The sequence below is a fragment of the Mustela lutreola genome, chromosome 4 (assembly GCF_030435805.1).
Source record: "Mustela lutreola isolate mMusLut2 chromosome 4, mMusLut2.pri, whole genome shotgun sequence".
NCBI classification, from domain to species: domain Eukaryota; kingdom Metazoa; phylum Chordata; class Mammalia; order Carnivora; family Mustelidae; genus Mustela; species Mustela lutreola.
This window is the reverse complement of record NC_081293.1, coordinates 7,590,503-7,733,343: the sequence shown is the minus strand read 5'-3', so window position 1 is coordinate 7,733,343 and position 142,841 is coordinate 7,590,503. Positions and strand designations below refer to the sequence as shown.

General features: G+C 53.1%; 1 protein-coding gene across 5 annotated transcripts; it reads right to left on the bottom strand.

The window, feature by feature from the left end:
• Nucleotides 1-26,299: 26,299 nt before the first annotated feature.
• On the bottom strand, nt 26,300-101,441 carry CHST15 (carbohydrate sulfotransferase 15). 5 transcript variants are annotated; one of them, XM_059172906.1, is made up of 8 exons: nt 101,253-101,441; nt 58,289-59,364; nt 57,262-57,601; nt 55,217-55,363; nt 51,733-51,889; nt 37,642-37,798; nt 30,498-30,645; nt 26,300-28,887 (listed from the first exon to the last, which is right to left on the bottom strand). In XM_059172906.1, exons 2-8 carry the CDS (start codon nt 58,832-58,834, stop codon nt 28,697-28,699), a joined length of 1,686 nt encoding a protein of 561 aa, XP_059028889.1. In that variant the 5' UTR covers nt 58,835-59,364; nt 101,253-101,441; the 3' UTR covers nt 26,300-28,696. The 5 variants fall into 5 exon arrangements, with proteins under 5 accessions (XP_059028889.1, XP_059028891.1, XP_059028893.1 ...); XM_059172908.1 differs by lacking the exon at nt 101,253-101,441 and adding an exon at nt 100,617-100,823; XM_059172910.1 differs by lacking the exon at nt 101,253-101,441 and adding an exon at nt 100,511-100,532.
• Between the last annotated feature and the right edge of the window lie 41,400 nt (nt 101,442-142,841).

Here is a 142,841-nt window from a genome sequence, read left to right as displayed (position 1 = left end):
ACGCCATTGCAAGAAACAGAACACCACCACCGCCGCCATCACTACCAGGCTGGCAAGAAGGAGAATTAATCAGTCATAAAAACACAGGTTGGATTATGAACTCCAAGAATGAGAGGAGAGTCAGCCTTTTGGAAGGACCAGAACCAGGGCCAGTTGTGCCCTTGGAGACCTGGGATACCTTCCATCGTCTGGGTGTGTCAATGCCATCACCTCCTAGGCACCAGGCACAGAGCCACACGCTTCTCACTGGACGATCCCACAACCTGGTATGGTGGGTGGGCTTGGCCCCCCTCCCTGTTGAGAGGCAGAGGCACAGAGCAGGTGCCGGCTCAGCCAACCCAGCAGTCAAGGAGCTGGGATCTGAAGCAAGCGATCTGGGGCTATTTCGTTCTGATTGGGCCAAACAGGTCAGGGGCACCCAGGCTGGATCAATCAGCAAGGCCTGGAGGCCAGAAGACACGGGCATCAAAGGAGAGGGGAGCTTCTGCCAGAGAAGAGCCAGGAGGACCCCTCAATGGAGCCACTCCACTGTCACCCCCTGAGGCCCAGCAGAGAAGGCCTTCCTCCAAGAAGAACCCTCTTCCCAACCTGGAACCAACATGGTGCCCACTTTTTGGGTGGTGCCTGGCACACAGTTGGGCCCCCACCAACGCCCTTAGGGCCCTGAGCCTTCTGGGCTCATTCCGCCCGTGGTCTGCTCACACTGGACTGAGACACCAAGAGGCCTGAGAGTGTCAGACCACCTCTGTGTCCCCAGACATCATATGAGCCTGCAGGGAGAGGCCCTCAGGGCACAAACTCAGGGATGCGTGAATGGTGCCCTCCCCACCACGTAATACCCAGTTTCTCTCTGCTTGAGCTGCAGCTTGGGAGGGGGCAGAGTTCACAACTGGAGAAAGACAAAGCAGCAGGCAAGATTGCTCTTCTGGGAAAGTCTGACTCCAAATCCCAGAGACAGAGATGGTGGCGGGGAGACGGGGGAGCCCCCAGTAATCTCCTTCCAGATGGCTTTGGGCAATCGTATTCTTTGCCTGCGTCCCAGGGTTCTGCCCTACAAAGCAAGTCCCATACCCAACACAGGGCACCCCCTCAGCCCCCCACTGGCTACTGACACTTTCTCCAAGAGCCAGGGGCTCCCAGAGCCTCTCAGCCTGGTGCCACTCAGCAGGAAGCAGGGAGACCGCAGCCACCCTCCCCAAGCTCTGGCCTGCAGCTCTCAGCTCCTTCCTTGCCCTGGGGATGTCGAATCAGGACAGCTGCCTTTCAAAGGCACGGAAATTCTTTCTTCTTTTTCTTCCTTTTTTTTTTTTAATGAAGCAAACCAGATGGAAAAGAGAAAACTCAAAAAGAAATGTTTTCAGGATAATGACCTTTTTTAAAAAATCATGCTCATTAAAAAAAAAAAAAAAAAAATGCAAGCAACATAAAAAGGACCAAAAGATCTCTTCAAAGTTAAGGGAGGGAAAGAGTATAAAAATAATAAGAACGTGGGGTTATTATATTTTGAGATGACTGTGTGTTCAAGTTGGACCTCTGGCTGTGGAAGATGAGGGAAATACTGCCTCTCGCCCTCCTGGCCCACCAGTTTGGTTCCTGGAATCATTACTCACACTGCGACACCGACATCCTGTCCTATACCTTCATTCCAAGAGTTATAGAGTCTCTTAATTCCAGAACAGAACAGACTCTATGCTCACCATCAACCCTTCTAGGAGGAGGGTGCCTGGTTTCTGAGATCTGCTGTCTGATTTCTCAGGGTTCCTTCATAAAACAGCTTTTCAGAACTGTCCGCCGATGCTGCCTTTTGAGTCCCAGGGATGCGGGGTCACACTCCCCTGCTGTCCACACTCTGTAGACTTTGGCCACCATCCGCAGACACTGGGATGTCATGGGGGGATTTTTGTCTTGTTACAGTTTGTTTGGCTTTGTTCTTTTTTTTTTTTTTTTTAAGATTTTATTTATTTATTTGTCAGAGAGAGATAGCACAAGCAGCAGGAGAGGCAGGCAGAGGGAGAAGCAGAGCAGACTCCTTGCTGAGCAGGGAGCCTGATGAGGGACTTGATTCCAGGCCCCTGGGATCATGACCTGAACCAAGGGCAGATGCTTAACCAACTGAGACCCCAGGCGTCCCTGTTTGGCTTTGTTCTGTGCAGGATTCTGCCTCCATCATGGTACTCGGTAGCTAAACGTCGTTATGTCTCCACACTCATCACTCTGCCCATTTTTTCTTTCCTGAGATGCAATGTACTTCGTTGACTTAAAGATTCAAATCCTTCTGGAAAGTTTGCTTCTGGTCAGTCCCTTGAGCGTCTCTTCTGTTCCGTTCCTTTTGTTCTCCTCTTCAGAAGCGCCCGCTGGTCCTTTGCCTTCCACACAGATCATCTCCACAGTCACGTTTGCTTCTTTGTTCATGCAGGTTTGTTTTGCACGATTGGGTCAAACTCAAGTTTTCAGGGGTTTGCTGCTTTGCACAGAGGGTCCCAGGTGACCAAGTGGCAAACCAGGTGTTGCCTCCTCCCCCAGGCTCCATCTCCCAAGCCCATGACCATGATCTTCACTGATGTAGGACAACATGGGAGGCCTGTCTGGGGGGCAGGGAGTGTGCTACAAGCAGGGAATAGGGTGCGGGAGGTCTCAGAGCTCTGTTCTGGCTCTAACACGCTTACCTTTCACCCAGTTAAAGATGACACATTAGCAGATGAATTTAAGAATTATTTCTTTAATAATTTTCTTTGGGTGCTCTTTCTGGTTCTCTTCTGTAGCTATTAGAGTTTCTAATTTGATTTTCTAACTTTCTACGTGTCTCCCTTATTTCCCGTTTTGCTTTTTATCTCCAATTTCTTCCAGCTCCTCTATGGATTGTATACATTGATGCTATCATCTTCCTAATCTGCCAGAGTTCTCCTTGGAGCTCTGCCCAGGGAGTGCATTGTGACAGTAGCTGTCCCACAGCCTGCCCTTCCCATACCTGCTTCAACCCCTCATGAACTTCGCAAAGATTGCGTAGGCTCTAATCTTATGGGAGCACTCAAACCCCCTCCCAATTTTCCCCCACCCTCCATGACCACAGTAGCACACATCTTCCAAGGGACAAAGCCAAAGAGGCAGGAGGGAAGCTGTGGGGTTCGCCTGCTATGGGTCCCTTCTCTGTGGACACAGCATGCTCTAGAGCACAGTTAGGTGTTGGTCCCCGATGGTCTAGACACTTCTGTCTTCTTGATGCCTAATATCCCTACATCAAACTTTCAAGTTACACAGATATATATTCTAACCAGGGAGAGAGTCGGGGGTCTAATCAGGGGTCCCCAGCCTTGAGGACTTCAGGAATCTGAAATCACTTTTAAGTTGAATCAGGGACTATTTCTGGGTTTCCAGCTTAAAACAAACAAACAAATAAACAATACAAAGCAGAGCAAGAACCCGCAGAGCACCGTCCCGTTGCCACAAGCCCACTAACAAATGTCCATCGAACAGCAGCAGAGGTAGGAACAGCGCACTCACCATGCAGAGGGCGCCCCTGTAAGTTGAAAAAACTCAGCTTTATGAAAAACTCATTACATTTGCTCTGTTTTTCACAGGCTGCCTTCAAGCGGGAAACGCTTGATTCTTTCTTCATTGTCCCCGCAGAGACCACTGATGGGAAGTTACTTCTTTAAAGCATGAAAGAGATCAAAATTCCCAGATCCCTGGCACAGTGATAGGAGGAGAGAGGGAAGAGGGGAGAACAGGGTCTGGAAGGTGCGCCCGTGGCCATGGCTCGTCCCAGTTCTGTTGGGAGCATCCCGCCACCCCTGGCTGGGACTGGCCCGTGGTCCCAGCATGCACTGCTCCCACACCTGCTTCTGAGCTCATCTCCCCCAGGTGGAGTCTAGACGGCAAGCTCTTTGGAATGACAGGCTTTGCTTTGGTTTTCTTTTTCTTGTCCCCAAGGCCAGGACGAGGGTAGAGTTCACGTCCCATCCTAACTTTGAGTGCCAGCCCCTTCCTGCCCTCCCAGCACCTCGTCCCTCGCCCCCGCGGCCACTTGCCCAGTGTCTGCTCCCGGCAGTACCCTCCCCCCTGCCTTCCCAGATGCTGTGGATCCCCGCCCGGGGCCCCTCCCCAGGAAGACACAGGAGCCTCCCTGTCCCCCCGGCCACCCCCATTCCTTTTCAGCTACCTCCAGCCGTTCTCCATCACGGCTCAAGTGTGTCCCCCATGCTAATGAATTCACGCTCTGCTACAGATACGGCGGCTTCCCTTCACCTAGGAGGGTAAGATGCTCCAGGCTTTCCGGGGACCTGGGCTCCACTTCCTCCCTGAGGACTGGGCCAGGGCTGGGCATATGATCAAGCTGTTAGACGAGAGTAAGAGACCCGGAAACTCAGCCTCCTCGTGTGGGGGTCTGCTGTCCCTCCGTACCCTCCCCAGAGGGGGCTCTGCTGCTTTGGGCTGCATCCCACCCCCAAGTGCATGGCTGTAGGTTCTCTGGACCGCTCCAAGCACTGGTTGCTGTGCTGGCGAATGTGACCGAGCCTATAAATATGACAGTCCCGGGGCTATATTAAGGTTTTATGAGTCTCTTTGTAAAACAGATTAAGAGATTCAGTGTGAAATTCTTCTTTTTTCCAAGTCCCTTCTTCCCCTCCGCGCCCATCAGTCACACCAACCCTGGCTCCGATTGCCTTCGCTCTGTTTTGCAAGTTAAAATAAAAGCTTCTTTTTCAGAAACAGATGGGATGAGCTTCCCTCCCCTTCTATCCAGTGTTACTACTGGATTGGGTTACTGATCCCAGTTTTCTTGGCACCTGGACATCAAGGAGGCCTTCTAAACAGTATGTCTCTCCCTCCCCAAAAGATGAGCTGCTTCAGTAAGGACATGATAGGGTGGCCAATTGGACTAGCTTATCTAGAACATTCCTGGTTTCAGTATCGAAACCTCAGTTCTGGGCAAACCAACATGGCTGGTAACCTAGAAGGAGGGCTTGCTGCAGAATCATCGAAATGTTCGAGCTCTGGATGCAAAGACATCCAAGTGATATGGAACTGCTGAATCCTTCTGTCAAATGAAAATTTTCTGGAGCACCGTGGGTGGGTGGACGACAGGCAGGCAGGAGCCTGCAGCCTGAGGCGCCTTCACTCTGTGCTCCTGGAAGAACAAGCCTGGGTCTCCGAGTCTCCCCTGCCGTCTTCCAACCCCCAAGAAGATGGGGGACCCTCCTCACCCCAAAACACACACCTGGGAGAGCCTTCACCGTGGTCATGATGAACAATAGCAGATGGAAAGTGGCAGCCCCAGGAGGGAAGTGCCTCTCCGGGACCACACAGCTGGCGGCATTAGATTTGGACTAGAACTCTTCTTCCTTAATTTCCAGAAGAGGCACGGAGAGGCTCCAGCCCACACCTTCTGGCGGCGCCCCCTTCATCCTTCACACATTTGCTTTCTAAACTTGGAACAGTCCCACGAGCTCCAAACCCAGTCTGGGAAACATCGCCACCTAAAATGCACGCGCACGCGCACGCACACACACAAACACACACACGTGCGTGTGCGCGTGCGCACACATGCGCCACCTGCGCCATGGCTATTAAGGGAGGCTGGCCACCCACGATCAGGCGCTCGGACGTTCCATGGCTGGGATTGAACAGACAGAAGGAAATGCAGTGTTGAGATGTAGGGGTCACGTGTTGCCGCTGGGCCCTCCACACGCTGCATCTCCAAGATTAATGCCAGCCTCCTTCTAAAGGCTGTGGGTGTTTACCAGCCACTGCTCCCACCTGGTGCCCAAATCCCCACGTTCTCACGACACAGAGCCTCCACGTGGTGCTGAGCCTGTTGTCCCCGTGCCTCAGCAGTGGCCTGGCTTGGTTTACCCTGAACCTAGAAGCCTCCGCCCTCTTTAACTTGCATTCCCCTCCCCAGCCACACCTGCAGACCCTCGGTGACAAGCAATGGCCTCACTCATTTTGGGAGGAAGGGGAAGGCCTGTCCACTTCCCACCCATCATGCTGCCGAAGGGTCGCTGGTGTGGGAGGGGCCCCTCCCGCTGCCAGCCATAGCTGCCCCTGAGCAAGAGTAGGTTCTGGAAGCGTGGTGCCCCTGGGGCTGAAAACCTCAGTCCCTGAGCCACCTGCCTGGGCACCCCTCTCCCTGTCTCTGCCCGGAGACCTGCTGTCGCCACCAGGACTGGAGGAGGCTGACCATGGCACACTGGGCAACGAGCTTAGTGGGGAAAAAGATAAATTGAGGCATGTTCGCGGGAGATGTTTTATAGAGAAGGTGCCGGAGCAAAACAAGGAAATGTGTTTGACTGGCTAGAGCTTAAGTGGCTGCCTTCCTGGGGGAAAGCTAGTCGTCCGCCATCCACTCTTCTCAAGCTTCACTTTCTCCGATCAAGTGCCCTGACTCAGGCTTTAGGTCGGGTTCGCTTACCGACAGCCGCCCAGGCCAACAGCCTCCCTGTCTGATACTTCAACACGGGTGACATGGCTCTTTCATTCCCACTGTCACCAACCAAACCCCTAGGATCTGTGGGCTCAGGTCGTGATGAATTCATTGCTGGCTCCTCTTGGACCGTTCTTGTTGGTAAAGGCTCCCAGAGACTCCCTGGCATCCTCACAACACTGTGAAACAAACTGTAGAATTGCCCCCGCTTCTGGGTGCAGATGGAGAAACCAAGGCTCTGATCTGCCCAAGGACCCTGGACACATCCATGACAGCTGCTTTCCTGGTCCCCCGTCCTGCATGGGCCAATGTGGTCACTCTATCCGAGCGCACCGGCCACCAGCAACGGTCCGAGGGAAGCCTCTGTGACAGCCGAGCCCCGATGTCACCCATCCCCCCGGGGGGTCAGGGGCCCTGGGTTCCCCACTCAATGAATGACTGAAGCAGGAAAGGAAGAGCTCCACGCCCCTCCCCTTGTCCCACACCCTCAGCAAACAGTGGCTACGCTGCCTCTCCAGAACTCCTTTCCAAGAAGGCCTGAGCTCCTGCTGGGGGCCCCTGAGTTCACGGATCATTCTAGTGCTTCGCTACTTGCTGGGAAATGAGTGCTAGACATACAAGCGGAGCCAACAACGGCACAGAAGACAGCCCTGAGGACCAAGGAAGGGGCTCAGGAGACCCCATTCAAGGCCCCTCCCATTCTGCCAGGGTTGGAGACCCAGGGCAAGTCACTCCTTGGGCACTTTTCCTCCTTGTTTATGAAGGAGCCAGACCAACTCGACTCCAGCTCTGTCGATACGGCTCTGGCCATATTTTCAGAATTAACATTTCAACTGACTACATGAGTCAGAGGAAATCTGACAAAATGAACATGATGAACCCAAAAAGCTTCTGTACGGGAATTCACACAACGCACACACTCTAAACTACAGGGAGAGGCCGCAAAACCAGCCCATGCAGAGAAGCAGAGAAGAGACACCATCACCCCCATGGACTTTGTCAGAAGGTCTGGCCTGCGGGATGGGCTGAGGTGGGGCAGGGGCCTGGGATACTGGGGAGCAAACTCAGAACTGGGGTTCAGCCAGATACGGGGGCCTCATGCAGGGCCCAGTCTCCTGTGCTGGGACCCAAACTGGGGACATGAGTGTGCCCTGGGCCGTGCTGTGTCCTCTGCCCCATGCCCCCCTCCCATCCCCGCCCTGGCCTCCTCCAGTCCCATGCGAGCCCGGGCTCAGTGTCTGCCACCTGTGCCCAAGCCACCAGGGAGGGCCGTGAGAAGGCTTTGCAGCTCGAGGTAGGTCTCTACAGTCCTGCGTGTCTCTGGGGGCTTCTGGAATGATCCAGACCCATACAGAATTTCAGGGTTTCCTTACTTCTCCAGGCTGGCCCTGAAACTCAGCCTCTAAAGATTTCAGAGAAAGAGCAGGAAAACTCAATCCCCTTTTCTTCCACAGCGCTTTGCAGCCTCACGTCTCTTTCAAAGAAAATAGAGCACGAGGAGGCGTGGGATGCAGAAGCCGAGAGATCCAGGAGGGCAAGCGGCTCCACGGGCTGACAGAGCCCAGCGGCAAATAGGTTTGTGACGGGTGAGTGGACGCGCCTGCTTGGCCGTGGACACCGGCCTCAGGACACTAAGGTCACTGAAAGTTTCATGTGGAAAAACAAAGTGTCCCATGACATTAAAAAATCGTGTTTATCATCTCATCTGTCCCCTCCTAGCTATCAGGTATCTCTCTAGCTCAGATGATATCACACACACTCTGCTCAGGTATCTCTCTAGCTCAGATGGTATCACACACACTCTGCTCAACAGTTCTCCAGTATAACCCATTGAGTCCCATTTTAGAGATGAGAAAACAAGGTCCCTTCGCACGGCCTGGGAGAGCCCAGGCCCGTCTGGTGTGCAGGCTCCTCACCTCTCTGCCAGGCTGTCCAGGCAAGAAGGGGGGTGGCTGAGGCAGGCCGCAGAGCGGCCCAGGGTTGCTGTGTGAGCTCAATAGGCCCAGAGCTGGCAGCAAGTGGCTGGCCCTAAAAAAGCAGCAGGAAGGAGAGAGGGAGCCGGCACTCTCTCAGGACCCCGACTCCAAGCCTCAGGAGACATGTGAACCAGGACATTCCTATTGATGGATCAGGGCAGGGCCCTGTAGGAAGGGAGAGGGGCCTGGCTGGGACTCCCAGAGGTCTCCTCTCTGATGGGGTGCAACCTGGGTCCCGTCAGGGCCCAGCAGGGAGAGAGCCTTTGGAGGGAGGCACGAATCTAGGCTTCCCTGCTCTTGCTTGGGAAGCGGGAGCCTCCCGGTTGTCCTGGCCTCCAGCGCATTCCCAGGGCCAGCCTGCCCTCTGCTGGGCCTGTCGAGGGACCGGAAAGTGAAGTCCACATTCTGGGAACTTGGGGACTTGGGTGTCCCTTTCAGGTTCCTGCTCCTAACCTGGGAGCGACAATTCACCAAGTCAGTCATGGGTACTGCGAGTCCCTGTACAGCCTTACAGGGACTGAGAACGGTGAGTTTATTTCCTGCTTGTCAATGAAATCGCAGCTTGAAGTGCACATGTGTGAGTAGCACGTATGTTCCCAGCCAGGGGCAGGGAGACAGTGCGGAGGGCTGGGGGTTAAAGGGCTGGGCTCCATCCCCACACACCAGGGGCCATTCGCACATATGCAGTAGGTCGAGTGCTGCTCTGTGTTCAGAGTTAGAGCCTCTGGGCCAGCTGGCTGCCAGAAGGTCCTTAACAAGGGACCTTGTGATACACGCCATGGGTCAGAGCCCAGAGGCCACTTGGAACTCACCATTCAAGATCAAAATGCCTACAACATTTGACTCAGCTTATCGGAAACCCTCGACATTTAAGAACAGGCACTGAAGAGGGGTGAGAGACCCGCACGAAGAAGACGGTGTTTTAATGAGGCATTTCCCCCTCTGCTCATCTCACTGTGTTGGTCAGCTTAGACCCCTTCCGAGCTTTCATCGGCTGCCACAGACATGCTCTCAGATCCCACAGGACAGTGACGGAGGCATAGAAATCCAGCCGATGTGCGTCTCTCCGTGACCCCAACGTAATCATGAATGAAATCCCAGCCTCCGGTCCGACTGGCTTCTCCTCAGCTGTTCTCCTGGAGTATTTTGTAGGAGGGAGTCGGGCTCGGCTCTCCCTCAGCCAGGCCTCAGGGCTCTGCTCCGTGGGCCACCAACGGCAACAAGGATGCATTGGGACAAGCCACCACCCAGGCGGCAGGATAAGCATAAGCTCTGTAATGCCACGCATACCTTGGGAACCAGCCCCCCGGCCCCTAAGAGCAACGAGTGGGATCCAGACCCCAGGGGCAGGCGTCAGGGAGGACCAGCCTCTCGGCTCCAGACCTGCCCACTCCCTCCAGTCTGGGCTTTGCCTCTGGATTAAAGCCTCCCTGCAGACGACTCCCATTTCTCCGTGCAGATCAGCCCTCTCCCTGCGCCCCAGACCCGTGCAAGAGAACAGAGGGCCGTTCCCATCCACACCCCCTTGCTAAGCACTCCCTGTCTGATGCTCAGGCCAAAGCCTCTCTCCCTCCAGCAGAATCCCAGTCTCTCGGGTCCCTCTCCCGAATGCAGCCCAAGTGTGGCCTCCTCCAACAACTGCCCTGTTCCTGCCCTTACCCACGATTCTAGAACTGCAGTGTTCACACAGAGCGTCTAGCCACATGTCCTAATTTGAATTTCAATGAATTAAAATAAAGTGAAATGTAAAATCCAGTTCCTCAATCACACGAGAGCCAGGCTGCAGTGCTCAGTGGCCACAGGTGGCCAGCCTGTGGCCACCGTCCCGGACAGCACGGGTACAGAACCTCTCCACCCTGACGGAAAGCCCTGTGGGGACGGCGCTGCTCTAGGACCTACCCAGGAGTGAAAGAGACCAGAATTCCTGCCTGCTCCTGGGTGTCCCACCTCCACTCCAGTCCATCTTCCACATGGCAGGCCGGGGGCGGGGGCTTCTTCCTAAAGCATAAATCAGCTCGCATCACCTCTGCTTACACCCTCCCGCTGCCGATTGCAGTGGCCAGAAAAAAAATTCAAGTTCCTTCCGTGGCCTTCTAGGGCTCAAGTTCACCCAATATCCAGCAGCATCTGTGGAGCGTGAACTACGGGCCAGGCACTGATCTGGGAACTTGCAGTAGGAGATTATCACGGAGCAAAACGTCAGAGCTCCCTACGTCCCTGGAGCTATTTAGGGGAGATGAGAAAATAATAAGCCAACTTCAAGTGTAAATGATAATTGTACAGAAGATGAAACGCACAATGAGAAAAAGAAGAAGAGCGCGAGGGTCAGGCTGGTTTCCTTGCCAGGTGATGGGAGCATCCCAGGCAGGAGCTTCCCAGTGCGAGATCCCAAGGTGGGGGCAGGCAGGTTTGAGGAACGGAGAGGATCACATGGGGCTGGGACGAGGGAGCGAGGGGACATGGCAGGAACCAGGTCACAGAGGATGAGAGCAGGCCATGTAGGGCCTTGGGAGCTGCGGGAGGGACTTGGCGTCCATCTGAGCAGGGGGGCGTCTGGGCAGGGTTTGAGCAGAGTGGCGCCCTCCAACTCACACTCAGAATGCCTCTTCTGGCTGCTGCCTGCAAGGAGCCTAGGGTGAGGGCTGAGGGTGCAGACACCACCGTCCAGCCACCCGCCAGGAGGAGGGGGAGGTGAGCATTTGCAGAGCAGCCATGGAGAGGCGCTGAGGGCGGTCAGAGGGTGGATTTAGTGGATGGACGAATGTGCAGAGTCCCAGTCAACAGAGTGCAGTGAGAGAGCCGAGCCCAGGACGGCCCCTGGCCGGGGGCAGGTGGGCAGCAGGTGTCCAGAGCTGGGGAAGCTCCACAAGGTCAGGCGTGGGAGGGCTCCCCGCACCTCCTAGCAGTAAAGGAAGATAGGCTGCCGGATGTGACAGTCTCAGCTCGGCCCAGCAGTCCGACCAGAGGAGTGAGCTGAGGTGGGGGCAGGCCTCCGGTTCCTCGGCCTCCTCTCGTGCCCTCGGCGTGGCCACCCCTGCCATGCCATTCCTGCCCTGGCTTCCTGTCCAGGTGGCACCCTGCCAGCCACACCCCCACACCCCCACACTACGCTGTCTCCTGCTTTCCGTCGCCCAGACCGGCCCAGAAAGGACCTGGACTGGTTCTGTGGTGTCCAGCCTCTCCAGGAGGTGCCCTGAGCTCCTTCAGGACAGACACTCGTCTTGCTCGGGCAACGCTCCCAACCCTAGAACCGTCAGGCCCTGATGGGCATTCAGGATCTGAATGCTGCTGACCAGCCCCCCCGCCAAGGGGACTCTTCTGCCCTGGGCTCCCTGCCGCCCTTCTGCTGCCCTTCTGCCCACACACTCCAAAGGGGATGTGGGGCCCCATGACCCCGGGGGCCAGGGACCCAGATGCTCTCTGCTGTTCCAGGGGACTGTACAGGAAAGGAACATCCTTCCTGCACGTTGCAGAGTGCAAGACATGCACACACGCGCGTGCACGCGCACCGAGGGTTTGACTCTCCTCTTCCTCCCACCTCCCCCATCCGTTCCCGGCTGAGAGTTCTAGGCAGCGAGCCCAGGAAAGCCTGGAAAACCAACTCTGCCTGGCTCTGTGTACTTTTTAAAATGTCCTGCAGTATATTAAGTATTGATTATGAATGTGATTTGTGAGAGGAGTGACTCTGAGACTTCCTTGTAAGCAGCAGGGCCATTCCAAAGGGATATAAGGGGAAAGTGAGCGCTTTGCTTGAGACCTGATTCCTGAGCCAATCCCAGGGAGCTTGAGCTCGCAGGTTGTCAGGAAAAGGCTGAAAAATGCCGCCAAGTACCACAAGGCGCAGTGGCAAGGCAAATCAACCTCTGGGGGTGGGGGGAGTGGAAATGACTTTGCTCTTGGTGCCAAGTTTCAGTGTTTTGGCCTCACGGCAAACCCCTGGCCAGGCAGGGAAGGAGGCACGGGCCCAGGAGTCCCACTTGGGGAAGAGCACTCCCCAGGGAAGAGGCTCCAGGCTCCTCAGCTCCTCCCTGGAGGTCCCGGCCACCCTGTACCCGCTGGCTGCTTCCTAGAGCCCTGAGGTCCGTTTCCCGCTGAGGGCGTCCAGCTCGGGGGACAGCATCCTTCTTCATCTTCTCTGCGCAATAGAGATGGTCAGATCATTTGTGTGCTATTTTAATATTTTTAGCAAATGTCTTCCAATTCCCAGTGTAGGGAGCAGGGTGGGCGAGGGGCAGTCAAGAGGAAGGGGTTTTCCCCACCCCCCCCCCCAGTCCATCCACCATGCAGGCACACTGGAGCCAAAGTGGTGGGGGTGGGGCGGCTGGCCTTGTGCAATGGCTGTGCCGGGGTCCCCCCCATCAGCTGCACCCAGGAAGGGGTCTGCACACCCCCAGCCCCTCTCCCCCTGCTCTGTGTTTACGGATGCTTCCCATGACGTTCCTGTCCCTCTGGATGTATTACTTGGGGCCACACAGATTTTCCTCCAGGTGTCAGACTGGAAACAGTGGGCAACAAGAAGGGGACCTCTCTCTCCTGTACTTCTCAGGGACCAGGCTGGCCCTGCAGACATTGTAAGGGACCCCAACTGTGGGGTCTGCACGGAGGCCTCACCCCCCGCAACCGCACAGCTCAAGTGAGTAGAACTCAGCAGAGGGACAGAATTTGGGCCTTCCCTTCCGGCGTACCCTGCAATTCCAGCCCACCTGGCCAACGGGGAAGACCAGGACCAAGGGGTTGCTGGGTTCCAGAAAGCAAGACTTTCAGCACTGAAACAAGAGAAGTCCCAGTGGGTCACCCTGGTGCGGAGAGCCCCACCTCTAGTCACCCCGACGGCCACTCCCCAGAGGTTTGGTTTAGTTCCTTCTCTCCTTTTGCGGCTGTTTCCGGATCTTGACATACTCTGTGGGGGAGGGGGCAGGAATAGGCTTTTGATTCTTGTAAACCCAGAGTTGCTTATAAATTCCTAATTCGGGGGCCAGCCGGGCTCCAGGGCAGCTTCTGACACCATGCCAGTTCAGCACCTTGAAGGGCAAGGTCACCACAGATGCTGGAGCACAGCCGTGGCCCCAAGCCGCCTTGCTGGGTTTTGGCAAGTTCTCAACTGTGCTTCTCCCGAGTGCCACACGCCTGCTCGGATGCTGCCGCCACCTTTCGTTTTCAGCCCTTTGGCTGATGCATTTGGAGAAGCTGGAGCGCTCAGTCCGTGAGCCCCTGTTCCTCACTCAGGCTCTGCTCCAGGCCACGTGGCTTTGTCTCAGCCGGAAGGGACAGTGCTGTTCATGACGGAAAAGATTTCTGCACAGCTTTGGGAATTTTTTGTTTAGCATTAGACCACTGTGCTTGAAGTCACAAGCCAGGGACTTGCCACCTTCCAGCTTTAATTTGTGACATTACCCTGTCCCCCGGAATGTGGTGGCCTTCTGAACCAGCAGCCCAGTCACAGTGTTTTATGGAATTAGAAGGGTCCCATCAGTTCCTTGTCTCCAGGTCATTGTGCTGTGTAGAGGCAAATGTATTCTGCTTTGTCCACCCTCCTGGCTAACTGGGTAGTTTATGCGTCTTCTCATCCCTGAAACAGACCAAGCGCTCCCTTTCCTCATTTTTCCTGTACCCCCACCCTTTGCCCTGAGACTTTCAGGGCCCCCCACTGTGTGCACAGCATTCTAATTTAAAACATAGGTAGGGTTAAAATGCTTCACAATAACAGAAAATGGTGGGGAAAATACAGTGTACTAAGATCTTCACATTGTGTGGAAGAGATAAAATCTTAAATTGTATTAGACAGTAATAAGTAGGAAATATGTATTGTAATATCCAGAACAATTATGAAAATACAAATAAAAGTATAGTTTAGCACCCAGTTTATACAGGGAAAACATGCTGATAAAACTATTAACCCTTAAAGAAAACATGAAAACAAAGGTGTGGAAAAGCAATGTGAAATAGGTACAACAAATGGAAAATAAATAGTAAAAGTGTAGCTTTAAAAAAATCCCCATATATTGATGATCACATGAAATGTGAATGGACTCCAAGTAAGACTAAGATTGTCCTATCAGATTTTTAAGAACCTGACTATAAATTAGTTACAAGAGACTCAAATAAGAGCAAAAGATAATAACACCGAATTATGCCAGAAAAGCACCAAACAAAAAGGATGAAGAGACAAGCCCACAATCATATTAGCAGACATTAGCACAGTCCTCTCAACAGACATAGAAAAGCAGTAAGGAGAGAAGTCTGAACAGCATAATTCGCTTGACCTAATTAACATCATATCCAACAATGACAGAAAACACCTTTTTAAGTGCACATTTAATAAAGTGAACTGTATGTTGAGTCATAAAGCAAACATCAACGCCTTTTAAGAGATTCATATCATTCACCGGAAGTCAGTCCTCTGATCACCATGGAATTAATCTAGGAGTTAGTAACAGACAAAATTTCCATCTCTGCCCTGCTGATCATCCCTGCCCCCAAATCTAGGTCAAGTTCTTTGTAAATCAGAGGTAAACTTGAGAGAAGGAAAGGGAGTACTTCTCCAGCCAGACATAAAGTAGAACTACAAGCCAAAGGGATCATTCATGAGCCAAGACCACCCAAACCCAGGGAGGCATGAGATGCAAGTATGTGTCCTTAGGGCCGGGGGCTATTTATTTATTTATTTATGAAGATCTAATTGGCTTTATTAAGCAATTCGTGAATCGCATTGCATCTCATTTGGCAAGTAGAGAGGCAAGTAGAGGGGCTCCTCTAAATTAACCCCTCCCGGGGCTGGGTATATTTAATGCTCGTAGAAGAGGACACAGAGCTCTGATGTACAAGAGACAGAGGGGAACTGAGAACTCTGAACAAAGCCAAGACCCTGCTCAGAAAAGGTGAGGGTAGAAAAAGTCTCCCATTTGAAATTGAACCTCAAAACCTACCCCATCCCAGTCCGATGGAAAGTTTCAATATATCCCAAACCAAAAAAAAAAAAAAAAAAAAAGTCATTGCAAAATTTGGTTTCAGAAATGGGACCCCTTGGATCCAGGCCAAAGCAAAGACAAATGCTTTCCTAAAGACATTTTCCACCGCAGAGCACGTGAGGCTCCGGTAGCAAAAACCGGTAACACCAGCTGAAGAAAGATTCACAGTCATTTCTGGAAATCACAAACTGCACAAGGAAATAATTCTCATTGAGGCAAAGTCAGCAGATAAACAGGATTAGGTTCCCCAAGCACTTGCAATAACAGAACAGTTGAGATGAAATTATCAGTCATACTTAAACTTATGACTTACATTTGATAATGTGTGAAACTACAGATCATGTTTAAATCATATATAAATTTAAATCATTTATAAATCACACTAAAATAACAGAATAGTTCAGTTGAGATTACAAATCAGACTTAAAGCATGTTTAAAATGATTATGTAAAGAAGAAATAAAAACCATATGGAAGGAACAAGATTCTGTGACAAAAACGAGATTTGGAAATGAACCACACTGAAGTCCCACAACTGAAAATGATCCAAAAAAAAAAAAAAGTCCTTTAAAGCCTAAACCCAATAGCTGAGCTCGCAGAATTGGTGGTTTAGAAAAGCAGAAGGACTTGGTGAGCAGGGAGATAGATGTAAAGATACTTCACCAATTTCAGTGCAGATAAATTCCAGGGTGCAGCTAGAATCCGGAAGGGAGGAAAGAATGGGGAAGGGGGTGAGGAGAGCCAGGCCCAAGTGTAGGATTGCAGCAAAATGACTGACAGGTGCGCCCCGGCTCTGGGTCTCCTTGCACGCGCTTGCTAGGCCACCTGCCCCAGGTAGACTCTGGCCACATCAACCGACTGTTCTCTGCACTTCTCAAAGGAGGCAGGGGTGAGTTCTCTCCTCTGATACCCAGTCCAGAAGCTCGAGTGCTCCAGAAAGAGCCGTCCCCAGCTGGCAAGGGAGAAGCTTGGAGCTGCTGGGATTGTGTGAAAGCCCAGGAGCCCGAGGGGCCAGAGGAAAAGCGTCTCTCAGCAGATGCTAGTAAACTGGCATCATTTCCTGTGGTGGTTGGACTGTGGCTTTGAAGGTCCTGGTGATGTGGGGCATGGGGATTTATCTGGGCCATGATCTGCCCTTTAGAACCCTAGCACAACCCAGCCCAGCTGGGCCCAGTCTAACCCAGCTGTGCTCAATCCAGCCCAGCCATGCCCAGTCCAGCAAACTCCTCGCCCCTGGAGGGACAGCAAGTGGGGAGGAAGGGGGAGAGGGAGCGAGTGGGAGGAAGCAGCAGAAAGAACTCAAAGGCACAGGGGACAGAGGGCAGGGCAGGTCTGCCCCCTGTTGGACTGGGCCAAGCAGGATGAGATCCTGATGCCACATGGAGGCTCCAGACCCCAGCGTATCTAAATTGAAGCAGCCAGTGCTCAGCTAGCCCAGGGAGGCCCAGGGAAAGGAAGCCAGGGTGGGAGCCCCCTGGACCCACTGAGTTCCTCCCTCCCATCTAGGAAGGATTGGGTCTAGGCCAGGGGTGGCAGCGTCTGCCTGCTGGGGTCCAGGGGTCACAGACACAAGGAGGTGGGGCCTGCAGCCAGGCAGGCCTTTGGGGGGGGGGGGGAGGAGAGCGCACCCAGGAGCAGAGGCAGGGGAGGACTGAAAAGGTGGAAGCGGGACAAGGAAGGGCAGGGATGGAGTTGTGTGTCTGCGGGCGGAAGCTGCAAGCCCAGTCCCCCCCGCCCCCCCGGAACCTACACCCCCACCACACACTCTGAGCCTGCTGGGGTAGGTGATGGCTCCCTCAGGGCCCTCCTGGGCAGGCACAGGCTGGCTCAGGACGGGGTGCCTGAAAGGGTGGGGTGGGAAGGGGGGGCATCCCAGGTGGAAGCGCCAAGGCGGGGAGGGGCTGGATGGGAGGTGTCTGGACCACTGCCAGGCTCAAAGGGGCTGGAAGGGTTTAGCTCAGCCCGTCAGGAGCTGTGTCCTAGAGGTGCCAGATGGAGTGGCGGGAGCACTGGATGGGGAATCAGGCCGGCCTCCTAAGAACCCTGGCTCTGAGACTGGCCCTCTCCCAGCCTCCCTTTCCCTGTGGATACTTTGGGTATAAAAGCCTGGAAGCCCAGAAGCAGGTGGGGACACCCAGGACCACCCCTTTCTCTGACATCAGGTGCCTTCAGGACAATTTCCTAATTGGCTGGACTGAGACCTAGAGTCCTTCCACCCCTAGACGCCCTGTTACTGGGGTTACTCTGGGTTCCCGGGAGCTCCTTGGCCTAGCTAAGGGGTGAGTGGGACGACAGTGGGGGGCAGGAGTGTCCAGATGGGGGAGGGACACGCCAGGGCAGTCCAGTCCAAGGTTTGCAGAAACAGGCCTCCTGGCTGCAGTGCCCGTGCAGGCCACACAGGGGCAGCGCGGGGCTGCATTTCAGTGCCTCTAGCTCCGCAGGTGAGCTGTCCCCAGAAGCCTGGAAGGTTGGGGAGCCGGCTGCCAGCCCCCACCCTCAACCCTTTCTCCACCTCCTTCTACACACCGCCTCTGCAAAACGCCTAAGGAAGTTGTGTTGTGGGGAGAGCGGCAAGTTTTTAAAAAGCAAAAAAAAGAGGAGCAGCTCTGAAAGGCTCCCTGAAATCCTCCAGGCCCCGATCCTGGTCAGCAGCTGGAGAAACTGGGGCTCAGAGAAGTTAGCAGCTTGCCCAGTATCACCCAGCTCCCAGTTCGGGTTTCTCTCCCAGGCACCTGCTGCCTCCCTCACTCCACTGCTGGTTATGGGGGTTGGGGGTGCCCAGACTTCACTGTCCAGAAGGGAATGGGAACACACAAAGGACCAGTCAGGTAGAAAGCCACAAATGCCACACTAGGTAGGAGAGGGACTAGTATGGGGGAGACTTCTTCATGCAGGTGGGAGGGAGGGTGGAATCCAAGAGGCCATCATGGAGGAGGAGGCAACACTTGAACTTGTCCTCGGGGTGAAATAAGATGCTGACTCAGTTGAACAGTGTGTGTGTGTGGGGGGGGGCTGCTGGTGAAGTAAAACCCTGGGCGAAGGCAGAGAAGGAGAAAATGTGCATCGGTGAGATATACGCTCTTCGGGGAAGGAGGAGATTAGAGGTCAGACAGAGAAGTTTGCCCACATCCTGAAGTCTCTGCGGGCTGCCTAGGTCCCTAGGTCTTTAGAATTGGGGGCTGGCTTGGCTTTGGAATTTTCCTGAATTCCATTATGTTGAAAGTACAGAAAATGGCAGTTCTCCAGATTATCTCATTTGGAGGTAGGAGTAAACAAATGTTCTCCATGGCGACGGTGGGGCCTAACTGGAGATGTCTGGCTGCCCCTCGGAGCTCTGGAGGCCAGCCCTGAGGGGGAAGGCAGCCGCTCCCCATTCCTCAGTCATGACTCGAACTCACAGCGGAAGGAGCTACTGCCGGCCACAGGGGGCCTCTGCCTAACCTTGGAGCTGGCTGCGGGACAGCCCAGGATTCTGGGGCCTAGAGAAAGCCTCAGACCAAGGTGGGCGGGGTGCATGGAGCAGGCAGGCCCACCTGCTCACCCTCCTAAGAAGTCAGGGGCTCCTCTGGAGGCCCGCAGCCTGCTCAGCTCACTTGCCCCTGTCCAGGTAGATGCAGGACCCAGAAGGGAATGCAGGAAGACGGGGCAGGAGGCCAGGGTTGAGTCTCTGCCTCAGTGTCCCCAGAGGTGGGCACCAGGGGGCAGGAGGCACGTAGAGAGGAGGGGGGCTGTCGTGTGGATCCATTCAACTGTTTCCATAAGGAAATGACCTTGAGGATGCCCCCAGGGCCTGACCCCAACCCCAGTGCCTGCATCAGCCTCCCAGCCTACTCAGGAGAGCCATGGGACCACCCCGCTCCACTCACATCTTTGGAAACTCAAAGTTCAGGGACTTGGAACCGAGGTGGGCAGGTGAGGACCCAGGTCCTGGAGACCAGCAGACCAAGACGCAGAATCACCTCTGCTGCTTCATGGCTGGGGGCCCTGGGGCTCGTTACTAGGACCCTCTCCTACCTCGGTTCCCCCATCCGAATGATGGTAGGCCAGGATGACCACACCCCCTCCCTTCTGGGGCGGAGGGGAGGATCCTAGGGGCCGCTGGAAGATGCCCTTGGCACAGGGCCTGGTGCTCAGCACATGCTCAGTGAACAGCTGGTACCCAGATTCCTCTGGCCACCGCCACCTACCCCGCCTCCCCAGTGGACAGACGTCTGTCTCTGAGTCCCCCCGCCACCCCACCCCCCGGCCCCCATCCTGGCCGATGCTCAGGGCTCCTGGGCCTTCCGCAAAGTGCTCTCGGGGAGGTTTTGTTTACCATCAACCGGTAATGTTTATTTCCGAATCCGGGTCTGACCTCAGAAACGCACTATTTCATTAAACAGAAAAAGCAGCCCTTCTCAAACTGTGTCGGATTAAGACTCGTTTATATTCTTAAAAATTATTGAAGATTCCCAAGACAGTCTGGGGACGCGGTCTCCGTCCGTCACTGTTCACCGCCCCGGACACGCACGCGGACGGATTTGTAAATTCTGCGCGTGCCCGAGCAGCGGCGGCGGCCGGGCCGGAGCCGCCAGTCAGCGTCACTTGGACCTTCGAGAAGGACTCGGAGCACGTGAGGGCAAGGGACATCTTGGTGGGACCATGCCACCGGTTTGGACAGGGGCACCTCCCGAAAGGATTTCGAGGATCCCCAGCACCCGGCCCCCCGGGGAGCCCCTGCTGCGCACTAAACACGTGCAAGAAGGAAACACAAGCTGCTCTCTGCACCGCGGCCCAGAAGCTTGCAGGAAGTCCTGGCACAGACGAGGGAGCTAATCTGAGAACAAGCACACAAGTGAGGAAGGACTGCCCGCAGACGGCCCGGCAGCCGCGACCCAGGTCCCGCGCCCCTTGGGGAACCCAAACCGGAAACCAGCACTGATTCATCGGCATCTCCTGGAAGCCCCCGCCCGAGCTCCTATCTGCAGCACAGCGCGGGCAGGAGAGGCTCTGGCCCCTTTACTAAAGACACACAACCCGACATACCTTACATACTGTAAGCACAACCAAAATATTTAAAAATGTTTATATGGTTCGGTAGGATTTCCCACTGATCCAACTTGCCTGTTTAATCTGCAGTTACAGAAGCTGCCAGAATCCGGACCCGCCCAGCCAGCCCATCCCCTCCCAACACCCATGTCCAGGAGGTGAAGTCGGCAGGCTTGCCAAGGCCCGGAAGGGCGAGCCCTGGTCCGGCACAGAAAGGGCATTTGGTGGTGGAGGGGGCGGGGGGCAGGGCAGGGTTCCACGTGCCTGAGGGGCAGCAGTGAGGTCAGCGCTGGACCAGAAGGGGGCCAGGTGAGTGGGGGTGGCTGGGGGCTCAGGGGCCAGTCCGCTGGTTGGGTCAAAGAGGGCCCAGGGGTATTGGCAGGGCTCCCGCATTTTATACGAAGCAAGCTGGGCACCTGAGGAGGGTTTCCGGGCAGAGAGGGACATGGTTGGAGGGATGTTGTAAAAGGTCGCTTTGGCTGCAGATTTCAGGGAAAGAGCTGCAATGGGGGTGGGGGGCAGGGAGCTTGAGGGGGTCCCACCATTGGAGGTGGGATTTTTTACACATACGTGGTTTTCAAAAGAAGATTTATTTACTTGAGAGAGCAAGCATAGGGAGGGGCAGAGGGGGAGGGAGAAACTAGCAGGTTCTGGCTCAATCCCAGGACCCTGAGATGGTGACCTGAGCCAAAACCAAGAGTCGATGTGCAACCAGCTATGCTACCTGCTGCCCTTTCATGGAGGTTTCATTATTATTCAGACAGTGTGAGGCACAAGGCCAGGAGACAAGTGCCCTGAAGACACAGTCTCTCACTCACAGCTCCCCAGAGGAGGGGGTATGCCATGCCACACAGGGCCGTGTGGGAGACAAGCAGGGAGGGCCAGGAGCCAAGAGTCTCTATTGTGGTTTCCAGGGAAGAGATGGGTGCAGAGGGCGATTAGGCTACACAGGGCTGGGACCGGCCAGTTTGATGACTTGACTTGGCTGGTCTCTGGGCTAAGGGCTGTCCTTGTTGTCTGGCACCCAGCCCCGGGGTGACCCGTAAAGGAGGTGGTCTGGAGTAGGGAGCTTGGATTGGCTGCTTTGCACATCAGAGGCTCACGCCGAAGGGAGTTGTTTGCCATCTCTAGGACACAGCTGCGCCCTGGGGGTTCAACGAGTTCTTAAGAAGTCAAAGCATCATGAAATACAGAAACTGAAACCATGATTCATACAGGGATAGTGGCAAGTAGTGGTCAGGATTGGGGGGCAGAGGCAGCAGAACGGTGGCTTCTGGGAAGTGGGCAAGAGGAGAGGAGCGAGAGACAGTGGCTCAGCGAGGGGTAGGGAGTGGCTGTTTAGACGAGTTGGTCCAGGAGGGTGGGCACGAGGGAGGACCTGAAGGAAGTGGCCAAGGGGCGGAGCCTTCTGTGCAGGACAGATTGTAAGAGCTGGAGTGCAGGCCAGGTGGACTCCAGCATCAGTGGGAGACTCAGCAGCGACTGGACAGGAGCATGAAGATTTGATCTACACGGGCTGGCCACTGAGACTGAGGTGGGACCCAGTGGGGAGACAGCCCAGTGGGGCAGGGTCACACCCCAAGGGTTCTGGGTCGCCAGGTCACTCTGTTAGTTTGGAGATGCTGTGACCCAGCAAGACTCGCCCCAGTCCAGAGCACAGGGCTGAGGTCTGGGGGTCATCCATGCGGAGATAGCTGTTGGTTCCATGGACAGGGGTGAAGCTAGCTGAGAGGGCTGAGGACTGAGCGTAGGACACCCCCCAATATTTCAAGGTCAGAAAGCAGAGGCGGAGCCAGGAAGACACTGCTCTGGGGGCTAGGAGTGTAGCGCTTCCCAAGGGTGAGCACTTCAGGAGGGCCGCGGGGCCCAGAGATGAGTGAGGAACCGTCTTTACGTTCTACAGGAGACGGGATACGGGGCATTCGCTTTGAAGCTTGCTAAGTGGAAGTTTACCCATCCCCAGAGGAATTCTACCTTCTCACGAGTGGACCTGTATTACCAAAACAGGGATATTCTAATACTGAATTACTGTACGCAGAATCCGGTCAGGAGATCTTTGTGGAAATGTGTTTCTTCTACTGTTAAAGATGAACCTGTGTGATCTTTTCTGTTTTGCCAAATCCCGTGAGCTCAGAGCTGCTGGCATCGGGGCCCATGCCATCTGGGGGAGGCTGGGTCTCTGCCACAGAGGGGGAGGCCCCACAGGGAATGGAGTGGCCTTGGGAGGGAAGGGGGTCATGGCAGGAGCAGGCGGCACCCAGGGCTGCCGATGTTCGAGATCGCGGAGGTGATGCTCTGGTCCATATGGATCTGCGGCATGAGATCCCGGGTCCACGCGGACCGGGACTGGGTCTGCTCTCCTGGGAGCCTCCAGGGCCCGGCACGCGGCAGCGCTCCCAAAAACACTTGGTGAATGAACAGGTGAAGGAATCGGCAAATGAGCAAACAAGCCGCCCCCAGTGCGGCCCACCCCAACGTCCGGCCCAGGGCCTTGCACCAACTGGGTGTTCAGGAAACACTGGCTAAAAAATTAAATTTTGACTCTGTGCACACTTTCTAGCTGATGTGTGTCCCTGGGTGCCTTTGAGACACCGGTGCGGGGCTGAGCCCGGGGGTGGGCAGCCCACTTCGATGACTCTGCAGGCCCCTCGAGCCAGCCCCCTGGCGTCCCTCAGCCTGTAGGTGGGAGGTCAGGTGACTGTGCGGCCAGAGCTGTTGGCAGAACAAAGTTACGTTCATTTCATGGTCCCCATCCCACACTGTCCCTCCTTGGAGGCAGAGTCCGGTGGGTGCCAGTCGGCCCATCACTTTGGTGGCAGAATGGTGAGGAATGGCGACCTGGGAGAAGCCAGATGCTTTCCCATCATGATACCCCAGACCCGGCCTTTCCTGGCTTCACTGGGTCCCCACTGTCTGCCACCATGTGGTCTTGGGAAAGCCATGCCTCTCAGGGAGGCCCAGGAGACAGCCTCCCATAGACCTCCCTGCTTCTAGAGCCTACTTTAAGGGGCCTTTCAGAGTAGGCAGAGCGAGGGTGCCTGCCAGAAAGCCACAGGAGCACCAGTGCCTCCCTGCTCTCCGCATGCTGTGCCCCCAGTAAGGAATCCCCCACTGTTGGGGGGGGCCCTCATATTCCCCTCTGTGCCCCGCCCCCGGGGCGGCCAGCAAACACTGTCCGGCAGTGAATGGACCAGTGACTCCTTGGCCAGCGCTAAGTACAACGGTGAAGGGCGTGAGGGCGGGCCTGAGTCCTGTCAGGGGCCCATGGCGTGAGGATGCAGCCGCTCTCAGGAGGGCCAGGTGTCACCCCAGCCACACAAAGAGACACAGGTTCCACCTCAGCATTCAGCCCTGGCCTGCGGCTCTGGGCGGGGGTGGGGGGGTGCTGGCCACGTGCACGGCCCGCAGAGCCCAGGGCAGACACAGCCCGCAGAGCCCAGGGCAGACACAGCCCTCAGAGCCCTGGCACTGGAGCAGGTCAGCAGAGGAGGGGATGGAGGGTGGCAGCGGGGGCGGCAGGACAGGAAGGCTGGGGACGGGGTCCCGACTGCCCCGGCGGGGCTTTGGGAGCAGAGACAAAATAGAGGTCATGGACTTAAGTCCAGCGTGGGGCCAGGAGGCATGGCCGAGGAGAGAGAGTCTGGAGGTCATCCTCCCCGGGCTGCCTCCGGAGCATGAGACCACAGAGGTCACGGCCCCCAGGCTCTCTCAGGGACCAGAAACCAAGCAAACTATTTTTGTAGCCTTTAGAAGCTGCTCCCCTTGAAGTATGACTAACTCAGAAACAGCTGAACTTCAGAAACTCACAACTGCCCACGTGGCTGCTGTGGTCTCCTAGGGAACCGAGAAAGCAACTGTAAAGAAAAAAGAACTTGCAAGCACTCAGAAATCACTTCTGCTCAGAGAGGGAGAAATAGTTCTATCTGGTGCCAGGGCCCCCTGGGCTCACTTGGAGAAACACACAGAAGAATGACTTACGATGTGACCTTGGAAGAAAAGTGTGTCTTTGGCCCTACGTTGCCTCTGCCTGCCCCACTCACCCCAGCCGCAGGACCCTGCTGGACAGAAAGATGCACCACCATCTTGGGACGGACCTGTCATGAAGCCTGGTGCTCTGCTGGGCAGCCGCCAGCCCATTCACATCTCTTTAGCACCCCCCCCCCCCCCCCAGGGAACAGCTGCAAGGGACAGGCCAGGGGCACGACTCCCTTGATGGCCTGACTGGCTGGCTGGACCCACTCCTGGGGTCAGCTGAATAGTGACCCCCAAAGGTGTCCGCACCCTAATCCCTGTAAATAAGTCACCTCACGTGGCCAGAAGGCCTTCACAGACATGCCCCGGAGACGGAGAAGATCCTGCCTCATCTGGGTAGGCCCAGAGTAGTCACCAGAGTCTTTCTGAGGGGGGATAGGGGGACAGTCAAGAGAAGGGTGACATGACCAGAGAACTAGAGTCAGAGAGAGATTTGAAGATGCTACACTGAGGACAGGGTCAGTGGCCACCAACGACAGGAAGGGGGGCCTCCAGAGGCTGGAAAAGCCAGAGAAGCAGACCCCACCCCCAACCATCTTCAGAAAGAACAAAGCCCACACCTTGGCCCCAGCCCCATGAGCCTGACTGTGGATTTCTGATCTCCAGCACTCCCCGATAACCAGCTTGTGTTGTTTTAAGCCTAAGTGTGGCATAATGTGCTCCAGCAACAGAGAGTGGCTAACCCAGGTCCCCAGGGCCACTGCGGCTCCGGCTGCTGGGTCCCCACCTGTGGGCCTGCCCTCTCCTGGCAGCTTGGCAGAAGCCTGGCCCTAGAAGGTTCTGAGAAGGTGATTCTTCCTGTGAGTCTTAACAGGCTCTGCCTCACCCACAGGCAGGGGAGCTACCCACGGGGTGAGATTTCTGGAGCAGCAGGAAAACAGCCGCCAGCCCACACCCGAGACCTCTCCCTCCCTGCTCGCTGAGGCCAGAAACTCCTCCAGAGCACTGCCTTTGCTTCAGTTCCCAAACAGGGGCCTCTGGGAAGAGGTCATTCCAAAGGGAGATTTACACGAAGGCGTTCACAGTCTCCATAAGTATGTTCCCTGCAAGCTGGTTCCTGAGTAGGGGTGGGTGTCCACACAGGAGAGGGGTTATGGAAAGGTTCCCGGGATAGGAACTCAACCAACCTCCAGACTCACCTGTCCCTCCTGCCCCTCAATGGCCACCCACCCCCTTTCTCCTATCAGGTCCATTTTCTCTGCAGAGCCAAGCGGTTCCTGGCTCCCTCATCAAGAGATGGGGTCTTCCTCTTTCCAGGTCTGGACTCACTGGCCCCCTTCACACAGCACACCACACCACTCTGGGGGGCAGTGCTGGGAGAGAGACTCTCCCCAGAGGATCTTTTCAGAACTAGGGGACAAAGCCATGGGCCACACTGGCCTCAGGAGAGCCCAGGCCTCCAGAACCCCAAACTGGAGACCATCCCATCTCCTCCAGCCCAGTGCAGCCAGGAGACCTGGAGGGTCTAGTGACAGTGACACACAGCCAATGCCACCAGGAGTCTCCAACTAACTGCCCCCGGGCCCAGGCCCCGGCCCCAGGAATGAGGGAAAGCAGCGTCCGGGAGGAGCAGGGCCTGGGGTGGGTCACCCCATCTTCACGTGCACAGGCTGATGCCCACATGAGCTTGTATGGGGGCGGGCCCTGGCACCCCAATGCACCCATGGAAGGCTGCTCAGCGGGGTCACATCAGGGCCCTTCCTTCTGTGACCCCCTCTCTTGCATCACCATATGCAGGAGGTGCCCTCACCCAGTGCACAGAGCCCGCAGGTGAGACCCCAAATGATCTCTGAGACTCATTTGTACGCAGCAGATGCCACGGAGAACCGGCCACAGGCGATCAGGAGGGCGAGGAATGGCCGGCACCCCCGCGACAGTCACAGGGTCCACATTTAATGTGAAATATGAACACAAGTACAGCGTGACTGGGCTCACTTAACATACCTTCCGCTACCAGCGGTGTACAACTGAACACGGTTCCATACGCAACGTTGGGGACACAAAGTCACTTCAATACCAGGTCATGAGAAATGCTCCCTTTCACTTTGGTTTGGGACGACAGGCTCGAGGGCCGCCACGGAGAACCGGGCCCGGACGTGAGAAAGCAGAGGCGACAGATACGGCCTCTGGAGAAAGGCCCCGGGGGAGAAACCGGATGGCACGGATTGGCACAAAGGGCTGGGCCTGCGCGTACAGAAAGATTTGCAGGATAAACCAAATAACATTGGAAATCATACCTCCGGTAATACTTCTGTAAGAAGCAGAATTACACTACATGTTGTTCACATGCATAGGAGTGCGTAGGAAAATCCGCCGTCGCCGTCGTCGAGGCCGGAGTGGGAGAGCAAAACGTGGACTGGACGAGACAAGTTCGTCGGCAGAGAAACGAATCCACGAGAAGGTTGTGTCTGGGGCGGAGGCGTCTCATCAGCAACAGACCCGGAAGGCAGCCCGCCCAGGAAAGGCACCACGCACACGCACACGCACGCACACACACAGCAGACGCACACGCACACCCCCTCCTGCAAATAAATACACACGCACACACGCACGCACGCTCCTGTGAGAGCGCCCCGCCCCTGCCGGGCTCCGGCCAGACTCCCCCGCGGGCTCCGCTCCATGTGCGAGGCAAACGGGGACTGTCCCACACAGCGGGTGTGGAGGACGCACGGCCCCTTCCGGTGCAGGAAGAGCTCGGCCACCCCGTGCCGACGGCCCGCGCATCCCGCCTCCTGGTGGCAGGAGGAGAGCAGTGGCGCCAGGGCTGGAGAGCAGAGCGAATCGGCGTGTCTGCCATGGCCGGACAGGAGGCAGCTGCACTTTCTGACTTTGGCATTGAGCGACCTTGACCAGAGAGCTCTGGTTCTCAGGAAACCTCCCTTGAAAACACACCAGGCCAAAGCTTCAGTGAGGTTGTGCCTGGGGCTGTGTGCCAAGTGGGCTCCAGGGTCCTCTTCAATCTCTCCCCATCACTTCCAAGACATGACGAGACCTTTACTGCATCCGTTGGTAAACCAAGCTGCCAAGTGGCCCAGAAAGTTCTATTAAGAATCCCAGCATACTATGCTCGGCCCATGTACAGCTCACTCTCTGTGTTTCTGAAACAGAGCACGAGCATCCTGTAGTCCGTGAACATAGTGAAGGCCTCTGGCCGCATGTGGTGGAGAATGTGGATAATGAGCTCATTCCTGGGGAGGAAGACAGAGCAACAGAGTGTGTCTGTGGCCAGAACTAAAACTTGAAACACCCTCCAGGCCTGGCGGTGACCTTGAGTGCGTGCAGAAGGCCCAAGATACCCAGACTTCCCACAAAGAGTTCAATTCCTGGAAGTTGCTCAGTCTGGCATTAACAGCGAAAACTTCCCAACTATAAACTAAATTTGTGATCTGATTATAAACGGAATAAACCCTAGAGGAAACACGTAAAGAGGCAGAAAAGAGAGCTCTGGCTAACAAAATGCAGAAAGTGGTTTCAAACATTCATTTCTAGTTTAACCTCAGTAATGCAAGGACAGAACGGAAGATGGTCCGAGAAACAAATGTGCTGCCAAAATTGACTGTTTTCTCTCTCACAAAAGTGAAGTGAACAGGGTTTACAACTGAAGAGAATAAAGGTGGACTTTGGAGTAAACAGGAAAAAAGGAAAGAGCCTCCATTCTCTGCCCAAATGAAGGTACTGACCCGAACAGTGTTCACAACTGAACCAAGTGTAAATGCTGGCACTGCTCTGATGTGACCTCTAGCATGGGGACATGACCTCTACTGTGGCGGTGTGACTTCTACTGTGGTGGCATGACCTCTATTGTGGCAGTGTAACCTCTACCGTGGTGACGTGACCTTTGATGTGGTGGCGTGACCTCCAGCATGGTGATGTGTGACCTTTGGCATGGCGACACAGCCTCCGGCCTGGTGACATGACCTCCGGCATGGTGACATGACATTCGGCGTGCTCAATGGGGCTCCCAGCATAGTCAATCCCCTGCTGTGGCGCCAGGTGGCACCGCCCACCTCATCCCCACAGCCTGGCCGCTCTGGTGCGGGAGGGAACGGTTTCGCAAGTGGGGTTTCCAGTGGCTTCGGACAGAGGAGCTTTGTGAGGGTCAGTCGCCAGGTTATCCCACACAACAAATGCTTATACTACACACGTGCCTAGGGAGGGGAAGAGGAATCCCAGGGTTTTCTCCAGGCTGTGAGTGAAAGGGCCCCCCTGCCCGCCCCCGAAGACACGCTCCCATGGTGGCGCAGTGGAACCCGCTGAGGGAGCTCGGCCTCAGGTCTTCCTCCAGGCGAACGCCTCGTCGGCGAGCACCTGGGCCAGCCTGGTGTTGAAGGGCCCGTAGAAGTCCTGCAGGATCCTCTGGGTGACTGGCCACATGGGCCCCAGGTTCCGGTCCTCGGGTCGCCGCGCATTGGACGCGGGGCTCTTTGTCATCAGGGTCTCCTGTTTCTCCCCCAAGGGCCCTAGAACACAGAAACGCTCCCGTGAGGCCGGAGGCATGGCAGGAAGAAACCCTGCAAAACCCCCAGGCCCGCTTCGTGCTGAGACAGGAGCTCCCCCGAAGCGCTGGGGGATGAAAACTCTCCGGCTGGATCCACCCTGGAGCCGCTGAGGGCGGCATGCGGAAGGGCCCTTGTGAAGAAGCAGGGACTGTCCGGCCGCGGGCTGCACCCCTGCCCTCAGACGTGCGGCGGGAACCAGGGGATGCAGCCTCATCCGAGCCTCCCCGCCTGCTTTCGTGGCCACAGAGCCACAAAGGGCTGGCTCTCGTGGCCGTCAGCCTGTCCCTGGATAACTGTCTGACCCACCTGGCATGGTCCCCGCACTTAGATTTTCCTGCTAACCAGCCTGCCCGAATTCTGCCAGTGTCGTTCCCGCTTCAGGCTGCTGATGCGAAGGGCCTGCGGCTGCGCCATAGTTCACCTTGTGTATCATGCTGTATGGTGGCCACGGGGGCCGGGAGGAGGCCACCTGTGCCCAGAGACCCCAGGAGCCGCAAGGGGCCCACCTGCCACAAGGAGACCGGTGGGGAGAGAAGCCCAGGAACAAGCCACCTCTATCCGCAGCCCTCTAGACCACAGGCCTCTCTGCGGCTTAACCAACCAGATCACTGCTCATGCCCTCGGGATTTGGCCTTTACACAGACAACCCTATTCCAGTATCCTTGAGATGTGCATAATAGAAGGGACAGAACAGGCATTTCCTGTCTCAGGGACTAAAGACAAGCTCTGCAAAACCCTCAGCAGGATCTACCAGGGGTCAAATCAAAGAAAAATGGTTCTGGGCCGTCACAGGGAAAAGTGATCACCTGAGTCATGCCACCAGCTCACCCACGACAGAAGGACTCCAAGACTAGTGGTGGGCCAACGTACTGCAGCTGGGGTAGAGAGGGGTCAAGAAATATTCCAACAACAGAATTCCCAGGCCAGATTATTAGATGGGGCCTCGGGAAGAACGTGCACTTTGCTCTAGATCTTGAGTGAGTGGTTCACGGGGCCACCCACATGGGCAGCACTCCGTGTCCACACTCCCATCCTTCCAGCCATTACCATGGCCAGGAGCAGCTAACCTTCCTAGACGTGCTGCTCAACTACGCGGCCCCGACTCCAGGGGTCCCCAAAAACCTGGGACAATGCGATGACCTGTCCATTCCCTTCTCTGAGGCTTGTGGCCTCTGCAGGACTGTTCTAGCCACACACTGACCTCTCACCCGTCCTCAAGGCCCAGCTCACAGACCATGCCTTCCAGGAAGCCTTCCATTCCCTCCTTCAGCAGCTGGGACCCCAAGCACGTGTGTGAACCTACGGCAAGGGTGCTACCCTTCCCCTGCTTTATTCTGCCAGTTACTCGATGACCCGAGCTGTGGCTTTCCCGTCTCGCTCTGCTGGACTGAGAACTCCCCAGTGAGGGACCCCCCTCTACCCCAGCTGCAGGCCCTGCACTTGGCAAACAGCTACTGAGCTAGCTAGGCCCGGCCCGGCACACGGAGTCTGCCTGTGACTCAGTGAGCACCTCGGCCGCGCTGGGTGCACGGCCTGTGTCTGCCCCACGCTCTCCCCCGTGACATTCCTACCGAGGTTGAGGAACTGGAAGACCCTGTGCATGGTGTACTTGACGTTGGACGCGTGGTCTTCCAGGCGGAGGATGAGAAACTGTTCTTTGTTAAAGACGGCGAGCCAGTCCAGGAGGTACACGGCATACAGACCGACCTGGAGCCTCACCTGGAACCAAAGGAGGAGGCAGGCGTTACGTGAGGGTCCGTCCCTCCTCGCTTTCCCCACAGTGCTCAGGCACGGGTATGAGCCAACGCCGAGTTATCCAAGTGAACAGCTGCCTTCAAAGGATGGATTTTGAGCCCCGAGCGTTCTTGGGTCCTCACGCAGGGTTCTGAGCTCCCCACACAAATGCTTCCTGCTCAGGGCCACACGGAACCCTCACAACGACCCCATAGCTGGCAGCGGGGCACACTGAGGAGTGAAGGAAGACTCAGAGGCAGGAAGAGGTCGAGCCCGCACACAGAACAGGCAAACGTTCTCTCTCTGCACCGAAACCTGCCCGCTACTGCTCCTACACCCAGCACACGATGGCCATGAAGACGCCTCAGGCACAAGCCAGGTGAGGGAAAGGCCACGCGCCTGGGGCCATCCGAACCCTGTGACCAGGGTTCGGATGGCCAAACACAGCCTGTTCTAGGCAGTCACATGTCCAGGTCCCCATGCGCCTGTGCCTTTGCTCACACCTACCTGGCAATTAACCCCACCCAGAGGGAAATCTGGCCCCTGTCCTTGGCTCCTGGGAGGTGACCTCTGGGTCACCTAGGATATCCTGCCTGATAAGTATCTTTGCTCGCCTGGGACATGGGGCCACCTGACAGTAAACAGCATGCGTGACGACAGGGGCTCCTGGCGACACAGGATCAATCTGACCTGTGGTAGGGGCTGGACAGTAAAGACAGTAGGTGACTGTGCCCCAGGACACAGTGTGGCCATTGAGGCTTGGCGGGCCTTCCCTGGCTGGAATGCTTGTTGCAGACCACGTGCTTCCCTGCATGGGTTTTAATGGGTCCCCCTCCCTGCTGTAACCACGAGCACCCGTCTTCAGTGTGCCCGTGATTCTTCCAGGGACTGAACCCCAGAAGTGGTTTCGGGGACCCCCGACTTACAAACACGTCAGAAAGGAGAGCGGTCTTGGCCCCGTCCGGTGAGCTTCACAGTTGCGGAGGGAACAGCCCTCTCCCCCTCCACCCTGCTGCCCCTTCTCCTACGCACCTCTCCTCCTGCAGACCCTGCTCCACTTCCTGTCTACTGCTCTGCCTCGGCGACCTTCCCAACTGGTTCCCTCCATGGCCTCTGCCTAGCCTCACGCCAGCCACCCCGATCAGGCCCCGCGGTCACAGCCTCCTCACTGGTGCTCCCATCTAGTGTCCGAGCAGCCAGCCCTCAGCTGCCACCAGTGAAAACGGTCCCCACGCCCTGCCCCCCCACGGTCCCAGCGTGGCAAGCTCTTGGTCTGGCTTGTGCTCAGCCCCCAGCCGGCCCCTCTGGGCCTCGGCTCCTGAAGCTGAAGGCCCAGGCTCCTCCGTCATCCCTGCCGCACAAGGCCGGCCGGGCTCCGACTGCCTAGATCCCTCTCCCACTATGCTTCCCCCACTTCGTTATTTTTCCAGTCCTGTGGGAGGATGCAGAGGAAGAACAGTGAGAGGGGATAAGTGTCTCCAAAACCCATTAGGTGCCGCCAGCTCCCCGGATGTCGCCTCCTTGTGCGCCAGCCCGTAACAAAGACCCCAAGCTGGGCCAAAGCCAGAGAGAACCTGAGTGTGTGCCAGCCTCAGAGATCCTGTGTGCATTGCCTCAACACAGACAAACCATTATGAGCAGGTCTCCTCAAGTCGTCGGCCTCCCAGAGCATTTCCACTTCCTGTCAGCCCCATGGCCAAGCCCCCTCAGGGACGACCGGCCTCACAAGGGTCATCTCTTCCAGAGAACCTACCTTTGGGACCTGAGAACTTTCTAGAATGAAAGGCTGATGTTTGCGACAAGGTGGGGCCCTATAGCATCACCAGGAACCCACACCTGACCTGGCCACATGTGACAGACTATTTCTCAGCAAGCCTGCTTGTGCCTGTCGGGGACAGAGCCCGCACAGCCGCTCCCGGGAGGACAAAGACCTGCTGGCTGAGGCCCTCCTGCGGCAGGGTCTTCCCTCACGGGTGGCAAAGGCCCTGGTGGGGGAGGGGGTTCTGCAGGAGAAGGGAGGTGGGCTGGCTCCCACAGCGGCAGGCTCCCTGGTCCCCTAGACATCCCCCTCTTCAGGCCGCCCCACCCCCTTACCACTCCAGGGAAGCCCTGGCCGCCCCGAGTGATACATTCCGGTTCATGCGGCATCACCACTACAACGGGACACCACTAAGACACGCCTACGACAGGCCCCCTCAGTTCTTCTTCGCCTTTTCCCCCGCAGAGGCCAGAGAATCAAAACAGAATGAAGATAAAAAGGGTATTTAGGGGAAGTGTCTGATAGATCTAAAATGACAAAATCTCGGAATGCCTGGGTGGCTCAGTTGGTTAAGCAACTGCCTTCAGCTCAGTTCTTGATCCCAGAGTCCTGGGATCGAGTCCCACATCAGGTTCCTTGCTCAGCGGGGAGCCTGCTTCTCTCTCTGTCTCTGCCTGCCTCTCTGCCAGCTTGTGCATTCTCTCTCTCTCTCTCTCTGACAAATAAATAAAATCTTTTTTAAAAAATGACAAAATCTCGGAGCTAAGAAAAGCCTTTGAGGTGATCTGCCCAGCCAACTCTTGATGGAGAAAGGGAAGCCCAGGGAGGGTAAGGGCCAGCCGAGTTCAGCTGGCAGCACCCACCAGCAGGAGGAGCTGGTGCCAGTGTCCCCGCCACCAGGGCTTCCTCCCCCACAGGGACAGAGCCAAGGAGAGGTGGATACAGGCTCTTCCTGGACAGGCACTATGCCGAGCCTTTCTGTTCCCAATCAGGGGTTCAGGTGGGACTCCCCACCCAGCCCATCTGCCATCTGCTAGTGGCGAAAACTCCTCGCTTGTTCACTGGCTCATTCTGCAAACAGTCACGTGCACACGGCATGCCAGGTGGCCCATGAGCCAATGGAGACTTGCTGCTATGTCACCAACATGGGCCCTGGCCGCCTGGAGCCTGGACCTCGCAGGGGATGTGGAGCTGAGCTGCTGAAGAAACCAATGTCTGGAGCCACCAGCCCTTCCTGCAGGAGCTGGCCAGGGGCTGAAGAGTAAAGCCCGTCTGTGACCCGCGACACCCGCCACCCTTGTCCTGTCTACCCATCCTATCCCTGGGCATCTCTCTCTGACTGCTTAAGCCACCACCTCGTCATCCTCAGCAAAACTGAGACTAAGCACAAAAGGCCAGTTTAGACCTTGGGAGCTAACCAGCTAAGGTGGAAATGCCATGAGTCTGAAAGGCCACAGGACCTGGGACAAACATGAGGCCTGTTACCAGCTCTAAGTGCCTGGGTTGGGAGAGTTAATGTCTGGGAACCTCAGTGTCCTCACCTGTAACACGGGCACAGATTTCAGGGCAGCGTGGAGGGTAGAACATGGAGTACCACGAGAGCTCAAGAGGGTGCCTTAGTGCAGCGTCGGGAGTGAACAAAGGTTGGATCCCGCCGTCCTGTTTTCCCCGGCAAGGGTGCCGAGGGGCTGGAGGCCCGGCCAGCTCCGGGAGAGACAGAGTGCCCGGCGGCACGGGTGTTCATTCTTTTCACCCCGTTTATGTCAGATGTTCACTACTCCATGAGAGACACACAACATGAAGCCCCTGAAATGAGCCCCCAGGAAGGAGCTCCCTGCCTGGCCTTGCCCTTCCAAATCCAGTCGGCACAAGCACTTCCTCATCCAAGGCCGGGAGGGAAAGCCCACACCGATGCCTCCCTTTCAGAGTGTCTGCAGGATCACCTGAAGACAGAGCTCAGTAGTCACACCGCCAGGGATGTGGAAAAGCAAGACCTCAGCGGGTAAAAGAGACAGTAAGAACGGGAACACGCGTTCATGGCAAAAGCTCTATACGTGTGGCAAAATCCAAGTCTTCAGGCCATCGGTGCGCACTGAAGCCAGCGACGGCGGGAGATGAGATGGCTGGGCCTGCCGAGGTCCGCTCTCCCAACCTCTCCAGCCCCCTCGTTAACCTCACTAGGATCCATGCGGACAGTCACATACACAGTTCCCGGCGGCCCCTCACCTGATGGGTTTCTTGAGTTGTTTTCCCTCCCTGCTTCCGCATACCTGACATTCTACCATACAATAACGAAACCAAGAATCCACCTGGACTGGGACTTCACTTCCCGGCCTGCACTTCTTGCTGCTGCCAGGCCGTGCAGCCCCCGTGGGCCCCTCTTTGTTCCAAATTACTGGTCTCTGAGTAACCAGTCTGTCTCTTGACAAGCGTGCCACACAGCTCTGGGAGAGGATGGCTCCAGCACCTCTCTGAACCATGCTAGCTGGGCAAGTCACCTCAGCCCGCCCTATCCTGCCTCGTGCCCTCCCTCTCTTCCAGGCCATGCCCTGGCTCGGGTGTCCTCCAGCACCGGGCACGGTACTAAGCATGGGATGGGCACCCAAGATATGCCTTTGGAGACGAATCGAGCCTCAGCTGTAAATGAGGCCAGTCCCCATTTCATGCCACGCCTTTGAATTTTTAGGAAATATCTCTAGAAAGCGGCTCTTCTCTCCAGCAGGCCCTGCATGGATGACCCTTGTGGTCATAAATAATCAGGATTAAAAAGCAACAGCTAAGAGAGCCATTTTGAAGCAAAAACTGTACTTGGCACCCCAGCCAGAAAACACACGGTTTCCCCCTCTGATCTCACCAGTTCATCCAATCCATCTACACATCTTTTCCACTATTCCTCCTAATTGCTTCTAGAAACTTCCATTTTTTCATACCCTGTCTCCACCACCAATTCTCTTCCAGAAACCCCATCCCTCCCCACCCTGGCCGTCCTGTCTCTGGGAGACAATCCCCCTCCCACCCCTGGCGACCCAGGACACCGAGCATCTTTCTCAAATGCAAAACAGCTACATGGATCCTGTCCTTAAGCCCTCCCTGGGGACCCGTCTCCCTCAGGATGTGTCCAGACTTCCAAGGTTCACCGGGTTCCTGGGGATGCAGGCTCACACTTCCCTTTTGCCATCACCCCACCATCCACACAACCACATACTGTGGTGGCTGCAGCAAACACCCTCCAAGCTCACCCCTCGGCCTTTGTACAGCCTGCTCCCCTCTCCTGCACATCTATCTCCATGTCCCTGGACGACTCGTCCTTTAGACCTCAGCTCAAACATTACCTCTCCTGGGAAGTCCCCCTGATGCTATCTGTGTCCAGATAGCCTCTGCTCTTACCCCAGCCTCTATGTCACTCACCCGGGACCCGGCGACACACCTGTCCTGCCACAGCTACAGTCCCAGCCCACGTGCCAGGCCCAGACACAGCAAGACGACGAATGCGCATGAAGGATGGCAGGATAGAATACGCTGCCTGAAATATGCCATTTTGGTATCAGGATTATTTTGAGCTGACGGCAACTAAGAAACACAGATATAAGAAGAGCTCTCTGCCCTTACCCTGTTGGCCTACAAGCAGTACATTAACTTGAAAGGGGGCCCTTCCCCCCCTCCACCAGGATGGACCAAAGTTTGTCACTGGAGACAGCTCTAGACCTCTGCCAGCCTTAAGACAGCACTAAGGATCTGACACAACAAACCTCACTAAAGCTTGCCCTTCCCAGCCATTACCTCCCTCATACATTTATTTGCCTTCCCACCGTCTGCTGCCCTAGAAACTCAAAGTCCTTTCCCTTTGTCTGGTCACCTTGCTACAAATGTATCATTCTCCTGTTAAGATATTATATAAGCCTGAGTTCTAACCATTCCTCTGAGTTACTCATCAGAGACAAGTGTATTTGCAACACATGCGTTAATCAACTTGGGTTTTTTTTTTTCCCTTGCACATCTGTCTTTCATCAGTCTAATTTACAGGGCCCCAACCAATGACTCTACGATGGCTGGAAGAAAAGGATTATTTATTTCTGTTCACCATGTGAACGAACGATTGCTCTGATCCTTACAGCTGCCGGGTGAAGCAACGGTACTACTCCATTTTATGAGGTAGCCACTGAGTCTAAGAGAAGCTGAAACACCTGTTCAGAGTCACGCAGCTAATAAACACTCAGGCTGGGAACTGCACCATCTGACTTCACAGGCCACTCCTCTACCCTACACCCCTGGCCAGATTCTGTGCGGATCTGTGCCCTTGTGTGCAGCTCCTCTGACAAACTAAAAACTCCAGCAGGAGCGCGTCAATCCAACTCGCTGCCCGATGCATCCTACAGGAACTAGTACCCTGCCTTCCAGAGAGGACAGCCTTGATAATAAGAAAGAAGGAGTGAACCCCCCTGACCTTGAACTCCCTGTGCCCAGGGGGTTCCCAGCCTCCACTTCCAGCTCATGTCTGCCTTACCACATGATATGCTCCACAGAGCAGCACACCCTGGGGCAGGGGCGGCACTGGCCTCACCGTGGAAGGCTTTCCTGCCACACTAATCTACTACAAAGGCACTCACGTGACCTGGGAGCTGTGCGTAGAAAACCACCCTGAGCCAAAGTGTGCTGAATTCGCCACCAGCAGCTTCTTTTGTGTAAAAGAAGGCACAAACATATAGCTATCATCCAGAAGATGAACAAGAGAAAAGAAAAGAAAAATCAAGGGAAAACATTTTTCTGTTTAGGCCCCACTGAAGAAACACTGAGAGTCACCGACTGGCAATATTTTAAACCACCAGAACCATCCACCACTGGAGAACGTGCTCAAGGTCATTTGTGAGCGGGTCCCCGTGTCTCCAATCCTAATTGCACAGTGCGTTTTCTGAGCCTCAGTACATGGTAATCTTCCTAAATGCACCCTCATTCCCTCAGAGGGAGGAGAGAGGAGAGTACTGTACTAGAGAAATCAGCTGAGAAGGACACCTGGTGCCCGCTCGAAGGGCCCATCCCTTTTACAGTTTTTACGTCCGTGTATTTGCCTGTGCATTAGCCACCGCTCAGAGGCACGGGGAGAGGCATCTGCACATTCAGACGCTTCTCTGTGTCTCTGTGCTCCCATCCCATCCACCATGCCGCCTGCATAATAAGCACCGAGGCGCCTGTGCTGGGGGGGAGGGGGCTTCCAGGATACGCACAGGCATGGCGTTGTTGAGCGTGTTGTTGTAGACGCAGGCACGCAAGGAATAATCGAGCATGCAATTTTCAAACAGCTGCAGAGCTTCTGTCACTTTTTCATGGAAGTCATCGGCAGATTTATTCGAACTTGCGAAGTAGAGATAGTCAGAGTACAACCTGTGAATAAAATAAAGGGATATTTTTACCACCCAGGAGTGGGAAATCTTGCTCCTTGCGTGACAATGACAATCAACATGCAATCACATGACCTCGTCTCATGCATCAGGACCCTGCCACTTCTCGTTGTTCCCTTGCGGATAGGGAACCTTCCTGTACCCTCTCACACCTCCCCACCCCTGCCACGGCCACCCAGGCTCTCCTGAACTCAGACTCATCTATACTGGCCCCAAACAAGCCACCGGTACTTTCTTCTTTTCAGTCTTTTTTTTTTTTTTTTTTTTTTAAGATTTTATATATTTATTTGACAGAGAGAGACACACCGAGAGAGGGAACACAAGCAGGGGGAGTGGGAGAGGGAGAAGCAGGCCTCCCGCTGAGCAGGGAGCCCGATGCGGGGCTCGATCCCAGGACCCTGGGACCATGACCTGAGCTGAAGGCAGATGCTTAATGACTGAGACACCCAGGCGCCCTCTTTCCAGCCTCTTCAGTGCACAGCCCTGCTTTGCCTGTCCCAGTGAGCTTAGAAACTGTGCAAGAGCGAAGACAGGCCCTGGAAATGTTATGCCCCTCCCATTCTCTCTCCTCCATCTGAAGCAACGAGAGCATCTGTCGCTTTTACAATACAGTTCCTCGCGAAACTCCTGCCCATTCCACAGGCGTTCCAAACATTAAAAAAAAAAAAATTATGAGATGTTATCTTTCTAGATTTTAGGGACCTATTTCTTAACACAATATAAAAACACTCGCACATGTGCATGTAGTCACCATAACCCTGCTTGTCCACGTTCACGGGTCCATTCACATGGATCCCTCCGCACGGACGTGCCGTGTCTTCCAGGATCCGGCAGTGCCGCTCCTTGACCGAGCTTTACTGGGGATCCTCTAAACCTCTTCCCAGTTAGGTCTCACCTTGTAGATGACCACGTCCATTCCTGACTTGCCCAATTTCAGCAAGAATCCAGTGAGGTTGGTTTAGCCAAAATTCCCCACCCTCTAATATCTGATCATACTCTGATATCTGATCACCCTCACTGGGTGGTGAATTTCTGGTCCCCACTGACACCCAGGAGATGTCTGATGCCCCCAGCCCACCTTTAGCCAGAATCCTGCTAGGTTGGGTTGGTCAAAACACCGACCTTCTTACCCTGATGTGTCCTGAGTAATTTCCAAACCCCCGACCCCTCCTCCTTGGCTATAAGTCCCCACTTTTCCCTGCTGTGCCTGAGTTGAAGTCAGTCTTTGTCCCCACGCTGTGTCCCGACCCCCCACAACTGGTCCTGAATAAAGCCTGCCTTCCAGCCTTGAACAAGTGGCAGGATAAGGGTCTCCTTGCTTGCTTGCTTGCTTTCTCTTTCCTTCTAACCTTCCTTCCTTCAATAAATCCTCTGCAAATATATTTTACTGGACTCTGCATTACAGACGGATTTTTTTTTTTAAGCACGAGGTTTTTCTTTTCTTATATCACATGAACAACCAGCAAGATGAGATGAGTTACAGCAGCATAATAAACACAGCCCCATGAGACGTCCTCCTGCCCAGTGTCTCCAGTGGCCATAACTGGGAGTCCTGCTCCCCAAAGGGGACCTTCATTATCGGCTGCTGAAATACCCTGCCGGAAATTTCCTGTGCCTACTCAAGCACATATCCACACATTTTATATTTTTGAAAACATACAAGGCATCAGATTGCATCCGATGGAGTCAGGTCACCAACCTACAGTGGTGGCACTTTTCCAGTCGCCTCCTTCGGAGGATTCCAAGCACCCACAGCAGCGGGCGAGACGGGACACAGCAGAACCGGGATCCCACGTCAGAACCGGGATCCCACGTCACCCAGTAACTCCTTTCTTTAACGGAACTGGGTTATGAATACCCACACCTTTTCCTGCTCTGCTTGCCAAGAGGCTAAGCTCTTCATCTTTTTGTTTTTCAAAAATCCCTTCTTCATTTCTGCCTGGTGCCTTTCCGATGCCCACTCCGATGGGAACTCCCCGCCGCACCCTCCCCTCACACACCAACCTCAGCCTGCTTGTGGGAACACGGGGCTGACGTGGGGTGGCCCCCTGGCTCCAAGGACTCAAGTTCTCCCTCCCATGATGCCATACTTCTACCCCACAACTTCTCCAACATGGCTGCACTCTTGCCCGTAGAGGCAAGTCAGTGCCTCTTCCTCTGAGTGTCTGTCATCAAAATCTGTGTTTAATAGGAAATCCAAGACCAAAGTTCTTCCCCAGGACTCCTACAGGACTACCCACATTCTTTAGGGGAACCAGAATTCTATCGCATAAATTGCTATCTAAAAACTCAACCACTGGGTCAAGCTTTCCATATGAAGAGTTGATTCTGTAGTTATAACATTTCTTGTGGACGTTTGGCTCATGAATAAAACAAGAACCCCGAAACCTGCCTCAATTTTAAACACCAAGTAACTTCATGAAGAATCTGCTGATTCCATACAATTCTTTAGAGATCAGGAAGTAATCGCAGGGCGCAGACTGGAACGTGCCTGATGTTCCAACCAGGCCAGGTCAGCCCTGGGAGGGAGAGGACTATGGGTTTTCATGTTTGAGGTGAGGTGAAGTGAACTCAGGACCCCCATTTCTGGGAGTCAGGGTCAAAGCCTGTCACAACCAAGCCAGGCTTACTTTCTCAGTAGAGCAGAGGGGGGCTGTCCCTGGTCCCTCAGACTCTCCAGGAACCCCAAATCTACCCACAGAATGTGCTCAGGATTCCCTGGACCCACACGTGCGCCAGGATGTAGATCTATAAGCCGATGTCCTTCATGCTCCACTTTGCCAAAAACATCTGCGCAGAGACTTTATTCATCACAAGGAACGGCCATCCCTCCTATGTGGATTCTGTAGATCCCCCCAAAATACATCCCCAGCACCTGTGAATGGGATCTTATTTGGAAACAGGGTCTTTGCAAACGAGATTATGTTGAAGATCCTGAGATGAGACCATCGTGGATATAGGACGCGTTGTAAATCCAGTGACCAGTGTCCTGACAAAGGAGACAGAGGTGCCGGGGAGAAGGCCACATGCAGACGGAGGGAGAGGATGGTGTGATACCACAAGCTGGGGACCACCCAGGGCTGTGAGCCACCAGCAGCAGCTGGACACAGGCCTGGGACAGTCCCTTCCACAGAAGCCCCAGGAGGACACTACCCTGCTGACACCTGGCTTTTAGACAGCCCACCCAGCACTGCCAGAGAATACATTTCTGTTGCTTGAAGCCACCAGCTTTATGGGAATTTGTTGCAACAGCCCCAGGCAACACATGCTGGTCCTAACCCCCCATTGCCAGGAAGACTGAGGGGTCATTTCTGCCAGCACCCCTCCCCTGCCCTGAGACCCTGGCAGAGTCCTGAGCGTGCAGCTGGATAAGGGCACAGGTCACTTTCCCGCAGAGACGCAAGAAGGAAGGCAGAGGAAAAGCATGAGCTCTCACCCTCAGGGGAGCACTGTTTATACCCCTGAAGAATGAGACTCATGCTTCACAAGAACAGAAGCAATACTGAAAGCAATGATTTCCCTGTAGCTACTCTCAGGGGAGAAAGGACCAGGTAGTGACCAAGGATGACTGAAAGCCACTTGGATAGTTTAAAGCCATTAAGAAAAATGCTGAAAAGGGCAGCAAATGTATCAAGAAAAAGGATCCAAAAGCTGGAGCAGACACACTCAGGTAACAAGAGATAAATCTAAACATCCACATTCTGGTCTTTCAAGTCAACTGTAGAATGATAACGTAGGGGGAGAAGCCAGCGGGGAAAACACACAGCAGATGTAAGCTGGCCTCGTAATGAATCACCACAGAGCTGCCGGACACTTGTGCAAATCTCAGGATGCGTTAGCCAAGGTATGGCACGGAGAATGAGGAAGGGTGTCACTCTGCTCCTCCTGGCAGGTCGGGACCCCAAAGGATGCTTGCCTGCTTCAGTGCTAGGTACCGAATTGGGGGTGTGGGGGGAGCTGTTCCATCCGAAGGAGCAAGACTCAGAAGGAAGAATAGGTTTCAAGGGCTACAAGGCTGTCCGGGGCTAGAAGCAGACCTGAACGCTGCTCCTGAAGGATGGCCTGACCAGTGGGTAGAAGGTTCGGGAACTGGTTTGAGGCAAGGGAAAAAGTCTCCAGTTGGGACAGTCCGGTGTGAAGTGAGTGGTCCCAGCCCAGGGGCAGTCAAGGCTGGCGAGGCTGAGTGCGCGTGGGCTGCCCCTGCCGCCCAGCCAGCCCCCTACGGCTTAGGGGCTGCAGAGCCCCCTTTTGCTGAACCACCTCATTTCCTTCCTCCTCAACCATCCCAAACAGATGGTGTTACATTTGTCCACGACTGTTTCCAAGAACAATTCCCAATATAAGTCCAAATACATTCCACGCCTTCTGTGCTAGGCTTATTTGAAAAGGCTGCTAGGTGTGGGGTTCAGCCCCACGAGGGGAGTCGGCCCTCACGGAGGTGCGCTCAGCTCCTGCCTGGGCAGTATGGGGGTCCTGGGAGCCAGCACCGCTGCGCGAGGGAGTGGGGGAGAATGTGTGTGGGGGGGTGGGGGGGTGGCTCCCTCAATCTGGTGCCTCTGGAAGGGACCACGTCTCTCTCAGGGGGACAGACAAGAGGCCGTCGGGGCCACCATTGAAGGCCCCACCATGTAAGATCGAGACAGTGACACCAAGGCCAGTGGTCATTCTCTTCAACGACACTGACAGGGTGTCACTCCGAATCCATGTGAGCAGAGGTGGGGGGACCGAGCGCCACAACAACGGGGGCAGCCCCTACTCCGTGGGCTGGTCTCGTGGGCCAGGCTCGCACAAGAGCTGTGGCCTTCAGCTGCCTCCATCCTCATGGCTTCCATCCCTGGTCCCGCCGCCCCTCACCAGGCCCTGCACTGGGTACTACATGCATATCCTCGTTCTGTGTTCACGACCTGCATCCCCCTCCACCCCCCGACACAAGCTGAGTGTCCTCACCCTGTCTCCGGAGGAGAAGACTGGCTTTGGGAGAGACCAGGGAGCCTCGCAAAGTAACGCAGCCCCGGCCCCCGGCCTCAGAGTTTAGGGATGGAGCCAAACCAACAGCTGACAAGAGCAGGGTGCGAGCCACCAGAGCCAGAGAATTTGGGGTTTTATTCTGATGTTCTGAATGTCGGAAGTACACGGGGATTCGGAATGCTGAGAACCAGTTAATAAGTGGCAGCAAACAGAAAAGCAATCACGACGCGTCACAGAGCCGCAAACAAACAAATGCTCGGGATCAACACGACGAGCTTCGCTGCCCAGGGAAAGCCGATGTGGTTGCGGAGCACCCCACTGGGCATCCGACAATGACAGCAGCGACAAACAGGTTTTCAGGTATTTTCTAGAATCTCAGAGCTCCCAGAGTGACCTCTGAGCACCTGCATAAAAGGACAGTCCTTGGCTACAGCAACAGCTCATTGGATTTTAAGGGTTTTAGCTCTTCAATGACAACACGCTTGTCGGTCGGCCTCCCTGCAACCAGGAGACCCAGGCAGGTTCCAGCTCCAATGCCTCTAGTTCAGGGAGGCTGGTTTGTTCTCCTCTTGCCATGGTTTTGTTCGTACCATTTTAAAATGGAGAAGTAATCCACACACCAACAATTCAGTCGTTTTTAGCAGACACACACAGCTGCACAAGCCCCACCACCAGCCAATTCCAGGAGACCCGCATCCCCCCAGAAAGTTGCTGTTGGTTTTAACCTGCCAGTGCCCAGGGAGGCTCACAGGAGAGGTCACGGCGATCCCAGGCCCACAAGGCACAGGGAAGTTTCGACTGCATCAGCTGCGTCTCGAGAGCCCGCGCGGCGCCAACCCTACCAGCTACTGCTCCACGCACCAGACATCCGGAGAGCTGGGCTGTGAGAAACGACTGGGGGCAGACCCCGAGGTGGGGACGGTGGGGAGCAGCTGACGGCTCCTGGGGGGCGGGGCTCAACGCAGGCTGTCCTGGCCCAGACGTCGCTGTGCACCCAGAGCCCCCGCCAGCCGGCTTCTCAATGACACACATGGGAACGGCCCTAGTTCCTCAGCCAGGAGCCTCCAAAACGTGGGCGCGCTCTTGTCCTCCGCTTCAGCTCCCCACCCCGTGACATCTCCGTCTTCCTGCAGCCACCTGAAGGGTGATTACAAAAGTGAAATCCAGAGCGTCCCTTCATCATTCTCCATTTGCCGGCACCCACGTTCAAATCAATAAGTTCCTGACCTCTGATATGGTGCCATCAATAATGATTACGTATATTTTTCCTACAGGGAAATAAAGGCCATTTAACATGGCCAGGAAGGAGGCCCTTCTGTCTCACTGAATCATGAGCTGTGACTTTCCCATCATGAGGAACAACCAAGCAGGACTGACCAGGCCGGCTCCCTTGGAGGAAAAGTCGAGAGTCACCTGAAGCCGTACACATGGGTGACGCTGCTGAGGCTCATTTTCTGCCAGAGAAGAACATCCAGGCTTGGGCCTAAACGTGTCCACGTGGACGCAGCACCTCCAGCCCATGGGGCTTATGTTGGGGCTGGGTCATCCCTTTCCCTTGAGTAGGGCTCTGGGTTCACCTTTGTTTCTTCTAGAGCATCCAGTCTGGGTACTTGGTCAACGTTCATGGAACCAAGCATAGAACCTCTCAGAGATGAGATTAGAAATCCCCTTGGTCTACAAGCCTGGCATGGTTCACGAAGCACTTTCACACAGTTTCCTGGTGATCCTGACAGCAGGTGTCTCTGGCAGGGAAGAAAAGGAAGCACCCAGGATCGCTGGGCTACCCCTGGTTAAAGCAGCAGCCAAGTCAGGCCTGGATCCCAGGCTGGGGGACACCACCATGGAGCACAGCCATGGCCACAGACCCCCAAACAGCTTTAACTAGCCAACCTCACAAATCCAAGGTTTCTGAAGTGACCTGGAGGTCCAGGAGTGTACTGAGCAGCCTCCCCCGCACTGCCCTGGCCAGTCCTGACCCGCTCAACTTCCTGCTCCGATGGCAGAAGCTGACTCCCTGGTCCTGGGGTGGCTCCCAGTTCAGCCCTATGAGCGTGACCTCACACCACTTTTAGGGCTCATTAAAGACATGCCAATGACACCCAGACAGACAGCTTCTGAGATGCAAAATGCCTCAAATTTCCAGGAAACAGGCCACTGAGAGACACTCTAGTCTCCTGCAGACAGCCGCTGCAGGGCATGGAATCGATCCGCGGCCTCACAACCTCTATGCTCCGTGGCTTCCACCCCACCACAACTCCAACCCTTGCCCAGAGTTCCCTGAATTTCCCTTTAAGATCATGGATGTTGGGTGCCTGGGTGGCTCAGTGGGTTAAGCGTCTGCCTTCGGCTCAGGTCATGATCCCAGGGTCCTGGGATGGAGCCCCGCGTCGATCTTGCTTTTCCCTCGCCCTCTACCTGCCCCTCTCCGTTTGCGCTCACTCTCTCTCGCTCTCTCTCTCTCTCTGTCAAATGAATAAATAAAATCTTAAAAAAAAAAAAAAGGTCACAGATGTTACTAACTGATGCACCCCTGCTAGGGAACAGCCAGCCCTCTAATCCTGGTGCAAACACGTGCTAGAGAGCCTGTCATGGGACGCCGGCGTGCCAGCTCACCTCCCCCGCTGCAGGGAGTGTCCACGGCACGACATCAGTGCTTCCAGGGACACAGAGACATTGAGCTGTTTGGAGAAGATTTTCAGCACAGGCTGAACTTCGAGAGAAATTCCTGCTGCGGGTAAGAGGTCTACAGGGACTCAGAAGCCTGGGTGGGCGCGGCTTCCTATCATCTGAGCTCGTTCACAGAGCCTTGCCGGAGTGGGGAGTCATCCTGCTGGTGGCTCATGGTCCCATGCAGCGTCTGCCATCAGCAGGAAAGACCTGCTCCGCGCAGGCCTCCCCAGGACAGACAGTAAACAGTGGCTGCCGGACAGGACAGGCCTGGGCGGCGCTATCTCAGAAGGGCGGTCCCAACCACATGGCTCCTGCTGGCATGAGGGAGACCTCTGTGCGACTGCGTCACGGCCCACCCCTTCACGCTGTCGGCACCCACCCCCGCCCCAGCTTGTCCCACGACGGGCCCCATAAACCTCCTACACACACGCTGTCTCCACTTCTGCGTCCCGAGGACCAGCCTCTGATAGGGAAGACAGCTCAAGTCCTCAGTCAAACCGACAGGGGCTCAACCCTCAACCCCAGCCTGGACACTACTAACTAGGTGACCGTGGGTAGGCGACTGAGCCCCACCGAGAACACACACCGGCTTGCCAAGCGCAAATGAGGCAATGCCTGGACAGGGCTTACCACAGAGGCAGCCTGGAGTTAATGCCAAGGTCACTTAATTGAGGCCGTCCCCACCCCTTCCATTAGACATGGGCTCCGGGAGGCCAGACAAGGATTTTGTCCCTCAGTGATCATCTCACTGCCAGCCCTTCAAAGGTGTCCAATAACTGTGTATAGTGAGCAAATGCGCACTCACTCACATTACTGTTAGTATTTACTACTACTGTGACCTAGTAATAATAGCTACCAATTACATAATGTTTTGCATTTTCCAGCACTGTTTAAATGCGTTACATATATTAAGGTACTCTTACAACCCTGAGAGCAGGACTATTTCCCCCCATTTCACCAAAAAGGAAATGAGACACAGAGAGGTTAAGTAGCTGCCCCAAGGTCAGTGGCAGAGCTTGGACCTCCTGTCCCCCAAGGCTATGATTCTATCAAGGTGACCCTGGTTTGCCATTTATTACCCATACATCCTACCACCCACTTTGCAGATGGAGTAAAATCCATGAAACCAGGATTCCTGTCCAAAGGCTTAGCATCGCTCGTTACTTGTCCGAATGACCAAGCGCGTGCAAACGGATACATTGTATTAAGTGCTTCACTCCCTCCGTTCCTCAGGCATCATCATAGATTAATTACTGACCCAGTCCAGTGGGTTGTTAAAAAGTCAGTTTCTACAAGCAGATGAAGGAAACAATGCCCCAGGAGTCAAGGTTCAAGGTGCCCAGGTCAAAATAAAGTTCTTATTCTTAACTGAGCTCGGTTCTCCTTCCCGATTTGACCATCATCCTAAAACGTGAGCAACACCCAGCATCCTGCGCTGGTCACTGCCCTCCCCGGCAGTAAGATGATGCACAGACTTAAACCCAAAATACAGACACGGTAAAATCCTTAACAGATGGCGTGTGACCCCACTCCAAGTGTCCCCTGAATGAACTATGTCAACACCTTCCAGCCATTTGTCCCAGTGAATGACGGTGGCCTCTGAATTACGAGGCCAACTCCGTCAACCACTCACACATGAAGAGGCGGGAAGCTACCGGGAGGTGTGGTGAAAAGAACAGTCTTTCCCACTTTAGAGTCGAACTAAAGGAAGAAAAATTCTGCTTTTTAATTAACTAGGCCAATTTGGCCTAGAAATGTTTCACTTTTTAAGCTGTCATTATCTCTTACGTAGAGAAACTTGCAGTGTGAAACTTCGCTGGCCCTTCTGGCCATGAGAACCCGCCTTCCACTCTTCCTCTGTTCTCCTCCAGAAGGAGGAACAACAAACGTACCATTTACATCTCTCCTGGAAAGTTAAAAGTGATTGGTTTGATTCTGTGTGCAATCCCAACACTTTAACAACCCTCTACGTTGGATCAATTCTAGAAAAAAGGTTAAATGTGAATCTGAAACTAGAAACAAACTCCACCCCACCCCTGCCAATTTGTAGATGGAAAGAACAGTTTAGCCTAATCCCACTGGCAGAAAGCAACGCCTGCAACCTTCCCCTGCAGAAGAGCAAGGTCATGGAATGACCCAAGCAGGCTGATGGCCTGTAACCCAGTTAGACCAATGGCAACGGGGGTTTCAAGTGTTTGTTTCTTCAAAAAACCTAAACATTGAGTGTCTATCTTCCTTTCTGGCTGGGATGGCTAATAAGCCAGACATTTAAGATAGGCCATGAGTCATGGGTTTCAAAACAGAAATTCCTATTGTTGCATACTTTTTTAAATCAATGTTTAAAAAGCAATGGAATGGCTGTTGCTGTCAGTAACCCACACAGACATTGTGTGCATGAATGCCCGCCGCCCCCCGCCAGCTGTGCATGTGCAGACTCTGCCTCGACACGGTGACGTACTTGTAGCCTCTCTGCTCCTGGTCACACCACTGGGGCCTAGGCTCCTGGATGATCAGACAGAGAAATGGGGAGCAGGTGTGGTAGGCAACCATCCCTGTTCCTTGGCATGCACACCCCGCCATCTCCTCCCCTTGAGTGTGGCCTGGCCCTCATGACGTGCTTCAAATCAACCGAACATGGTCAAGGTCATAGGCTGACACTCCAGTGATGAGATGACACAAGGTTGTGACTTCCGACCTGCCCGCTGTTTCTCTCCCTGGCTGGCTCTGAAGAAACAAGCAGCTATGCTGGCAAGGCCCAGAAGCAAGGCACTGAGGGCAGCCTCTAGCCAACGGCTGGCAAAGAATGGAGGCCCTCCTTCCAACAGCCACTGAGGAACTGAATTTGGCCAGTGAGCTTGAGAGCATGGGAGCTTGGAAGCAGAGCCTTCCCCAGTCAAGCCTTTGGATGAGGCACCACCGTGCAGAAGCCCTGACTGCAAGCCTGGGGGAGATCCTGAAGAAGAGGACACAGTAAACTGTGCCATAGTCTGAGCCACAGAAATGGTGTAATCCTGAGTGTGTAGTGTTTTAAGCTGCTAAGTTTTGGGGCGATTTGCTACATAGCAGTTGATGGCTAATGTAGCAGGCACCCTAACAACTGGCTCAGCCTCCTGAGGCAACTGCCACCACGGCATCCCACCACCCCCTTCTCGGCACCACGTCCACTGTGAGAGAGGGAGGGCCTCACTTCTATGTAGAAGTACCTGTTCCCAGAGGGTAAGCCCTGGGTGGGCCTTCATGGACATGTGCATGCACAGCACCCAGCACCATGCCCAGTGTGTGGTCAGGGCTCAAAATAATGTCTGAGTTGATGAACTTTCACCACTGAAGATGAGAAAGGCAAGAAATCTTCACTTCCGGGTCCTATAATAAATGGAGTATTTGACCCAGAAAGCAAGCAAGCAAACAAAGGGGTGACTACTTGGTGACATCTTGTGGCCCTTGAGCCTTCTAAAGGAAGGCAGGCTTTTGGCTGGGTCTGAGAGGCAAGTTGGGTAGGTCGTGCCTCTGGCTCACTGTCTGAACCTGGGTGGCACCATGGCCCTCCCCATTCAAAGGCTTCCTATGGCCGTTGTGTTCTCAGAGGTAGAATCGGGACTGCAGAAAGGGAGGGACACATGTAGGGAAGGTGACTCTGCTCTCCAACAAGAGAGCCTGTGGTCTTTACCTTTGTCCTCACTGATCTGCCTGCTCAGAATGCTTCTTCCTCTCAACCACGTTCCTTCTTTGTTGATTTGGCAAACTCTTACTCATCCTTCAAAACCTAGTCTGGCTTTACCTCCTCCAGAATGACTTTTCCCTACCTGAAGCTCATTCCCTCTTGCTCCAGCTGGATCCACAGACCATAACAACCACAGCCATTCCTGTCTTGCAACCAGCCATGAGCTCCCCATGCCCTCAGCCTAGAACAGGACTGACACACACCAAGACAGCCCAGAGACCAGTTCCCACTGCTCTACGCCCAGGGAGTGACAAAATGTCACAGTTTTCACTGTCTGGGCCCCCTGAGTTTGAGGCGCAGAGTGACCTTCCTCAGAACGAGGAACCAGGGAGATGTGACAGGAAGACATTCAGTGAGCAGAAAGCGCACTCTTGAGAGAATGTTCCAACCTTGTGAACTACAGCTGGGGGCTGTCTGGGGGAGGGAGGCAGAGCAGCTGTGAAAACACCTCAGTGGGCAGCGAGGGGTCACTTAGTCACTGAGCCTTTCCTTTCAAGGCTGACAGTTACATAATCACATCTACGTGAGAGCACCACTGGTTTGTGTCAACTGTTCTTAGCCTGAGGGGGACCAACCCACTCTGTGAGCAGAAGGGCCAAACTCCTGCCTCCACAGTGCGGGAACTAGCAGGTAGGATGAGGCGAGCTGTGCCGAGGGCGGCGGCTGCTGCAGCACCGGACCAGATGGATTCCTGAGGCTGAGAGAGGGGCAGAACCAGAGCGGAACCATCTGGGGCACATAGATGTGTCTTGTGGCGTAGCACCAAGAGGGCTGCCGGGACGGAGATGGGGCCGATAATCCAGCTCCCCTCTGACCAGATCACATTCACAGCCGCAAGGGAGCTCTACTGAAGGGACAGAGAGAGAAATTCAGAGAGAACAAGCAGGGCGGGGACATGAAGGCCTGTCCTTCTGGGGGGCAACGGCGTGAAACAAATGAAGTGACATGTGAGACTGTATGTGCTTACTATTGTGTGTCACACACTCACACACACACACACTCTCTCTCTCTCTCTCTCTCACACACACACACACACACATTGCACTTAGCTGCACAGGTAAGCAGTCTGGAAGAAAACATACCCGATATAAATCACAGCTATCAGATGGGAGACTATAGGTGCTTTTTATAACAGTTCTCATTGTAGCTTTCCAGTACTTCCTCAGATCCCCCCACATGTCTCATTGTTGCCATTGGCAAGGACGTGCGGAAGGAAATGCGCACCCATCCAGGGAAGGTATTCAGGGTCCCTTAGGTTCCTGGGGCCACTGTCACAGACTGCCACTAAATTCCTGTAACTGCAGGAATTTAGTCTCTGGCACTTCTGAAAAATGCAAGTCTGAAATCCGAGTGGGGGGTTCCTCCTGGGGGTTCTGCAGGAGGGTCTGTTCCAGGCCTGTCTCCAGCTCCCAGTGCCAGCTGGCAACACTAGGCGTACCTTGGCCTGCAGACATGTCCCTCCAATCCTGCCCCCGTCATCACATGACGCTCTCCCTGTGTCCGAATGTCCTCTTCTCACAAGGACACCAACCCCGGGCGTTGGGGCCACCCTAATCTGGTAGGACCTCATCTTGACATGAGTCCATCTACATAGACCCTGTTTTCAAACAAGATCACACGCACCCGTACGAAAGGTGGGGCTAGAACTTCAACGCATCCTTAGAAAGGGCACAATTCACCCCTAACAAGAGGTAGGTAGAAAAGCGAGACACAGAGGGCCGGGTCTGCTTCAATACCCGGCAGCCTCTCCCACTTGGGGAGAGTGACCCTTGGGTCTCTGCAGCTCTACAGGGAAGAAACGGATCCAGCAAGATGCTCCTAAGAGACAGACTTGATTTCAAAGCAGGAGGAGTGTTGTCACAGAGTTGGACCGCTCATCTTGGGTGGGGACTCCTCCTTGAGGGTCCTGGAGTGGCCTGAGTGCCCCCCTCTCTGATGGGACTATACCACACAGACCATCCCGCTAAGTGATTTTCAGGTCCTGGAAGCCCCCATCTTCCGCCATCCCCACCGGCTTCATTATGGCTCAAGCTTTGCCAGTGCCGGCCCGGCCACCCCCACGCTGTCCAGTCTCACATGAGCTGTGCCTTTCTTACAGCAAAGCGGCCCTGCCCGTCATCTCCTCCTTTCGGTCTTCCCAGGAAAGCTAGAGACAGAACACTCAGAGCTGACAGGGTTAAAGCCCTAGCCTAGGTCGGGACATGAGGAATCATGGGAGCCAAACCCCTCGGCAAACCCTGACGTCCCTGATTCCAAGGGGGTTTCACACGCCCTGACAGTCCCCAAGGAGGGTCCCATGTCCCCAGGTCAAACCGGCCAGAGGCTGAAGGCGCATAGACCACAGTCAGAAGGTCTAAGAAAATGATCCTCAATTTGTTTAGAGCCAGTGGAGATCGCACCAACAATAACATTTACATAGGAAATAGCAGTAACATTGCAAGTTAAGCTTGTTTATTTAAAAAAAAAAAAAAAAAGGAAGATCTTGTTCGTGATGAGAAGGCAGGCTGTCCTTCAAAACTGCCTGTTCGCCCCAAATACAAGAAACCCAAAGTGCTCACCTCTCTACAGGGTCCCTGAGCATGACGATCAGCTTGGCGTCGGGCTGAAAGGCGTGGATGAAGTCCTGGGTCAGGAAGGGCGGCTCACCGTCCGTGCTGTTGTCGTAGAAGAAGGTCCAGGCGTTGTTGTCCCACATGGTGGAAGCGCTGGCCTCCCCTGGAAGCAGAGAACCCCGAGAATGAGCAGCGCTGCGTGAGGGGCTCCCACGGGCATCCTGTGCGAGGGACAAAACCAGGCTCCAACGGGAGCACATGGGACTTCAGCAAGAGGTGGCTGGCAAGGCCTCTCTGCCCCAGCGATCTCCCCTGCCCCCACCCAGCGCTCTCTGTCTGGAAATCCAGGTGATGTGGGCAACAGTGAGCACCTGTTTCTTCCCAGTTCCTCTCCAGGAGATGTTTAAAAAAAAAAAAAAAAACAACAAAACAACAAAACAAAAAACAAAAAACAAAAAACCCTCTCCCAGCATCTGGCCTCCCAATTTCATGATATCTGACATTGCTCAGGGTACACAGCTCTGCGGCATTTTGAAGGCCCACTGAGAAGGTACTAGATGGTTCCCTTTGATAAAGCATCAGGGATGAAGGAGTCGTTGGAGGAAGCTGACCCTCATTAGGAAATTCAATGCAAACTGCATCAGATTCTCCAAGAGATCACAACCCACAGCTGGCCCCAGGCATGATCTAGACCAAGCAAGAGGAAGATTTTACAGGAAGGCTCACGGGACCTCCGTCTAGAGGTGCTGTGTCCTATGTGCCCACAGGCCCTGTCACCCTGCACACAGCTGGCACTCAGTCCACGCTGACTGAGTGGACAGGGAATGGGTCCAGCCCTTTCTCATTGTGGTCTGTATGAATGAAGGATGAGATGTGATACGTAGTCGAGGGCGGTCATGCGACCAAGATCCACACATTTCAACATCTCTCACTCAGATACTTGAACCAATTCCCTGACTTTTTTTTTTTTTTCCGAAGACTCATCAGAGGTTTAGAAAGAAAAGCAAATCGATCAATTACATACAAATTCAATTTCCCGACATTTTACATGGGCATTTGATATATCTCAAAGTCACTTATTCAGGGAAAATCTGAGCCAAAAGACTAGTGTCTTTGATCAGTGATGAGTGCATCACAATAAAGCAGGGAGTTGGCCAGCCCTGTCTATTCTGTTGGATGTGCAATCACATCGAGGTGAGCATTTCTGTTCTGGTCTTTCCTTTCTTCTCTTTTTTGAAAGATAATACCTTAAGATACAGAAGAGACAAGTCAATCAGAAGTCCTTTGAAAATTCTACTCACAGTGAATACAAGAATATTAAAACAAGAGAACTATCTGAAACGAAATTGACAAAATTCTGTCAAATATCATAAATGGACTACTTCTACAACCACAGAAACATTTGTCCATCCACAAGTCCATCCATCTGTCCATCCATCCTCTCATCCTCTGTTCATTTCAAATCCATTCATCCAGAAAGCATTCATCTGGTGTCTACTAGGTGCCTGGCACTGTGCTTGCCACTAGGGATAGGAGGGAAATAAGACAGCCAACCCCCTCTCCTCTCCAACCTTATAATCTAGAGGGAAGCGGCAACTCCGTACACAACCAGCTCCCCAGGCGAACACGTGGACAGGCAGAGCGGGGCACCATGAGAACACAGGCAGGGACATTTCAGTGTGTCTAGAGCCCCACCCCCAAGAACCTGGCCCCTCGAATCCTTTGTCACCCAGCCATTAGCCCAGACCACTGAGGAAAGGCTCTCTCTGACCCCTGAGCTGAGAAGAAGATCCTCCTGCTCTCCCGAAGAGCTCATCAGAGGAAGCGGAAGCAGAGCTGAATCAAATTCTAGGCCTGGGAAGAGCCAGAATGGAGCTGGTCCAACCAGCCCATAGCACAGATGTGCAGGCTGAACTCAGGAACACGTAGACAACTCTCGTCACGTGGCCCAGAGCAGGCTGGTGGCTAGGTGCCAGCTCTCCCCACGCCTCTCCTCTACATAAAACTTCCCAAACTCTGCTTTAGGTAAATACCAGAGTGGCAAATTTTTTCTCTAATTTTTCTTTTTAAATCTAGAAGTAAGTAAAATTAGAAAACCAAACTAAGGCTTTCCTTTTTCATTCATTATCTTGGGCTCAATTTCCTAGCCCTAAGATGTATATTTTTAGCTCTTTCATAAGAACACAAGATTCTCCCAGAGGCATACGGTGTGGGAGTCACATGACGCAAATATATGAATATAACAACTATTAATTAGACTTGTGATCTGGGGTGTGTGGACCCAAGGGTGCAAGAAAGTAACTAGTAGCCAATTCACATCAGGGCCGGGGTGGTATAGGACCTCATCCGCCTCTCACAACTTCATTTCTTTGCCTTAAAAAAACAAAACAACAAATAAATCAGGACTTAGGCATGTAAGCCTCTCTCCTAGGACAGGAAGAGTCAAGAGCAAAGACCCATCTTTCAGATGGTTGATTACAATTCCTCTTGGTTGCTAACAGAGTCATCAAATTTGGAGAATCAAAATATAATAGATTTAGGAAAATTAAACAGCAGATTACTGCCTCAGGTAATAAATTTAAGGAACATATGTGGCCAGACTTCACTCTTTCAGAAGGTCTAAGTGGGTAAATGTCTTCTCCTAAGCTGGAATCCAAGACAAATTAGGTAGGTTTTTTATAAAACGTTCTTGTGAACTAAAAAAAGAAAAAAAAAGATTATTAATCAAGCCACCTCATTGTGAATGTCTAAAGGCATTAACCTGACAATGGCTCAGCTTTTTCAACAGCAATTAGTCACCAACAATGCATTAGGGCTATATCTGTTTCTGGAGAGATGGCCTCTGTCTTCCCAGGGTCCTGGGGCCAAGGATTCCAAAAGCCACAGCAGTAAATCAATGACTCCTTGGTTAACTGTGCTTATGATCCTCCATCCAAACTTAGATTAGTACATCATAAAAAGAAACCCAGCCATGTGTGCTTAACTTAAATTTTTAAAAATGTCAATTTTTAGAAAAAATCATTTCAGGTACAAGGGAGCCTCCACAGAACTAAAAAAGTCCATTAAACATTTCTGTTTTACAGAAACTATGTCAGTAATGTAAACGTTTTACATAGTGTTAAGAGCGATGGCCAGGTTAAGAAGCGGGCAGGCATCCTGCAACTGTCCCCCAGGCCAGAGCAAAAGCCAGGCCAGCCCCAGAGCAGAGGGTGCCCCGTGGGAGTGGGCCCCCTCTCCCAGCATCTGGCTTCCCAATTTCATGATATCTGACATTGGTCAGAGTACACAGCTCTGTGGCATTTTAAAGGCCCACTGAAAAGGTACTAGATGGTTCCCTTTGAAAAGTGCCCAGGTATGAAGGATTCGTTGGGGGACGCTGACCCTCATTAGGAAATTCGATGCAAACTGCATCAGATTCTCCAAGAGATCACAACGCACAGCTGGCCCCAGGCCGGAGCAGCCCCTCTGGGGACCCCCCCAGAAGCCATACCGATAAGGATCCTAGTCATCCTGCTCTCCTCCTTCGCAGAGCCGGCCTGCAGGCCTTGATGAATCTGGTGTGCGGCCAGGTCAAAGAGGTCCAGGTAATCTTCCACAGGGTAGCGGTCCCGAAGCCCATCTCTCAGGCGGACAATCCCTACGAGAACCAAGAAGCAGGAGTTACTAAGGACGAAGTGGCCACTGCTGGGGGGTGGCCTCCTGGGGAGGGGCCGAGAGGGATGTCAAGGCCCCAGGGGCCCAGCTGCAGCAGCCAAGGCTCTACCCATGGGAGCTGCCAGAAGGGGCTTGCAGTGAGAATATTTGCAAACTGGCCGTCCTCTCACCTGCTCACTCAGGGGGTGGGGACCAGCATTCAGCTGCAAGTGGCAGCTTCCAGGATGACACACCTGTTAGAGAACGATCAATGCATCTGTTTGGAGGGCCAGGCTTGGGGTTGGCTGACAGGTGCACTTGGGGGGGGGGGGTGCGTGGCTGAACAGCAACGCACACAGTGTATCAAACAGGAATGGGAGGGTTATTATTTTTTTTTAATTTGTTTATTTGAGAGAGAGGGAGAGAATGAGCAGGGGAGGGGCAGAGGAAGAAGAAGCCTCCCTTACTAAGTGGGGAGCCTGATGCAGGGATCATGATCTGAGCCGAAGGCAGATGCTTAACAGACTAGCCCTCCAAGTTCCCCAGAAAAGAGAGTTTTTATCTGAGCTTCTATCTCTGGCCTGTTTGATCAAGCAGCTTGTCTGTCCATCCAAACAAGGGTAATCATCCCGGAATCCTGGGACACGTGGTTGAACCCACTAGTTATTCTGCCATTGGTCATTGCAGCTGAAATTTGCCCCTTGGCTTAAAAGTGGGTCAATTTCACGTGCAACTCTATTAACAGCACACTGCCCCCAAACCACAGCTACCAAGGTTAACGGAAAGTGGAGAGAAAATGTCCCATGGGCACAAGAGCAAGAGGTTCAAGGAGACTCTGAGTAAAGGATCCGACAACCACGCCCCTGCGCCAGTAGGAAGCTGGTTCTCATTAGGGCAAATGGTGACCTGTGCAGGGAGAGCACGCTACATGACGCCGAGGCTCCCACAGCTGCCTCGGCCAAACCACAAAAGACACATTTACCCTTCTGTTCGTTCACTCCAGGAAGAACATCAAAACATCAAATTGATTAAGTCAATTTGTCAGGAAACAAGCAGGACTTGGTCTCAACTTAGGCTCCACGAAGTTAAACTTCTAAAATTCCCTTCTAAGAAACCAGTCCTTTACATGAAACACGCCCTCGAGTCCTGCCCCAGCTCTGGCATTTGTCAAAGTGACCGAACGTCTCCTGGCAGAAGGGAAAAGGTTAGGAAGAGGAAACAGTGACCCGAGGGCTGTGGAATGGCTCAGGCTAGGTGGGGGCCATGTCCATGGTCACCCAGAATCATGTCCATGTGATTTTCCTTCTGAGCTTAAAGCAGAGGGGCAGAGCAGGTCGGACAAAAAATGAGGCCCAAAGACTCACAGCTCTCAAAGGAGCCAGCCAGAAGCTTGAAACTCACCCCATGTGGCAACCTTTCTTCCTGCAGTGTCCCTCTGGGGTGGGGAGCCCTGGGGACAACACTGCAGAGTTGGGGTGGGGACAGCCCCAGAAAAATGCCCACCTGGCATCTGGCACTTACCACTCACCACTGGCAGGTGTACCAAAGCTCTTCAGGGCAAGAACAGCCACTATTCTGCACCCTTCCCCTTGCCCCGCACAGCTGGCACTCAGTAAATGCTCTCCGGATGGCTGGGAGTTGCATCCAGCCCCGTGGGTATTTGTGCGGGGAGCCCGGAACTAGCCAACCGCCTGCTCTCTGCCTCTCGGGGTATTTCCTCACCTCCTGCCCTGCCTCCCCGGCGTCCCGGAGCATCCTGCCTGCTCCCCTCCCCCCCACCACCTTCACGCCCACCCCCCACCGACAGGGGCGAAGCAACGCTGAAAAACTGAGGCCAGAGACAGGAGGTGGGGCCAGGAAGACTCGCCCCGCCCACACGCAGGCCCCGCCCGTCGCGCTCACCAAAGCGCTTCCGGGTCCACCAGTGCGGCTCCTTGATGGCGGAGAACTTGACTTCCGGGTGCAGCCGGAGGCGGTCGTAGAGGTCGGTGGTGCCGCACTTGGGCTGCCCGATGATGTAGAAGCGCGGCAGGCAGCGGAGGCGGAAGTGCTTCCCGCTGGCGTGCGACAGGTGGCCCCAGAAGGCCTTGCGCAGGGCATCGAAGGTGGAGCGGAAGCGCTTGGAGTAGAGCACGTAGGAGTTGGTCAGGTACGGGTCGGTGGTGTTGCGGCCCGTGAACTCCTCGTACCAACAGGGGCTCTTGCTATTTGGAAGAAATTTATTGGGGATTACCGAAAACATCTGCAGCGAAAGAGAAAACGAGGGAGACACAGACGAAGGCGGGGAGTTAGCAAAAACACGTTCTCACCAGGCCGCGGTCATGCCCCGAGCCCCGCTACGGTGTCCACATGTGACAAGGGGAAACACTGAAATAAAGCCAAACGTGGTGCATGGCCGAGGCCGTGTTCTTCCTTAGCCCAGAATAAAACTAGAATCTGGAGAGACAAGATAAAAGCTTCCTCAAAATCCAGCCTTCACGCACACGCCGGCACGCACCGCAATCTAATTAAATTTCACAGTTGGAATCTCTTCCCTAGTTGTGTATTTAAATGACCATTAGAGACAAAAATGCTAATTAGGGCACAATAGAAATAGGATGATGGTGATCTACAAAAACAAGCTGAACCACCATGGCAGCGAGTCAAGTCCCTGCAATGGAATTCTGAGATGCGGTGGCTCTTGGGTGTGTCTAGCTTTGCATCCAGTACCTCGAATTTCCTCCTTGGTGTAAACATCGTGAACACACAGCCCTCACCCAGTGCCCTCGCAATTGTGAGGCTGTCAAACTACCCTCATTGCACACCTCAGAAATTTTTTGGTCATTTTTCTTCACTGTGTTTCCCAAAGATGGTGACAACAAAAGGAAGCATCTATTTTTAAAAATCAATCCATCCGTCCATCAATCCAGATTAGCACAAGGCTACTCACGTGCAATTCCTGCTTCTTGAGATCTTCTCTGTCTGGGAGCTGCCTGGTCGTGAACTCAATCCTGGCGGTGATGCTGTTAATAATTAATTTAATGCTTGGGTAGTCTTTCACATATGAAATATTATTTACAGAGGGCTGGTGGTGATGTTCTTTCGTGTCACTCGAGTTCTCGCCATCCATCAGGCTGGGATTGCTGGGGAAGGCTCCGTAATGGAAAGGCGAGGAGATCAGAAGCTCTTGGTGGGCTCCAGAAAGGATGTAAGATGCCATCACCAAGGTCATGATCATCAATCCAAACACGAGGCTGCATCGCTTCCCCTTCTTGAAGCGCAGAAACCTGCCCCAGTTCTCATTCCCCTCGGCCCTCACCTCGAGGACAGCAAGCAAGTTCATCTGCTTACCGTCTACGCGGAGCACAATTTTGTTCTCTCCTTTGCAGGCGGGACACTCGGGGTGACCGTGAAGGGGACCCCCTCCGCAGCCGACCTGCTGTTTGTGCTCGTTGTTGGGCAACAACTGGATGCAGCAATTAATACAGTGCCTCATGGTAATGCCCTTGGATGGCTGGCCCCCAGAGCCATGGGCGAGCCCCTGGGGAGCCCGGATGCGTGCAAGTAGTGCTGGAAAAACTTTAAGGATGTCTTTTGATTAGATAAGATGGTCTTAAGGCACAAGCAACAGACACAAATAGAATATAAAAATGAGCAGGCACCAAAGCCCTGGAGAAAGAGGAAGGGCCTTCTTTGGTTCAACTCCAAAAGACAACAGAAAGAGGTGCTCTCCTACTGTCATGTTCTGTAAGCAGCCCTGCAAGCTTGGAAAAGGCCCCAAAGTGTGGGAGCGAGTCTATCTGTCCTTCAGGTTTTTCCCATGGCACAAAATGAAGTGTAAGATTTCTCACTGGAGGACATGGAGACACTCAGGAGATCGGAAGGGCTCATGGTCTCAGTGAGGCACAGGTCGGCACGCCATCCTTGGAGAGCCCCATGAAGATTTCTTCTTCTACATCCCACACTCCTTTAAAATGTTTCCTCCTCGGGGGTGGGGGGAGCAAAATCTTTAAAATGTCAGATTACCTGAACAACAAAGAAAAGAGGTTTTATTACATGATGTGATGATAGCCATAACCCTGGGATCACTTTCCCAGGAGAGAAGTTCTCTTTTCCACTCCTAGGTTTCAGTCTCTCTGCTGAGTCACAGAAAATCACGTGGGATAAAAGGAGAGCTTTTGGAGCTCCCCGTCAAACACCTTATTTTTGCACAGCCCCTAGATCCTCTAATGCTCAGCCACACCACAGCTAAGTACCAATCTCCGAATCTCAAGACTTCGTAGTCGTTCCCAGATGCGTGCACGGTCAGTGACTTTAAGTTGAGAGATGAACTTAAGTATCCGTGCTTTTAAATCCACAAAATATCCAAGAAGCAGCCCAGTGAGGAGAGGAGTATGCAGAGAAAATATGTTTCCTCTCTCCCAATAGCACCCATAGTCTGTTACCAAGAACTAACCTTTATTATCGGTTTAGGAGGCAAAAGTTAATGAAAATTTAGAAACACTGAAATGATTCTCTCCTTCAGTAGAGTGCATCATATAAAAAAAAAAAAAAAACCGTTTGACTTTAAGTTATTAAGCAATTAAACCCAACGTGCTGTATTCCCCTGAGTAACATAACACTCAGACCCTGAAATCATTTTTCACTTTCATCATCCTGGGGAAAACATGATTCTTAAAAATCCATTAACAGAATTCTGTGGTTAGAAAATGTATTGTTGCCCAAATGATGACACTTCTTTGTAGATGCTGTAAAAACAGCAAAAAAGGAGACTTCATTTCCAATAACGGCAGACCACCACTAACTAGCTGTGGGACCTCCAGGGGGCCATATAACGTCTCTGAGCTTTGCCTCCCTCCCCAGTAAAATCAGGGCAAGAGTACCTCACTTACAAGCTTGAAGCCAGTATTAAATTAGCTAATGCACATAAAGAGTTTGCTTAATGCCTACCCATAGTTATTTGCATCCCCTAAAAGGTAGGCAACATTCATAACAGCATCATCAGTGACCATTAAGATTATGTTTTTTAATTGTCAGTGAATGCCAAGAATGTTCAAAGTGGAATCAAAGATGGGAGATCCTATCCCATTATTTTTCCTTAGGGCTTGAGAGTTACCCAAAGGCCGTAGACTCACCTCCAACTTGGCACACACACACAGCCCTCAAACGATCCTATTGGTCCCCAGAGAAGGTAGGATTAACCAACTCTGCATTAAAGCCTGCTCGTATTGGTTGGAAGGCTGAACAATGAGGACTCACCAGCAGGAACCTTCCCTTCTCTTGGACAGAAAGGCCCCTGCTTTATCAAAATAGGCTGACCAAGAAAAAGCCAAGTAGAGCTTCCTAAAATGTCTCCCTCTCAATGTTCTGCATCTTGTTGATATGTGCTCTGTGCTTAAATTAGTCAAGGCAAAGGTAAGATGAACACAATCAGACTTCTTTACAACAGGACTTTGGGGGCCTTGAATATGCTGATGATCCCTGTGAGTCCACAGGACAAAGCTAAAAGATGCAACATTTCCACAACATAATTGGCCATGGAATTCTCACTAATGTCACAAGGCACCAGCTTGAGAAATGCTAGTTAAGGGAGGCCGAGATTGGGGTCAAGGCAGTTCTGGGAAGAGCAGAGGAGTGGGGGTGTGCGGGAGCAAACTATTCTGGAACGAGGCCAACACCCGGGGCTCTGCCGCCCGCTCATCTCTGAGAGAAGTTGGAGGGACGTGACAGGAACCTCAAGGCTCCAATCCCTGCCTCCCACTCACTCAACCACCTCTGACCCATCACTTGGTACAAACAATTCTTCCAAACCAAAGAAACAAAAGGGCAAGATCCCCTACTTGGAAATCCTATCGCTAAGCCAAGAAAACATTTTTTTTACATGTTGAAGACAAGGCCGAGTGGGGCTAAAAGGAGGCTCCAACCAGGATCTCAGTGGGGAGTGTGTTCACACCCTTCTGTGCCTCTGGCTGCAGAAAGTCTAATTAGATTTTTTTTAAAAGAAAAAAAACAGAGTCTTTGAAGCTCCAACACAAGAATGTACAAAATCTGGACCCAACAGAATGGGCAAAATATTCCTAAACAAAAACAAAGGTTTCTTCTTACAAGCCAACTAACTGGGTCGTTGGGGAAGTTGACAGTCTCCACAGGGAGGCAGGCTCCAGGATGTGGTGAGCCCAAACATTCGTTCCCCGGGGCAGGCTGCACCCTCCGGCCAGACCTATTCGTCTCACTTCTTAACACAGAACAGGGAGCTGAGACCTGGGGTGACAACTCATTCACTTGTTTGTTCTTCTGTTGGGCAGATCCCTTCTGAGGGGCAAGCCTGGGGCAGGTAGTGCTGGAGGTGCGGTTGGGTCATGGAGACCCAAAGCCAACGGAAGACAGAGGGGAACAGAATACAAAATAAACATGTGGTCTTTGTCCCCAGTTCCCAGCAAATAGCTTCTAAAACCCTTGGAATTTCCTCAGTGAAGGAGTGAGAGGAGCATCTTGTTGTTATTCATAACAAGCCCCATTCAACCACAGCTGAATTTATGCTAATGAGATGACTCTTGTTGGGAAACCCCCCTCATAGCTTCAGGATGGGGCTCATGGCCAGAAAGCCCAAGCCTCCATTAGACAGTTGGAACTTAGAGCCCCACTTCCCCAACCTCCAGGGAGGCCAGTGAGTGAATTGTCAAGGCCAATGATTTATTAATCATGCCTATGTAACAGAACCTCTATAAAAACCCCCAAAAGGACAGGATTCAGAGAGCCCTCTAGCTGGTGAACTTGTGGAGGTGCTGGGAGGGTGGCTCCACGCCCCTCCCCCCAGGTCTTGCCCCAGGCGTGTCTTCCCTCTGGCTCTTCCATAGTTGTATCCTTTATAACAAACTGATAATAGTAAATAAGGCATTTTCCTGCATTCTCAGCATGGGTATAAGGAATTATCAGGCCTAAGGAGGACCTTGTGGGAACCTTGGAATTGGCAGCTAGATCAGACAGAAGCTGGATAGCCTTCAGACCCCGAGGCTTGTAACCGGCATCTGAAGTGGGGTAATCCTGGGGGTCTGAACCCTTAACTTGTGGGGTCTGTGCAAGCTCTGGGTAGTTACGATCAGAACTAAACTGAATTGTAGGGCAATTCAGCTGGTGTCTGGAGAGTTGGAGTTTGTTGTCATGGGGAAACAATATAAAATTACCCTACAAGTTTTACTGAAACATATGACCAGTATCTAGTATGAAACACCCCTTGACGATATCGATTAAAAATAAGTCCTATAACCATATCCCACACACGGCTGTGGCCCTTGTCAGTGCAGGGCCTGGGGTTTTGAGGCTTCCAAACCAAGCCATGGCTGAATGGATGGGAGTTGTACAGAAGAAACCAGGACAGAGGGGCTTTTCCCCACCTGGAGCTTGTATGTTCCCAGGAGTTAGGGGCTACAGGGCAAGAGCCAATGACCACGACAATGTCAGGCACGGATGAAGGCTGTGAAGGAAACACAAAGGGAAAGTACAAGGAAACCGCGATGACAGGCCTTCTCTAATGCAGCACTAGACCCAGATCTAGTCAGGGGCTGTAGTCAGGGGGTGCTCTGTACACTGACCTCCATCCCCAGGTGAGACTTGCATCCCAACAGGAAAGGGGGTCCGGCAGCAGGATGTCCAGAGAACAGTAGTTGGGGGAGGTGGGTAACGTCTGAATGATGAAAAGGAAGCCAGCCACATGGGGCTCAGGAGAAGTAAAGACCCTGTGAAGGACAGAAGCTGGGGAGTAAACCCCAGCACCCCCCCCCCCAGGAGGATAGAACCCTGGGCTTTGGGACTGATGGGGGCTAGGAACCAGAAGCCAAATCCTGTAGGGTCTGGAAGGTAGGAGTTCAGGCTGACGTTTGTCCAAGTGCAAAAAAGCATGCACGCCACGTATTCTCTCAAAAGGACCTTTACAAGACGTATTAACCAACATAATCCAGTGAAGAAAAATTGAATTAATATGACTGTGTTGAAGGGAAAAGGGACTGCTGTTATAATCCTGAACTGGCCTTTCCCAAACGCCGCAGACCATCCTGAGAACAGTGCCACGGGAACCGAACACTCAGGTAGTGCTCCTTAAAAAAAACAAGCAGCACACATCCCTTGTGCTTTACCTGTCTGGAATGTTCCCACTTTGGTGCCTGTCGACTCAGATGAGTCAGGACCCCTGGCAAGCCTGTGCGGGTACTAAACCAAAGTACTCAGGTGTACATTTCAGTGAGCTCGCTTCCCAGCCCCAGCTCAGCACTGTGCCCGATAGAGGCAGACAGCAAGTGTGGGAACCCGGACCCCTGTGCAAGATCAGATGACTGATCCCAAAATAGAAAGCGTTCAATTACCCAGCCTTGGCTAGGATGCCCCCTATTAACCTATGCACCCCAAGCATCATTAGCAAGCCATTTATAACAAAATTGTAATTGAGAGACCCAGAAATACCACTTTAGAGTAAGTAATTGAATGCCCCCTCGGTGTAAGATCGATAAAGGGCATCCAATTTCACCCTAGGAAAAACTTATTAAATTATTGTAGCTATGAGCTGATACAGCAGAAGAAAGATGTACAAAACTTCAAAAGAAATCTGGATGGATTTAAATAAATAGCTTCATTTAGGTAGACCATTTACATCTGCCCTCGGGGAGGAGAAAGGAAAAAAAATAGCTAATTACATTATTTTACTTGAATGTTTTAAGGGAAAAAAAATTTGATGGGTCTTAAGTGACCTTTACTAAAACACAAGGCTCTCTTCTGATTAGCATGTCTAACTGCTGACATTTCTCTTTGGGCTACGCATATGGAAATACATTTCTTCAAGGAACATTCATCAACAAGTATAAGAAGGAACATGTCTCATATTTAACTCAAAGATAGAAGATTGTCCCTGAGAGTGAGAAACAGCAAGCCTGGAGAGTCCTGTACAAACAACAGATGACCAGTTTCAACCTTATAGCTGGAGTTTTAAGCTTTTGATCACAATGCAGTCAATCACCAGAATAAAACAACAAGCCTCAATGATCCTCACTGGCTATAGTCAGAGGAAGGAAGCCAGTGAGCAGGTCTGTGGGCCAGGACACCAAAGCGGTATCCACCTGGAGACTTTAGGCAAGTCCCCGAAGTGATCTGGGCCTCTGGATTCTCAAAAGAAATCCCTGACAGTAACAGATCACACACAAAACTGGAGCCTGGGTGCTGGAGGTGGGAGATGCAGCTTTGACATTGAGCAAATCGTTCTAATTCTCCTGTCCTGTTTCCCTGCAGTCTGCCTTCCTTCACATGAATGACTGTGCAGCCGCTTCAACAAGACAGGGATACAAGTCTCCGCCCCTTAGCTTGAGTGTAGAGACTGGCTTCAGCCGATGGAATGAGGCAGAAGTGACAACATGCTAGTCCCAAGCCCAGGCCTTGAGACTCATCACATGTACCCACTCACCCTCTGCACCTCTGCCGTCACCATGGGAACAACATGGTGGCTTGGCGGCGCTTGCGGGTGGGGGGCTTGGTACATGATAGAAGCTAACCGATACACTCTTCCACAGGTTATAAGCACTAGGTGTTACTAAGTTAAACCGGTATAGTTTTCTGTTTTTAAGTTCCAAAAAGTGTGTTTATATGAGCAAAGTGAATCATGAGCGATTGAGGCCAAAGCAATTCATCCAAAGACCCAGACCCAACTGAATCAATGCTTTTGCCTAATAGAACCCCTTGGCTAATGCCAAAAGCAGATACGCCAAAACAGTGGTGGAAACCCAGATGGCAGCTGTTCTCGAACAAGACATAACTGCCCAAATGTCATGCACCAGGTCACTTTCTGGCAAAATGTGGGTTTATGACAACCTCAGCTGTTCTCCTTTGTTATCTGGACTACTGACCCCATTCTCCCCACTTCCTGATAAAGACACCTTACTCCCTGCCTCGCTCTGGGTCCGCTGTGATTTCCTCAGTGCTTCCTTGAGCAAAGCCCTTCCTAGAGCCTAGTCCTTAGGATGTCCTTGCCAGGTTGCCCCTTCCGCGATGACAGAGACACCTCATCTGTGCTTTGTCTAAAACAGGGGTTTCAAACTGTGCGACCTGCAGGGTCTTCCCGGTGTGCCCAAAATGTGTGTCAGCGAGAACACGGGCAGTTCTTAAAAACTAGTTTTAAAGCATCCTTGACTATATTGTAAATTCATTATCAACATAGTTGTTAATAATAACTATTTTTCATGCCATACAGTATGTAGTCTTACGTCCCACGAAATAGGGAAGAAACAGGCATTTCCTCTGTGATCGGATCTCCACAGGATACAGCCAGCCTCCCTTGCATCTGGTCTAGAGGCCGCATGATTCCCAACTCGGTAGAAAGTTGGGATGTAGCAAAAATGTTTTCTGACCAATCCAAAGTGTTGACAGGCTTTGGAGTGAGGCAGACCTGCATTTCCATCGACTCCTCTCCCTGCCAGCTGTGTGATCTCAGGAAAATGACTTGACCATCCTATGACTTTATTCCTTCATTTGTAAAATGGGAGCAAAACCATCTGTGTCACCTCACGTGGATGTGAAGGGGAAATGAGATAGGAGATATAAAAAGCTTCATCCGGCATTTGGCACCTGGCAGACCTAGTACAGGTGTTCTTTGCATTCTTCTAGGAGAAGCTCTCAGGCCCTTGCTCCAGGCCGACTTGCCTACGATGTATACAGAATGCTAGGCACAGGTGTCCTATTTTCCTGTCTGCAACTAGTCTGAAACAATGAATGCAAAGAAGCAGGGGCAGCAAGCGGCGGCACAGAGAAGGAGGAGGGAACAGCCCAGTTTTACGGCAGAAATGAGATGCTAACAAGCAGACCTGACTGGGATTATTCGGGTGCCCTGGACACCAAAATGGGGAGCCCTGGGGAGTCTAAGACAGCTGGAGGTGCTACTTGGGAAAAGCTCAGCCCCTTCGCAAGACTCCTCCATCCATAACCTGTTCAGTGCTTACCACGAAGGGTCAGTCTTCCAGAAACGGGCCTGTTGCCAAAGGTCTAAAGGGCTGGGCTCAGCTAACGGCTTTACGGATGGGAGGTCAGAGCTGAAAGGAACTGGTGGAGGGTTCCTGGGGACTTTGACTGTGGAGTCCTTCAGGCTATGAGAGACCTGGAACACCGCAAGGACGGGGGGCAGTCGGGCCCCAGGTCACCACCCGGACGGACTCCAGGGAGTCCAAACCGCAGATACCTGCTCCTCCAGGCATTTCACGACAAAAAAACCGAGGCCCAGTGGGATTCTGTACTTCCCCCAAGGACACGCAGCTCCTCGTAAAGAGCCAGCGCCCTGACCCCTGTCTCCCCCAACCCCGCCTCGCACCTCATCAACGGGGAGCCCTGCCCACCATCACCCTAGCCTGGCCTCGGACAGTCTGGACGTTCCTCCCAGCCCCTTCCCATCCCTTCAGAAACTCTCTTCTAAAGAACAGATTTGCACAGAGATACAGGACAGGCGGCCCTGGACGTGTGGGAGGTGGCCATGGTGGGGAAAGGCAAGTACCTCCTTCAGTGACCTTGTCGGCCTCGAGTCTTAAATGGTCTCATTTCAGACTCTGGAATTCAGACCCTATTCATCCTGCAGGCGCCTCTTCTGTAGCTGCAAAGTATGACGGGCACCACGGGAGGACAGGGAGTGGCGGGGGGGGCGGCGGGATAGGGACCAGGTTTGCAGAGGCTGGCCTGGTGCCAAGTGTGGGGCAGCGGACGGTGGGGGGGGCTGGTCCCTTCACAGAACGCCGAAGCTAAGACAGCAGGGAGGAATGGAAAGGGCCTCATAGGGCGGGGAGGCAGACGGAAGCCCCTTTTGTTCTTGCGCATCAAAGGGAAAAGACTGGAACCTCTACTCTGTGCTTTGAAATTTTATAGCCACAAAAGTGCCACCTTCCCAATGAGGCAGCAAGCAAGTGCAGGGGCCCCTGAGCGAGTGCTCCCCAGCATGTTCTCCCTCCAGTCCTGGTCACTAACCTCGCTGGTCACCCACGGCAAGTCACCATAAGTCTGGGCCTGTTTCCTTGTAGGTAAAACCTGGAGCCGGCACGACCTCTTTCAGCCCAGACACTCACAGGTGTAGGATTTGAAGGGACCATTTCCCTGATACAGACCCACTGGCATCATTTTTATGTCTTCTACGGCTGCTAAAAAGCCAGTGGTCTTGTAGCAAGCACTAAGAAGCTGGGGCATACCTCCTTTACGCTAGGCAAAATTTAAAAAGCTGTACAATTAGCTCAAAAGACACAAAAGTGTTTTCTCCTTAGCCCACACCCTTAAGCACATATTTATCAAGCACCGATTGCATTTGCTGAGGCAACAAACATGTGAAATACAGGACTTCTGGAACATTCCATCGAAGTCTAGAACACCATCTCCAGAAACAGGGCCACACTCAGAATCACATATCCCATTTCAAGGGCTGTCCCCAGCCCCCCACGCTCCACTCCCACCAGCCCCAAGAGTCTGCAGACCCCAGGAGAACCAGCTCTGCTTTGCGGAGCAGAGAGGCGTCTCACGACAGGGACGCAGACCCACGGATCTCTGCCGGTTGAAGGCTGGGGGAGGAGGGGAAAGAATGGGATCTTTTTTTTTTTTTTTTAAGATTTTATTTATTTATTTGACACACACACACAGAGATCACAAGCAGGCAGAGAGGCAGCAGAGAGAAAGAAGGAAGCAGGCTCCCTGCTGAACAGAGAGCCCGATGTAGGGCTCGATCCCAGGACCTTGAGACCATGACCTGAGCTGAAGACAAAGGTTTAACCAACTGAGCCACCCAGGCGTCCCGAATGGGATCTTTTTAATATTCCTCTGAGCTGGTGGCTTTCCGATACGGTCAAAGCCAGACAGCCCTGTCTCTCTGCCACGTGCAGCACAAGAGGATTTTCTCAGAAGGGAAGGGTGGACAGGAGACTCTGATGCTCATGCTGCTGCATCACACGATGACTTCAATGTGTACAAGATGTGCAAGGTCTTTGTGACACGGCTGACAATTTTCTTTTTCTGAAACCAGTTGGGAGGGAAAACGATTTCCGATGGTTCATTTGCTTACTGCCAGGGGTAATGCAAATCCACACTAGATTTAGGTACTAGATTTCCCACTCAGACTCATAGATCTACCGACAGCGGTTTTCTACTAAGGTAGAACCTACTGGAGATAAGCTTCTACAACCTGCTGCGAAACCTGAGCGCCTAATGCCCCTTGGCAAGAAAGCAATGACAGTTGCCTAAGGTAAAGAATTTCAAGGAAACAAAGTTTAGTCTGTGTTAAGGCATTCAAAACGCAAACTTAAATATCACCCTTTGTGCAGACCCAAAATACGGTTTTCAGGGACCCCAGAAGATGAATGCACCACGTGAGGTCCCTTCTTTTCTTTTTCTTTTCTTTTCTTTTTTTTTAAAGAAACAGAAAGCGTGGGTAGGGAGAGGCAGAGGGAGAGGGAGAGAATCTCAAGCAGACTCTGCACTGAGCGCGGAGCCCAATACGGGGCTCAACTCACAACCCTGAGATCACGACCTGAGCCAAAATCAAAATCAGATGCTCAACCAACTGAGCCACCCAGGTGCCCTAACGTGGGTTCCCTTCTTGATGGTAATCTTCTGAGGTCAGCACTGCGACCTCTGTGTTACATAGGGGAGATTGAGGCACAGTTGGCATGAACGCATACTTAGAGCCCCACCATGGCTAGCCAGCAGCAGGACCAAAATGCAACTGCAGGCCTGTTTGGCTGCAGAGCTCATGACCTCGCTCCCACACCGCACCGTCAGGTAAGATAGCGGCTCTGGGAGAAACCTGCTTAGAAACTGAGGCCGCCAGATTCTGTAAGAGCAGCCATCGGCCAACCCACCACCCTGTCTCCCTGTAAGCTCTTCAGGGCAGAGTCAGGGATGCTCAGCCCCGAATTCCAATCAGTGCAGAGCTCCCACACAAGCTTCGGTATCTACTGTGCCTGGCACTGGATGGGTACACACTAAGTCTTCTTTTTTTTTTTTTTTTTTTTTTAAGTTAATAAGTGAAGAAGCAAACCCAGAACAGAGCTTTAGCCACGTAGTGACAACAATACCAGTGACATGAGCTCCAACTTAGTAGGGCTTCCTTTTGCCCAGACACCAGGCTGGAACTTTTCAAATCACCCTGTTTATACATCATGGCAAGCTTGATTAGCATTTCCACTTCACAGATGGGGAAACTGCAGCCCGGAGAACGGGATGCTGCATCCCTCCTCCTCCCTATGACATAGAGTAGAGAGACAGCAGACCTGGGGATCAGTAGGCCTGGGCAGAGCACTTGCTGAGCCCCTTAATCAGCCACTGACTGGAGGCAAACCCCGGCACCACTCAGACCCTCATCCTCTTCTTCCCAAAGCAGACACGGCACATGGTGCAGTAATCAGGAACCTAGCTATGCGATATACTATTAACTCTTCTTTTTGCACACTTTCAAGGTTTCCAGCACCTGCCAGGTTCTAGCTGCCACTCAACAGTGTTCCCTTAACACAAACAGCAAAGTGAATGAAAAGTAGCCGCAGCTCCAAGTATAAGGCACAGAGATGACATCTCAGGGCCTAAAGAAGCCAGGTGGCTCTGCCCCAGCTGAGTCCCCAGCACCCTCCCGCCGGCTCAGACCGGAATTCAGGAAGAGGGGAGAGCCAACCCAGATGTCCTTCAGTTCGGGCGAAGAAGAGGGAGGTCTCGCATAGACACATAGCTCACATGTTCAAAACCAAGTGCAAATAAGGATTTTTGCAGATGTACAGCGGCACCCTTCAATGAATAAATTAAAGGCGGCACAATTGAATGGAGAGCAGCTGCGTACTCCCCACCAGATGGCTTTGCTGATCTGAATAGTTTTAAACATTGTTTTATTTTCAAAGATAAGCAAAATAAGAATCTGCTTAACCCTTGAATACAAAGAACCTCCTGAAAACACTTCTTTGGAATTTATTTCTTTTTGATGAGACGAGTGAACCATCTGATGGGATCACCATGTCCGAGGGAGTGTTTTAGGACAAGGTGAGATGGATTTCTCCAGGGTGTTGTTTGCAGGCAATGAACATTCACTGTCGGCCCACGGGCCTGGCCCTTACTAGCTGTGGCAAGAGGCGAGGACCACTCCAGCACCAACCCCAGCTTGGGTGTACGGACCCCACTGGTGTGGGGAGGTTCACAAGCCCCCCAGGGATATGGGGGTACACCAGCCCCCAGGGGCGTGGGCAGGTGCGCCAAGGGTTGCAGGAAGCTACAAGACAATTTGAAGCCCCCATATTCAAAATATATAAACATTTCCAACATAAAAAGCATTGTTTTTAAGTAAAGTTAAGCTCAGATTTATCACTAAGTGCTACAGAATCTGCCCAGAGTCACAGCTTGCCTTGCCGTCTGCACACTGCTTGGCGCCAGCTGGGGCACCCCACTGGGAATAGTCTTCTGCCTTCAGGGTGCCCTGGAGGTGAGTTTGAGAAGAACTGCCATCGGGCAGGGGGAGGAGAACCCACAGGAATGGGCACCTGTTCTGTGGCAGGCACTGTGCTGCCTCCCATCTCCCCTGATGACGAGGTTGTGCTAAAGGTACATGTAATTGCCCCATTTTGCAGATAAGAAAACTGAGACTCTGGGCAGTGATGTCTCCTATCCTAAATCACTCAGCAAATAAGACACAGAGCTGGGTTCAAACACAATCTGAACCCACATTGCCTGTCTCTGCACACGCACACTCACGCCAGCCGGGGGGTGCACTGTGGGAAGAATTTGCTCTCCACTTACACGTCTCCATCTGCCTTCCAAGTCTCCTCACATAGAACAAGCATTCCTTTTGTCACCACAAAGATAGTAAAGATGAAATAAAAAATCATAACTATGGAATAAAATGGCATGACCAGTGGAAAATGGACCGGGCCAAGACCCCCAAGATAGGGGTTCTTGTCTCTGAGCCTTGGTTTCCCCTTCTGTGGGAAAAGAGTGCACTCTTGTCCCCATCCCCAGCTCGGGTGGCCTGCGGGGACGGCACAGAGGCCACAGGGCCCCTCAAGGCAGGGTCTGGCGGCACAAAGGGCTTTGTGCACAGCACCAACGGGCCGTTACACGCAAGCCCCACTTCATCTCGGCATTTCCCAAGTTACCTCTGCATGGACAGCGTCTTCCCACTGGACTGACCATAATGCTCCACTGTCATTTAAAACAAAACAAAACAAAAAAAATCCCATCTCCACCTCAGAATGACGTGGGCCTCGGAGTGCGCCCCGCCTTCCCACCACTGCTGTGGAAACCCCGGAGCGGGTACGCTCATTTATAATTTACAATCCTGCCGGCGCACTGGCCAAAAGAGCACCAGGGGTCCCTGAGCAAAAGGAGACCCTGGAGGACACTGCCTTGTGCTGTCTGCTGATGCCAAATGAGACTTCGACGATGAAGACCCAGGACCCCGCGTCATAGGAGCACCCAGGCATCGAATGGGCCCATGGGCCTCGTGGAAAGAAGAACGTAGCGGCAGAGAAAAAAGACGAAAATGTATGTGAGCACACACACATGCCCATCTGGTCGCTGTGCGCCCCTGGGCACGCTGTTCCCCCTCTGGACGTCAGTCTGCTCACCTGCAGAATGGACGCCGGCCGCGGCTACCACACCGCCCCAGGCACTCGGGGGTAATCCACGCGGGGTGCTAGCTGCTGGCACCCGGCGCCCAGGGAGCAGCAACCAAGCCACCTTCCTTGCTTCCCCCCCTCCTCTCCCTCCCTCCACTGCCGCGGGGATCCCGGCTCGGCAGGGAGGGATGCCAGACTGTGTGTGAAGACCCGGCCAAGTCCGGCTGCGAAGCAGGAAGGAGGAAAGCTGCAGGGCCAGGCCTGAAGAGCCCGAAATAGGCCTGCAAGGGAGCCCTGCCCATGGTGACACGATGACGAAGACCCTAGTGCCACCAGGACCCCCGGAGACGAGCACTGCTTTTCGGATGGACGGAGAGACCCCCCAGAAGGAATCAAGTCACTCAAGTCAATCAAGTTAGTGGTTTCAAAGCCTCCTTTAGAGGTTGAAGAAACCCATTTCAGGTAACCTCCCTGCACTCTCGTATCCACAGACCCAACTCAGTAAAAGAAACAGGTCAAGCAGGTGTTATCTAGACAACTATCTCCCCCAGACACGGAACGTGGGTACGGCCGAGCCACGGACAAGGAATTCTCTTCTCCATGAAGCGGAGATACTCTCGAAGTGTTTAGCGGCCTCTATTTTTCAACAACCCTCCAAGTTTCAAAACTTGAAGTGTCATCGCACAGGTTACGTCCTCCTCGAACACCTCCGTTTCTCGCAAGCCACCTCCCTGCCCGTCTGGCTGGCGAACAGGGGCTGCTGCTCGCCCGGGAGAGAGGCCTCTTCTCCGCAAGCAGGGAAAGCAGGACAGGGAGACAGAAGGGAACTACACTGCGCAGGAAATCAGCCAGCCGGGCTGCGAGACACTTCTGGACCCTCAGGTCTCTGGACCCCAACAACAAAGGTTGTAAACAAAGCAACCTGGTCAAATGACCCAGAGAAGAGTGGAATCTTTTTCATAAAGATCTGGGAAGCCTTCAGGCCTCGTTATAAAGGTCAGGACTTGTCTGCAGAGAGAAAAAAAAAAGTCTCAACTTAAAAAAAAAAAAAAATGACTTTAACGAAGTCCTTATGGCTGACTCGCTATCAAGAAGTCTTCTGGTCTCTGTTTCAGCAAAATAAATATTTGGCTAAAACACACACTTGTTCAGACCTCGAGGCTGCTCATGCTCACAGTCAGTAAGAATTTTTCTTCTACACAACGCGAGGCCCTACGTGATGCTTTCCTCATCCCTGCAAAAGCCCAGGAGAGGCTGTGGAACCAAAGCCCGAGCACTGGACCTGGAGTCCACAGGAAAGCATGAGGGGCTGAGCAGAGCACGGGGCTTGGTGGCACCTGCAGCCCAGGGACACCACCAGATCCTGAAATAACCACACCAGCTGATGACTTGGGGCAGGCCACCTAACCTCGGAGCTCTGGGCCACTGGGCTGTAAATGGGGGACATCACGCACTCTCCCACCATGCTATAGGAAGACAAAGGGAGAAACAGCGGCCCTGGGTGCCCCCTCCACCCCTCTACCGTTTATCCCACTGCCACCCCCCAGCTCCCCAGGCCACCTACCACCTCCCCTAACACCACTGGCTCACGAACTCCGGTCACCCTTCAGATGTCCGCCGAGGACCTCCATCGACCCCATACCAAATCGGACCCCACGCTCATCCATCCAACCCCTTCCAGCTCCCATCTGTGTGTGCTTCCTGGGCTGCCCCGACCCTGACCATGTACCGGATCTCCACGGCAGCTAGAATGCCTCTTCATTCACTCGTACCACTATTTCCTAAAGGAAGAATATGAGAAAGGGAGGCAGGAGGCAGGAGACATATAAAAATACAGCACATCGCAAATAGAGAATTCCCAATAAATGCAGGGGGTGGTGGTGTTTAAAATAGAACTCAAATTTCTGCACGGTGAAATTCTGCCTCTCTAGGATGAGTCCTTATGTCAACCCACCTCCTGGTGTCTGCTGGGCCGGCTGCGGGCACAGGCTTCCACCACAGCACCGAGGGCTGGCCCGGGCCCCCTCGGCATCAGGTTCCTAACGCCTCCAAGAGCCGCCCCCACTGCCCCAGTTCCTCGGGAGCAGAAGCCAAGGCCACTGGGGCCTGCGACGGCATCTCATTCCCTCCAATGTCAAGTACAACCCTCGTTTTTCTAAATTAGCTTTCATGCTTAGGAACACACAAAATGATACGTCCTGGGAAATTATAGGATTCTTATCTGCGGCCAGGGGTTTGTTTTTTCCGTTCCGTTTTTACCCGTCTTCAGTTCTTACAACCCCCTTTCAGGCAAATTTCTGCACACACTTGGATGCCACCATCTCTCTGCACAATGCCACAGATCCCAGGACTGCGTTCACAACAAAAGGAAAGAAAGAAAGACCCCTGCTCCCTCCGGGTCGCTTTCATTCCCTTCCTGTAAAGGGCTTGAAAAGGTTTCAAAAACGTCAAGTAGGGAGAGTGCACTAAAGATCCCGATTACCTTTCTTTGATTACCTTTCCCGATTCCTTCTTTCTTTCTTTCCTTTTTACTTCTGTGGCCCCTCCCCTCCCCCCTCTTCTCTACTTCGGAAGAGAGAAAATACCAATCCCCTCTATAATTCAATGCGCTCCTCCATTTCATGAATCTGGGGGACTTACTGGGTTTTACGGGTGGGGGAAACTAGCTTGGGGTTAAAGGATTCTTGGTGGCACGGGACAGGGCTGGGGCAGGCAGGGCCTGTGAGCGGGGACTGGCTCTGGCAGAGAGACACGCACGGGGGTTGAACCCGGGGTGCTTCAAACGACCTGGGGCTCGAACCCGGGGCGCTCTCCCACCCTGGCCGCCAGGCCGTGTCTGTCCCTGCCTCTGCCTCCGTTCCTAGGCCTCACCCACGCCTCCTCTCACCAGGCCGCCTGGGAGAAACGACTGGACACTTTCACACAGCGATGGGGGCTGATCTTTTTTTCTAAATGTCCCTGCACCGGGATGACCTTCCACCTTCTGAGGACAAACAGTTAGGACCTGGCTGGACCGTCTGTGGCTGACTCAGTGTTTCTGAGGTTTTCACACCCTTTCTGCCCTCATAGTTGTAAAACCCATAAAACCCGAGGCTAAACTGCAGGAGGGGAACAAACCCTCGAGGTGTGGGGGATGGCCAAATGCGCTCACTTCACTACCTGGAGAAGAGACGGGCCGCTTCAGCTGGGACAGGGCGGCACCCTCCCTAGACTGCAGGTCACCTCCCTCCTCAGGGTGGCTCCCCCTGGACCCCCCCAGGCTCCAGGGCCTTCTGGACACAGAGCCTGCGTTAGCACACACCTCGGCTTCAGCCCCCTGCTTTTGCCTCATTCGCCCCCACCCCCCGCCTGCCACCCCACAAAGGGGCTTTGCAGCTGGTGCAGAGGAGCTGTTTGCACATCCCAGAGTCACTGGCTGGCCTTTTCCGAGCGTCACTGGGCCCATAGGCCCCCAGCCCCGGCGACGCGACAGCAGCCGTCCGAACCCCACATTCCGCACTCACACGAGGACCTGCCACGGTGCCAGGACTCCTGCGAGCAGCCTACTTCAAGCCTCTTTAAAATCCTCTTGGGAGATTTCAAAGAAGAAATTAGGAACATTGTTCAGAGGTAGCATGAAGCTCTAAGATGCTTATCTTTTATGGATATGCTCTGGCTGGTCATTTCCATTCACATCAGGGAAATGGCAGCATCTCGTTCAGCCCCAGCTGCTCTGTCACCGGGGCTGGGCCAGGCGGAGGGAGGCAGACCAGAGCTGATGTCTGTGCGGACCTTCTAACACCTGCCCTCCCGTCGGGCGCAGAAGCCACCAGCACAGCGCTGGACTCCTGTGACACCATCTGGTTTGAAGCTCTCGTCTCATAGGTAAAGGTCGGTCAGGCTGCCCCAAAACCTAAGGTGACTTTCGAGTCTGACAAGGAGGGCCGAGGGAGGATGTTACGTGTTGGGCAGCTGAGCCCGAACGGGAAGCCTCGGCTGTCGGGAATTTGGGGAGACAAAATTAGATATATGGTGACATCATTTCCCCCAAGTAGAGTCAGGCTTTCCACTTTTTTTTAAGGTTTTATTTATTTATTTGAAAGAAAGAGAGAGAATGAGAGAGAGCATGAGACAGGAGGAGGGTCAGAGGGAGAAGCAAGACTCCCCGCTGAGCAGGGAGCCAGGTGTGGGACTCGATCCCAGGACTCCAAGATCATGACCTGAGCTGAAGGCATCGCTTAACCAACTGAGCCACTCAGGAGCCCCAAGTTTTCAAATTTCCTTAAAAGTTGCATCTAAACTTGTAAAATGAAGCAATTAGCCAGATACTGAACGTCCAAGCTCCCAGAACCTTCGCCTGAGTTCTTAGAATAATGGAAGCAAAAAAGGAGCATCTGGATGATTCCGGGAGTCACTGCCTCCTGTCCTCACCTGCTCCAGGGGCCACAGGCAGAGCCAAGGGTGGCAGCGAGAGGCTCCACGGATGAGCGGCTCCGCGTGCCCCCTGCTCGGGAGCCGGGTGGTGGTCACAAGCACAGGGCCCATCCAGCTGGCTGGGGCTCTGGTTCTGGCTCCAAGGCCTGACCCCAAGCTCACCTCAGTTCCATCTGGGAACCGGAGATGATAATGACAATGTCTAGTCTAACCGAAGTGAAGGGAGGACTGAGAGAATCCACGGACGGTGCTGCGCAAGGAGCCGGGCACACCCCTACGTCCTCGACTAGACGACAGCACATCGCCCCCGTTACTACTATTCCCATTCCTACTAGCATTCCTGCTCTTTGGGTCCGGGTTTTGCTGACACATCAGGTAGGTCTCTGGTCTGTTCTGTTCTGTCTCGCTCAGCTCCGTGCCTCCTTCTGGCCTCTTCTAGAAGGCTGGCTCGCTGAAATGCATCAGAATGAATTACTTTGCTTTGCTGTCTGTTGCAACAACGGATCCTTCATATTCTAATCCAGGAAAAGAAGATCAAAACACATACATTTTAATGTCTTCTAAGTCAGTTGAAACAGAATTGCTGTGCTCTTATAAAAAAAAATTCTGCTTTCATATCGATGGCCATAGTCTTAAATACCAAAAAAAAAAAAAAAAAAAAAAAAAAAAAGCCAGAAAGACAGAGGAAACAGATCTTTTAAAAAAATAAGACCTTGTGAATAACTGCAAAGTTTTCATTAAAAACACAAATTCAAATGATTAAAGCAGGATCATTTTTATCTTTGAGTGGCAGGTCTGATTCTGGGCCTCAAGCCCACAAAGAAAGCATAGCAGAGAGATAATCCAAGCTAGGAAGGAAGTATCCAAACAGGTAGGAGCAAGTCCCTCTCTGGGCTCAGCTGCAGTCAGACATTGGTGGGACATGACCAGTCAGGGCGGAGTGGGGGGGGGCTACTCCGCCTCTCAGAGATGGGGAGGCGGCCCGTCCCCATACAGACATCTGTGTGCACATATCTTTGTGCCCCACACAGACATCTGGGGCCCAGCACCATGCCCCAGAGGCCCCTCCCGTGGAGACCTGGGGCTGAGTTTCACCCGGCAAAGGTGCAAACTCCCACAGACCAAAATCCCATTTGATTTCCCACATCCCTTAAAACTCCCAAATGTAGGAAGAATTGGGGTCGACCGAATCCCACAAGCTCAGATCTCATACAAAACAACGCCACACACACCATCAATACAGCCAAGAGACACGAGTCTAGCGAAGTTCAAGTTCATCCCTGCTATTTTCCGGACCCCCATCAGCCGCTGGAACGGATGACAAGGGGAGGAGGCTGTGTGAACGGTGTCACACGGCACGAGTCACTGAGTCTGGTCCTCAGGAGACTGCTGTCGGGGGCCCAAGGGCCCTGGCAAGTCACCCGCTGCCCCGACTCCACTCTGTGATGTCACCATCAAAGTCCACGTACATAAGGAGACCCTCGAACCAGCAGAGAGCAGAGCCTATGGACTGGTAGCAACTGAAGAGAGCAGGTATTTCCCAGGAAGTTCATGGTTTCAGATGTAGACACTTGAGTCACTGGCTTTAAACAGCCAAGCAGAGGACAGAGGACCCAGGACCCAGGACTCATGTCATCCACAAGCATCCACTGAGGTACACCCGAGACAGAGCCCAGCCTGAGGCCCTCCCCAGCCGGCCAGCTGGTCCCTGCTGAACCAGTCCCTGATCCTCCCCTCAGAGAGCCCCAGGTTTCTCTCCCTCTGCTTTCCCACTAGCACAGGACCATTCCGACTTTGGACACACGACCCCACCTGTTTCCTGGGGCGACGAGAGAATGCCGAGGTGGCCCAGGGTGCTGTCGGGAACAAACGGCAGAGGAAGGACCCGCGGACAAACCGAACTCTGCACAGGTGGGAAGCTTCTCCCTTCAGTGTATGATGCTGTTGAAATAGTTTTTAGACAGAAGAAAAAAAAAAAAAAAAAAAAAAGGAAACCTGCACTTAGAATTTTAGAATAAGGCACAGCGTTTGTCTGAGTTTCCTAACCACTCCCACATCAGGGCCCCCACGCCCACCCACTGGGGTCTCACTTAAGGGAGGCCAATCCCCCACTTCCAAGGGCCCTACTGGACCTTCAGACACAAGCTCCGAATTAACCCATCTGACAAAGTCCACCAAACCCCTGTGCGGACCAGGCCCACGTGTCGAGCTAGGGCCACCGCAGTGAACCCCACAAGCTCTGTGGGGGGGGCTCCCAGGCCAGGTGCAGAGGCACCCAGAATCCCACAAAGGAGGCAGTAAGACAGACGGGCTGGGAGCGGGGGGTGAGAATGCGCTGCTGAGCCGCAGGGCCCGCCGGCACACCGGTGCTCCCCCGCGCGCCCCAGCCTGCCACACCAGCCCGGGCTCCTCCAGGGGCTCCCACCCGCCTCCAGAAACACAGGCGCCAAGACCAGGCCAAAATGAAATCCATCCCACTTTCTGGGACACACACGTGTGGCTCCGTGTCCGGAGTACTATCTTTCAGGGCACGCATCAGAGCGATGCTCATTTCCAAAGGCAGCCCAGGAAGAGCGGGGCACTCGGGCAGCGCACTAAGGGCTCGCCCCTCCTTCAAAAAGGGACCTTTGAGGCCACGTGTAGGGCCGGGTGTGTAATCAGCCACAAACCCCGCTTTCAGGTGAGCAAAACAGCAGGAGACGGCGGGCAGCCCTCACCTCCTCCCGTGACCTGGCCGCTGGCTCCTCTCCCAGCAAGGAAGAGAGAGAATCCTCAAAGCAGCGTGTCCTACAGAAAGAGAATGTGAGCCACCGCCCACGCTTCAATGTTCCAGATGAAGTTCATTCTCATGTATTTTAGTCAACCTGACATATCCAAAACATTACCGCTTCAGCATGTACGCGCTATCAGAGCAATTAACCAAACTGTTTGCGGTGTTTCTCATACCCAGTCTTCAGAATCAGTGTGTATTTTACACTTAAGTCACATCTCAATTTGGATGCTAACTTTTCCCCAGAAGGACCTGCTCTATATTCAGAGTTCATAAAACGTACAGTTAAAAAGGAGCGTTACATGCCTGAGTTGCTCCAAACATTCCTAAAAAGGTTTTCCAATAACTGAACTGGATACCTTTTAACATTTAAATTAATTAAAATTAAAAACAGCTTCTTGGTGACACTGGCCACCTATCCTGTGCCCACTGGCCATGTGTGGCTGTATAACCGTGTGAGCAGAGCAGATATAGTATATCTCTATCATCACAGAAAGTTCTACTGTACAGGGCTGTCCAGGACCCTGAGCTCCTTAAAATGAGGACTGTTTCAGACCTCCTTCAGTCCGTGCCTTACCCAGCCTCCCAGCAAAGGCACTGGGAAGCCACTGTTCCCCACAACAGGTCTTCAGACTCACCTACGGCACTAGATAAAAACACAGGTGCCCAGCCCTGCCTCAGATCTACTACTGGGTAGATATACTGGGGACAGGGGAAGGCAGGCAGGCAGTCACCCCAGGGGACTTTTTTTTTTAAGATTTTATTAGATAGACAGAGATGACAAGTAAGCAGAGAGGCAGGCAGAGAGAGAGGGAGAAGCAGGCTCCCCTGAGAAGAGAGCCGGATGTGGGGCTCCATCCCACATGGGATCATGACCTGAGCCAAAGACAGAGGCTTGAACCCACTGAGCCACCCAGGTGCCCCATAGCCCAGGGGACTTTGAGGCCTCAAGCTAACAGCCACAGAGTCTGCTTCCTTCCGTGTCTCCCACATCCAGCCATCGCTGTTGTAAATCAGGAACGGGTGGAACCAGGACAGAGCACAACCCTCAGAACTCACCCAGGGCCCCAGCAGGGCTCTGCATCGGGGACGGTGCCTTGGGGACCCTGCCGTATCTCGTCTCCCCTTCAGTTTTCAATCAGCAACAGGAGACCGGCCCACTCGTGCTCAGAGTTCTTGTCAACACACGGGGACCCTCAGGAAATGCCAGCTGCCCCCACCCCCCGTTTGGACCCCCGGTCACACTGAGCAGCAGCCGTGAGGAAAGAAAGAGGTCCTCGCCCGCCCTGGACACGGGACGGGGCGATCCCGCTGGTTCAAGCTGCACCGAAGAAGGGCCTGCACGGAACCAGCGGGGTCTGGGACCGGATGGATAACCACGCCCACCCGCACTCCTTAGGAGACAGACCTCCCAGCCTTTATCCCAAGGCAAGCAGACAGCCAAAGGGTGCCAACTAAAATGCTGGATTCTGTGCTCTTTTCAGGGACCAACAAATCCCCATCCCCAAGTTCAGGTACAAAGACAGGCTTCCCGTGGCACGTGACTGTGGGAAGCAGCACCCCGGAGGGACAGGGGTGTCTCTGCAGGCATCAGAGAGACTTTCTCACTACCGGTTCCCATTCCTCCAGGTCACACAGTTCTGCAGAAGGACCAGCGGCTACTGTCCCAGGGCCTTCCTGTTTGGGGCAGGGGGCACAGGGGAGTGGGTCTCATGGTATGCTTGTTCCAGGCCCTTCCTTCAGGAAACTTGTGCGCACTTGGGTGAGAGTTGTATTCCGTACGATCATCTGGAAAACTGGCAGCGTCTGCGACGGCCGAGCATGCTCATTCCCAAAAACCCACAATCCTACCACCAGGGAGACGGCCCACAGCTCCATGTCCAGAGGCTCATCAAAGATGCGCTAGAAAGCTCGTAGAGCTAGATGTAAAGCCCCAGACCGGAAAGGGCAGTGTATCCCCACAGTCTAGGGGGTAAATCTGATTCGGCTGCAAAACAGAACCAACGACAGCTCGAGCCACACCCGGAAAGAAGCTCACACACAGTGTTGTGCACACGAGTTCAGAAGGAGGAGAATGCACCACAGGACCCTGTTCATGACCAGCCCGAGACAAGGGGAGACCAGCCGAGGCTGCGGAGGTCAAGACAGTGGATCCCCCGGCTGGGGGCTTGGTTAGGGAGCAGAATGGAGCCGGGGCTTGGGGCACTGCTCTTATTTTTGCCCTCGGCTAAGGGTGCCCCGGTGAGTTCTGTTCTGTTCGTGCAACTCCCTAGAGCTACATGTGTCTGGGGGGTCTCGCTAGTGGGTATCACACTCCAAGGAAAAAAGAGTTCATAGAGAAAGAAAGTTAGGGTGGGTGGTGTTCAGTCTCTGCCCCATACAGAACCAGGAGAGAAGGCACGGGCCCGCAGGCAGCCAGACACGGTGCGGATGCCCCAAGGCACTCCAGCCCTATCGCCCCGAGGAAGGGGACTGTGCTCCCGTCACAGGGACTCCACTTCCTTTCAGAGGCACCAAACCAAGGCCTGTTCTGCTGGCATTTTAGAAGGGTCAACAGCGCTCGTAACCACTTAGGGTTTATTTTATGATCCAGCTCGCAGTCAGATGGCTAATGACCTCCCGTTGCCAGGTCTGATGGGTTTCCAGGGACTTAAATGGCTCCTCCGGGGTGGACGTGGCCAGGAGGCCTCAAGCCCTGGGCCCTCCTCGGCCGCACTGGGGACCTGCTCAGCTCGGTGGCCCGGCCAGGCACACGGCAGGGGTGAGGTCCGAGGTGCGGGCTTCGGAAGGGCTGGCTCACATGTTTTTTCAGCCTCTTTCCATAGAAAACTTTCTGGGGCAGAGGCTGCACCATCCACAGCAGGCCTGAGCCTTCCCACCGCACCGTCAGGACAGGGACCTCGCCACTGGGTCCCCAGTCTCCCATCCACTTCATGGCTAAGGGGGCCAGTGCCCCCCAGGGAGGGAAGACACTGAGTCCTCACCTTGGCCTTGGAAATTTTCCTGTCTGCAAGTTACGTCCAGAGAATTTCTGAAATCTCCCAATGGAGCAAGAAGACAAGGAGTTCCCAGGAAACCTAACTGATCCCCGAAGGAAGGCCAGCTTCCCTCTCGGCAGGAGGCAGGAGGCGCTGGGCAGCGCGGGCCACCCCCCACACAGGGACTCAAGGCCGGAGTGGCAGCTCTCTCCAGGCACAAGGACTCCACGCTCTCTGAACCTTACAGAGAGAACCACACATCCCAGCACCTCACTGGGGTTTGTGTGTCCCCCTGCCCTCACACTCGCCAACTGCAGACTCTGCCCCTCCAGGGGACCGCTGGGGCGTCCCCTCCCTCCGCTCTGGGCCCCAAACTTCCTTCTGTCCACTCTCCTCCAGCTTCGACACCCCCTGTACCCGGGGCTAGAAGACCCAATACATCAACAAGCGTGCTCATGCACCACTTCCGCCCCAAGGTCTCCCCTGTGACACACTCATCACCACTGCAGTTCAACGACCATTTGACTACGTGTTTATGTCTAGTCCGTCCACTAGACTCTGAGCTCCAAGTCTGCAGGGCCCGGACGTGTCCTAGCCGCCTCTGATCCGCCAGCAGCCAACGTCCACATCCTTGCCCGTGTCCTGTGGTTTAGGGCTCACGGAGTGGGAACACCAAGGCGTCCCCAGCATCTGGCTGGGCATGAACGTTACTTCTCTCCCTCCCTCCCATCTTCTGCAGCCCAGCCATGCACCCGTCCTAGAACCAACTCTCAGCCCAGCCCCTCCCAGCTGATGGACCCCAGGCAAGTTACTGAACCTCTCTGTGCTTGGCCTGCCCCTCCATGAAACAAGTCTCATGTTGTCTACCTCTTGGAGCCAACGGGCAGACTGACTGAGTTCTGTGAAGTACTGACCATGATGTCTCCAACAGGACAGGATGATTTTCTTGTATCTTGACAAATTCCTTCCATTTAAATCCACGGTCCAAGAAAGGCCTAACAGGAACCCAGTCTCTGGTTCATTCATCCATTATCAGGTTCCACTAAGCAAGTGTGGCACTAAGTGTGGAGCGGGCCCCGGGCAGGGACAAGTAAGGTCTCCACCCCGTGGAAGTTATAGGGTGTGCAGAGGGGAAAGACAATCCTAGCACAGTCATCTTTTCCTCTCTCTCTCCCTCTCTCTCTCTCACACATTTTTTACTTTGTGCACTGAGATCTTCTTCCCCAACAGCTTTAACCCAGAGGTATGGCTGAAGTGATCTCAGACTCCCACACCAGGAAATAAAAATATTGTGGGTTTTTCTCTAATTATTTTTCTTTTCGAAATAAAAACAATGACCATGGATGTCTTCATAGGGAAAAGAAAGAAAACCAGCTTTTGCTCTCAAACGAAGGCACTATTCTTGTTACTGACTGAAGAAGTTACACGCAGGCCAAGGGCTCCCTTGGGCGGAAGGACCTGATCCCAGAGCCTCGGGCACAACACAGGTTCTCGGGCTGGACCAGGGCAGCCATGGCTCCAGAAGGACGGGACTCCTGGCTTTGCTACCTCTCCCCAGCCAGGAGGCAGGAGAGACGGTTCCTTCTTCTTTCCTTGAGCTCACAGCCCCACTCTGACCCGTGGCCTTGTAATGACAAAGGACAGCACAGCTCCAGCTGCTCTGAGCTCACGTCTCCAACGACCTCTGTACAGCTCGAGGACAAAAGGAGGAAAACCCAGCACACAGCACCTCCCCAGGATAAGGCTCTAAAGAGTGACGCGGGCAGCTATCCTGTAGCTATCCCTACATACTCTGAGCCCCGCACCAACTCCCACGCTCCCTCCCGGTACAAAATCACTTTAACCCTCATCCCAGAGCCCCGGTTCCAATTTAAAACCTGCGAAGGCCAGCTTCCCCTTTGCTAGAGCTCTCTTTGGCAGCCAGCCCTGGGATGCTACTTTCTGCGTCTCTACCGGCTCCTAAGAGAAAAAGGCACCCACTGAGCGCGCGCGAGTCCGGGCTGGCTGTGCTGGGAGAGAACAAAGACTTCACACAAAGGAGAGCTGGCCCATCCAAGCCCTCGCTGCTGCTGCCGGGGACGACACTCCGTCCCCGTCCCCGAGTGCTGGAGTTCCCTAGCTGAGGTGCACCGGGCCGACCCCCTCCTTCACATATGGAGGAGCGACCAGAGTGACTGGTCCTGGTGGCCCTGAAAGCCCGGCCTCTCTCCAGGGGCCTCCCCCACAGCCAGGAGGGCAGGGCCCAAGCAGTGGAGACCAGAGATGAAAAGGGGATAGATAGGCCCCTCTAGGGACTGAGCACAGGGCCACAAAGACGTTTTATCCATTAAGCCTCCCTGGCTAATCACTGTTTGTCAGGCTTTTATACTGTGCGGTGAAAAATTAGCAGGATCTTGGCTTTAGACACACACTCACACACACACACACACGTGCACGCATACACACACACACACATGCACACACACGCAATCTAGAAGGACTTTACATTGAGGTTTTCCGTTCTGTAAGCTGACCGTAAGTTTCCTTAGAGGACTTTGGCTCCATGTGCCTGTATCTTCTGAAAAGCACAGTGGTAGATGTTTCCAGATTCGGACACTTGGAACCCAGGAAAGCCACAGGAGATCCCACCCGCAGACCAGAACAATCGCTCAGGGAACCAGCCCAGCTCAGCAAGTCCCTCTCAAGCATGCACAGGGGTCGGGCACCCCGCCAGACCCCACAGAGCCCACGGAGATGATGCAGCCACGACTGGGCCCTCCAGCCGCTCCCAACCGGCTGTTCATACACGCAGTGGCTCTAAGTCGAGTGGGTCTAGGGTGCACACCCTACAAGAAACCCAGGGCCAGCTCCCCAGGCTGCAACCCATGCGGTCCCCCAGGCCTCAGGCCCAGAAGGGCCTTGCACTGGCTTTAATGCTCTGCTGTCTCCATTCTGAAATTCTCAGCAATCGTTAAGAAATGCGCCCACAGTTTCATGTCACGCTGGGCCACTGGGCCCTGCAAATTATACGCCTGCTTGCGAAGATCTCTCACGAGTTCTGGAATGAGGATTCAAAGGAAAGAGAAATCACACCAGAGAGCTTCTCTTATCCCTGGTTCAAGTAACCACAAAAGAGCAAATACCTGCCTTACGTCTCGGGTTTAAGCTCATCATGGGTCTGAGCAAGGACCTTTCCCAGGGTGCTGGGAATCGGCACCTGGCTGTCCCCACCAGCAGTGAGGTCATCCCGAGGCACTTCCAGGAGCCCGTTGGTCATAACTCCGATCTGCGGCCGCCCCTGCTCCTCATCCAGCTTTGCCCGATGCTTTAAACAATACGGGCCCTTTAATTCATCACACTAATGCGATCACACACTCATCCCACAGTCCGGCCACCGGGCACTCAACGGGAGGCTCCTTCTGAGAAATTTGCAGCCGGAGCTTACCCTCTCTTGGCCCCTTTAAATGGGAAAATCTCCGCCTTAGCTGAGCGGTGGGCTCCTTCCACAGCCTGCAAAGGAAGCGAAGGCCTCCGCCAACGGCCCCGCTCCAGCAGTTTCCACAACCATCCTCAGGACGGCGAGGTTTAAACACATTTACAAACAAGCTTCATTTTAACCTTCCTTGGTGGAGAATGCAAAATCAATTACATATCTGCTGATAATGCCCCCGTTATCTCGTGTTGGTGGCACTTCACAATTAATGCGGCCCGAGAGGCTGACAGTGAGCAGCCTCACACACGCCTTCTGGTTATTACGAGCATCACTCTGACCCACAGCTGAGCGTGCGGGGCTCACACACAGCGTGCTGCGCAGGGATTTTGCATTTTTAAGAGATTGGCTTGTAGACGGTTTAATTAAAATACACTAGAGCATAATTCAGTTGGAATTGAAGCTCCCATCAAACCAAACTAGGCAGCGGGAATCTTCCCAAGCTTAAAAGTACCTCCTGGTTTTTTACTGGTAAAACCGACTGGACTCGGAAACTGAACAGACATGGAAGGGAGAGAGGGAGGGATTGAAGGGACATGACGCAAGTTCTCAGCCACACGCTCATGCTTCATACCTGAACCTCAGTTAAAAGAGGTTCAGAGAGGTCAAGCCCCAAAACACAGAGCACTCAGTGAGAACTGGGACCAGAAGTGTCAAAGTCTGAACAAGGAAGGCCCCACTGTAAGGTAAGAGCATGCAACCTCTTAAGTCAGACTAGCTGGGTTCGAGTTCCACTCTACCTTTCACCAGCTGCCAGCACGTGGGCAGGGTGAACCTCTCGGGCCTCAGTTTTTCCATCTGTAAGTGGGGGAGTTAGGCGTGTCTATATCAAAGGCTGCTGAGAGTAAACACAGTGTAGACAAAGGCTGGCACAAGCACCCAATGACTGGTTACCGTTATCTGAACTCAAGCTTCCTGATTCCTTGCTCTATCACACCCTGTTTATTAGGGCCCCTTAGAGCTGAGAATCTCTCAGATCTGGGAACGAAGCCTGCCTACAGGCCTGCACCCCAGTGGGTGATGGTCCCACAGAGCACCGTGTGGGCACATGGCAGACGTGAAATGCACACATCGTGGGTTTTCTGGTATCAGCCGACCGATGGAAAATATTATTAATTGATGGCCAGTTGGAAGAGATCCAAGGACGGTCTAAAAGATGAATGGTAACACTGAAGTTTATGAAATCCTCAAGTGCAGTGGATCCCTACATCTAATAAAAGTAAGTGGCAGCAGAATTCGTCTGCAGCTTAGTGACAGTGTTTTACCAACATCGATCCCCTGGGTTTGATAACACTGATTTGATGACATGGTTACACAAGACAGTAGCGTTACGGGAAGCTGGGTCAAGGGTACACAGGAACTCGGTGCTATTTTTTGCAACTCCTCGTGAGTATAAAATTATTTCAAAATAAAAAGCTACAACAAAGTTATGAGGTAGCATCTAGGAATGCCAAAAGATGAGGAGGATTCTCGGCAAGTTTTCAGCATGTCAATACAGTCAGTTTCCAGGCGGGACAGCCCCACGCGGACTTGGGAAGAGACGCTGAGTGCACATCTGGAATGATTCTAAATCAAGCTCTTCAGGGGGAAAAAATCATTTCTGTTATTTTTCCATTTACTAAAACTCAGGGAAATATAGGTTTTTTCCAGAGTTTAAAAACTAATCACAAACAATATAAAATGCAGCTGGACATCTACTACAACTACTCGTAAACATTTATAGGAAAACTTTGCAACATGACACCCTTAAAGATGTCCAGGGAGGACCAGAGAGAGATGTAAAGTCTGTGAAAATACTTGGTAGAAATCGTCTGTTGAGGCCTTACTACGTATCAGGGTGGCCCGTGGGGTCTCGGGCATGGTTCCCACAAAAGAAAAACTGTCATCCACCTGTCGCTAGCAGGGACTGACCACAGGCTGTATGGAGGGCTCCAGGTGTGCATGAGGCCCAGAGCATCCTGAAAGAGAGGAAGCAGGAGATCTGGGGCCAGAGCACCGAAGAGGCCATTCACGGAGCTCACGGGCACCGGGATGATGGCAGGACCTGGGCTGGGGACGGAGAGGACTGCAAGAAAGGGACAAAGAATGACAGGGCCCCCAAGGGACAACGTTGCAACCGGTGATGGGAAGGGACCTCAGGAGGGCAGCACAGGAAGGGAGGCAGAGCCTCCATCTGAGAGTGGAAGACGGAAGTCAAGTCCTGAGGGAGGCCTGGGTCTCGGTCAAGGCCAGGCAGGAAAGCAACGCTCAAGGAAGGGGCCGCACCAGCCCAGGAATTTGCTCTGCCCCACTGTCCCACCAAAGGTCTCCCCCTCCACCTCCCACAAGAGGGCTGCTTAGAGCTGTCACATATTCAAGTCATCAGCAGCACGGGCACCTTGGGGATATCATGGTACTATTTTCATCTTGTGTGGATGACTGTGATCATCCCACCGAAGCCTCGAGCATATGTTTACATAAAAATAACCTCTGTTGGGGTGCCTGGGTGGCTCAGTTGGTTAAGCATTTGCCTTCAGCTCGGGTCATGATCCCAGGGTCCTAGGATCAAGCCCCACATCAGTCTCCCTGCTCAGTGGGGAGCCTGCTTCTCCCTCTCCCTCTGCTGCTCTACCTGCTTGTGTCTCTTGCTCTATCAAATAAATAAATAAAATCTTAAAACAAAAAAACCTCTGCTCACAAGCCAAACCCAAGTGAGAGGATTAGGAGGATGGGGTTTCTCCCGGTTTTCTGCTAGCCGTGTTTCTGAAACTCTCTAGCAGCTGAGGCCAGCCAGCATCAGACAAGTGTTCACCCCGAGATGCACAGTGAGTGAGAAGGCCCAGCTGTAGATGGTAATTTGGAGGAACACATGCATGTCAACCCAAGCATGCTAGAAACCAGGTCCTCTGACCAGCTCTCCGGTCCCAACAACTGGTCCCCTCCTGGGGTCTTAGCACTCGCTGGCCCCTCTGCCTGGGACAATCTTCTGACACTTCAGCTGACCATGCCTTCTTATTCAAGGATCAACCTAGATGTCCCCTCTTTGGAAAGGCCTTCCCTGATCTTCCCTGATCAGCCACTGTCCTGCGCGGGTACTTCCTACTCTCTGTGCTCTGATACTTGTGAACCTGTCCACTGTCTGTCTATCCCCAGGAGAATACAGGCTCCATGAGCACATGGGCCCAATCTGTCCAGCTCCTGCTGCATTCCCAGCTCCTAGGACAGTGTCGGGCACAAAGCAAGTCCTCAGCCAGGAGAGTGACTCTAAAGAGGAGGTACAGAGCTTGAGTCAGAAGAACTGGAGAAGGTGAACGGTCAGGCTCCCAAATATTCACTAATGGCACTGAGGGATCAGGGGCAAGTCGCTTCAGCTCCGCGGGTTTTCGGCTTCCCCAGCTGTAAAAGGGCTGTGGGCGAGACAGGAAAACGAACGAGGGAACTCGTAAGACCTTTGCCATCCCCACGCTATGGGTCAAGGTTTTCGATTATCCGATGTACTCCTGCCTTTCTTCCCTTCACCCATGCGTCTGTCCATCCATCCATCCATCCATCCAACCATCCTTCTTAGAGGCTAGGCCCTGGAGAGATAACCTTGAGTAAGACACACTTCCTGTCTTAGAGGAATAAACAACCTTTAGCGGCAGATGGAAAGGAAGCTAAGCACCACGGGAGACCACGGGGTCTCGGGCTGGGCCGCTGTGGAGGTGGTGGGTGGTCAGTTCACAAGGAAGGAAAATGGACCTACAATCCCACAGAGCCGGCAGAGTGATGGAAAACGTAAGGTGGTCGCATCCGGGAAATCTGGTCAAGAAACTCAAAGACAGTCACTACCCAAGTCCCAACACAGACTGAGGACCAAAAAGGCTCATTCCGGAGGATCACGGTGCAGATTATCTGTCCACCCCTTTGCCACGGAAGAGCTCAAAATTCTCCTTAGAAGAATGATTACAATCACTGCTAAGTCCAATCAATGGTTCTCAGCTAATGAGCTTACCTTGTCGCCCACACATACAGGCACATGCAGGCACACACACGCACAGATGCCCAGGGCCCACCCTCAAAGGCCTGACAGAGGACCAGAGACTGTCTTTCTTTCAAAAAGCTTTCGAAAAGGGGGTTCTAATGCAGCACCCTGCTTTAGAGCCCATGAGCTGCCTGCAAAGTTCACTTCTCACTACAGGGTAGAGGAGCGTGACAGTGTCAGTGACACCGACATGAAATATGTCCATGAGGATCTCGACAGATGGCCTTTCCGCAGCCCTAACGCACTTCCACCGAGGCATCAGAACTAAAATGGCACCTGGAATCAAGAACATGAAAACCCGGTCTGGTAACATGGCTAGACACTCCAGGATGAAACCCCAGCTGCGCCAGCCACCCTCGGGCCCCAGGAGGTGCCCCCACAGGCCCGCACGGTTCAGGCAATGCTCTGGCCCAATGTAATGCTTTAAAAACAACTTCATAATGTACCCTGAAGTCACAGCCACAGCCCCTTGTTTATGGGCTCAGCCAGATCAGATAAAATTTCATTCTCCGAATTGGTTCCTAATTTAATTATTCCCCGGATAAGCGTCGGCCTCCTGTTGCCGCAGGGAAAAAGAACGAGAAGGCACTGGCACCACCAGCTGTGGTTCTGATCTGGCAGCTATGGGGGGATGAGCCACTCTCCGGCCCCTGTCAGGTCTGCAGGGGTCACAACAGCGGGCTCGGGTAAGGTGGTCACCAAGGGTCCATCCCAAACCAGGCAAGAGGACACCCCGGGGTTTTACTAAGAGCTTAGGAAGAACGCTCAGGGCAAGCGGACAGACTCTGAAAACCAGGATTCGATCCTGACCCTGTGCAGTCTCTTGGGGGCCTCAGTTTTCCATCTACAAAGTGGGGCTATTCCCTGAAGGCCCTTCCAAGCTGTACAATTCAGACAATTCAGAGGGGGCAGAGTGATGCAGCTGAAACCCACCTGAGAACAAAGCCTTCATGAAAGCCAGGGGAAAAAATTTAAAAAGTAAAGGAATCGTATTAGTAAGAGCAAATTAAAAAAAAAAAAAAAGAGCAAGTAAAAATAACTCATAAACTATAACCCTAGAAATGGATGCGTGTCCACACAAACACCTTCTTGTGAATATATCGAGAGCTCTATATAACACAGAAGCATTAGTCAAAGGTGCCAAAGATGGAGACAATGTCCATAAAAATGTCTGTAGAATGTGCTCAATCGAAACAATGGAATACGCTCCGACCATCAAAAGGACAAATACGATTCAGCCATCAAAAGGACGGCAGTACGGAGGGATACACCATCACATGGGTCAACGATGTTGAGTGCAAGAAGCCAGCCACAAAAAACACACGTTATCCAATTCCAGTCATAAAAAGTCCAGAAGACAGAAACTGACAGAGACAGAAAGTAGATTCCTCCCTGCTCGGGGCTACGGGGCGGGGCGGGGCGCTGAGCCTGAGCTTGGAGGGGGCTGTGAGCTAAAGGGTCCAGGCTTTCCATCTGAGTTGATAAAATGTTCCGAAACTAAATGTGGTGCTGCTTGCACATATCTGTAAATATACTCAAAACTACTGAATTATATACTTTGAATGGGTGGATTTAATTTAAACGTGTGGTATGCGAACAACATCTCAATAAAGCCATTTAAAAAAAGAATAGGTTGAATGGACCAGAAAAGAGTCTGTTGCGTAATTTTTAAAAATAAGTCAGATGAGAACTTTGTAAGATAAATATACACACCCGCGCACGCATGCACACACTTCCACATGCACGTGCACACACACCCCCCTCCCGAAAGAGTTCTGCAGCTTTGCGGCTGCTCCAAAAGGTACAGAGCTGATTTTCAGTGGGCAACTCTCCTTCTTCCATAAACCGAAAACACTGCTGACTCAAACGTGGGCAGGCCTGCATTTTTCTTTACCAATTTGTTTCAGTTTTAACGGCCAAGAGCAAATTTCCTTTCTGCCACCCAAATGGCAACCGAAATTTCACCTAGCTTTTAGTACAGCATTTTTATTCTTGGAGCCAAATTTTGTCCCACATAAAGGATCCGTAGGTTTGCCACAGTCTACCTGTGGGCAGGTGGCGGGGGTGGGGGCGGGGTTGGGTTGCTCTGCCTAGAAGGGACTTCTGGGGAGGTCACATCGAGCACCCACTCTTGCCTCCCGTCCAGCCCTCGCATTTCACTTCTCGCAGAGACAGCGACAGTGAGTACAAATAGCTCTCTAAAGTTAAGGCGACACAAATGCCGGGCTGCTCCCACTCTCATTAATCAGAGCGTCCCTCTTTCTCGTATTTATCCCAACTGATAACGTGCCGAGGCAAGTTCAACATGTCCTAAAAGCAACTATTTCCTCTGACTTTCGGAACAGTGCCCTTGGATTGCTGGCCCACAATGGAGCTGCACAGGGCCATCCCAGGATCACTCGATCTTTATTAAGAACTGCAACAGAGGACCAGGGAGGGTCGCATCACGGTGGGTCAGGCTAAAGATGACCGCAGAAAAGGCCACCATGAGCTTCCCACAGTACAAGAACACCCAGACACACAGGAGGGGGTCCTTCCTACGGGCTCGCTGTTTCTAAGCCCGGACAATAAGGAATGGGATAAAAGGATCAAGAATGTTCATGGATGGGTCAGAGTTAAGAGCCAACTGGATGGCCCATCGGGGCAGTGTGGGGGCTTGAATCCCAGCTCTGCCCGCCTCTCCCCTCAGACTACCTCCCGCCCTCACTCCTCCCTCACATGGGGCTCAACATCCAGGGAGCCCAAGAAAGGAAAAGTTCCCCTCCACAGGGATGCCTTACATTCCTATAGTCAGGACGCTAAGCCCCTTGCAAGGTGGAGATGGGGAAGGCAAGACAGAGGATTCCTGCTCCCTCAGCCAAGTCCGGAGCTAAGGTAACAGGTGCCGTGTCCAAGAAGGAGGGGGCCTCACCCAAGGGAAAGACCCTGGATGGCTGGGAAGCAGACACAGACGGACCCTGGTACCAGGAAACCGGGGACCAGGAATGCCTACGCCCCCTTCTCCTCCATCCCCCACCCCGTGACAATGGAATAGTGGGGGTCAAACCTCGATTTGGGCTGGCCTATTGCCCAGCTGGCTGTTGCTAACAGGCCATCTGACCTCCACTTCTCCATTTCTTGAGACTCTGGGAGACAGGATTTCCATCCAGGGCTGCCACAGAGGGTTTGGAGAACAACTCCCCTCACTGTCCAACACACACACACATACACACCACCAGGAACAAAGGTCCTGGCCCAGTCCAACCGCAGCCCCCACCCTCTCACCCAGGAGAAGAGGGCAGAGACCAGCTAAAGTGGTAATACTCCGTCTCCAGCAAGACTCTGACAAAGCACAGCTGGTCTTCCCAGTCAAATGAGGAAGTCAAACTGTCCCCAAGAATCTAGTAGAAGATAACATTCCTCAGAGTTCAACCGTGAACCAGAAATAAGAACTTCCCACTTCCTCCACCAGACCACAGACTGGACACCAAGCTCCCATTCTTCTCCACATCGTCCTAAAGCAACAGCAGTTCTGAATTCCAGCATCCGATTATGGGACCCAGAGTGAGCCAGCTGCAGCCACCCCCGACCTGGATGTCGGGGAACCTGAGGACAGAGCAGCCACAGACAATCTCATGGGACCTGAGCCAACACTCGGCCATCCTCAGTGTGGCGGCAGCGGAACAGACAGCATGATCTGAAATGGGCACTGGGAAGCACCAGTACTGGGTCCCTGTTCCCCAGGGCAACCCCGCTCTCTTAAAATCCTGGAGATCCCTTACGTGCACGAGCAAATATGGTCTTCTGTGTGTGCGTTTAGAAGACCTTTTATACAAACAGGTTCACAAATCAGAGGAAATAATTCTCTGTAGACCAATAGTCTGATCTGGGGTTTGGAAATTATGGTCCCAATAAATATACGCCAGGATATACTTTATATTTTTAATGCAAATATTTACATTCCAAACAAAGGCACATGGAACGTAAAAAGAAGCTATTTATGCCAGCTGTAAGAAACACTAACAGCCCCCACATTTCTTCCCTGAGTAGATGGCTCCTGTTTGTATTTCTGAAACACCAACCGAATTTCCATAACACTTCTCCCCAAGACTCTCAACACACACACACACACACACACACACACAAAGTGTTTAATGGCCCAAAACCTAATGCCAGGAAATCCAAGGTTATTACATTAGGCCTTGACGCCTTCAAAAATTTAGTGGCAAGCATTAACTCCTGTTACCTTGCTACCAAACTGGGGGGATTCTTTTATGTCTTCTGGGTGCACACCCAGGGGCCCACGTAACGTCCATAACAGTCCAGGAAAAAATGGGCTTTTGAAAGAATCCTTTTAGATTGATGCATCCCTTCAAGGCACGGCAGTCTCTCCCGACTCTGCGCGGGCCTGGCTAGGAGCGGGGCCTCCCAGACACCCCCCTTGAGAGGCTCACCGGGCTGGGGCAGGCAGACCGCACCCAGGACACGAGTGGGATGAGCTCAAGCCTGAGCTCAGCAGAGTAGAATGCAGAAGCTCAGAGGAGGAAAGAAACACTTGGATGGGGGAGAGAGGGACACAGGGGAGATGAGGCAGACACGGGACGCGTCACTGGCAAAGGTTTCCCGAAGGTGACTGGGGCCATGGGGCCCCACGGTGTACCAAGAGGAGGCAGACAAGGTTCTCGTGGCCGGGCGCTTGGTCAGCCCACACCTCCACTCCAGGTGAACGACCTTCCAGTTAGACGCAGCCGTGGAATCCATGGCTAATCTTTATCTCACTGTGGCGATCAGTCCCAGACGCTGCAGAAAACGACACAGAGCTGACAGGCCTTGCTGTCTAACCTCCGTGCCCCCCACCCTGTCCTCATGGGCCCCATATGCCCCCCCCCCCACCAAGGGCCAGGCCCTGGGCTCAGCGCTTACTATTTGCTGGCAGCAAGGGACTCTTCTGGCCACTCCTGAGGTCTCCTTCCACGTGGGGAGCTCTCTGCCTGTGTGTCTCCGCCTGGTGGTGTCCACACTGTCCCAGAAGTGTGGAAGGAGGACCCGGACGTGAGGAGCCCAGTCACACCTTTTCCTACCCAGAGGAGGCATTGCACCTGCTGGCTTCCCGTGCAGGAGGAAAGCTGCACTTTTCCAGCTCTGCCTGTGCCTAGGGAGGCGAGGGGGCTGGGGGGCCGTGGGCCCAAGTGCCCAGTGCTCTCCAGTTCAGGGCTGTCGCCCACTTGCCCACCAGTCTGGCCACCTTCTCCAACATCTGCTTCACTCGGAGACAAATGCCACGTTTTTAACTCCACCAATCTTCCTCCTCCACCCTCTCTCCCCAGAGGTCTCAGAACTCCTGTAATATGCTGCCGACCTGGGGATTCTTCATGCCAGGAAGAGGGGCTCAACTTGGGGAGACCCCTTGAGCCCTAAGTTGTATGACTCCTAATACTCAAAACACAACACAGCGTAGAAATTATTAATCCCTTTTAATCGATGAGCAAACTGAGGCACAAGGAGTTTAAGCCCCTTGCCCGGGGTCACAGTAATGGAACAAAGAAACAGAGGAGGGACTCCTGCCCTGGTCAGGGTGGCGCCAGGGCTTGCCCACCACCTGCACTGTCCCCCTCCTAGGCTCTCCAAGGGATTCAACACCCAGGCTAAGAGAACGTCAGCGCCGAGGCACCAAACTCTTGGTTCACTGCAAATATGAAGGAGCTGGCTGAACGTCTCACGGGGAGCAGACAGAGCCACCAGCCCCTTTCAGCAAGGGGAGGACACAATAATCCACCTTCCCAGATCTCTCGGAGTCTGGAATGCAGGTCCCAAGCTCACTGAAAAGTTGCCACAGGCCCAGGCTCTTGGTCCCTACAAGGGAGACCCAGGGCTGCCCGGGGAGAGACCAAACCACTACCCCTGGGGGCCTTGCCTACCTGCACCCAGATCACCACTGACATTCCTGCCGCAAGGAGCAAGCGGATGGGTAGGAGCACACTTCATTTCAAGAGAAAATGTGGAACAACCAAGTTCCAGCACATTTGCAGGAGAAAATAATTGCGCCTGGTCTGCATCTAATCATTTGCCCACGTTGGGGTATTTTCCAGGCACCTGGGTGACTAGGCTGCCTGCTTCAATATTTTCATCCCAAACACAATTCTGGAAAGCGTCCAGGTTTCCACTATAATGACACCCTGCTTCCGCTTCTGAGGATCTGCCAACACATTTTCTTCCGAGACCCGAAAGGCCTGGACCAGGACGGCTTCTAGAAATGTAACACGGGTGTCGGGGAGAGCCTGCCCCAGCAAGGGGGCCCCAGCAAGACTGCTCAGGATTCTTTTAAGCTTAGAGGGGGGCTCAAGATGTTAACACTGAAGAGCAAGCTACCCCAGCACGTTTCTGGCGACACCCGCCCGACCTGCCCCCTGCTTCATTGTGACAAGTGGGAACACAGCCGAACGGACCCGCGGCCTGCCCACGGTGTGAGCTCAAAGGGTCGCAAAGCAGCTGTTTATCCGGCCCGTCCTCACACACATGAAGAAACAGCCCCAGGAGGGGAAGCAACCTGCCAAATAGGATCTAGCTGTCCCGGGGCTCCTGGCCTTACACGGCGTCAGAGAAGCCATCTGAGGTAGAATTTGCTAGAAATCATGCCCCGACCCCAGAATGAGACAGATCTACAGTCTTCATGCAGAGCTGTACGTGCAGCTTGAGGGAGACGGACACACTCTCTGTGCCGGGTTAGGAGCTCTAGAGCTTGAGAATGCCCCAGGAGCCGACGTCTCTGAGTGCCTCCTGCGTGCTGGGCGCTCCTCCAAGCTCCTGGCAGGTGTCAACGTACGCACAGGACGGCAGCCATCGGACTGGGGCATGAAGGCCAAGCTCAGAGCCGCTACCCAGGTCCTGCCTCGCTCTCAGCAGCGTTATGTAACCGACTTGTGTAAGCGCTGCCTCGCCCCGTAACTGGGTGCTGCCTTGGGGCCCAGCGCTGCCTCTCCGCCCCGTGCACCTGGCCCGGGGCCCACACCTGAGGTCATGCCTCCAGGCTGCACATCGCTGTCACGGATGAAAGGGATGCGGCTCGAGGTTCCCTCGCGTCCCCTTTGAAACAAGCCGAGACCGAGAACCTGCTTTCCACGGCCACCTCCCCGTAACTCAACGGCTTACTGATTCACACCCGCCTCCCCTTCTGGGGAAGCCACAGTTGTCCGTCTGCCCCGGCCCTCCGTTCCCTCCCTCCTCTCTATCATTTTCTCCTCCTTCCTCCCATACAACTGGACGCCTGAAAACTCGGTCTGGGTGACCTCCGACGGCCTCCCCGCCCTCTAACTGACACAAAGGGGGACACCTGCCTGACCTGCCTGCCACAGGGCCAGCTGGAAACCAGTAGGGACCCAGCAAATGACAGCTGTCGTGGCCAAATGTCTCCCTCCCCAACCCCCACAGGTTAAAAAGAAAAAAATCTGTATTGGCCCAAATCAACACAAAACCTTTACTCTTCTTCCCAGCTATCTAGATGGGATACACTAACTAGGTAAGAGCCACCTTTAGGCTTTGTTTCATGCTGTGAAAACACGGGTCACCTTCTCCCCAGGCCCTACTGTAAAGGAAGGAAACCAGACCTTAGCACTTGAGAACAATAAAGAAATACACCATGCGCGTCAAAACATTCCGTCTCCCAAACACCTGGCCGGCTAAGTGAGAACACAATCCCCTGCTTCACACGACAGAACAAAACACTCGTGGAAGTCAGCGAACCTCACTCCCGAGCCTCCCAGCACACAGACCGGAAGGGAGGACCAGTGGCATTATTCTCAACAATGACTGAAAGCATCACTTCTATATGACACACGGCTAAAGAGGTGCCCGCTGGTTGGCTGCTCACGTAAGTGACACTCCCGGGCCAGCTACTACTTTTAAACACAGTTTCCACTTAGAGAATTTAAGAAAATTCCTCTCTCCGACACATGGTTGCCAACGGCATCTTTGCCATCCTGGACCTACTGAGGCCCCAGCAGCAATGGGTCGGGGTCCAAACAAGAGGGCAGGAAAAGTGAGAGCTGCCTACAAGGACTGTACGTGCCCCTGGGAGCCTCCGAGAGGCTCCAGCACAGCATGTGGGAGAAGAGGATAGGCCCCAGCGGCTGCGGTTCAGCCACCCAGGCGGACTTTCTACTTGCAGGCTGTGTGACCTTGGGCAAGTCACCCAACTACCCTGAGCCTCAATTTCCACATCTGCTAAGAGAAGACTCATCCCCAACAACCCAATCCCTCCAGCACTTACAAACATCTGACAAGCTGGTGCAGGCATTTCTGTCTGCTCCCCTCCTGCGAGGGCTGGGACTAGGCCTGTCTTATCACTGTACCAACCCCAGATGCTCCGCCATAGGATCTGTTTGGTCAGTGAAATTATACGAGAAGTTGGAGCACAGGGTCTCCTTCCACGTGAAGGGAATGCATCAAGTAGCTACTGACTGAATGCACGGCCCACAAGCACGGGAAGGAGCCTGGCATGTGGCTGCAGGCATGTGGGCACCTGCCAATTCTTAGTCCCTGAGCCCTTGGAGGTGTGAGCCGTGTGTCCTATCATGTATCCCATCGCCCTGACCATGGGGCACTCCTCCCATTAATACAGACACAGGGCCAGATGTCAAGCTTCAAGCCTCCTGGCACTGCACCCCCCAAACCTTTTACTCCACTTCTAGAATTGGAGCCCACACTTGAAAATCCATGCTTGAGAATTCTCTTGAAAATTTACAAGACCTGCAAGTCTGTTTTGCTCTGATGGGCTGAGCCTGAGTCAAAGTTTCCCCTTGTATGTGGGGCGTGGGTTCACCTATTCAGGGTACCTCGAGAATTTCCCTCCCCTCCCCCTCTCCCCCTACCCTTGCACAACCCAGTACTAATCTAAAGCTTCTGACAGCGCAGTTTCAAAGGGTGTGGGGTTCCCATGGCCCAGCCGGTTAACTTAAGAGTTTTTTTAATGCTCTTCTCCCAACACCAAATAATCACCATTCACTTCCCAACCTCTCCTGCAAACACTGCCTCTTCCAGATGCAGAGATTAATCTTCTCTCTTTCTGGCATTGGAAAACCAAAAGCCTCTCTTCGGGCCAGGGCCAGCAGCAACAGAGGAGAGTAGGGTACAGAAAGCAGCCCAGAAAGACGCCACAGTGACAGTGCTGGGATCCCCGGCCAAGACCGCGGTTCAGGCGTCACAAGCTCTAGTTATCAAAGAAAAGCAAGGCCTAGATGTAACCCACTCTGGACAGACCTGCTCCCCTTACCCACCACCCCCCATCCTGGATGAATTAATGCTGCCTGCTTCAGCCACAAGCCAGCTCACTGCAGTCATGCAATGATCTGAAAAGACAGACAGGGTTGAATTTCCTTCCCAGGGCCCTTAGAGAAGGTTCTCCTGGGGAGCTAGACCTTGAAGGGAAGGCCAGACCTGCAGCTCCACTTCTGGCTCGAATACACACTGAGAAGGAGACCAGGAAGAAGCAAGAAGAACATTTTCCTGCCAATCTTCCACAAGCATTGTAGAGAAAAACTTACTTGATAAAAAACAACAACTACCTAATAAAAATATTTTTTTTATTCACATGGTATTTTAAGCAAGATCATCTATGACTGGTACACATTTAGGTACCAATTAAAACATCCTGATTCAACATACAGTTTGTAAAATTAATAAGTACCATGTTCTGTAAGGGAGGATTCTGCAAGGGGTTGGGGGCAGGAAAGCTGGGATGGAGAGCCGTGTGGGAAGGTCCTGGAGGAACTTCGGGCCAATCTCCAGACCTCAGTTTTCTCCCGGACCCCGCAGGGGATGCAGATGCCCTCAAGGTGGCTTTCTGCTCCGTTGCTGGGTGGCTGCCCTCACAGCAACCGCAGCGGATAAAGAAAGAGGGGCTGGGGGCACTACGGAGGAGCCTAGAACCACAGCCCCCCTGCTCAATTTCACTGAACGGCGCGCCAAATGCCTTCGCGGGGCGTCCTGGGGCTTCCTGAGAATACCACTTCATTCCCCAAACTCCGTGCCCTTAGCTCACCCAGGGTACGCCGGGAACGGGAAAATGCCCCCTGCCCCCAGGAGCCAGCCTCAGCCCCAGTCTTGCTGCCTGCTTCTCGAACCTCCCTCCGCGAGGCGCAGACGTCCAGCCGCCAACGGCCGGCACCCGAACCCAGCCTTCGGTGTCTCCGCGGGCCTCTCCAGTCGGAAGGGCCGAGCCAGGGTGCAGGGCGGGCGGGCAACGTGGGCACCAGGGCCGCGACGGGGCGGCCCAGCAGCCGCGCCCAGGACCCGGGCGGCTCCGAATCCTAAACACACACGCACACACGAGCGCGCACGCTGGCCAATCCATTCGCCCGGAGGAGTCGGAAGGCGCTTTCACAGCTCTTCATTCATTACCCAAAGGCGAGGTTTCCTTCACCCGGATGCCTCCATCCCGCCATCCCCGGGGCCTCCACGAGGGTCAATTGCGCCACGCGTCCTCGCCTCCCGCACACACACCCCGACCCCCTTGCGCTCCAGCACGACCGCCAGCGTCGCCCCCGCACCGCGGCCGCTGCCTCCCCGGCTCCCCGCAGCCGCCGCCGCGCAGCGCCGCTCAGACCTGCCGCGCTCCGCTCGTCGCGCCCAGCCGGCGGGGGACGCCACCGCCGAGAAGCGCCGGCAACTCCCGAGTCCCGCCGCCTCCGGAGCCACGGCCCGCAGCTGGGCGGGAGCAGGGGCGGAGGGCCGAGAGGAAGGAGGAGGGGGCGGGGAGCAAAAGTTCAGGCCGCTCTGGGCCCGGCCGCGCCCCCGTCTCCTCCCACGCGCGCCCCCGAGGTGTCCCCTCCCGGAACCGGGTCCCACAGGCGTCGGTGCCTGCCCCCGCCGCCCCCACCCCGGCTCCGCCACCCAACGCGGTGGCGGGACTGGAGCGGGAGGTCGGCAGGCGGCTCCCGGCCGGACTCGGGGAGAGAGGAGCGGATGCCCGCTTACCTGCCCGGGGCTACGCCTGGAAACTTCCCCGAAGTGCGCGGGGGAGCTAAGCATCTGGCTGGGGGAATTCCCGACCCCCCCCCACCTCCCCCCAGCGCGCGCTCACACGGTGAAAGCACTGGTGTGTCTGTCCGTCCGTCCTTCGCCTGCAGCTTCCAGAGCGGGGCGGCGTGGGGACGCCCAGATTCCGACTCCTGGGGCTGTTCCTCTGGGCAGCCGGCCCGCGCGTGCCCCGCGGCGTGCGCCCCCCGCCGGCGTCCGGCTGTCCGCAGCGCCACCACCCCTTCTCCTGGTCCCCTGTCCCCGCGCTCCGGCTGCATTCTCTCGAGACAGAGAGGGGGCATTCGAGCCCCGGCGCCGCCTCCGGGCAGCCCTTTCTGCGGGGTCCCCGGCGCACGGGGCGCCCGGAGGTGGTCGGGACCGGCGGCGAGGGGCCGCCCCCGCTGCTGACGGCGGAGGGCCGAGGGGAGGCTGGGCCGAGGGACGCGGGGCTCAAACCTGCCTCGGCTCGGCGCGCTCGCAAGTTCATTGTCTGCCTGGGCCGCCGCCGCCGCCTCCGCGCCGGGAGCGCCGCGGAGAGTGAGGCTGCGCGCAGCCTCCGCCGGCCCGGGCTCCCTACGCCCAGCCCCGCCGCCGCCCGCGCTGCCCGGCCGGAACGCGGAGGGGCGCCGGAGCCCGGAGCCAGACCTCCACCCGCCGCTCCTTGCCGCCCCCACCCCGGCGCCTGGCACCCAACTTGTACCTGAGAAGCCCGGGTCCAACCCCGGAGCCTCTGCGGCTCCGGCTCCGCGGGAGCGCGCTCAGCCCCGCGCCTCGAGCCCCGCATCCAGGGCGCGTCAACCTGACTCCCCGAGCGCAGGGAGGAAAAGTTTGGGAGTGACGTGCAGATGGCGAATGAAACCTCCGAGGAGAACCCTCCCCCCGCCCCATGTCGCGCTGACACACATCAGCTCGAGTCTGGAATGTGAGATCAAGGCGTGTGCGCCGCGCGGTGGGTTTGGTCCCCGCCCCCTCCCCTTCCAAGTAAACAAGGTTTGAGCGATGCGGTGATTCTAAATGGGAAGCAAACCGAAACCCCTAAAGTCCGCCAGTGACGCTCTGCCAGAGACATTTTTAGCGAACTTGGCGGTCTGCAGCCAGCCCATACATTGATATGCAAGGCCACGGCGCTGGTGGGTTCTGCGCCCTCTGTTGTGTTTTTGCAGCCCGCGAAGGCTCTGCCGGGCTCTTTGGCCCAGCCTGTTTGCTTCTGCGGGGGGGGGCCTCCGGGACCCGGAGCCCTGCCGCAGTGGCCCGGAGGCGCCCGCTCCCGAAAACCACCTGGGCTGTCCGAGGCTAAGGAATTGGCACCAGTGGTCCACTCCCTGCCGCTTGACCGAAGATACCACCAGTTAAAGAAAAGACACTGGATTTTGTAAAACTCAGCTCGAGGGGCGCTTGGAGCACCAAGCCCAGCCTCTCAGGAAACGGGTCCAAGGGACAGAAAAAAAAAATCTTTGTCTTCAATCACACAGCCTTTTGCCTGCCCATGTCCCCATGGCCACGGTCCAGCATTATCGTGCTTAGAGCAGCCAGAAGTGAAGCTGAAAGTGTTTCCTAAGTGCTGCAGAGTGGTGGCCCTCTGCCGAGGGGGCTTCCTGAGCCTGCCTTTCCCCACTTTCCTATGATTCTGAAAATCTGATCTATACTGCCCCAGGATTCATCTCACTCCCCAGAAACCATAGCGTGCCCTGAGGTCGTAAACTTGTGCTCAGCAGCCATGGCAACTAATGCAGAGGTCACAATCAGAGGATTATAACTGCAGATGGGAAGCTGGATGAGAAGGGAGTTCTTCAAAACTGTGTCTTGTTTTCCTGCAAAATAAATGCTCCTCACATAAAATCTACGAAGAAAGATTGATGCAAGAGACCAGCCTCCGAATCTCCGAGGGCATTGGTTTCTCCATATAGACTCCGCTTAGTGACTTGTGTTCGTTATTATTTTTTTAAACAAAAGCCTTTTTCTGAAAATACAATGAGGTGCTTTTTGCAGGGTTCACAATTCCCAATAGATGATGATGCCATTTTTCAAGGTCTTATACACGTTGTGGCTTTGGGGCTTATTTATTAGCTCCCAAGAAAAGCCTGCCTTTCAGTGAAGTTTATATACTCAAGTAATTGCATCGGGGGACACAGTGCAGGGTGCTGTTAAAGAGGGTTAGTTGTACAGGGAGGCCCTGGGCCAGGCAGCTGTCAGACCAGAGTGTGCAATGGGTTTAAACAAACACACGGAAGGTTCTATGGAAACACGGAGGAGGAAATCCCCTCCTGTAAGGCTGTGTGGAACATTATTCCACGGCCCCACATACCTCGATCTTTCCTCTCCTCCTTCCAACTGAACACATGACCCCGTTATGGAGATGGCGCTAGGCCCACCGGATCCCTTTCAAATTCAGGTGTCAGAAATCACGGTTGACACGGAGCAAATTGTTTTGAAATAAAATCACGGTACCACTTTGATACGCATTCCACCAGGGACTTTCCAAAGGTATTTATACACGTGCCTGAGATTAACTGGAGGGCAATTTTCACCCTTAACGTTCATTTCACAAAATTACCCAAGAATTGCACGTCGCCAGTTATTCTGGAGGGTTGAGAGAGCACCCAAATGCCAGATGTGTGTAAATGAGCGGATGGATAGACAGCCGGATGTGTGAGAGAGGCTGGTGCCAACGTGACACCGGCAGCCAATGGGTGGAAAAATGAAGATCACTTTAGAAAACAAATATCCTCTCCCTCATGTGCTCACCCCTCTATAATTCAGGAGTTAAATTGCCCTGGTTCAAACCATACCTTGACACTTACTAGCTGAGTGCATGTCCCTTTCAGGGCTGTCGTTGGGACTGATGATAGCACCTACTAGTGGTCAGTCACATTACTGATCCCGTGGGGGTATTAACACTTCTATGCCCTTGTCATAGCCTCAAAAGAGCACGCAGAGTATTTCCCCATTCCTTGAATTGGGGCTCGGCCATATGACTTGCTATATAGTCAATGAGATTTTAGAGAATGTTACTGAGTAAGGGGACTGAAACATGTTATGGGGCTGGGCTTGCTGTCTTGTGCTCTGGTGGCTCATAATGAGAAAATGTCCCAAGAAGCTGCTGCCTCTTCCAGCATGGCTCCAGGACGAACACACATAGAGCAGATCTGAACTCACCCCACCTACAGCCAGACACCAAATGGCCTCCACCAACCTACACACACATGAGCAAGGGCAGGGACACACTCATTGTAAGCCGTTGAATGCCAGAGGATGTTACGCAGCCTAACCACAACAGTAGCTGACTGACACACTCCCTCGGTGGGCAAGTGGGAAAATTTATAACAAAATGTTTGAAAAACACTAAGCACAATTCTTGGGACATCGTAAGAGCTCCAAAATATTCATTGTGATTAGAAATCTACATTATTTAAAATAATTTTGTGCCTAAGAATCACATAGTAATTGTTTTAACTGATAAACTGAATCAGTGAAAAAGTATTTCTAAAATAAAGACTCTCTCTGTATGTACAAGACAGCCCAGAGGCATCAGGAACCAGAAGGCCATGGTCACCTGCCATGGTGACCAAGTCACATCCATTCATTCCCTCACTCATTCAGTGGGCGTCCCGCGGACACCTGCTCTGTGCCACACACCGGAGTGAATGTTGGAGCCACTGAGTCTCCATCCACTCCTCTGGGTGGGGACCTACGGAGCCCCACCATGTGAAAACACTCTGCTCAGCACGCTCCCAGACCGTATCACGTGACCCTCACAACGGCCTCATGAGCCAATATCACTTCTCCTCTTTTCTCAGGCAAGGAAACAGAGGCTCAGAAACCAAACAACATAGGGAAAGGACCACAGTCTCCTCCTCCACCATGAGTGTGAGCTAATGCCGAGGAATTCAAGTTACTGGAAGGCACGCCCGATGGGAAAGTGAAGTGAGAACCAAGCGGAGGGGGGAACACAGCGTGGGTCCCTCTCTGCACCAGGGATGTGCTAAGTAAGCACTTGGGAAATACTGAGGCTCCGAAGACTCAGCGTCTGCTCCTGCCACCAGCTGTCCATGAGATCTGGAGCCCTTCTCTGGCCTCCAGTGTCTCCAGATGGAGGGAGAAAGACCTCGAGAGCTGCAGCCTGGTATTTTCCAGAGCTATGGATTCAAAAGGAACTGCTGTAGGAAGTCCCTTGTCTGGGGATGGAGGGATGCAAATCACAGTTCTGGGAACCGGCCCAGTAATTTCAAAGTGGGGACAGCAGACCACTCGGGAGGAAAGGAGACAAGGCCGGGCCTTGAGCCCCGCTCATTCTAGGCCCTGGCTCAACAACAGCAAGCTGGCCACTGGTCATCCCACTGTCAGAGCACCAAGACTGGAGCATGTGGGGTCTCCCCAGTGCCTCCTACTAGGATACAAAAGCTCCTGAAAGAAAACCCATGTCAGCTGCCTAAAGCCCTAGATACCAGGTAATGCCTTCATTTTCAATTAGCACTTGAGCAGAGATGGGGAAGAAGTTTCAATTCAATTTCACCTTGTTCCCACATTTGAGGTGGTTTCCAAGGGTACTGACTGTATGGGCGTGGAGGGCCTGCTGGGAATTGCCTGTGAGGGGAGGGGCTGCACCTGGGTGCGAGGGACCCAGGGGGACCAGTGCATAGGCCCTTCGAATGTGTTTCAGTAGACCTGGCTTCGGATCTCTGCCACCAGCCACGACCAGCCTCTAGCCCCGTGACTTTGACAAATTTAGACTGCTCGGTAACCTGAAGTGCATTTCAATTTCATAAATTTAGAAATGCTCTGGTTAGACAGATCCCTTCTGCAGTAATGCAGCCATTAAGTGCACTTTACGCCAATTTTTGGTATGCTAATCCATCACAAATCGACGTGAAATTTAGGTTCTCGTGAAAATTTCCTACACGCGGTCCAAAACCTCTACCGGATTTAGGGTAATAAGAAATTGTGGTTCTCTTAAAGCAGCAGACTTCAGCTCTGCATTGAAACCTGCATGAAGAGAAGAACATGGTCAGCTTGAAACAAATATTGGAACCTGTGAATGCACCTGAGAGCTGCCGACTGCCCCTCTGTTCCCCCCGGGGCATCTCCCTTACTCCTAAAATGCTTCCACAGCCTGAAGGCGTTACAGCTCTGTCTCCGAGTTCCCACCTGAGAAGCCTGATCCGGAGGGTTATACGTCCTGGGAGGACAGGAACAAGGTCTTAGGAGTGTCAACATTCCCAGCTCCCCAGCTCAGAGCCTGGCCTGGCAGACACACCCAGAAAATGTCTGGTGAATGACCCAGCTGGAATCTCCCGGCTTGGTTAGTGCCTTGTCCCCCCAGACTTAACTTCCTCTGATTTTCACTATTTTCCTAGAATCAGATGTCTTCCCCACCAATGAAGACTGGAAATCCTAAAAGCATAGGCAGAAACCTGGGAAGGAAAATCAGTTGAGGACCCCAGGTGATTTGAGCGATGACAGCACCACGGGAAGTGCCTCTTTATTCGGCAGTATCTGGGGCCAGGAGCGAAGGTAGGGCCAGTAATTGGCGATACAAAGAACGTGCTCGTGATGAAAGAGACATAATGTCATTGCTATCACCGCCTGAGACTCTGTTGCTACCAATTGTTGAAGGGCAGCGCCTATTAGCTAGATGTTTTTAGCTGCATAATAGACATTTTGCCAATAAGGTGAAAGTTTATAGCCGGCAGCATGTTCACTTGTTCCTGTCACAAGATCTACAATCTACCCAACAGCAAAAATGAGCTGTTGACTTGGTAAATTTAGAGCAGCGTTGCCTGCCCTAGATGTGAAATACCTGCGCCTTCTAAATAAATTTCATTTTCCTGGCTGAGCATTTAATGCAGTCAAATGTTACAAAGCAGTGCTGGGGAGGATAATGGGAATGACACCCACATGCGGAGGCTCTGAGCGGCTGATCGTGATTTGCACTCCCTGCCTGCCCAGCTTCCCTGCCGGGTCCAGCCCAGACCCACTCCAAGCTCTGCGACAGCCATTTCTGTGAATGTCCCTACCACACACCTGCCCAGATGCCTGATGCAGAAGCCCCAGTGTCATCCTTAGCTCTTTTACCTCTGATTAGCCACCCTCCTCTTCTTGAGCCTGGCTCATCTTAGAAGCCTGGGAGGTTTTAAAAATTCAAAATCCTGGGGCACATCAGTGGCTCAGTCGGTTAAGAATACAACTCGTGATTTCTGAGGGGGTCGTGATCTCATGGGCTATGGGATCAAGCCGTTCATCAGGCTCTGCACTCAGTGGGGAGTCTGCTTGAGATTCTCTCCCTCTGCCCCTCCCCACTACTCGTGTGTGCACACTCTATCTCTCTCTCCCTCTCAATTAAATACATATTTTTAAAAAGTCAGATTCCTGGGCTTCAATACCAGATACTCCATTTCCATTGGTCTAAGTAGGGTCCAGAAATCTGCATCTCTGGCATGGTATCTAGGAATCTGTATATTTAACATGCTCCCCCCAACCTCCACCCCTTGAAATTTGAGAACTGCTAGTCTGGACCCATCTCATCTCTCCCTTGGGACCGCTGCAGTAGCCTCTAGCTACTCTCCCTGCCTCCTCTCCTTGACCTCCAATAACTGGTTCTTTCTGTATATGCAGCCAGGATCCTTCCAACACACAAATCTGATTAGGCCAGCCCCATGGTCACGTAGCTGTGATGCCTCCATTCCACCTGCAAGGTGGCTCATGTCCTCATGGCCAGTCAGGGTCCAAGGCCATGGTCCAAGGCCCTGCAGTTGTAGTCCTGCTTCTTCTCCGGGCCCACCTCCCCTCCTGGCTCTTGCACACCCATGGGCTCCATGCACACACTGCTCCCCAAAGTGGCTTCCCATGGACTACAGATAGAGCAGCTCTGTCATGCCAGCATCAGAAAACACCAGTGGCCATTTCTAGGGCCATATATGGTCTTGGGTGGAAACTAGAGAGAAGGCAGCTCCTTAGAAGTTGCTCCGATGACATTAGAACCCAACGTGTCACTTGAGTAAATGGTGTGGGGGAAACTGCACAGCCACACGTGAAAGAATAGAACTAGACCACTATCTTCCACCCTACCCAAAAAATGAACTCAAAATGGATTATAGACTTGAATGGAAGACCGGAAACCACAGAATTCCCAGAAGAAAATAAAGATGGTAAGCTCCTGAGCATTGGTCTTGGTGATGACTTGTTGGATCTGACTCCAAAGACAAGAAATAAGCAAGTGGGACTACGTCAAACTAAAAAGCTTCTGCACAATGAGAGAAATCATCAACAAAATGAAAGGCAACCAACTGAATGGAAGAAAATATTTGGAAATCATATATCTGATAAGGGATTCATATTCAAAACATATGAAGAACTCATACAACTCAATAATAGTAGAGAAGAAAAAGCCCATGTGATTTAAAAACGGGCAAAAGTTCTGAATAAATATATTTCTCAAAGAAGACATACAGATGCTCAACATCCCTAATCACTGGGGAAAGGCAAATCAAAACACAATGAGATATCGCCTCACACCTGTCCGGATGGCTAGTATCAAAATGACCAGAAATAACAAGGGTTGGGGAGGATGTGGAGAATGGGGAACCCTCTTGCACTGTCGGTGGGAATGGAAATTGGTGTAGCCACTGTGGAAAACAGTATGGAGGTTCTTCAAAGAATTAAAAATAGATCCGCCCTGCCATCCAGCAATTCCACTTCTGAGTATTTATTTGAAAACCAGTGTAAACTCTAATTTGAAAAGGTGTGGCCCCCCCATGTTCATTGCAACAGTATTTACAACAGGCAAGACATGGGAGCAAGCCAAGTGGCCACTGATGGATGAATGGGTAAAGAAGACAAGGTACAGGGGTGCCTGGGTGATTGTCAACTGTTTGTTTTTTAAAGATCTTATTTACTTATTTTGATAGAGAAAGAGAGAGAGAGAGAACAAGCAAAGGGAGCGGAAGAAATGGGCTTCTCGCTGAGCAGGGAACCCAACACGGGGCTCAATCCCAGGACCCTGGGATCATGACCTGAGCCATAGGTAGATGCTTAACTGACTAAGCCACGCAGGTGCCCGAAGCATCCAACTCTTGATTTCAGCTCAGCTCATGATCTCAGTGTCGTGAGATCGAACCCTGCATCAGGTTCTGTGCTCAGTGGCAAGCCTGCTGGGGATTCTCTCTCTCCCTCTCCCTCTGCCCCTCCCCCTAGACTCCCTCTCCCCACCCACTCCCACCCCTGTGCACATACACACACACACTCTCTCTCTCTCTCTCTTAAATAAATAAATAAATATTAAAAAATAAAAGAAGATATCATACAGGCTTGGTCAGACTCAGGATAGATATTTTTGGCAAGAAGCCTTGCCGGATGGTGGTGGCCAGGAGCACATGACTTGTGGTTGTCTTTCTTCTTGTGATGTTAATAGCTAACAATGCTTCTAAATCCAAAATTATAATATTCAAAACCCATGATTCTGTCTTCATTGGCCGGATGGAATACTTCTGTAAAAGTGAAGTTTTCCTTGTCTGTAACTGTTTCAGCCTGTGGTACAGTTTGCAAAGAGAAGGCAATTTTAATAAACGCATAATTCTTTCAGTGACCGTTGTCAAAAGCATGGCTTCGTTCTCCAGCATCCTCCAGGGGTGACCAGTTAGACTTGCTTTTCCTGTTGCTTTAATCCTATGGGGTTGGTGGCTTGATAAGAAAAGGGAGCGAGAGCTCTCCCTCTCCAAGTGCAGAGAAGAGGTCATGTGAGCACCCAGCAGAAACACGACCACCCACAAGCCACGAGAAGAGTCCTCCGTGTGAAATCCACCTGACGGGCACGTTGATCTTCGACTTTCCAGCCTCCAGTACTGGGAGAAAACGAACTTCTGTCATCTTCGCAAAATCAAAGCCCTGCACACAGCCCAGAGAGCGTGTGTCTGCAGCTGTGGTGGTCTGGGTTGCTAAGAGGGTGTGAGCACTGTGGTGCACTCGGGTACTTGGTAGATGGGCTGCAAGTCCCCAGGCTTAGGTCCTGCGCTTCGGGTGACCCTCCTGGTTTGCTCTGAGACCGGGGGGGGGGGGCCTTCTTCCCCTCTCTGGGCCTCACATCCCTGCTCCTGACACAGAGGGTGGAACTGGATTATCTCTTGGGACTGTGGACTTGGACCCTCACCAAAGGGTCATACAAATCTTGATGACGCATCCATGAGAAGTGATGGAAAGGGTTCACTACCTGTTATCAGTCTTCTGCTGTGGAACAAATTACCCCACACTTAACAGCTTAAGACAACATTCGTCTGTTGCCTCGGAGCTCTAGAGGTCAGAGTCGAGCGGGCTGCCTGCTACGGGTCTCGTGAGAATGAAGCCAAGACGCAGGGCGGCTGGGCTCTCGTGCACAGGTCCCGGGGAAGAAACCACCTCCAAGCTCATTCAGGTTGTTGGCAGGACTCTTTTCTTTGTGGTCATGGAGGTGCCCATTTCCTTGATGGGTATCAACGGGCCTTCTCTCTCTCCTTTTGGGGCCACCAGCTTGTCTTCTCACAGGGCATCCTGTGCCCTTCAAAACAGCAACAATACGTCCTACTCTCTCTTGGACTCCCCTGCCTTTCTCTTCTGCTTTCTTTTAAGGGTGCCTGTGGTTACATTGCATCCACGGAGAATCCAGGAGGGTAGTAATGCTGGATAATATCCCTATCTTAAGGCTGACTTTAACTACATCTGCAAGGTCGTTTTGGCCATGTGACCTACATAGTCATAAGCAGGACACTGGGGCCAAAGGTGATGGGGGTTATTTTAAATTCAGCCAACCACCCATCTGGTTTCTCCTGGGCACCATTTCTTCAGCAAACACTTCCTGAGTGGGTCCGGGAACCACAGCCCTGCACTCTGGAAGCCCCCAGTCAGAAAGGATACAGCTGGGAAGAACCAGGTGCCATGCCTGGGTCCGGGGCCCATGGAGGCCACGTGTCTCATGTGCTCAGGAAGAAGTTGGCCCAACAAGGGTCCCAGCCCCTGGGTATTCTGACCACTCTCAGCTTCCGCTTTATCTGGATCTCCCTGTTCGATGATTTACTTATTGCGTTCTTTCAATACACTCCCTGAGAAGCAATTTTCATCCTGAAACATATACAGACCAAGTTGGGAGTTGCTTTGATAATGAGTGAGGGGAGAGTCGGGGGAATAGAGAAAGGACATTGGCCACGGGCCAATGATGATTGATGCCGGCAGCTGAGACGTCAGGCACCCATCTCAGCTTCCGGTCTGAGTTTGGAAATGTCCACAATAAAAAGAGTTTTTAAAATGCATGTTTTAAAGGGCTGGTTTCATTTCCTCATAAATGGAAAAGCCACTATCATTTGCCATACAAAATTATCAAAAAGTAAATATAATTATTTTTCTTTATTTTTTAAAATATTTTATTTATTTATTTGACACAGAGAGAGTGAGAGACAGAACACAAGCAGGGAGAGTGGGAGAGGGAGAAGCAGGCTTCCTGCTGAGTAGGGAGCCGATGCAAGGCTCCATCCTAGGACCCTGGGATCATGACCTGAGCTGAAGGCAGCCACTTAACGTCTGAGCCACCCAGGAAAAGGCAAATATAATTAAAAGAAAACAAAGTGGTTCAATCCCAGCCCGGTACTGATGGGTTTTTGTCTTTGTTAACAAGGAGGTTAGCAAGTATCAGAATTAAGGACAAGGCTCAGTGGGCTTTCTTACTGGTGTAAGTTTTTTGTTTTTTAAGATTTTATTTATTTGAGAGGGAGGGAGAGAGAGAGAGGCATAAGTGCACACAAACAAGGGTGGGGGAGGGGAGGCAGAGGGAACCGGAGAAGCAGACTCCCTGCTGAGCAGGAAGCCCAATTCGGGGCTCCATCCCAGACCCAGAGATCATGACCTGAGCCCAAGGCAGATGCTTAACCTGCTGAGCCACCCAAGCGCCCCTCACTGGCATTAATTTTAAATCTTTCTCAGTAAGCACAAAGCAGAAGCAACTCAGTAAGCTGTATTTAAGGCCAAATCCATGCATCCCTAACAGCCCCTGTGGTCAGACAGAGGAGCTCTGAGTCACCTTCCAACCCCGCAGTGTCCCCATCTGTGACTGTGGGTGTGCTGTCTGGGGTTGGGGAGGAGCTGGGGGTAAGGAAAGACAGCCCAGAGCAGCTGCGAGAGCCCCTGAAAAAGCTTGGGTTCTAAGTCTACCTTGATGGTACCCCTTACCTGGGCACCTACCTGACCTTCTTCTCTGAATTGCCCTCCCACCACCCCCTCAAGACTCAAGACCCCACGTGTTGCTCACACCTCCCCCCTCAGCTGCAAGCTGGCCCTGGGAAGGGCCCCAGGGGCCTCTACCTTCACTGAATGACCAGTGAAAGCCTCCTTCCTCCTGGCCCACCCCTCCCCTCCCAGATCGAAGAAGAGACAGCAGGTGGCTTTATCACCTACTTCTTCTTTTTTTTTTTTTTTTTTTTTTTTTTTTTAGATTTTATTTACTTGATGTCCGTGGACCACCACCTATCTAGCTCTGTGCCAGTGACTTCCAGACACCAGCTAAGCTGTGACAGTCTGGGTGAGAGTAAGAGGATATTGCCCCATTTCACAGGTGAGAGCACTAAGGCTCATGTAGTTGGCCAAAGGCACACAGCTTTGCCAGTGGCAGAGCAGGAGATAAGGTAAGGCCCTTTGCCCCTGGAATCAGTGCTCTGTTCGAGGTGTCCCCAACCCAGAAATGGGTCTGATGTCACCCAAGAGTCCTACCGTAGCAGATAAGCAGTGGAAGGGCTGGAGCGCTCAGACGGGGGTCTCTTCCAGGAGCCTGAGGGACCACCAGTCACTCTGCTCCTGATTCACACACTTACACACCGTCAGCACAGCCGACCAGGGCTGTGAGTCTTTACAGATGACCATATTCTGAGCCATTCGCCATCTCTTGTTTATTCCTTTTATTACCTGGTCCCCACCGGCTGCCCCATGGTAAATGTGATGGATCCGGCCTCCGGTTGGCCCCTCAGAAGGGAGAATTCTAGGAGGGAGGAGCCTGGGACCCAAGCCAAGAAGCAAGAAGGAACTTCTCCTGGGCCAAGAGGCCTCCGGGCCTGATATCCCTCATTCCAGAGCCAGGAAGACCCACTGTCTTTGCACCCGAGAAGGGGGTGCCATGCATCCTGAGTCCTGGTCCTTGCCTGCCTCCCACAGGTGACCACCAGGGGGGCTGCACTGGCCATGAAGCCTAGAGTCATCTTCTTCCAACCCCGGGGGGCTGGGCCTCCACGAGTCCTAGATGGGGTGCTCACCTAGAAGCAAACCTTTGCATGAGGCTTCCCTCCTGTCTCTCAGGGGCTCAGGGCTGGGGAGCCAGTGCCTTCAATGTCTGCCCCCAAAGGAGCTGAGCGGCGCTTCTCTCCCTCTCCCCACGAGCCACAGACACTGACACGGATGTTTACATCACACATCTCGGCGACCAAACTGAGGCATTCATTTTCAGGCTGTGACTGGGACCCAGAGCTGCCTCCCTGGCTTGGGACATTGTAAAAACAATTATTCCTTCTTTCACTTCAGCCCGAGAACTGAGCTGATATTTGAAGATTCGAGGAATCAAATATTTATAGAAATGACTGTATCATTCTCATTTGGAATGTTAATTATGTGAAGGGACCGGCAGAACCAATCCCTTTCTGTGAAGCCCCAACCGAGAAGCTGTCCCCAGTCTGGGGTAAAAGTCCCCCACAGATAGGCAAGGTCCCAACTGCAGCTGCACACCTGGTCAGGACCTGCTCCGGGCAAAGAGCTTACCGTCCGGGCAGCACCAAAACCACTGCCGTGATTATGCCTAGGGCTTTGCAATTTACCGGCTTTCATGTTGGTCCAGTTCTTTGAGCCCCATCCCTTGCTGGCTCAGTGTGTTAAGCGTCTCCCTCGGCTCAGGTCATGTTCTCGGGGTCCTGGGATCGAGTCCCACATTGGGCTCCCTGCTCAGCGGGAAGCCTGCTTCTCCCTCTCTGTTTGCTCCTCCAGCCTCATGGACTCCTCTCTCTCTCTCTCTCTCTCTCTCTCTCTCTCTCTCTCTAGTAAATGAATAAATCGTTTTTTAAAAAAATAGTAAGATCCCTATGGGAAGTACTAACGCACCATTTACAAGTAAAGCCATGACCTCTGAAAGGGGACAGGCCTTGTTTAGACTCAGCTAGAAAGTGGAACCAGGAGGAGTGAATCCCAGGCTAATGCCTGCCCCTTAAAACCCTCCTTACTTCGCAGAAAATCTCAGCCTCCCTCCAGCCCCGAGGAGTAGACATTCTTCAACCCATTCCACAGATAAGAAACTGAGGTTGAGGAAGCTCTATCTTGGACACCTTTCCAAGTCCCTAGCTTGCCCCCCTCATGCCCCCAGCCTTCCACCCACAGCACGTTCCCGGCACCTCAGGGTCCTGACCCGTTTTCTCCGGGATCTGGGACCCACAGAGGTGGTGGCGTTCCCGTGTGTTTTGCAGTTGTTGTTGCTTTTCGGCCTGCTATTTTAAAAATAACACCCCCAAACCACAGAACACAAGGCTTTCTACACCTTGGCTAATTTCCTGCTGACTCAGCCAGGCTGGGCAGGAGCCAACCGGGTAACTTCTCTGGCCCCGTGTGAGAAATATTTATTGTTGAATAGTCCTCTGTTTCATAAAAGGCACCCAGGCCTTTCTACCGGGCAGAGAGGCTCAGACAAGTGTGGCTGTATTTCCCACTTCTGGCCGGGATTGTTCTGGTGGAGTCCTCTAGCAAGGCTTCTATCTTCCCTCCTTCCCTCCGCAGAGGACCTGCAGCCACGATTTACAGAAGCCAGAGCAGCACTTCCGTCCCTAGCTTCCCTCTGCTCTGTGAACTAGGCAATTGGCTTAAGGCCTCTCCGCCTCCATTAACCCACCTGCAAAATGGCTAGAATCAAATGCAAGCTCTGATTGCGTTGTAAACGCCCACCTCTGATCCGTCCTGAAGCAGCCTCCCTGTTCAGGGCTGCAGGACTTCAGCCCTAGAGGCCAAAGGGTGGGTGTCTGCTGACTTGAAAAGAGCCTTTGAAATGCTGGAGTGCAAGTAAGAAATCGGCAGAGGACTTCAGGGCTCAGGAAAGTACCTCGGCTACTTAATAATGCACGAGGCTTTTTATGATGCTTCTGTGAATAGCTCCTGTTTGCTGAGGAGGACAGGCGGAGACAGCCACTTTCGGGAGGGAGTCCTTCACCATACACTGCAGTCCACATCCCAAGGACCAGAGGCCAGGGGGGTTAATCATGTGTCAATTACCTCACCAATGACAAAGCCGGATACTGACGTGGGGGCCTGGCTTGCGCCCCCCAGTTGTCCCCTGCTTTAAGAGTGTACTTCCCCTTGCCATAATTGGCACCTCAACTTTTTGTCCTCCCTCCAGCCAGTGCCCCCCCCCCCAATTGGAAATTTGCAGACTGGAAATTGATCAGACCGTCAGGGGCTGCTTTTTCATCTGTCAGCCTCCCTCTCGTTCTCGCAGGACTGGCTGGCTGCTCAGCCCCCTCCGAGCCGTGCCTAGCAGGGCTCTGCTGGGGAGGGCTGTTCTGTGTGTCATCCACTCTTGAGCCCCGGTCTCTCTCCCAAACCCTAGAATGATGTCTCCCACTGCATCCTGGGCAGATGCACCACTGAGCCCCTCATCTCCCCGCAAAGCTGCCTCCCTGATACCCATCTCGGGGAATGGCAATCACCCAAGCGCCGAGGGAATTGCCCGGACTCCTGCCCCTCACCCCAAGTTTTAGCTGGTCTCTGGATTCCACTTGTTGACAGCCCAAGGATCGGTCCCCTCCTCTTTTGCCCCGTCACCCTGCCTCCCGACTCAGGCCTCTACTCCCCTCGTGCAGATTCCTGCTCAGGTCTCTAGCCCTCTGATCTCTGCAGCCAGACCTCTCTAGCCTGACCCACAATCCCACCCTGACCACTACCCCGCTCCCAACCCCTCCTTCCTTTCTGGCTCTCGTTACTGCAGCACCTCTGAGGAGCTCACAGTTTCCCAGACACCCTCTCCCTCTGGTCCCTGGGCCTTTGAATATATTGCCCCTCCAATCAAGGAGGCTCTCTCCATCCCCACCCTTTGGGCGCCACACATTCATTGTTAACTGAGTGTGCACGTGCTCCCCCGCGTCTCCCAGCACCCCTTGCAGTTAGACTGGGCACAGGATGAGTTTCTGGCCAAGGCACAGGCAGTAGGATAGCATTTCTGGCTGAAGCCTGGAAGAGCGGTGGGCGCTCCATGTACTTGCTGCTGGGCTGGTGGACCCCGAGTGACAGCAGCCCCAGGGACTGAGGACAGCTTGAGTCTGGACATCCAAGTCCTGTGTGTGAACAAAAATAAATCATACATGTCAAACCCCTGAGATCTGAGAGTTGTGGCAACCACAGCAATGGCAGGCTGGCGGTTCTCTTCCCATCACACAACCAAGAGCCCCCTCCCCCGGGGGCCTGCTCCCTGGGCCCCTAGTGAAGTTCAGGGCCCCCCTCTGTGCTTCTGGAGTATCCGAGGATTTCCCCGAGGGGAGGACCTTTGTCTTCATCTTCACCATGGTCACTGTCATTCCCATCATCGGCATCTGTCGTTTCTTGACTGCTGTCTAAACGCTCTATAGACATTCCACATCTCTCGCCCTCATAATCACCCTCTTAATATGTACTCTTCATTGTTCCCATTTCGCAGACCAGGAAACTGAGGCTCAGAGAGGTTACAAGGCTCTTTTGGTGGCCCAGCTGCTGAGGGGTGGTCTGCGCCAGCCCGTAGCCCAGGTGCCCCCCCCTCCCGCTGGCTCCTCCCGCATCCACTGTCACACCCCCAGCCCCGAGCACAGGCAACAGCACAGTGGGTGCTCAGGGAAGTTTGCTGAACGTCTGCACAAATCACGCTTGCTTTCTGACCTTCCTTTTATGCAGGAGAGCCTCAGGGGGAAAGGTGGCCCGCACGCTGCACACGGAGCACTAGGGACAAGGGACAAGTTGTGGCCAGAAAGATGCCCCTCAGGCCGCTCTCCCTCCAGGGCAGTTGGATCTAGATATTTCCTCTCGATTCATTTTGCAGGAGATTTTTGTGATGAGCCTTTATTTTAAGAAAACTAAAGAAGAAAGGATGGTCAGAGTCCTCACCCCATGCTTCCTCCTGACATGAAGATTTCAAGGCTTGGTCCCTCCAGGCCTAGAATAGCTTCCTGCACTCCCCTGGGAGCAAATCACTTTTCAAGTTCCTTATCTTATTTGATTCTGAGATATGGGGTGATCCCCCTCCTAGATGAGAGCATCCGGGGCCTGAGATGTTGGGCCATGTGCCCTGCGCAGCCAGCCCGCAGGAGGCTGAGCTACAGGTTGTCTGGCATCAGAGCAGACATGGTCTCCCCGCCCCAAACCCGTCTGTGCTGGGGGGCCGAGGAGGTGAGCTGGGCCTCTCGTTACAAACACCGGGCTGAGAGCAAAGAGGGGAGCTTGCAAGCGGCTCTGGTGGCCTCTTTCTGGTGTCACATTCAGCACAAGGGAGCCATTATGCTGATTGTCTTCCTTCCTGGGCAAAAAGAAAAGCAACCCCGAAGTAACAAGTGGGAAGACTGTGTGAAAGACTGGGGGGGCCAGTTCCAGGAGGGGCTCGGATGCGGAGAGGAGAGGTGCCAGGTGAGCAGACAGTCTGGATTTTGTCCTTTAATGGCCGGCTGTGTGGTGCCAGGCTCCAGGGAGAAGAGAGAAGGACAGTGCTGTCCACTGTGTTGTAATGACTGCTCAGCTGACCAGTCACGGCCTCCAAGAATCAGCTGAAGGTAGCATTTGTCTCTGGCCTGATTTTAGATCCCCTGAGACAGCCAGTTGAGTTTGAATTCACGTTTTATGATTGGTTCGTGGCTCCCAATCTCAGGTTTGGAAAATTCACAACTAAAGGCTGTCAAAGGAGACAGAAGAGTGGGCCCCTCTTCTTCTTTGGGACAGTATCTTGTCTGTGCCTGCCCAGAGCTGGGGCCAGTGGAGAACAAATAGAAAATGTGCTGGTAGATGGGTGGATGGATGGAGAGATGGATGGACAGATGGATGGTGAGACAGAGAGATGTGGCCTGGTCAAAAAGCGTGAGGTTACTCTGAAGGGCTCTCCAGAAGGGGTCTTCCGGAGTCAGGAGCAGGCAGGACTAGAGTCTGGTAGGAATTGAGGACTCTCCTGTCCAGGCCACCCCTCACCCTTTCAAAGATCCTTCAACAGGTATGGGAAACCACCCATGGTTCAGTCTGTCCGTCCAGCCACTGAGAGCTGTCACAGGCTGGAAGGCCATCAGCCATCCAACACATTAGGGTACCCACCAGAAGCACAGTGCCATCCCCTCTCTGCCCTCGGAAATGACACCACGCCTGATTTGTCAACACGTGGTCATTGGAGAACTTGCTTGATTAGAAACAGGACCACGTCCTCCAGCCATCCCTTCCTTATCCTCGTCACCAATGATCAACAGGGGAGAGCTCAGAAGCTTGAAGCCCACGAAGGACCAGTGTGGGGACTACTGAGGATAGAACAGATCACAAAACTGGGACATTTGGTCCCATGCGTGCTACTCAGAGGAGACACGCAGCCCGAGGCGGCCACCTATCATACCCTGAATGCTCATTAAATGTTTGCCAAACGGACCACCGAATGTTCCAGGCCCTCACGGAGACCTGGGTGGAGTCCTGCCAAGATCTCTTTGGCGTCTCTGCCGGGAGATGGCCATGGAATCACCTGTACCTGAGCTGATGCTGTGGTTCTGCCATTCCCTGACTGGATGACCATGACAGGGTCACTTTATGGCTCTGCACCTCAGTTTCCCCAACTGTAACATGGCGGTGGGTGGGGGGTTTGCTGTGAGATGGTGGCAGGCAGGCAGGAGGAACCTGGTTCTTCAGAGGAATCGGAAGCAGAGCATTCAGATGGGGAGGGGGGCGCCGGAGGAGGGGACTCGGGTCTGTCATTAGAGATGAACGTTCGCTCCCCGTCCCTTGCAGCTTCCTCGCATTTTTCTCTTCCACGGATTCACTAGGACGCCTTTGGGTTCTGCTCAGCTGGGTTGTTTCTCCAAGGATTTCTGTGCTGGCTCAGCTGAGCTGCAGCCCTCTCGAGTCCCAGTTTCACAAACTGAAACTGGGAACGATCGGTTGGATTCCCAGCAGCCCCGTGTTCAGCTGGTCATAGAGACATTCTCGCCATTTGTCCCTGACATCAAACCTGCAAAGATCTGAGGTCCCTCCTCTCCCTTCCTGAGAGGATTTGTGTGTTAATGTTTCCATCAGCTTTCAGAACTCCCACAGTGTCCCCAAGACAGCAGCCTATGCGGCCAGCATTGCAAATGAACCCAAGGCATGGGACAGTCACCCTCTCTCAAAGGGTAGAGGCTCCCAAGTGTAGATATTACATTGGTTCCAGTGAAAATGGGCTCTTCATATCCAAGAATCCAATGCAAAGGATGTCTTTGTTCTAGAACATTCTCTACATCATCCCCATGACCTCATTGCCCTGTAGTGTTCCTTACCCTGTTGTATGGAAATGGAGGTCTGAGATCAGCTGTTCCTATTAGCATATGAAAAATTGTCCCGTTCTACTGATTGCCATCATTTGAGTCCCCTTCATAATTCCTGCAGATGAGAGCAGAACACAGAGAAATGGGGGGTGAGGGGATAGAGGGAACAGGAGCCAATAACAAACCTTTGTTCTGAGTGTCCCTATCTACAGCTCCCACCCTGGAGAGGAGCCTAGCAAGAGCTGAATAGGACATCAGGGCCCTTACCGAGCACGCAGAACATCAGTCCTTGTGACAGCAGGGAAACTGAGGCCGAGGCCAGCCCTGGAACTGAACTTGAGTGGCAAAGGGGAGTAAAGATCCCACCAACTGCTCCAGAGGTACCCCCTTTTTTAAAATTAATTTATTTTCAGCGTAACAGAATTCCTTGTTTATGCACCACACCCAGTGCTCCATACCATACATGCCCTCCATGATACCCACCACCTGGCTCCCCCAACCTCCCACCCCCCCACCCCTTCAAAACCCTCAGATTGTTTTTCACAGTCCATAGTCTCTCATGGTTCATCTCCCCCTTCCAATTTCCCTCAACTCCCTTCGCCTCCTGAGAGGGCTCCAGGTGCCCGGGCTCCGCGGGGACTTGCAGGACACACCACATAGTGGCAAGGTTCAAGGTCTCATTCCCACCACAGACCCCAGAAAACCTGGTCAGAGGCTCAGGATAAAGTGGTAACTAGTGTTCCCAACCACATGAACATCACCCACTGTCCCACCCAGAGTCCTCAAGGACTCTGCCCAGCACCCTGGAGCTGACATGGAGATGGGCAGTAAGAAAAAGCCATATAGATTTCTGTTTCTTTTGAAATATAGAAATAGAACAGTCCCCTCTGGTTTTAAAAGTACCTCCTGAAGACAGAAGAATGCTCTGCTGGGTAATATTGATTATCTTTGGGGTCAGAAAATGTTTTGCAATTGTTCCTGATTGAAAGGTTTTCTATTAATTCTTACTGGCAGGCAGAATAAGAAATATCGAATACCTAATTGCCTTTGAAATAATTACACCCCCCAAATGTAATATCTTAACCAACGCATCATACAATCGATGCTGTGCTAGACCAGGGAGATTCGAGAAGCAATGGAAAGTCAGCCCCAGACGGGGGGGGGGGGGGGGGGAGAACAGCTAGCGCCCTGGGCTATGGGGTTAGAGCAGGTCATCTGCTCCTTGAGTCCTGGCTCTGGCCCATTTGCAAAGCTGGTGAACAGGAAGCCCTCCCACCAGGACACCAGCGTGGGGTCAAGGATAGAGCCCTGAACTACGAGCCAGCCATTAGCTGTACCTGCCAGCATCCGGACCCAGCGACCTTGGGGAACCAATCAACTTCCTGTGTTTCTGTCTCTCTCTTCTACAGAATCAGGCTGACTGAGAGCAGCCTCAGGGAGGCTGGTGAAAACCAGTAGAACTCACTGATGAGGAAGCATTCTGTCATCTGTGAATGTAGCCGTTCACTCATTTAAAAAAATACTTAGCCCCTGCTCTAAACCAGCACAGACCGAGGACCTCAAGTGACAGCTGGGTAAGTGAAGAAGACCGAACCCTGCCCTCAGAGAGAGTGATTCTAGGGCAACTGCAGGCAACAAGCAGAGGAACGTGTAAGCGTGTAGCACACTGGTGACAGGTGCCAGGAGAAACAAACCAGGGGAGGACAGAGTAAAAGGCTGGATGCAGGTGCAGGTAGAGGTACAGATACAGGAAGAGAGACACTGTGATTTATTATGAGCATCTGGCTCGTGATGGAGGCTGAGAAGTCCCACGATCTGTCATCTGCCCGCTGGAGACCCAGGGAAGCCGGTGGTGTGAATTCCAGTCCAAGTCCGAAGGCCCGAGAACAAGGAATGCCAATGCCGTATGTCCTCGTCCAAGGGCAGGAGATTAATTTCCCAGCTCAGCAGTCAGACAGAGAAACAAAACGCAGCCTTTCTCCACATCTTGGTTCTATTCAGGTCCTCAATGGTTGGGATGATGCCCGCCAGCCCCGGCGCGGGTCACCTGCTCTGCCCAGTCTACAGATTCAAACGCTAATCTCTTCTAGAAACACCGCACAGACATACCCAGAAATCGTGTTTAATCAGGTAGCTGGGCACCCTGTGGCCCAGGGGAGTTAAAAATCAACCATCCCAGCTAAATTGGCAAAACACAGAACATGGTGGGCCGCCGTACCCTCCAGATTCCTGCGGTCTCTCTAGAAGAAATCTTGGGGCATGTTTTCATATCCACTCAGCTCCTGGAGAGTCTGACAAGTAGTGCTTGGGGATTAATGCTCCTATTTGCTCATACCAGGCACTGGTCTAAATCCTGTATACGGATGCTCCTTCTCCATTCTAGCCATTGGGGGGGGGGGGTGCAGGAAGAGAATGCCATCACTCCCATTCTGCAGATTCTATGGTGCTATGGTTGGGGGAGCTTTAGCAATTTTCCACCCCCAGCACTGCCAGCACAGAGGGTTTTCAGAGCCGGGCTTGTGGCCAGACAGTGTGACCCCAGTACCAGACTCTTACATGCTCCCCAATCCCCTCTCCACCCCTGCGGACCCCCGTCCAGCTCTGAGGCAATGATCCATGTTGACGGACTACTCATCTATCCCAACAAACCCAGTTGCCAGATAGGAAAACAGTCTCAAAGAGGTGGAAGGCTACCCAAAGAATGACTTCTGTGGCATGTTGGAGCAGAACCCCTTGCGATTGAGAGCCAGAAGTCCAGGTCCAAATCCTAGTCCCTCTGTCACGCGCCAGCACTTGGGGCTGTGTCCCTGAGAACGGAGAGGGCTTGCTTCTCAGAGAGCAACGTGATCCCCGCTTCCTTCCTACCTCTAGGGATAGAAGGGGAGTAGACACATTTTGTAACATCGCAATGGTGTTGCAGGGGTGAGGGCAACTTCCTGCCACCATGAGATCTTCTGGGCCACCTTGCAGACCAGAGCACAGCACACGAAGTTGTGCCTTCTCTCTCCCAGCCGGAACCCTGCCTTCCCCCACTAATGGCATCAGCACACCGCTGTCAGCGCCCTGGGGGACAACCGGAATATTTTAAGTGACTGTTTTAATTGTCCCCACCTCAGCCCCCAGTTACAAAACCCTAGTAGTCACGTGTTCCACGCAGAATTTGCAACAAAGAAAACAGAATATTTCTTAAGAACCTTTCAGCATTAACCTCGAAATGTATTCTATTTGAACTTTAACCTCCACCTGCAGACGGACGGGGCTGAGGACATGGGGCCCCCGGAGGAGGGCTGGCCGGGCCTTGAGGAGGAGGATGTACCCCCAGGGCCCTGTTGCTTCTGAGCAACCCAGACCAGGCATCTCTTCAGATAACAGACCTGGCTCTGATCCATATTTCATAAAATCAACACCTCCTGAAAAGATGCTTCAGAGCACTGACGTCCTGTGGCCAAGAGCTGGAAGCCACAGAGGAAGAATTATTTTCCTAGTCCCCCTGATGGCAGCAGCTTCCGAAGTAGCCCCAGACACCAGTCTGCTGCCCCAGGGAGGCCAGTCTGCTGACCGAGGGGCCGGGGCTCCAGAAGGAGCCGGTGCCCTCTGCTGTCTGAGACCCCGGCTCTGCAGAGAAAGAAGCTGCAGGGGAGCACGGTTTCCCACACCCGGCACAGTGGGCATCCTTCAGCTGCTGGGTGGGCTGCTGGCCGCCAGGGCTCAGGACAAGGGCACAGATGTCCTCTGGGACACACCCTGGCATAGCAGGTCCTGAAGGACAGAATGCAGCCAGCACTGTCTGGTTGTCTGAGCAAACACGGCCCACCCGAACCAAGCCAAGAGCTTTGGCCTCACAGGCTCCCTGCCACGGACTGTCCTACAGCGTCCCCTTACACTTTGGTCCCTATCTGGGGCTCTTGGCAGCATCAGGCACTTGTGGTTCCCGTCCTGGTTCGCCTCCTACAGCTCCCGCCGTTTCTTTTCCTCCTGCTCAGCCACCACCTGCTTTTTAAAAGATTTCTCCTGCAGCGCCTTCTGTGCCTGCTCCCTGCCCAGTTCCGGCCACCTTCCTGGTCTTCATGTAGTCAGTCCACAAACATGTGAGCTCTCGGTGTGTGCTAGATGTTGGCAGAGGTGGCCAGACATTGAGCGTTATATTTTAGTGGGTGAGGCAGGGAGTCGGAAAGAAAAGATGTGAGTCTGGAAACATTCAGTCTCAAAAGCCTTGAGGCTTTCCCGAATTCTCTTCAAGGGGAGAAGGCCGCCCTGAATGTCAGGATCCCAGGGCCCCCGCCTCACTCAGCTCTGCGACCATGAGGAAGCCCTGAGCCTCAGTGGGCCTCAGTTTCCCCATCAATAAAGTGACAAGGTGGGGCCACAGTCTTGTCTGTCGATCGGCACTGGCCAGTAGAACTTTCTGTGACGACAGACACATCCGTAACCCACCCTGTTCAAAGCAGCAGTCACCAGTCACATGGGGGTATTGGACACTTGAGGAATAGAATTTTTCATTTTAGTTCATTTTTATCAGTTTGAATTTAAATTGGCCCCCAGGGCTAGTGGCTACTGCATGGGACAGCATAACTCTCTGCCCGGCGCTTCTGTCTCAGGTACTCTGTAATTATAGGCAAGCATTAGCCATTATCTCAGGAATCTGCCTACAGATTCTCTGATTATCGTTATCATCAAGATAAAGAAACAGACGGTCAGACTTGAAAACAATCCTGATTTTCAGAGATGTTGGTTTCTCTTTTCAGAGGCTAAGACCCATGACCCCATGTGAGACCCGGTGGACACTCCTAGGGTCCTGTAGTCCCAGGTTGGGCATTAGAATCTGCTGGCGGAGATTTTTAGATGCGCCGACACCAGGTCCCACCTCCAGCAAACTGAGTCCGAGTCTCGGGGCCTGGAGCGTCAGTGACTCTAACGGGCAACCGCTGTCCTGCCCGTGGCCCCGCTAAACCAGAGGGAAACAGAGGGCAGTAGAGGCAGCTGGTCCTGCACACACAGTTCAGGTTAGAGCCTGAGCTGGACCCCAGGTCCCCAAATTCCTGGGCCAGGCAGGCCCTGATGCAGGGCTGGTGGGACCAGGGCGCGGTGCCCACGGAGACGAGCTACCCCCTGCCTCCTCCCGCTATCTGAGCTGTGTGTGGTCCAAGCTGGGATTCCAGCCACCTGAGACCTTTTAACAGCCCTTTCCCATTGGGATATATTATTCAGGGCCCCACATATTTGAGAGAGATAACTCTCCCCTTGTCACATTATAAAAGATGTAATTTTTTACTCCTGGGGAAACAGATTCACCTACAAGGTCATTCCAGACACAGGGAGGCCCGGCATCACACAGACTCTACCAGCTTTGCCTGAAGGGAGAAGAAGGGAGGGTGAGGCTCGGGGTGGGGAGGGCTGGGGAAAGGGAGCTGCGTGTGCTGAGTCAAGGACCCCTTCAGGCCATAAGAAGGCCCCCAATTCAAGTTGGGATCTGCTCAGCCTCCCCCCCCCCCCCCCCCCCGCCGTGCTGGGACCTCTCTTTGGAAGCCACTGGGTGGGGATGAGTGGCTCCCACCCAGACACTTCTCGCCCAGGGGCTTCCTCTGCCCCGAAGCCCTGTCCTCTCTCTCGGCCCGCTGACTCCTTCCATGTGCCCACGGGTCCCGCTGCCGCCCCTCTCCCAGCTCCTGTCCAGTGCGCGGGATTATTTCCTTTGCTGGTTTTGTTTATTTCCAAAGTCAGCCTGGTCTGGTGAGCCGGTCATGGCGGACCTGGACCCGGATCTGAGCTTCCCCACTGCGTCAGGTTCTGACAGAGCTGCGACGGCCTCGTCTGTAAGATGGAACCCACCGTCCAGGTGGCGTGGAGGAAGGGGCTCACTGGGGCAGACCCACACACGCTGCAAGGACTTGACAAATGTGGCTTGTTTTTCCTTCCTCTCCCCTGACACCTGCAGACGGGCAGCTGCCCCCAGACTTGGGTCCAGGTCTCGCTGCCTTTGTTGTCTCTTGAGGATTTCTCGGTGCCCAGTAAAGGGCTGAGTACGGTGGGCATTTGGCAAATACGTGCTCCGTGTGTTACAAATGGCCAGCAGGAAAAGACAGGATTGCCTCCCATCCCTGTTTCTTCCCCAGGAATTAGAATTTAAAATCTCCTTCCTGTCACCGATAACCCTGCAAACGGAGAAACTTGCAGCCGTTTCCTCACACACACACACACACACACACACACACCCAGCATCAAACGCCTTCCCTTCAAACAATAGGAGGAAATGAGGGGAACTGGGACCGTTGCCTGACTATTGTGGAATTATCCAGAAGACTTGCATTGGAGATGTTAGGGGTGTGAGGAGGAGACCCGGGAGTGCATAGGCTCGAGAGTGAGAAAAACAGGAAACGATGGTGGTGGGGTATGTGTGCGTGGGTGTATGTGTGTGCGTGCATACGTGTGTGCTAATGTACTGCCTGTGCAAGGCACTCCATTCACAGATGCAGAGGAAACCAAGCCCACGGCAGCCTGGGGTGCTTTCTGACCCCCAGGAGTTCTCCAGGCAGAAGGGGCAACCCCTAAGGACAGGAAAGTGAATGCAGGGGAGAGGTGGGGCGAAGAGCCCAGCAGAGCACGGGGACACCCGGGACTCAGCAACGCGCTCTCAGGAAGCCCGGCTTCTTTTTCTCTCCTGGGGGAGCCCGGGTTTTCAGTATGGCTTTTGGTGGATAAAAGGGGTTGGGAACTGTTGATTAGTAGACCATGTCCTGGGACAGCTCGAGAGGCCGGGATCCTAATCCTCGCCATACCAGTGCCTTGTCTGGAGCACAAACCCACACAGAGCTCAGAGGGAGAGTGGACGTAAGGGTGAGCAGAACTCAGGTGAGGCTGGGAAGTCGTTAGCAATCATGGTCTCTCTCTCTCTCTCTCTCTCCCTCACTTCCCTGGACCATGCGATCTCTCTGCCCTCCCCTTCTCTTCTTTCTCTCCCATTCTCTTTCTCTCTCTCTCTCTCTCTTTATTTTTTATTTTTTTGGATCTGCTGTAAGTGTCTGTAATCTTGCAATTTCCACCACATACGGACTAGCCTCTAGGTCGCTTGGTCTATCTCTTTGTTTCATAAATTTCTCTAAAGTGCCCACCGTCTGTCTGCCAGGCACCGTGAGGCGCTGGGACACGGGCGAACAAGAAGATGGAGCCTCGGGGGTCCATCGTGTCATCCATCTCTCCAGGGAAATAATCGGACTGGTCCCTGGTCTTGGATGACAGTCATCCAGTCCAATCAGCTCCAGCAAGAAGAGTCCCATGATACCAGAATGATGCCTGGGCTTGAACCTGCCGTGGAGCCCCGAGCAGCCCAATCCGGCCTGCTGCCTGTCTTGGAAATAAGGTTTTCCTGGAGCGTGGGCGCATTCATTTCTTTACATATTATCTGGCCCTTTGCAGAGGAGTTAGCAGAGCCCTGAATCAGGACCACAGAAGTCAAAAGCCGATGAGTGCCACAAAGTACCGTATAAATGTAAGGAATTATATAGTGACATTACACCACCCGGACTTCAAGAGTCAGCAGGACTGCCCAGATAAAGTATCGAACATTCTAGGTATTATTTTCCTTGGTGCCAAACTTCCAGGCCGTTGTAAATGGAGCCCATCTGTGCAGGTCCCGGCTGCCTGTGGCTGTGACCTCTGCTGAGCCCGTCTCGAGATGGCACGAACCCAAGACGAACGGCGTTGTTCACCCAGACAGTCCACTCAGCACGTCACAAGCAGTCCCTCGTGTGTCCTTGCCGCGGCTTTACGAGCTTGGTCCCACTGTGGGCCGATTTCACTGAAACCGGGGCTTGGGGAGGGACTGCCATTTCGAGAGAGAGAGAATGGGATGGAATGCAGGTCTGCAGATCCCAGGGCTCCCGCTTTCCCTGCCCAGGGCTAACGGGTTTGTTAAAAATCACATCTATAAGTCATGTAGTCAGTTAGCATTTGAGCACCTAATCTTCACAAAACAGTGAGTGGGGTGCTTTGGGGGACAGCAAGAATGATGCATACAGTGTAGCATCGCTGCAGGGAGCGTGTGGCATCGGGGGTGGGCGGGGCGGGGGGACACTGATGCAAAGGTGACAGGAGGCGGATTGGACCCGCGCTGCGGAGAGGTCTGTCCCGATGACTGCGGGAGCCAAAGGGACCACCGCTCAGGAGCTCGGCTGCTGGAAGGAATGTCAGGATGCTGCCCGCTGTGGCGGCCCCTGCCGCTGATGACCGGACCCGGCTCCTCCCCTCCCTGCAGAAGGGGGGCCATGTGGCTGCTGGGACTGTGGCCCCGTGAGAGGGATCCACACTCCACGGATCCTCCAGGCTCTCCGCCTTCCCGCTCACCGTGATGGAGACGATGCCCCAGTGAGCCTGAAGATGACAGTGACCATGGCAGAGGCAACTAGATAGGAGTCAGAGTGGCCGACTTACCCTGGAGGGTTGCGGGTGGGGCACATGCGCAGACGTGACATGACTGAGAACAGACATGATCGCGCTGACCCAGAGGGACCTGGGGGCTTGTTTGTTTCAGGAGCTAGAAAAATCTAAGCATCTGGTTCCCAAGGACTCTGAATCCGTAGATCTGCCGGGTGACTTCGCCCTGCATGTTAGGAGAAGGCATTCTGGACGATTCTGTTGCAGACTTGGCTTCAGAGCCCCAAACCTTGCAGATTTTGCAGAAAATGAAAACCAGTGAGGTTGTTGTACAAGGTCACACAGCTAGTCAGGGGCAGAGCTGGGACCAAGAATTCAGTCTCCTAATGCCTCATTGATTATATGACAGATCTTTCTGTTCGGGAACCACATCTACAAGCTCCTTCTAACGCTCTTAAACCTCCAATGCCATGTTGGGATCTTTGCCAAGGAGTTGTCTCTTTGTTGATAGGGTTTAAATGCAACCAAGTTGTGTGAAAATATTTTGAGGAAACTGTTATCTGATCTGAGGAGAGTCGAAACAGCAGGTTCAATTGCTTCTGCCTTTCCTGTTTCCAGGGCCCTTGTCCCTTCTCTGAGGTCGGCAACCACACACACACCACACTCACACCATATACACACCTCACACAGCACACACACTTCACACCCCCACACACATCTCACACACCTCAGATGCCACACCACACACTACACACGGAACACACACTTCACACACCCCCACTCACCTCAGATACCACATACATACCACATACCACACACACCACACAAACCATACGCACACTGCACACACCTCACACACCACAGACACCTCAAACACACCACACATACCATATGAACACCTCACACATCACAAAATACCACAAACCTCAGACACCACACACACACCACACACACCATATTCACATATCACACACACACACCACACACAACCTATGCATACCTCACACACCACACATACTACACATACCATATGCACACTTTGCACACATCTCACACACCATACACATGCATGATATACCACACTCATAGCATAGGCACACATCACACACACATAGTGCACACACCTCACATACCACACACATCTCATATGTACCACACACATACCATATGCATACATCACACACCACATATACCACACACATATCACACACACCCACATGTTTCATACATGCCACACATACCACACGCACACCACACATATCTCATATGTACTACACATGTACCATATACACACACTGTGCACACATACCACACATACACATCACACACAGTACATGCACACCAGACACAGACTTCACATGCACCACACATACCACACAGTCACACCCACCCAGCATTCTTAGAAAATGTGTGTGAAATTGAATCAAAAATTTCCAGGTCAACGATATTCATCCTCAGGACATAAGTTTTTAGAATTTCAACCACTTTGGTCAAAAGCCGTGATACCACTTTTACGTGCTTCTTGGAGTCTTCCAATGTGACAACTATAGTTGTCTTGATTTAAGATCATCATTATGAGCCCCTGTCCACATGTCTGCTCCATCTGGTGTCTGAGCTGGTCTGGGGGGCTCTCAGCTTCCTGGCTGCGGGCCCCTCCAGGGCACTTTCTCTGGCTCTTCCGGCCACTGTCTGATGGCACATGTGCTCCCGCTTGTCACCCAAGGCCTCCGGAGGGGCGCGGACATCAAGGGAAGAACCACAGAGCAAGGTGCTTGGCTGGGCAGATCCTACTTCACTAAGGAGCTCCGGCCTCAAGTTTGCCCAAGACCCAGCTTTGCTACAAGTCCAGTCCCTAGATGGTGGAATACTGTGACATTTACATCGTATGACACCTTTTCCTACACTAGCTTGACCTGGCTATACACCCTCTTCCCTGGTTGGACACTAACTCAACCTGGTTGCACATTAACTCCCCTCGTCGGAGACTGACTAGACCTGGTTGAACCCGACTTTGAATGTTGGACCCGCACCTTTGTCAAAGGGTCTCCGTCTCGCAGACCAGCTGTGAGCTGTGGGACGTGCGCCCACCTCAGCCACCTGCTGGCCGCCCGCCCTTCCCTCCCCTCCTCCTCCTCCCCGGCTCCGCAGGTGGGGAGTCCTGGCACACAGTAGGTTTTCTGCAACACTCATGAGCCCAGGTATCCGTTCCGGCCCAGGGCAAATGCTGTCAGATTGTCTGTCAACGTTTCTGAGCACGTGACCCAGCTTCAAGTGCGTGCATGGGGACGGCGTGGTGGCCGGCTCTGGGAACGTTACCCCAGTGAGGAGACTTAGAGTCATTCGATTTCTGCATTTACGGAAAAATATATATATACCTGGGGGCTCCGACAAAAATTCCATTCCATATTTTAAAGTCACAGCCTAGATTTTTAATTTCCTAATGGATTTATAATAGGAGAAAAATTACCCCTTAAGACAGTATTCTTGCCAGACACCAAATCTATCCTCGTTTTGAGCTTGGCTCTGTGATCTCCTAGCTAGAGGCCCTGGCTTTCTCCCACCCCTGAGCTGAGCACCGTCATGGTCACGGTCTTCCCTCTTCCCTGGAGTGAGCTCGTGGGGCGAGGCATGCCCTCCCAGTCCTCGGGCCAGTGTCCAAGAGGGAGCCTCCTCCACCAGCACATGCTCGAGGAGGGCAATGGATGCCGGCCAGCCTCGGTTAGAACCTCCAGAAGGAGCCTGAGAAAACTCCTTGTTCAGCTTCCAGAGTATGAGGATTTGGAGCCCCAGAGGCAACCTCGGAGGGTGAACTGGATGCAAAGCCCACACTGGGCTTCCGAGCTCTTTCCCCACCGCCTTTTCACCCATGTAGCGCCACCTTCACCGTGCGTGGTCAATAGCCCGCCCGAGCTGCTCCGGCCCTGGAATGATCAACTGCCCCAGTGTTCCCTGTCCCTGTGCGACCCCGGGGTATTCCCCGACAGTCAGCCCCCAAGCCTCTGCTCCTTCTAGCGCTGACCAGCCATCAGCCTGCGCCCTCCTCTAGCCTACCTGCCCCTAGCCACCTTCCTCATCCCCTCACCAGGCAGGGCTCCTGTGCCTGGGATTTGGCTGTGGCCTTGGCATATGGTTGGGGCACGCAAGGGCATGGACCCTGGCCTCATGCAGGACCAGGAGGAAACCCCTACAGGGGCGGCCTCAGGACCACGGCAGCAAGACGGGTCCTGGGGGTCCTCAGTCTCCTCAGCTGAGAGCTGCTTTGCTGGGCTCTGTCCCTGCCCCCAGCGAGGCGCAGAGGGCTGTGCCGGAGAGGAGAAGAGAGGCTCAGTGAGTTAAGCATCTGCTTTTGGCTCAGGTCATGATCCTGGGATCCTAGGATGGAGCCCTGGTTGGGCTCCCTGTTCAGTGGGGAGCCTGCTTCTCCCTCTGCCTGTCCCTCCCCTGCTTGTGCTCTCTCGCTCAATCCCTGCCAAATAAACAAATAAAACCTGTTAACAATAAAAATACATAAAATTGAGACCAATCCCCAGAGTGGACGGAAAGCACATCACCATTCTGATGCTGGTCTAGAGACCTGATGTGGGGCCCCTTTTTCTCCTCTTGGGGCTGGGGGACTTGAGGTTGGGAATAGGGTCGGGACTGAGCTCCCCAGTTCCCAGGGGCAGGGTGCGTTGGGATTGGTGACTAAGAACCACCTGGAACCCACCAGAGAAGAAAGAGTCCTAGTGAGCATCTGCCCCAGGCAAGTCTAAGACGCCAGGGGGCCCGACACCCTTCATTGTCTGGATGCGGCAGCCCAGCCCAGGGAGGGAAAATCGCTCAGGCCAGTCGGAGCCTGCCCCTTGCTGAGGCTGCCTGTCCCTCTCTGCTGAGGCCTGTCCCAACCGGTCCCCTTGCCCAACTCCACTCCCTGCTGCCCTCAACCTGTCTGCTTCCTCGCTCACTTCTCTGCTGCCTCTTTCCTTCTCCAAACCCTCAAGGCAGACTGGGAGGTGTGGGGGGGATGGGAGGCAAGGCCTGGGGGCTCCATTGCTCTCAACAGTCTGGCTGGCAGGGAGCAAGCAGCAGCCGCTCAGGCCCCCGGGTTTTGCGATGCCACGAAATGTGGAGGAGCAAGTGTTTTCTCTCTCCACCCAACCACCCCCCCCCCCGGCCCCCCGGCTGTCCCGAAGCAGCCCCTCTGGGCCCCGCCTCTCTTCCACATGTTTTGCCCTTCCACGCTCCCGTCGTGTGACCTGTGGCGGTGGCGGGTGTCACATTCCCCTTCCCTGCAACCTCGTCCACAAACTGACAGCATAGAGGAGACCTCCGTGGCTTTTCCAGCACAAGCCTTGTGCACATCCAACCCCAGGGTCCAGCCCCTGCAGGGGGGACCAGCAAACCTGGAGAAACCAGCACTCCCCGCTCCGCTCTCTCGCGTTAACCAGCCCCGTTATGCACAGATCTCCCAACGGTTATTTTCCCTTTTAACCTTCAACCACTCAAGTGATTTCTTCTTCACTCTGAGTCACTCCCGAGGGGGAGGGAAGGCACAGCCAAGGTGGGGCGAAGCGGGGAGGGGCAGCCTGGGGATGAGCCACTTCCCATACCCTCTCCCAGGGGATCGTGGTCCGAGGCTCAGCCTCCACTCCCGACCACTCAGGGCTGAGCTGACCCCCCTGATCCGCAGGTCTGGGCCATGTATAATTGACGAGCTCCGCTCCCCTGTGTGCAGCCCCGAGTCGGCTGGGACCATGATGTTAAAAGCTTCCTGGGAAGCACAGCTCTCATCTCCAAGTGGGGTAATTAATGTAGCACAGGGCTTTCCGATTCGGATTCTGGCTTGGACCCCCTACAGTTCCTCCCTAGATGTTTCCAGAAGCACCTAGGCCTCTAGTATCCGTCCACTCCAAGGAGTTCTATCCACTTGCACCTGGTCCTCTTGTGGTTAAAGGAAGAGGCCCCCACCGCTGAGTTCCAGGCCTTGTGCCAGGGCATAAAGTGTGGGATACACCTGTTGTAGCCTCCGTCTCAGAGGACCGCCCACCAACCTGTTCATGAACGGCTATTCTCACTCTCCCAAGGAGAGCCCGCTGGAAGCTAGATGGCCTGATCCAGAGGGCAGAAGAGCAGCAGGCTGGTTTTGAGGGTCTGAGCTTGGCCTCCAAGGCAGACACTGACCCAGTGTTGTTCGCAGCTCCCAGAAGCTCTGAGAAGCAGGTTGTGAGCGGTGCTGTGGTTTTCCGGGTGTGCATGTGAGCCTCAGACTGGCTGGGAACCGTGCACACGTGCACACGTGTGCACACACACGCACCCACAATGGGCCAAGCTTTGAGATACACAGGGCCTCAGAACTCAAGGCTAGACTGCTGGGGTCGAAAAGGCAGTTAAAGGGACTTTAGGAAAGAACTCTGCAATGCAGGAGGCTGCTTTGTCCAGGCTGGCCAGGGGCAGTGGGAAGGACCTAAGTGATGCCAAGTCACCCGTCAGGGTTCCAGCAGCTCCGGACACGTTTCAGGACTGAGCTAAGACCTGGAGTGCTGAGCAGGGAAACTGAGGCAGCCACCCAGGAATGCAGCGCGCACCAGTGCCTTAGGGTGTGGAAAGGTCATGTGACTCTGTGCGTGGCTAGGGAGACCCCGTGACCCAAGTGGTGGGGCGGGAGAGTGAGTGGAGCAGGTAGGAAGAGCCTCTTCCTCTTCTCCTTCCCCACTGGGGTTTTCCGGTCTCTCTTGCTCTCCTTCAACCTCGCAGGTGCGCCCCCACCCCACCCCCAGGTTTCAGGTCCCAGGGGAGACGCGCCGTATGGTGTAGCTCCTGGAGGACTGAAACAGACCCAGACTATAGGAAGGAACGACGGGAGATGGGAGCAGCAGCCTGACAAGATAAAGAAGGAAACAAAATGGCACCAAAAATTAAATAAGGAAAAAAGTCTTTTGAAATAACATCACTAATAGCATTTCACGAAGCGTCTTGGGATTTCCTTGCAAACCCGCGGGCAGAAGCCCTTCCTATCCTTTTTCTGCTGTCACTTCAACAAATCTCTCCAGAGTCACTGATATTTCTAGTTAGCCTCGGGCTGAAACTTGGAGGTTCCTAGATATTAAACATTAACATTGGAACATGCACTTTTCTTAGAGCAAGAACAAGTTCCAATAGAGAATTCTGAATTCAGCTGTCGTGTGATCATTTTTCCTGCCTGTGGTTCAAGGATTGGGTATTTTCATTCATACACTGCACAAACGTTTATGATGCACTCACTGCACCCCTGGCTTGGTTTTGAAGTTGGTGGCACCATTTAAACTTGGTTCAGTGTTTTTGACATATTCTTAACCTTCCTTTGCTTCCCAAACCAGCAGTCCGCTTAATCCCACAATTTGCCATCTCAGAAAACGAAACAAAAGTGCTGCCTGGAAAGGAGAAGGGGCGTGTGGTCACCTGCAGTTATGGATGTCGGATCTCAGGGCCGTGGGACAGGGGCTGCATGCCGGGAAAACCATCAGAAGACCCCAAAGTCTGGGGCCTGGGTACGGGATGTCCCAGGGAGGGTCTGGCTTCTATGGCAGGTGGGCTCCCAGTGGGTTACCCTCCAGAAGCTGCGTGGAGAACTTTTCTGCAAGAAGAAAGCCCGCACCCCCAAACACACACACCGGGGCGTCAGCCAGCTGCAGGTAAAAGCAAATTCTGAGGGGGCACTGGGTTTTTCTCTTCATCCTGAACATCATGATCTCACCAGTGATTACTTTTTAAACACTCTTCTGTAAATCGATGGCTGTAAAAAAACTTTTTAAAATAATTCTACCTTCGAGTTTCAAAAGCAAAATGAAAAAAGCATATATGTGACCAACGCTTTTTCATGCAAAGTAAAGCAAGATGGCGGAAGGCAGCTTGAAGGGAATTCCAAGAGGTGTCCTGACGCACGGGAGCGACCCCAAACCCAGAGGTGGGGTCCTGGCCTCTCCCCTCAGCTCTGTTCCCAACTAACCACATAAACTTGAGACCCTTGTTCCAATTTTAGATTATTTTCCCCCTGCATTTTCTTACACAGGAGCTCAAAGCCATTCATAGCGCCGATTACTCCGTGTCAGCTGGTGCAGACAATGGGCACCCGGTCCCTGGCCTCCCATGGCCCTGGGTGATGGCAGCACACAGGCCCATCTGCCACCGTGCCAGCAGCTCCACAGCGGTCCTGGGCCACAGAGGAACTGGGACAGGTAAAGCTGGAAGCCCAGAGCGCTGGGCTCACTAGGGACTTGAAGTGCAATAACAACACGGTGACATGTATCTATGGCCGTAGGGGATGAAGAAGGGGGGAGCAGGGCCTCAGTTTCTCTGTGACAGCAATGGAGTCACAGTAGCTGGGAAGCCCTAACCAGGACACCTGCTGAAGAACACTGAGAAGCAAAGACGGTTTTGCAAAATACTGAGCACACAGCAGTGGCCAAGCTCAGTGTGGAAGTGAAGGGAATTCCTGACTCTGCCTAGAAGGGCAGATTTTGCTTAACTTTCATGTGTAGGGCCTCGTTCATAAAGCTCTTGAAGGAGAAAAACTCAAGCTAAGTTTAGGGACAAGAAAAGGCAGGTTGCAAGTCTTGCCAAGAGATTGGTTGGTGGTGGTTTCAAGGTAAAAAAGAGGAAACTGGGGAAAAGTAAGAAAAGCAACTGTCCCGGATTCTCTCTTTTTACAAAGACAGCCTCTTCTATGACCTAACAAGGTCAGGTTCACTTGCTGCTCTAGCGGACAAGCCAGGAGAGTGCTAGATGCTGGGGGGCCAGTGTTGACGGCTACGGTCGCCCACCGCGAGGTGGGCAGCAACGGTCCCTCCTGCAGGAGGATCCCCGATGGGCCATGTGCTGCTGACCAGGGCTCTCACCCCAGCACGGGGGCACCCGCGAGGCCACCAGGGGCTCCTGTAGGAATCAGGAAATGGCTGGCGTGCGAAGATTGGGTTTGACCAAACAGTGCCGGTTGATAACGGGCGTGTTTTGAGAAGGGACCTGTTTGATCCTGCGCGTTTGTAATTCTTTATATTCTGTCCTAAACTGTCCATGACTTTCTTTACTAACAGCAGCTAGAGATTTCTTTCTAGTTTTTGCTGTAGCAGAGGAGAGTTCTGTTATGCCCAGTGGAGATAAGACCTCCTGAAGAACACACGGGAGAAATGAGCAGTTTCTAAATTCTCGGAAACCCATGCTGACAAAGCGTAAGTAAATATGGAAACAAGACATTGTTATTATTTGCGTATTTTAAAAGCTTGTTTTCCTGACTCCTCCAAATGTCCACTTCCCTCGCAAGGCATTAGCCAAATGATGGAATTGCCCAGGCACGTAAACACACTTCTGACCCATCCGAGGACAGCTGCATGAAGCCAGCTGGCAGAAAATGCCGCTGCGACGTTGCTACCAAACCAATAAACACGGAGCTGTCCCGCTGATTCCGGCTGCTGTCGCGGTTTTGATGGTGCATCTCAGAGAAGGGCATTCTTCTTCTCGGAGTGCAAATCAGCCCGTGGGTCCTGCCAAGCTTCCTGAGACAAGGAAGCGAGTGCTTTTAGGATGGTAACCCCGTGCAGGCACTATTAGCCTTTGTGGAGTAGAGGATGGCTATTTCCTTTATAAAGGGATTCTTCTAGCCGGTTTATAGAAGTTTTCAAATGTTTATCCTAGATCTCCTATACCTAACAGTCAGCTCACATTTGTTGGGCAGCTACCCTGTGCCAAGCCCTGTGCTAGGTCGGGGATACCCACACGAATAATGCCTATCTTCGGGGAGCTCATAGTCCAGGGGAAGAGACTGGAGGTGACCAGGCCATCTGAGGAGGGCTCTGGGCACCACTGCCTGTCACTCTCCATCAGATACCCACTTCAAGGCCACTCCCTCAACAGGTCTTCCCTAAACACCCTGTTCAAGAAAGGCTTCCCCTACTCTATCAATGCACCTGCTGATTTCCATCAATAGCTATAATGTTGAGTTGATTTTTACTTATTTACTGCCTGTCTCCCACTAAAATAGAAACATAGAAGCAAGAACTAAATTTGTTGGTTTAGTCCTCTACTGTAATCCCGGTACCAGCACCCATGAATAAAGGTCTCTTATGTCTTCCTAGAGACAGCCTAGAACTGCAGGTTCCCACCAGCTTGGCTGAGTTCTGCTCACCTCTGACACTGTAATTATGTGTTTATTGGTATTTGGGATGGATTCTACACTGCCCGTGTTGTCTGGCCGTTGTTGAATCTGGGAGATGGCCTCTCGGTTCCATTTCTTCCTGATGAGTACACACACTCGAACACTTAATAGAGAGCAGTGACCTCCCAGGACTGACCGCCTTTGAGCAGAACAGAGCACTCTAAGGGATTAGTGATTTCTGACCTTTATTAACCCATCTGATGACTCTGGACAAGGAAATTCAAAAATTGGGGTTATTTCCAAGTTGGCTGAATTACAATAGTAATTGCAAAGCAAAGTCACAGAATCCCAGGTATTTAACACTAGATATTTAACAGCAAGCCCATTGAGAAAGCAGATTCCCCATCAGAGCGCCCAAGAGAAGGATTTTACTATGGACAACTAGTTACAAAGGTGCTGGGTAGGCAGCAAGCACAGACACGATGATGAGGCTAACCAGAGACGAGCAGTAACACGCAGCTACTACCAACCCCAGTGGAGACAATGAGAAGGGATGTCCCAGAGCCTGTGGACACAAATCTGGGAAGGGCTGAACTGCAGGGAGCTAAAACATCCACTGGAGATCATCCATGAAGCAGAACCAAGGAGCAAAGGCTAGAAAGATGCTGGCTTCTCCTTTTCTCCTGCCTTCCAATCCCTTGCCAACACCTCCCAGTAGCCGAACCTAACCATGAGCCAGTGGGCAAGCAAGCCTGGAAAACTCATTTTCCCCCAGGGCTCTGTGATATATAGCAGGGCAGGGGAGGGAAGGGGCTGGATCTAGTGCAAACAGGCAAATGGCCAGAGCAGGAGGCAACATCAAGTCAGGACCCATATGTTGAAAGAATAGAACCATGCTAAAGTCTGGGGGTAGAGAATTCTAGCAAAAAGAGTTCAGAGCAAGCCAGGCAGGGATGGGTGTACCATCCTCCTCATCATGGTCCAGGCTTGTCCCAGGCACTGGTCATCTGGTTGACCCCTTCTCAGGATTCCCTTTTGTCAGATTTTCCCTTCCCAGTCAAGCCCGCCTCTTTGGTCCTTTCCAGCAATGCAGAGTACGCCCTTCGGAGAGCTGGGGGCTGTAGGGCAGGCTGATTACACTCTTATGACTGAGCCAGTTCTCTGACTCATAATTATACCTCCCTCCATTTATTGGCTATTCACCCTGTACCGGCAATGGCGCCGGAACTTCAAGTACATTACATAATTTGTTTCTCCCCACAGCTCTGTGAGGGGGGCTTTGTTCTCCCCATTTGACAGATCATGAAGAGGAAGTTCAGGTCAGGAAAATAACTTGCTCAGGGACACCGTCGATGGCAGGGCTGGAATTCCACTCGCTAATCCAAGTCGCAATATTTAATGAACACCTATCAAGGGTCAGACTGTGGGGATAGACAAGCATAGAATACATAGTGTCTCAGGGAAGACAGATATTAAACAGATAACCACACAATTATTAACAAAGCATGTATGACACATTTAGTGAAGAAATTATTTATGGCAGTAAAAAATTGTAATGAAGTTCAAAACCCTATTCATGTATTTCTCAAGTATAACAATTAAATATTTTGTTCACTATTTTGTTAACTCTGTTCTTATGTGTGTGATTCTCTTCTTCCTTAAAAAGGTTTACTCCAAAGTTCTTTCTAGACACTTGAGTTGAACCCTGAACTAATTTGTAGCTAAGGCTATAAGTTTTCCTCTACATGCTGCCTTTGCTACACCCCACAAGCGGTGATGTGTTATTCTTTTATTTTTGTTCAGTTCTTCTTTAAAAAAAAGATTTTATTTCTTTATTTGAAACAGAGAGAGAGAGTGAGAGAGAGAGAGAGAAAAAAAACACAAGCCTGGGGAGAGGCAGAGGGAGAAGGAGAAACGGACTCCCCACTGAGCAGGGAACCCAACACAGGGCTCTATCCCAGGACCCTGGGATCATGATCTAAGCTGAAGACAGATGCTTAACTGACTGAGCCACCCAGGCACCCTTATTTTTGTTCAGCTCCAAACATATGCAGAAGTGAAGCTGTCAGGGTATTGGAAGCAGAATCTTACTGCACCATCTTGGCCCAAAGTTCTTTTCTTTTGTTCAGCATACAACATACAATAATAATAATAACAGCAATAAACTCCTGTAAATGAGGAGGGTCACTCCAGAGCATGAAAGCGTTTGCCAACGAGGTGAGGACCCCCCTCACCCTGGGTCGCCAGTCCCCTTCTGCAGAGATTATGCCCATCAAGAGTGTCCTATGTCCCTCTAGAGACATCGCCCACAAACAGATGCACCTTTTCTGTTATGAGTCTTCCCTTTTGCAGACTCCAACCTAGAGTTTCTCTGAGTGTGAAGAGACAAACGGGGCCACACAAGACCAACTATAAGATCCCAGTCTTGCAAAGGAGCTTCTAGAAAATTCATCTTGAGCTGACTTCTGTTTTGAAGTTTAAATATAGAACACCAGGACCTTCAGATGATTGCCCAACAGGAGGGCTTTGAGAACGTGGCTTTTATAACATTGAATGGCGACAAAGACAGAGGCCCCAGCTCAGACTTGGGCAGAGATTCATTTTCCTGCTTTGCTCAGCTCACAACTCTCGAATAGTTCTTGGATCCTAGGTAAGACATGCTTAGCCAGCCCTAGCTGGGTCCTCAGGGTGTCAGACCCTGCCCTGTGTCTGCCTGCCTGCCTGCCTGCCTGCCTGCCTTTCTTTCTCTTTCTCTCTCTCTCTCTTTCTTTCTTTCAAGATTTCATTTATTTATTTGAGAGAAAGAGTGAGAGAGAGAGATCATGAGCAGGGGGGAAGGGTAGAGGGAGAAGAAGATTCCCTGCTGAGCAGGGGGCCTGATGCGGGACTCGATCCCAGGACCCTGGGATCATGATCTGAGCCAAAGGCTGACACTTAACCAAATGAGTCACTCAGGGGCCATCTCATTTAACCACCGAGGACATATGTCCTCTCAAAGAAGAGTGATAAAAGATCAAGATGGGTAAGTTCTGGAGCTTAGGCCCATGTGGGCAGTAAGTGATGTAGTAGCAATTTAAACTCAAGGCTGTGGGTAACAACATCCATGCATTCCTATTCTACTGTGCTGCTCTGATCACATAAGGCCAAATTTACCTAGGACCCTGGTGAGGGCACTCTGGTCTCTACCATCCACAAAGACTCAGTGACAGATTATTCTGGCCACTTAGTGGAAGGGCCTCTGTGTTCATCCACATGTGCAGAGCTGAAGGGCACTTGTCCACAGACCCAGGTCCACGATGACCTGTGGGTCAGCTCTGGTAAAGAAACCACGGAGAGGCAAGGATCATAGGAGAAGGGGGCATGTCCTGCAGACGTTGCCTCTTTCACTAAAAAACTGGCTAAGAATTGCCAAAGAGAGGAAACAAAGTAGTAGAATTTGTCCATTCTTCATAGATGTTACTTTTGGCTCATATTCCCCCAGTATAAACGGTGCTGCAGCAAACACCCTGACACATCCTTTCTGGGCATGTCGTTGCAAGTTTCTCTAGGGTTTAGGTATGCCGAAGGAGATGTACCAACTTATTCTTCAATCAGTAGGGTGCAGAGCCACAATTTTCCTGCATTCTTGTTTATGTGAATCTGTCAGAATTCAACACTGTTTGCCTATCTTATGGGTGAAAAACAGTCGTGTTTTAATTTGCATATTCTTAATTATTAAATCAGAGTATCTCTTGTTTTTTAACTCTACTACCCAAGGTAGTGAATTTTATTACTTTATTTTATTTTATTTTATTTATTTATTTTAAAGAGACAGAGAACATGCAAGCAGTGGAGGGGGGAAGGGGAGAGAGAGAATCTTAAGCAGGCTCCATGCTCAGCACAGATCCCAACACAGGGCTTGATCTCACGATCCTGAGATCATGACCTGAGCCAAAATACAGAGTTGGATGCACAGCCCAGTGAGCCACACAGGTGCCCCTAAGTGAGAGTATCTTTTAATATGTTTCTTGATCATTTTTAGTTCTCTTAGAATTTTCTATACATATCTTTTGCCTGCTTTTTTCTATTTTTCTTGGCTTTTCAGGATTTCTTCAAATAATCAGAATTGCATTTGTTTAAAGTTTTGGAAACATTTTCTCCCCAGCCTGCTGATTGTTTTTAACTTTGTTGATGGTGGCTTTGGTCATGCCAAAGTTTTTATTTTAACGTAACCAACGTTATAAATCTTTTTCACTTATGGTTTATGTCTAAGTAATCATTTCCTATCCCAAGAGTACAACATTATTCTTAAAAGCCATGTTTTCAAAGTTTGCAAGTGTCTTCTAGAAACTTAGCAAGTCTAATAGCTAGAGAGGTGTTAGCAAGCTTTTTCTGTAAAGGGCCAGATGGTAAATATTTTAGACTTTGCTGGACCTACCAACACTTGTAAATTCTCAACTCTGCCATTGTAGCATGAAAACAGCCATAGGCAGTATGTCAGTGGCTGTGTGTGTGGCTGTGTTTCAATAAAACTTTATTGACAAAAACAGGCGGCAAGCCAGGTTTGGCCCACAAGCCGTAGTTTGCTCATGCCGATCAAGATGATCTAAGTCAAGGGTTGGGAGATCAGCACTTTCTTACGGTCTTACAGGTTCCCCACCAAGTCTGTGTAATTTTGGGCAATTGGATTTGGAATTACAGATGAGAACAGTTATACGTGAAACAGATCGATTTTATTTCACAAAACCAAAGGACCCATCCTTCCATTGTGTTTGACACATTCTGGACAGGTCAGTTGGCTACGTCATGCGCTAATAAGACAAAAGTTGCGCATTTAGTTCTGAAAGCTAAATGGACGTGGGCCACAAATTAGCCCCAGTTCAGTAACGGCCCAGGGAAAGGGTTGGGTTTTCTCAAGCATTTGCAAGGCCTAGTTCAAAATGAAAATGCAGAGCCCCTTGTTCAAAAATTACTAAGACTTTTAAAACAGTACAGCCAGGCATTAAACCAAGCACGGCGGGGCCCTTTGACCCCTGTGAAGCAGGCCCTGCATGGATTCCCCAGGAAGGAGGCTGGTTGAGAGGACAGAAGTCCACCTTCCTCACGAGTTTTAGAGAAATTCTGCGAAGGTCATGCTGACTGGCTGGCAAGTTACCAGCATCCATTAAATCCAAGGATTGGGAGGGCTGAGAACCATGGAGGCATTTCATAATACTTGTTGCAAGTTCATGGTCAATTTTGAAATACGGATTCTGAAGCTCTTAATTTTCCCACTGTTAGTGGATTTTCCCTCAATTGAAATGTGAGGGCCTACGGATATCTATTTAAAGCTGCCATCCGCCCTTTGCAGCAGAAGAATGGTGTGCTGGGCACTGGCTTTTTCAGAGCAGAGTTTAAAGAAAACTCCAGTTCTCTTGCGTCTGTCTTTGGTTAGCAGATAATCATCCTTGGAAAGAAACCTCTGGGAGCCGAGAAGTGGTTTCTGCTTCTGGGGTTTTGTTCTGAAACCCAGAAAGGAATAAATAGCATCACTCCCGAAACACGCCTGTTAGGATGTTTGATCTCAGCCCGGCAGCTGCTGTGGGACAGGCCGGCCCACCCACCCTTTGTGGTGGCCTCTCCTGGGCTCCGTAAGTACAGGGTTACTTGCAGGCCTTCGGGGCTGGCGTGGCCATAAAATCAACCAGTGCCACTTCCTCAGATCATAGCAGAGGCCCAGAAAGGCCAAGTGACTTTGCCTAAAGGCACACAGTGATATGTTACAAAGCAGAAGCCTGAAAGCCGTCTTCCTGCCTCCCGGTCCAGGGTCCATATTCCTTCTTTCTCTACTCTGCAGCTTAGGTCCTTCCAGAGGGCAACTGTCACCTGCGGAAGCACGTTGGACCTTCCGCCATCCTCCCTGTCCTTCCTTCCTTCCTTCTGGCCGGACAATGGTCACCTGGGCTGGCCGCCTGAAGAGAACAGTGGACAAGGGGTGGGGGAGGTGACAAAATTATTCCAACTTCCTCTTCCTGATCTCTTTTCTGTAAGACCTCCCCAGTGTGAAACAGACGACTCTGGCAGTTTCGGACCCTGGATAAGTGCGATCTGGCAGAGCGTCAAGTTCAAACCCTCGTCTGGGTCTCAATGGCCCCCAGCAGCGTCCTTGCCAACAGGTTGCCCAGCTTGCGCTTGGCCACAGCCTGTGACGGGGAGCTCACTCCTGCCGGTAGAGTTCTGCCCACAGCACACCTCTGGAGCCCTGCACATCTCCCTCGGGCCTCACAGACACCGCATAACTCTTCCGCTGTCTTCCCTCTTCAGAAGAGCATGAAGCTGAGGAAGGTAGTCCCCGATCTGCCTCTTCACTGCT

What these genes read in the sequence shown, in the direction of transcription:
- CHST15 (XM_059172906.1), bottom strand. Translation starts at nt 58,834, where the DNA reads ATGAGGCACTGTATTAATTGCTGCATCCAGTTGTTGCCCAACAACGAG. An exon ending in TCAAGAAGCAGGAATTGCAC is followed by an intron (nt 57,602 to 58,288) that starts GTGAGTAGCCTT and finishes CTTTCGCTGCAG; the next exon opens with ATGTTTTCGGTAATCCCCAA. An exon ending in CTTCCAGTTCCTCAACCTCG is followed by an intron (nt 28,888 to 30,497) that starts GTAGGAATGTCA and finishes TCTGTGTTCTAG; the next exon opens with GGCCCTTGGGGGAGAAACAG.